Raw genomic sequence first — 144,179 nt, forward strand, 5'->3', positions numbered from 1 at the left:
CAACTTTTATTCAGGCTGGAAGAGGCCTCCAAGATCACGGACACCAAACTCCGGCTGCTCTCCACCACGGCAGCCCCGCCTCAGCCCCAGGTGCCGCCCCCAGCCGTCACTCGCAGGTTGCCCCGCCAGGCCCGGCGCTCCCCCCGGGCCGCCTCAGCCGGGGCCGCCGCGAGGGCGGGGCGCGAGCACGTCCGAGAGCCGCCCCCGGCCCCGCGCGGCCCGAGCCAGGCGGGACGGGCAGTGCGCAGGCGCAGCAGCGCACGAGGGCGGAAGCGGCGCCCCGCGCGCCTGTGCAAGAGGGGATTCCGCCAGGCGCCGCCGTACTTCAACATGGCGACCTAGGCCGGCCGCGCCAGCGTCACTGCGGGCGGGCGGGCGAGCGAGCGAGGCCGCTGCCGTCGCCGTCATGTCCCGGCACAGGAACGTCCGAGGATATAACTACGACGAAGGTAGCGGTTATGGCGAGCAGGTGCTGGTGGCAGAGCTGCGGAGCCCGCCGCAGCTGCCGGTCCCTCCACGCTCCCCGGCCGGTGCCCCTGCCATCGGCCGGCCGGTGGCCGCGGGCAGGAGGGTGTGGCGGGGCTCGCACGGCGGTAGGGGAGGGCCCGGGGGGGGCTGTCAGGGGCGGTGGGAGGGGAAAAGCCGCCCCCTCACCTCCCCTCGGCGGGGGTTGGACGGGGCTCCGGGCGAGGCCTCTCCCCGCCCCGTTCCCGGCCCGTTTCCCGCTCGAGTGGGGAGGGTCGGGTACACGTGGCCGCTCTGCCGTCCAGGACCTCCTGCTGCTGCTGCCAGGGGCTCCCGGGAGCTTCCGCACGGGGAGAGCGTGCCCTTGGTACGGGGTTCGAGCCACAGCTGCATTGCCTTGAGCTGCCCAAATTGACTCTGCTTTTTAATAGCGGCGCTGACTTGAAAAAAGCCTCAGTATGGTTGAATCTATCCATCTTTAGTCTTGAAAAACTTAAAAATTTGTATTCACGGCCCAACTCTAACAAAGTGTTGCTGATGTTGATAGATAGGCGTTAACAGCTGTTACTTGAGGAAGAAATGTAATTCTTAACGATGGAGTTGTGCAATTAGGGATTAATCTCTTTTTCAGGCACCTGTCTCATTTTACTTACACTTCTTGTGTAGAATGAAGGAGTTCTTCCATAAGAACTTGGCTTGTGCCTGCAATACTGCAGCTTTCTTTGTGCCCTGGGCCCATTAACTTACACAAACCATAATTCAGAGTAAATTTTTTTTTCCTTGAAAGTATTTTTGTTGGCTTGGGTTGTGGAGAAATGGACACACTTCCCATTCATATTAAAGAGCCCTTTTGTGAGAGCAGCAATTTTGTTGCTTCACTTTGTCAGATTATTAAAAAAATGCAAGAAATGCTTCAGCCTGTCCCTGGTCTTCTGTTGAGTGAACAGACTCAGACGGTTTTTATGTATTATAGTAGTACAAATTGGGTCTTGCACTCTGATACTGGAATTTCTTGGAAGTTGTAATTTCATGTGAGCTGTGCTGGCTGTGTGTTCCCACCTTGAAATTTCTGCTAGTGTAAATTTACCTAATATAGGCAAAATCCCGAACTAGACTGGGAATTTTACTGCTTGATTTTTTCATCCTCTAGAGACCATTTTTCATCACAGATTGGTTGAAATGTTGATTTCAGCTGAGTCGCTGGCTTTTGAGAAGTTGAGTGTGCAATGCATAGTTAATTTCAGTGTTGATACACTCATCAGACTCTTGTAATGAGTTTGCTGAGATGCTCAGTAATTTGCTGTAGCTATTAAGTTCCTTTTTGCTATTGGAAACATGACTGTGAGGTTACGTGTCAGGTCTTTACCCTTGTACCACACGTTTCTTGTGTAGTCACACAGAATCATTTATGGCCCAAATGAAATAGACTTTGTGTCTTCTTCACTATTAAATGCAGTATGGTTTTTTTTATGCTGCATGTGGTTCTGTAATGCCCAAATATGAGTTGCATTTCTAAGCTAAATATTTAGCTTAGTATTTTTTGGTTTCCTTTCATTGGCAGACTTCTGAGGCCTTAGGTCTTCTGGTCTTTATTTGACCATGTTCCATTTTTTCCCCCCTCTCCTTTCTGAGATATTGTGATCATAACCAAATGTGATATTCCATCTGCAGATATCTTGACACTACAGCTGGAATGCTTCTACAGAGTAGCTTCTACTCTGTTCTCTGTAATTTATGTAATTTTTAAATTCTAATTTTTATGGTCAGTGCATGCTGTGGTCTGTCTTTTAGAGCAATAAAGAATAGATGTTACTTGTGAAGCTGCCAAGTGCAGTAGTGTCTTTAATAATAGTTTGTTACTTTTTTCATGTATTTCATTATTACTTAGTGAAAATTACAGTATTTTTTAAGATTGGCATAATACTGGGATTCATTTTTGGAGACAAAGGTGCATAACTTACTCTTTGTATTTCTTGATGCCTTTTTTTTTCCTGAGGAAAGAATATTTTTATCTTTAAGTAACTGTTTAAGATACTTGTTTTTTGCCTGAAACAACTTTGCATATTCAAAGGGAATTGTGAATTCATTTTTTTTGCTTCGCTGAACTTCATTTGAAAGGTGGATGGGTGTGAGCATAAAATAGAGAAGAAAGGTGAGAAATGCATAGGAATGGAGCAGAAATGCTGATCCTGAGTTGTTGAAGTAGAAATAGTAATTGAACTGCCTGTCTGGGGTGAACACTGAGAGGTCAAGCAAAAATATCAAGAGAAGTGCCATGGGTAAAGATTTGTGGAATGTAGAAAGTTAGACTTAGTCTGTGAGGGCCAAGGAGCTGCTGAAGGAGGAGGTGTGAAGTATGGTAGCTCTTGGAAATTTTCAGCCTAGTGAATAGACTATTAAATGTTAAATTGTATTATTGTAAGAAAATTCTGTTATTGGCACTTGGAAGGTTATTTCTCTCCTAGGTAAGTAAACAGAACCTCACTCAAATACAGGAAATGCATTATTTCTGGAATACAGGAAATGCATTATTTCATAAAACCTTGTGCAAAACCTATGCTTTGAATTGTAGTATTATTTAGAAATTGTGCAGATTAATCTTGCTGTTTTTGCTTCATAGACTTTGAAGATGATGATGTGTATGGCCAATCAGTAGAAGATGATTATTGCATTTCTCCTTCAACAGGTTAGTTCAAATAATTATCAAGTATTGTTTATTGATACCTGTTCTGATATTTATTTCTGAATGAAAACAAAGTTTAAAAGCTGGTGACACTTTTGAAAAGTGCCTAGTGGCTATAATCCTGTTACAGTCAGTTATGTAGTGTTAGGTATTGGACATTTGAAAGTCTCATTAGACAACTGGCCACATCTGGAGTCCTACATATGTATTATCCTAGATGGTTGGAATGTAGTTGTCAGTGTAAAAATCTGCTCTCTGGGAATGTGTTGATAATCTTGAAACATTTGGTGTCTTTTCCTGTGGTTAGTAGGATCTACCTGAGCTTAACAGTTGTTATTGTGCACCTGGTAGTTGATGTCTTCTACACACCTTTGAGTACATATGGGACAGGGAGTCTTATTGTGGGTTGCAGTGCTGTTCCTCTCATGCAAGATCATGTGGAGCTAATCAGCCTTCCAGCAATTGCAGTGTTGCAAAGTAGGTTTAAAACCAGCAAAGGCTTTGTGCTCAGGTAAGGCATAATTGGAGTGGCTCAGCCCAGCTGAATTCAGCTTGGCTGTAGAACCGTCAAGTTGTGTTCACCAGTCAAGTCTCTGGCAAGATTATCAGTTTAGGGTTTCCCCAGATTTGGTGGCAGTGTTTCTAGAGCTGAATGGGCCCTGGAAATAGTACAGCTGGTATTGACATGAAGCTATGCTACTGCAGGTAACTGGTTTGGATCTAATCCACCGTGACTGTGATGTAGTGTGTGACCTCTGGCCACAGGAACTTGAGATAATTAGGTCTTCTTGAGATAAACTCTGGTCCTCTCCCATGCTGTTGATTTCAGTGATGAAAATGTGCAATGTGTACCTTTTGCTCAGGTATAGACTGATAAATGGCAGAATCAATTCCTGGCTGTGCACAGTAATTTTCCTAAGAACTCTTTGTGTGGAAGCTTCAATTATAAAATAATCTGATGTAGATTGTATAGCAGTCTTAATAGTTGCTTCAGTTTTTGCAGTTGAATATGAAGTGGTATGAATGCATTTGGGAAACAGCTGCTAGAAGTTGCTACTTCTGGATATACACCTGCTTTCTGTATGGATTTCAGAGCTGGGGAGAATATTACATGGCTTAAGGCAGTTTGTTTACATTATGCTTTGCACATTTGTGAGAAAGTATAATGACTGGGGCTCTTGTTCAGCAAAGAGTTTTAGCTGTATATGGATTAATGTTGCTAAATCAGAGTGAAACCATGCACTTGTTTAAAGTTTTTTGTGAATATGTGTTTTTACTCATGGGCTATATTTCTAATGAAATTCCAAGAAAGAAAGAATGTGTTCAACTCTACTCAATTCTTATCAGTAATTTAACAGTCACATATTATAGTCACATACTTTAAAAGCCATGCTCATTTCATGCTAACTTTTTAAAATTCAAACTGAAAGTGGTTGAAAATTCAAATTCAAAAATGGTGTAAGGTTCTGAAGACATTAGGCCATAGATTTGTATAGAAAATACTCTTTCTCAAACCTGGAGTATAATCTTTTTTGTAATGCTGAACTTTGCAGAATTACTGCATTCCATTCATACAAGGATATTGCCCAGCCTGTAGTTTCACTGTGATGGCAACTTGTTTATATTCTAGCATGAGCTGTTGTACGCTCTGTGCAATCCTCAGTTAGTAGTTATTACACAGTAGTGTCTCACCACCCCCTTGAAACCACTGCAACAGTCCAACATCCTAACTTATTTTACCTTTAGTTATGTTTTGCTTTTAAAGGAGGAAAAAAAATTAACTTTTTTTTTATTACTTTGTTTTTTACCTAATGCAGCAGCTCAGTTTATTTACTCCAGACGAGACAAACCAGCCACATTTGCTGAGCCATTAGATGAAGAGTATGGCTATGAAGGTACTGATGCTGCTGCTGATTGTTTTACACCCACTCATCAGTTGACTGAAGTTGATAGAGGTAATTATAGAAAACAACTATCAGAATAATCTCTTACAAGAGTTAAAGATTTACTAAAATATCTTTAAATTAATATTTCTTACTTGACCGACATTGCTCAAAATTTTGGAATCTTGTTATAAAACAATACCCTTCAGGGAGCTACCTTCAGTGATCATTCTTCAAGTTCAAAACTACCTTTTGTGTACTACTTGTAACTTGGTTGCATACACTGAAATGTGTTCTTAGTTTGTTACTAGAAATAATGAGATTTTATGTGAAGTGGAGACATTAGAACAGCTGTACTGACAGCTCAAATCTTGACTCTTGAATATTATAACCTGAGTATTAGTATTAAAATGATTTCTTTTTGCTTTGCATTCCAAATTATAGCAATTAGCAGTATTTAAGGGGTTTTCTAAGTCTCTAATTTCCTTGAAAGAGTAGCCAGTATTCTGTACAATCTTTTCTTACCCTTACCTTTTGAGTTTGTGAGACTTTTGTTTCCATTCAGTCTTGCAGCCATGAGTTCCATGTTACAAGCTGAGTTCTGAACTGAGTGGCTGGGGAAAAAATTCTTGCTTTTGTTTTTTTAAACTTGCTGCCTAATTGCCTAATTACTTGCTTTATGAAAAAGATTCACAAGTCTCTTTCCTAAGTATTAATAGTTAGTACAGTTTTTAATGTTTTGAAAATAATCAGGATTGTTTTTTAAATATTGAAAAGATCAGACTAAAGTGTGTTGAAATTTGATACTTAAAAAAGTTGCAGAAAATTCAGAACAGAATTAAAAAGAATTTGGATTCCATGTCAAGTAAATTGATAGAAGTTAAGCTAATGCTTAGAGATATGGTTAAATATGATACATTGGGGAATAATATACATGTTTTTACAGCAGGAAATAAAGCTGTGGAGGGCAATTTGAAAGGATGAGCCAGTATAATGGTACATGTGATCTAGACAATGCAGTCCTCTGGCTTTGCAGAATGCTTTTGACAGAGTCAGTCAGTTAAGACCTGGTATTGGAGCAGGAAGGAAAGTAACATTTTGGACTAAAAAAAGAGAGAAAAGAAACCTCAAAATAATCCAGTTCTACTGTGAAAACAGCTGTGGTCTCACTAGACCTATTATGTTTAATACAGTATGTAGTGTTGGCCATTAACACAAAATTATTGATGTAGCCAGGGTGGCTGCAAAGAGTTTCACAAGGTTGTTCTTGTTGGGTATTAGATAGTAAAATGGCAACCAGCACATTGTGCAGAGCTCTACCCACACTTGTTTTGCAGGGCAAATGTCTGGGGAAGATTCACTTGTTATTTGAATTACAGGTAAAGGGTGATAATATAAGTAACCTCATGGAGGTAGGAATTCTGTACCGTTGAATTCCCAAACTTCTTTAAACATCTTCCAGGAAGTGTTCAAATAAAAATATGTGGCTGTCTTCTGTTCTTCAGTTCCTGTTTTCTAAAATCTGATCTGGCAGAAACCAGGACTTCAGGAAGATTTTCTTCTGCTCTTTAGTGTTTGTATGGCTTCCAGTGAGTGGCAACCTGGTGAATTTTCAGTTTCTTATTGTGCAGCAAGTATCTAGTAAAGGTTTATAGTAGTTGCAGAAATATACTCCAAAGAAAATTGATTTTATCAGCCAAAAAATATATTACAGTTTCAGAAAAGGTAAAGATTACAGGAAGTTTGAAACCTGGCATGTTGATCCAGGTTTTCAGTTGTTAAGGCCTGAGGACCCTGAAAATGCTGTTTTACTTTGGGTGTTATTTGTAGCATCTGTAAGCACTTAAGATGTGCTGTTCAGTGGGATTGTATGTTGACTTACTCTATTGCTTTGGATAATTTTAAGGTGATTATTTGTATTTCTTCCCTGCAATGAAGATGGTTATTTTACAACATCAACATATTTCAGTACTGAGACTTCCTAGATTAATAAATAGTCAATAATATATGATTTATTAAAATATCTGAAGTAGGTCAAACATTCTGCAGGGTGTGGGAACAAAGTCTATCAGGGCAGTAAATGAGACTGAAATTAATTTCTAAAGGTTTTCACCCTGATTGTAATATTTTTCCTTCTGTTTGCTAATCAGAGGTGTGGTGCTAGTGATTAGGTCATTGAAGACATATTTTTGGGCAGCTTATAATACTAATGTGTTTCTTTCAGCCCGTCTTAATTCATGCCTTGATCAAATGAGAGAAGTTTTGGCAGAGTCCATACCAGAACAAACAATGGTGCAAGCAGTACTGGATGCTAAATTTGATGTACAAAAGGCTTTGGATCTTGTGCTTTCACAAGGCAGTAAGCAAAATGTGAAGACCAAGAATAAGGATGCTGTGATTTTAGCAAAGACTACAAAAGGTATACTTATATTTAATTGCTTATATTCAAGGTGATTCATTTCTATCTACAGTTTAATTTGGGCTTTACAAACTGTGAAGACACTTATCATTGCAATAGTCATTTCTTGGAAAATGAAAGAAGACTGACTTACTATATGTGTATTCTAAAACGTTTCAAGGAAAGAGCTTTTCTTGAGCGAGAAGTCAAAATAACACTTCAGTGTCAATTTAAATCCAAGCTGAGACCATCTGCAGTTCACGATAGATTTCTCATTTATAATATATGATTTAACTGAATTAATGCATGTCTTTAAATTTGGAAAGCATCTTTAAATTTTTAGTGCTTCTGTTATTTATTTGGTAAACTGACATCTCCCATCCCTAGTATCTCCCTTTATGGGTAGTGTCTATTAAGTAACTTTTTTATTCTGATTTGTACTAAAATATTTGTAGTCTTTACTGGCATTCTCTGCTGATTCTTAAAGTTCTTTATGTATTTCAGTAGATACCTGTGATTTACATGTAGAATGTTCCTTACCTTTGGATGACACTTAGTAATTAAATGCCTTTTCATGTTTCTTGATTTTTTTTTTTTTTGTTGCTGCTGTCAACTTTAAAAAAATGGGATATTTCATTGTGACTGGACTTCCATCTGAAAATTATTGGCTATTGTAAGGTAAGGAGACTTACATTGTTGTCCAGAAATGTGTGTTGATACAGACAGTTTCTCTTGTGCAGTAGACAGTTTTGCTGACAACACCAACAAACCTGTGTTTGGAAACTTGACAGACAAAAGTGATTCAGCTCTTTATTCTTTAACTACAAATTTTGAGAAATCCAGTATACCTTCATGTGAAAGAGAAGGATTGAAATCCTCTTCACCTGTTCTGTCATCTGCGTTCAGTGATTTGTGTAAAGGATCATTTTGTGCCCCTGTGAATAAACAAGCAGAGAAGCAACTACCAGAAAGTGCTAATGCAGTAAGTTTGGTTCCTGGCAGTCAAGATGTTTACTCTAGGATAGGAAATAACCCATTGAAGTACAAGGAAACACAGGACTTGAAATCCTTGATGATGCAGAATGTGGTTTGTGATTCTCTGAGTCCTGAACACAGCATTCCTCTTTTTTCCTCAAAAACTTCTGATTGTAATAGTAGTGCAAGTTTTTATAGTCCTCCATGTTTAGGAGGTGCTTTAGGAAACTTGGCTCTTGATAATAAAGTCAGTCATCCTATAAATAAAAAGAATGAACTTCTTGAAAATTTTTCTTCACTTGCACAAAGTAGAAAGCAAGAAAGCCTCTCTTCAGACATGGCTGCTTTGCCAGTGTTAAGATCTGGAAGTACATCATTGGCTGACTTGCTTCAGGAGCACCAGGAAAGCAGTGCTAGCCACTGTTACTCTTTGGCTGATCTTTACACCCAGTCAACAGCAAGTCTCACTGATAGGAAGTTGGGAACCTCATCATTATCACAACTAGTAAGTCAACCCCAAACTTCAGGTGGGATGCCAGAGCTAACAGGATCTTTGTCTTCTCTAGCCCTTTCTGAAGTTTGTCCAGTAAAGGAGGTTGAGAATTTATCACTCTCGGATTTAATAGCAGAGACTATTGAAATAGATAAAACCCAGCAAAGGATGGACTTGCCCATGCACAATGTAATTGAATCGAGGCCCTCCCAAGGAACCAGCATTGATTTAAGTGTCCTTTTAAAAAATGCAGGTGTATCTGCAGAGAAAAGTGTGGCAGGACAGTCAAATACCTTAAGTCCTGAAATGAAACTTGTAAAAGAAAAACAAGGAAAAGGTTCTGGTTTTGCCAAAGCAAACAGAAAACCCAAGAAAGGGCATGGTGGTCTTAAGAGGCAGGATTTGTCCCTTTCATGGATCAAGGCGCTGCGTGCAAGACCTTCAGCTTTTGCTTTAACCTTGTGCCTCCGTTATCCTCCCAAAGGGTATAAGCGGCGCACAGTTGGGATGCACAAAACTTTCCTATATAGTAGACAAGTACAAGATGTAAAACCCAAGGAAACTGGTCCTACAATAACCATAACACCGTTTGACTTCAAAACAGCATCTCCTGATGATATTGTGAAAGCTAACCAAAGAAAAGCTTTTACAAGACAGTAATGAGGAAAAAAAAAGGCATCAGTGTTGTTATTGAATTGTATTTAAAGAATCAATATAGGACCTATTTATGATCCAGAGTTGATTTTTTTTAATTTTTTTTTTTTATTGACATATTACAGTTCTTGCTGATAGGTAGAAATTTGTATGTGAACTTTTAAAGTGCTGCACTGAATATCCTAATTTTTGCATAATTTTCACTGACAGTTTAACATTTTTAACTTCTGGAAAGTCTTGAACTCTACTATACAGATGCATGTAAAAAATTCTGTAAACACCATTAGTCTTCTTGAAATATCACTTTAGGTGTTGAAGATACAGTTCATTGGGAAGAACAGTGAATTTTGTAAAGTAATTTACTTTTGCTATATGGTGGATAGTTTGGGGAGCAGGAACCTCAGTTTATATTACTACTGTTTTATTAAATGTTCTTAAGGCTAGATTTTCTGATAAAGGTATGTTATTAAACTGCCAGTCTTGTAATGGATGTTTCCAGTCAATGTCATTATTCTATCTTTATACTGATCACACTATTACAACAGAAATGCCTTTAGTTTTTAAAAGCCTCAAGGACCTCAGGTTTTGACAGTTCTGGTTGTGGTAGTACATGCGTAGTTTTTGATAGGACCAAATTTGTAGGGGAGCAAGCAATTAAATTGTTGTGCCCCGTGACTCCAGTTAGCTATCAAAATGTGATATCCAGCATTTTAAACCAGCAATTTTATAGATATGTACATGCTGCATGTATTTCATAAGAAGGTTCCCTAGGATTCTATTGTTTGTTCTCAAGTCTTTCAGAGAAGTGCCGAAGTTTCAGTACTTTCAACTGTAGCATGAGAGTCTTTGCTTAATGGGAAAAAAAAAAAGGCAAAGCCTAAGTGCTGTTTGTGTCTGCCTCTTGTCTTTTTTGATGAAAACTTCCTTCAGAAATGGAATTGCATTCTCTTCTGCTGTTTGTACACATTGCTGTTACTTTGAATCTTTAGATGAAAGATCCAAATCAGAATATTCTGGAATTACTATGGTGCCCTATTATTCAAATTAGTAGCTGCATGTATGTTTTAACTTTCCTTTCAGCACACATTATGACATCTAATATATTTCCAGTGTCATTGTCAGTATTTTAAATTCAGAACAGCAATAAATTCAATAGAGATACTGCTGCAACTCGAAAAATGTGTGTTCATAAACTTATGCTAAACTTGGCAGCTAGTATGAAACAGTAGATATGACTTTCATCTAGTTTTAACCAATTTTTTTGAGCATGTTTGGTCAAAAAAAAGGACTAAACTTTTAGGTTTATTCCTGACTTCAGATTACACTATGATTTTGTTTCTAAATAAAATAAAACAAAACATGTTCCAGTTCTCTCAGGTACAAATTTAATGGTCTGTTTATTTTGCTTGTTTGTCTAGTTGATGCATTTGTCACTTAGCACTAAGACCAGTGTGATCTTTGACCTTGTAAATGAAATTAATGTTTCTTACCCTAATTAATAAAAGTTTTATGTGATGACAGTGCTGCAGTGTTTATGTTCCAATTGATGTGTTAATCTATCCTAACCTATTTGGAGTTCCTTTAAAGGACTAAATAATACAATCCAGTGTCTATACTATGATCTGATAAGTTCATTAGCAGGAGCATAATTCATTTCCTGAGAAGACGTTCTATAGAATCTGGTGGATACTGATTGTACTACTGATTGTTTTATTGATTAGTCATAATAGCAAATTCTACTGTGTCAAAAATATGAAGTGCTTTTCAGTGATCTCTTTCCCTGAAGTTAAGCCAAGCTTTAACTTCCCCATGCTTAAAAATCCAAGTCTGTTTTTCCTACTGACCAAAGGGTCCTGTTAGCAGAGTTTGTAGTTAAAGCTCACTTTTCCCAAAATTGTCTGTATTTTTCTAGCAGAGAAATTCTAATTTTTCAACATAAAATATGAGTGCAAAGTTTGGCATTGTCATGCCTGTTATATTTGTAGGTGGTTTTACTTTCCTGTGTTTCAAATACTCCAGAAGACTTCATTAATGTCAGTAGAGATTTCTAATATGTGTGGGTCCTTTAAAATTGAACAGATTTGCTTTCCCTTTTAAATCTTTTCTTATTTTCTCTGTCTAACTTTGGTGCTGGTCTGTTTTCTCATTCCCCTGGTTGCCCTTATTTGCATAAAACCCCTTAGCATTTGTTACCATTTTAGAGCATGAACTGGACATACAACTAAATATAAGTTCTGTGGATACCATTGGAACAAGTGGTAGGGGGCAAAAAGAACATCAGCATTGTATGTTTATCATTGATCTTACTGTGGGATTGTTAGCTTAGTAAACAACTTTGGATCTTGTTAGGCAGCTAGATTTTCATATATAATTACTTTTTCATTGGCATTTGACTCTAGTGTTAGTGGTCATGAAGGAGCAGTATATGCTGTTCAGTGTGTAAACAGTAGGGGAGGGATTTTTCCTCAGTTTGCAATCCTGAATCCTGAAGTGAGCCTTGAATTAATACAGACCTGCAGGCTAAACATTGGAGAAGGTACCTAAGTGGTGGATTAACCTGAATTCCAATTCATTTTCACCAGAGATTTATTTTCATGCTTAGACAATTTTATAGTTTTGTTTTTCTAAACAAAAAGTATTGTGTCACTATATTTGCTTTTTAAATTAAACAGGTATTTTAATAATTTCCTTAATTATTCCTTTAATTATTTACTGAGAATGAGGTATATGGTATCAAGGACAAGTTTAATTGTGTTGGAATACTGCATGATATGGTATGGGGCATTTTTGTGTAACAACTGTGTTTGGCCTTTGCACTGAAGGGTTTGTGCCTAATGAATATTAGAATTCTAGTAAACTAAATCTGCTGTTTTATGCTTGACATGGTGAGCTTATTTTCTTAATTCATGTCTATAATTCCCCCCCCTCCCCCCCCATTTTGCAGCTACTGTCTATCTTTGGCTAATATGAGTTAATTGTGTTACTTGTTGGAATTCACATATTAACATTGCAAAATACTTGTCTGTGTTTGCATATAAACAGAAAAAGATAATATTAAACTGCATAGAGGTACTACTGTGTACTCCTAAGGCATTTAGTACATCAAATCTATTTTGTGCATAATTTTTAAATGGCTGCTAACTATTTTTAATACAAAATTGACTTCTGGATGTTGCTTTATGTATGTAAATAAAATGCATATTATTGAAGGACTGAGATAATTACAATTTCTTGTTAACCTACCTGATAGAAATAGAGTTGAATGTTCTGTAATGTTTATGTCTGTTGTGGAAACAGGTTCCAATTCTTGTCCAGGTTTGCATGGGCATTCTTTGCACAGAAGATTCCTTTGGAGAAAGTAAGGCAAAATCTATTTGGACATTTCTCAAGATCTTAAGTTTCACGTGCAGCAAACTGCTTGAATTTCTAGAACTGTTGAACAATAGTATTTCAAAATGTTATTTCTAAGACACTAATTAGTGCAGTGGTGTAGTCTTTGCAGTCTTGTGTTTTGCCCTGTTTCCTTACTGTGCCATTCAGAAACATTTTTCTGTAATCAACAGTTTCTGAAAATCTCTAGGCAAACTAATACTGCAAAAATGACTATCTGGACAAAAGATCTGTATGAATATTGGATATGGCTTGTCTTTTTATGAAACATATGTACTTTATTACAGTGCCATTATACAAGGGCAGTAGTTCATACACGAGCTAGGGTTATACAGATACTTAGTCACATATTTTTTAAATCTAAAGTACCCAACTTCTCAGATTTTAAAAATGTTTTTGTATTAGGTTTGATTATGGATCAATATTTCAAGAAAATATTTCATCTCGTTGTAATTCATGTAGTAAACTTCCTAAAGTGCTGAAAAGGGATGAATTGAGTTTTTATGGTTATCTTTTTTTTTTGTTTCATTTTGTTGAAATGTAGACAGCTAATGAACTTAGATTTTATGTTCAATTTACTGCATCCAGACTTAGATTTTATATTCAATTTACTGCATCCAGATGATAGAAATGCCATTAGTCCAAGTCACCTATCTGCACTGGAGAACAGTGTGAGGAAACAAAAAGCCAATGGTGATTTATTTATTTATTTAATTACACTCTTGTCTTCCCAAATTGCTATTTCAATGCAGTTCAATGGGAATGGGTCTCTATTTTATTATTGCTGTATTATGCAGCAGTTGCTCCTTTGTGTGGTCTGTTAAAGTACACCATATTACCAAAAAGTAAAAGCTAATTACAGTTTGTGATTTTAGGTAATTCTTAAGATGAACCATCTGTATGAAGCTGCTCATCAGCTTCTAGTGTCATCATGGAAGGGTTCTCTATCTGGTTTGTGGATTCATTAAGTTGCATGCTTAAAAATGGCCCATTAGAAACAATTGTCAGTGACTTCTGAGGTATGTCAGTAGTTTGTTGCTCAAATAATTGGTTAGTATGCTTTGTGTTGGTAGGATTCCTTTAGAAAATAACCCATTGCCCTAAGTTTCTGGTACTAATAAGACCAGAATATGACTATAACCTGTAAAATGGTTGTAGTCTGTAGATATTGAAGTGATATTTGAAAGAGAATCTTTGAACCATTTCTTAAGAATTAGACTTATGAAAACATAATGAAAATTATTTTACTCTTTTGTAAATGAGATGGAGATTTTAGAGAAGAGTTGCTCATGAAGTATTTACTCATCATCAGTGAGGTCCCAGCTGACTGGAAGCTGGTGAGCATTGTCCTGATTTTAAAGATAGGTATTAAGGAAGACTCCAGAAACTACAGACTCATCAATCTCACTTCAGTGTCTGATAAAGTTATGGAAAAGATTTTTCTGGGAGGTATTGAAAAACATCTGAAAGACAGCACAGTCAGTGGTCACAGCCAGTATGGCTTTATGAAAGTCCTGTCTGATTTTGTTTTATTATAAGGTAACCTGCCTAGTTAGCCAAGGAAATCCAGTTGATGTAATCTTTTTGGATTTCAGCTTTAGAGACTCTCTCACAGGATCCTTCTGGACAAAAAGTCCAGCATACAGCTGAATAAACACATTGTGAGATGGGTGAGCAGCTGGCTCATGGATCAGGCACAAAGGTTTATAGTGAATGAGGTGACATCAGACATCTCTAGTGAGGCTCCGTCCTTGGCCCTGTGCTCTTCAACATCTTTGTAAATGTCTTGGACACAGGACTGGAAGGGATAATGAGCAAGTTCACAGATGATGGAAAACTGGGAGGAGCTGCGGACTCCCTTGAGGGCAGGGAGGCCCTGTAGAGAGACCTCAATAAATTGGAGAGTTGGGCAGTCAGCAACCAAGTGAAGGTCAACAAGGGCAAGTGTCAGATTCTGCACCTGGGGTAGTACATACAGACTGGGAAATGAGAGGCTGGAGACTAGTGCCATGTAAAGGGGCCTGGGGGTCCCGGTAGTGGCAAGTTGAACATGAGCCAGCAGTGCCCTGGCTGCCAGGAGGGCCACCCATCTTCTGAGGGGCATCGGGCACAGCATGGCCAGCCAGGCAAGGGAGGGATTGTCCTGCTCTGCTCTGAGCTGGGGCAGGCCTCACCTCCAGTGCTGGGGGCAGTTCTGGGTGCCACAACATAACAATGTTAAACTACTAGAGAGCATGCAAAGGAGGCCATGAGGATGGTGAAAGGGCCAAGAGGAGAAGCTGCATGAGGAGCAGCTGAGTCACTTGGTCAGTTCAGCATGGAGGAGACTGAGGACAGACCTCATCCCTGTCTCCAGCTTCCTCATGAGGGGAAGAGGAGGGGCTGACACTGATCTCTGTGATGACCAGTGACAGGACCTGAGTGAAGCGCCTGAAGTTGTGTTAAGGGAGGTTTAAGCTGGATATAAGAAAAAGGTTCTTCACCCAGAGGGTGGTTGGGCACTGGAACAGGCAAACCAGGAAAGTGGTCACAGCACCAGCCTGACAGAGTTCAGGAGGTGTTTAGACGATGCTCTTGGGCGCATGGTGTGACTCTTGGGGTTGGTGCTCTGCAGGGGCAGGAGCTGGCCTTGGTCCTTGTGGTTCCCCTCCAACTCAGAATATACTGTCATTTTGTGATTTTTGTCAATGTGTGGACATAATAGCTGATGAAGATGGATATTATTTTGATAATTTGAGTCTTTTTATCCATAACATGAAAAATATACACATTTCCCTTTTTTGACTGGTGGCATATGTTCTTGACATGTGTAGCATTTCTCAGGTGTCCTTTGTTCTGGTATTAGATATTCAGAGATTACAATTTGAAACACAGTCTTGTAGTAAATTGTTCTCACTATAATCAAGACAAGCAAAGATTTTTGTTTCAGGAAATGTAGCTGGTATTTATGGGTTCTCTGAAAAATCTTTCTTAAAATTCAAATTTCTGAAAAGTATTTTTGTGAAAATGGTACCTTCAGTGAATAACAACTACATTTTTGTTTAATTTCTGCATGTTTTTTTTCCTAGCTAAACTACATTTTCATTTCTTTTTGCTTGTATTAGTGTTACAGAACAAACAGATACTGGTGATTGAGCAAGGTTCTATTCCATTTTAGGCACCATTAACGGAATTGTTAACCACTTTATGACATTAAGATTTTTGATTTTAGTGATGCTTGAGCAAGAAAGAGGTCAGGTGTCTGTAAATGTGCAGGCCTTGCAGGAAATAAAAAGCTCTGAGAACTGATTCTGTTTGGTTTGGTTGTTGTTGGGGCAGCAAGGAATCTAGAGTTGAGCTGTCTTTGTGGTGGCACTGTCTATTTTGTTTTATAGTAATTTCTCAAGAATAGCACCAAGAACAGGTCTATTTTTTATAAATATTTAATAAGAAATAAAACTTCACAGTTGAGTCAAACTTGAAAGTAAGGCACAGAAAGCTGAAAAGCCTTACTCATGACATGCCAGATAATCTAGGAATAAAGCACATGTCTCAAATCTAGGTTTTTAGATATTGGGCTTTACTACTTTCTTTTGCTTACAGAGAAGCAGTTAATAGATATTAATAGAGAAGCAGTTAATAGATATTAATAGAGAAACAGATATTTCTTCACTGACATGTATCTTTGGTTTATGCTTTTATTAATTCTGCATTTATTCAGAATTTTAACATAACTGGTAATACAGTGCGGGCAGTTTCAAGAAAAGAATAAATAAAATTGGCAGGTGCTTACCTTGCATTTTGTTAATGTTTCTTTTAATTTTCTGGGTTTTTTTTTGCCTCTCCTGTATAAGTATCTTCCTTTATTTTTGCTTTACATCAGTAGCAGTTAAAAATGAAAAAATCACAGAAACATCACCACAATGTGACTTGATGTAATTAGCTCTTTCTTTTTACTCAGTTGAATGCAGCAAGCTTTGGTTTTGGTTCAGAATGATACGTTTTTCTCTTTCTGTGGACAAATACTTATTTGTTTTCTGTCTTTTTGTGTTGTGATGGTCATTGTGATAGTGGTTACTTCTTAGTGCAAAGTGTGAGAATGCAATTACTGTGCTTTAACTTCTGGTTGTGGTTAATGGACAAATGAAGTTGGGAGCCTTCAGTGACTAACACAACCCAAGCAAAACCAGACAAACTGATACTTTTGGATTTTATTTATAGGGAGAATTCCAAAGAAGAGCAAACTTTCTGAAGTTTAACGGTGATGTACAATATATTATCATTAGCTTTATATTTCCTCATGTTTTACTGCCATTTATCAGATAAGGCTCTGATGCTTTGATTTTGCTCATTTGAAAATCCATTGTTTATACATTGGTAGCTGAGAAGAAATTTTTATTCCCATCTTCAGTTGGATGTGGTAACTTTTCTGTAACATTACAATTCTCAAATGCCTGCTATAGAGATGAGGACCTGTTGTACTTAATTATACTCAGATATGTTATGCATTCTGTCTTTGACAAAGAAAATGCGTTCTTTTCTCAATGGAAATGTTTGAAATCTGACATGATATATCTTAAATCATGGAAAGTAAATGCGAATTTAAGACTTCCGTGTTTTGGGTAAGAAAAATATATACACAGACTTAGTGAAGTTACTGCATCTTGACACGGAGGTACTGTGTGGGTTTTAGAAAGGAAGTGGCTTATTTCAGGGAAAAATGTGTCACCAGCAATGAAAAGCTTTTTAAAATCCTTTGAAATACATTTTTGAGATTCTCCTCGTACATACTGTACACCTACACTGGAAAAAGTGACACTCCAGGCTTTTTCTGAGTTTTCCTTCATGGTCCTGTAACACTAGTTTGGTTTAGTTTTGTTGGGATGAAGTGTAAACCAATACAAAGTCATTTCCATAGTTGACTGTATCATGTATAAAAATTGGGTGTTTTGCTTCAAAGCTAAGAGAACTTGGATGAAACTAAAGATGATTGTGTCCTTTTTAGAACTTTGGGATTCCAGAAGAACCAGAGATCCTGGGGAAACCGTAGCTCCACTTGTTCTTACAGTGTTCTGTCTCAGTCCATTTAGGTCACGGTAAAGATCAACTAGCAACCAAGAAAACTTGGTTTTCTCAGTGTCTTTAGAAGGTACAGTGAAGAATTTACTAAATTCTCAGATGGGATTGCTGGAGTGTTGGGAATGTATGATTGGAGTCAGATTTTTTAAAAAATCCTGTTTTAAGGATGGATGAATCACTGCTGCTGTAGTGCTATCATGGATCAATTTAAAGATTGTAAATCCTACCTGAAGCTGTACTTCAGGTTGTACCAGAAGAGTACTCAAAGCGAGGGGATGCCATTGGGAATGCTGACATGGGAGTGTTTTGCAGTTGAAAACTAGTGCATTTCAACTCTAGAAACTAGTAAGACATCTAAACATTAGAAGTGGCATATACATATCCAATCCAAAATAGTGGGAGCCAGAGAAGCAGACTAAAATACATTACCTACTGGTAGAAAGGAGCTTGAGTGCCAACAGGAAACCTGGGAAAATTCAGAAAATAAGTTAAAAAGTAAAAGCCAGGATGGTGTAAAACTGCAGGCTTTAAACACAAAATTACTTCACAATGTCTATTTATGCTAAGGGTCTTTCACTACAAATACTGTTCCTTCCCCAGAAAATTTGTGTCAACTATGCAAACTTCATCTCTGTACAGTCTTCTGGATGTGTTTCTTCAGTTTTGTGGATGATTCAGAATTGTAACAAAGCACATTAGTTCCATAGTCTAGTGTATTATGGCACATATATATCAGACATAACAGAAATGCCACCACTTGTGTGCCTCTATTTACACCTGAACTGTTTTCTTCTTGGGTGACAAGATATCACCCATTTTTCATCACCTCAGCTTCTGTGTTCACAGCCTTTCAGTCTTCAGTGAGGACACTTAAAAATATGTGAAGTGCCAGTTTCCTTCCTTCTGTTATACTTGTGATGATTGAAATGGCCATTAAAATTAAAACTCATGAGTCCACTGTCAGAAACTAATGCTTAAAATACCAAAAGCTTGGAAAACTAGCTGACTTTATTGTGGAAAATACTTGTGTCTGCAGAAGTTGTAATGCCATATTGTCAAAGGACATGCAAGAGCTTTGACTGGTTGTTGCTTCAGTTCTTTTTCTATGTTTTTTACTGCCTATAGGAGCTCACCCTAAGTGGAAATTTTGTATCTAATTAATTCCAAAATATGAGTTAAAGTTATTTTGGGTACTCCTTGTTGGAGTGCCTGCTGCAACTTTTTGTGGTTTTAGAATCACATTTTCCTATTTTTAATGTTTCCTCTTCCCTATTGCTGACCCACATAAACAGGAAAATGACTAACTTTACTTGTCCACTAGGCAAGATAATGTAACTGTGGTTGAGTTGAAAAAAAAGGAAAAAAGTGCTACCCAAAGGTCTTAAATAAACACTTTTCAAGGCAGCAACGTGCTTTAAATTTTATGCTTTTGGTGCTGTTTTTATGATAACATGTATGCAAACAAACTATTGCAAGATTGTAGGTGCTATCTGTGTGCTTACAGGTGCTACTGTAAATGTGAAGTGTAGAGAAAAACATGAAGGAATGAACTTGAGTTCATGCGAGTTCCCTTCTAAAGTCATGACAGAGTGAAATGCACTGCTTCAGGCTGGCAAATGAAATTTTTCTCATGTTGATCTGCATCTGATAAGTCTTCCAAAGCTTGTCTAAAACTATAGGCTGTACTTTACTATATTCAATTTTGCTTCTAAACTCAGATATGCAGCTTTTGATAAATCAGTTTGTGTCTCTGAACTATTTTGGCACCAGAGATTAGAACCTCCAGTGTTATGTTTCGCCTTACATCTATATATAGGTTGTTATTTTCTAAATATGGGTCTCTCTTTTTCAGGTTATAGTAATATTAGGTTTTAATTTTTTCTAGTCTTGATTAAGCAAGTTCATCTTTGATAATGCTGGAAATCAGATAAGTTTGGCTGACACCATATGAGTTCATAGGAAAATATGGAATAAATAAATTTTCAAAGTAATAATATAAGTATTGCAAGTATAGATAAGTAATGCAGATAATGTAAAACATGGTATAGTTAAAATGAGGAAGCATTCTTATGCTGAAATGTGGTGCTACTTTTATGATTTTTTTCCTAAATTTTAACACAGAAGAGGTAGGGTTTTAAAGTTGAATTTCATGTTTCTCAAATGTATGCTGCTGTGCATGTCAAGTAGCTTTTTTGTACCTTGTTTACTTCAGGTTGGCCAGTATCTACGCTCTTCCTTGCAGTGGTTTCCCTGATAAATTCAATTAGAGCTTAATTCTATGATTTTGTATCAGTTAGCCACTCAAAGGCCTACTTGCAACTAAATCAACAAATTAATGGTAGGTTCTCTAAATCCTTAGCAATGTTCAGTGTTGCATACATAATATATTCCTCAGGGAAATATATCTTTCTGGTATATAATCTGTTGTAACTAAGTGTTTGTACAAACTGCACAGCAATGGTCCAGGAAAACTTCATGGCTTTTCAGATAGCTTAAGATTAGTCTCTAAATTTGTAGTAATAGTTGTGTGAACTTTTTTCAGTTATATATTTTCTGCTAGTATGTTGGTTTTGATACTGTGGAGGTTCTGGACTGCAGATACATTAAATACCTTTGATCAGCCTACTGCATTGATGCAGCTTAAGTCTGTCTTGCAAGTTAAATTCAGAGATCTTTAACAGTTTCACACCTAGCATTTGAATATCTTTGGATTACCAGTAAGATACTTAAATAGGAAAGAATGCTGAAGTTGTTTGGTTTTTTTTTGTTTGTTTGCTTGGTTGGTTTTTTTTTCTTTGTATTTTTATTAGCCATTGCTTCCTTTTCATTTCTGCCCTTCCTCAAATATACTCTATTTATGAACAGGACAAGATGACAGTGTGGCGAACTATTTATGTTTATTTAGGGAATGAGTAGGGTGCTTTCCATTAGAATTAAAGGAAGTAGCAAAAGTAGCTGTTGAATGAAACCTGTTGATTTTACAGTGAAGACATACAGAAAATTTCACAAAAACGAACTAGAAGAAAATTATGTGATAGTAAAGTATGACTTAGTAGTATCAAACTTCTTTATCTGAGAGTTTCTAATTCAAGCTTTGAGAATGTGGTCATCCTCTCCTGCAGATATATTTGGTTATTACTTGTCTTTGGTTAAAGATAGCTACTGTTGAGTAGGCTTGTGTGTGTGATAATTGAACTTACATTTGTGTAGCACTGAGGACAAAACTGAGATTGCACTCTTTCTTTCCAAAAGGCTGGAGTTGCTCGTGCAAAAAAAAAGTGTCCTTTACAGCACAGGAATATCTGCCAAGTCTACCAGCAAGAGATACTAGTGGTGGTGTAGCTAGTTATATCAGAAAAGCTGAGCTTTGAGTGCCAGTAGTAAGATAGAATAAAATCCTGGTTCACCAGCATCGTTATGAGCAGTCATGGTCTCTTCCAGTTGTGAGCAGTCACATGTGGAATAGCACATTATGTTATGGACAAATTACCAAGAACTAGCAGATATGAGTGTTACTGGACTTGAAGCCTCATTTCCCTTTGTTTCTCTTCTGATGTTCCACCATAAGTGGCAAATAGTATTGAGAGGGGAAGATGTTTAAAGTGGTATCTAATAAAAAATAGGGGAAGCATTCTGCTAAATAATACCACATTGTGAAATGTAATCTCTAGTAGGGAATTGTAGATTTTGAGCATATTATAACATATTGATGGTGCACCTACAACCTTTGGTTTCATGATGTAAGAACACTGAAAATAAAATTAAGCTGGAAGGAGGAAATCTTAAGTGTTTTCTCCTGGTATTATGTTTTTAAAATTGAATGCCTCTAGAGTACTTAAGCTGTCCCATCTACATATAAATAATTTGTAAATCTAATAAAAAAATGATTTTAGGCTGAATCTGATATAAGAAAAAGTGTTAAACTTTACTTTGCTTTTCTGAAATTTCTAGGGAAGAATTGTGATCCTGCAGTTATTTTTTTAACCTCCCCACTTAATATGTTGATGTTGAGTAATAATGCAAAATTGAACCAATAGCATGACACCTCATCCCTTAATTGGAAATCTTGGAACAGTTAAGGTGGGGAAGAGTAGGTTGATCAATATTAGTCTTATTGGAGAAAAAATGCAAAGGAGAAACAGCACCTTGTTAATTATTTTTCATGGTTCTCTTAAGTGTTTTTGCTTCATTATTTTACATTTAATCCTATTACAAGAAGAGTGTATGTTCACTCAGAATGTTTCCTTTGAACAGATTGTGTGAAATGTTATTTGACCTAATTTGCATGTGCAAAGATCAATGTATTTTAGTTCCTTTTGTGTCTGATTTGTTCTTTCTTAACATTTACTCTTTCTGAATGGTATAAATTTGAACATTTTACATTTTAGCTTCCGAGTGATTATTCAAGTGGCTTTTAGATGTATGCATTTAACTGAGATTCAAGATTAGAGAGATTAACTGAGATTAAAGATTCAATTTTTAAAAATAAACTCAGTTAATCTATTATTTAACTTTTTACAAGGTTATGCATTTTCAGTAGCTGCCTAAATTTTGGATATTAACAGATTAGTTGGAATAAGAGATTTTTGGGTAAGAGACTAGTTGCAATAGCAAAAGAGGTAGGATTTTCAAGTTACAGTACCTTTGAGCTATTCTGTTTTGTACAACTGTAAATACCATTTCTTCTACTCTATTGTATTTGATTACATCTCTGGTGATTAGGAGCCTATCAGCTCCTAGGTCTGGGAGTTATGTATTGGCACCTGTCACCAATCAGAGGTACCTTTTCCACCATTCATGTGTATCATTAGTTAATGTAAGCTATTTATAGTACTTAGATATTTACCGTATGTAAATTTACATTGAAAGTGAAAATTCCATTCATTGAAAATGAAAATTCCCATTTTCTTGGGGACATAGGGGCAGGCCCTGTTCTGCTAGATTGCTTTAAAAAGTAAGAGCAAATATTAGGTGTAAGATCTTAGCTCCTATTTCACTTCTTATTCTTGGGTTCACTGAGCTAACAGCCTTGCATAGAGCACAGCTGTTTCTGAAGATGAGCTTAGAATGTCAGTCTTGTGTTTTACTGGGTTTATCTTCACTGGAGCCTGCCTTCCAGCATCATTACTTCCATTCTGGTTAATACTGTCAGCTTTTTCCTTGTCAGTTTCCTCAATTTATTAAAATTGCTCCTGATCAAGAAACCCAAACACTAAACATTGTCTTTTGGCAGTTTGGAAAATTACTGTGTCTAATTTACTTGATCAAAGTAATACCTTTTAATGATTTTTATTTTGGGATTTAAAATAACACACTTGTTTTCACTGTATTAGAGAGAGGTATTTTGTTGATAATGATTTCTTTTTTGTGTTCTTGTATCTAATTGTAGTTTTTAATACAGAGAACCATAATACTCTTTAGTACATTTTTTTATATTATGACTATTTAGAATATTATTTATGTTTCACAAGAAAAAGAGTTCTGGAACTTTATTAATCTTTGTTCCTTAGTATCTCTTTCCACTGTAGCAGTTTTCTTTCTTAGTGAAAGCAGCACAATGCCCTGAAGCAATTCTTCTTGAGTTCGGATCTCCACTATGGCTATGGACTGTGGAATTCAGGAGGCATTTTAGTATTTGTAGCAAAAATGCAACTAAGGTTTGCTTTGAGTTCTGTATATGAACAAATAAATACTGAACACAAAGATGATTTTGAACTGAGGCTCACACCCAAAGCTGGTTAGGAGTTATAGTGAGATGCTTTTTAGTGGGAAGGTTGTCTCTTGCTTAAGTACTGGAAGAAAGCCCCCCAAAACATCAAGAGTCTGAACATTTACTGTTGTGTGGGTGATACCCATATCATCCACAGTTTCTGTCAGGTATAGTAAAGACTTTGTACTTAGTTTTGCCACATCCCTGAAAAGTACCCTAACTACTGGCTTGGGAAGATGTCTCCATCTATGTTGAGTAGGAGGTGATGAGCATGGCAAGGATGATCAAGAAGTCTGTTTTATCAAACCAAAGCAAAACCCCTTGAAATACAAACTGCTTCATATAATGTACTTCCATCTATTCAGTTCCATTTCTGCTGGCAATCCTATACCTCCACTCCTACTCTCTTTACCTGGAATGAAATTCTAGTAAATACTATTTTCCCTTTATCTTCATTATAGGTAAAGCATTCAAAATGGGAGTATTTGGCTGACATTTTGTAAAATATGTAAGTAGAATATGTCTATGCTTTTGTCTTTTTAAGGGGAAAAAACCCACAAACTGAAAGGGGACATTTCTGAGGATTTCCTGTTTGATTGCCATAAACTTGCAAGCAGAAGTGCAAAAGTCAATGTCAGTCAGTGAGTTTTGCCCTTGTACTTATGAACAACTCCTAGATTTTTTGATTAAATACATTTGTATTTCAATTTACAGTAGGGGATGGGTGTTTGTGTGCACGCAGTATTATGAGTAATTGCTGTACGGCTGGACCTTGTTTTGTTTTTTTTTTTTTTTTAAAGACTTATACTCACTCAACCTGTTGAACACTTGCTTCTTTAAAATCACATCTTACATAAGCCCCTGAACTGCTTTTTTCATTATCAAAAATTTTTGATATGTGATTAGGCTTTTTGCCTTCTGAAGCCACCCCCTCTGAAATGTGCCTTGTGCTGTATGCATTGCCAGCCCCAAAGTCATGGAGAGGATCTGGTGTGATTGTAATGTCACCAGCAGAGTGAGAGGGTTGAGAATTCAGAGAAGCCTAAATTTAAATAAGGTTTTAGCTAGTCCTGCCTACAAGTTCTCACCACACAAAATTTTTGCATTTTTCTGGACCTTAAAACTGCTAGAAATATTTACAGCTTAAACAGTTGTGTAGGGCTAGTAAATACATTTTCTTCTGCAACTTTAAAAGGCTATCTCATTAAGTTTCTGGAGAAAGTTTGAAAATTTGCAGAATGGTTGTGGAAAAGCTGAACAAGTGTAAGATGATTTTACTTTTTAAATAGTGTCAGATTGCTTCTATGTTTTTTGTGTTCACTGTTCTTAAATTTCTGTTTCATACTGAAGTAGTTTTAGTGCATAAATAAAAGTTGTGGATCAGGAAAGCTTTCTTTTTGTAAAATGCCTTGCACTCCTTCAATACAATCAACAGGAATGTACTTGCATAAATAATGTCAACATGTAAAGGGTATGATGTTTCTGAATTATCTGAATGATGTGCAAATAGCACCATCCTCTGGCATTATAACAGTAGTTATGAATTAAACCTGAAATTGCTATTTGTTATTTTTGGAAATTTGATACAATTGTAATAGAATGTACATACTGTACTTTCAGTTTTACATACTCATTTTGGGCCAAGGTTTAACAGAAATTCTGGTAATTTGCATGGAATCTGTGTTCTGTTCAATTATGTGACTGGGTAAAGGGGATATCTTTTTAGGGTTATCCTGCCCATAGTGCTGACTCTGCTCTTTACATGACCATTTATGGTAGGAAGTTGCACTTCAGAAATATCAGACTGAGCTTTTTGTAAATCTCACTGAAAGACAGTTCACAGTCATTTAAGAAAAATTCGTTGAGTTAGAAAACACCACCAACGACTTATGGTTGTGTATTTGGGGGAGAGTAAAGGTGCTGTTGCAGAACAACTGCAAATATCTAATAAATTATTTTTGCAGGAGATCGTAGCTTCAGTTACGGATTGAGAATGGGTATTGTTGGCATTGCTAGAATGCAGAGCAATACACCTCCCACAAACTGGGTTTCAATAGTTACAGGATGAGTTGTGCTGAGTTACGGTCATGTGAAGGGCTGAATTTTAGTCCATTGAACTATAAGCAGTAGGTATGAGAAATATCACAGGGACATCCTTTTGAAAAACTTGGTGGATGAGAAAGTTGCTGTTTTGATAGTTGAGTTCCTCTTGGACCTTTACATGTCGGAAACATCAAAAGGAGACAGCTGATGCTTGGGTTCTCTCGAAAGGAAAACACGCACCACTCCCCAGTCTGCCCTTCTGCACAGGAGAGCTCTGTTCTTTTACAGGGGAGGTGTTGGCTTAGTCAAACTGGAAATCTTAAGAGATTTGCTATAGCATCAATGCCTGTCTAACAGGCACTACTTCCCCTAACAGATGAACCATGAATGCAAACCAGACTAATTATCCATATTTCTGGAAAGACTGTACCAATGGTCTATGTATAGAACTGGTCTGTGCATTTCTTTGCCGTCGTGTGTTGCTTAAACATAACTTCATAAAAATTGGAACGTTGATTTAAGCATGAAAATACTAAGATATACAAGTTTAAGTTGTGAAAATGCTGAAAGCTCCTAGTAGTAATAGACATGAGTAAAATCTTTTATATAAGAATATACACTGTTCTCTAAGGTGTGTTTCTGGCAACATTAGATATTCTAAATTATATGTACACCATTCGATGGAATGATTGCAGTAAAGAGTCACTTGGAAAAAATAGTTTTAATAGGTAACATTAATTTTGTGCTGCTTGCAGGCTTGAATGTGTGTAAATTAAATAAGTCCTGATGGCCAGAAAATTCTCACAGGAAGATGTTTCAGGTGAGAAGAGCAAGAGAAGGCAGCTGTAATTGACTGCTGGATTCTGTATCATCTGGCTTCATTTGGGGAGGTAGTATTGATGGCAAGAGATGTGGTGAACTCCAGAAATTTTGGCTGTGTTTCAAACAGGAAAGAAAATATGTTGTTGCCACTTCAACTTGATCTAACGTACATGTCTGTGTCCTTTTAATCCTCTAACTTATTCAGTTGTGTTCAGTTTTTTTGTTGAATTTGTCTTTGTGCCCTAAACAAGGTATTTTATTTATTTCCTGATGTCATTCCACATTTTTATTGCAGTTCCATTTTTTCTACTTGATAATTTCAATCTCCTTCTCTAGCAATTTGCAGTTTCCCACCTATTTTTCCAATAATTGGCCATTATTTTCCATGTTTGCTCTTTTCCAGACATACTTTGCATTTGCTTTTAGTTCTGCTCAATTTCTGCTTCCTTTGTTTGTGTTTAGCTTTGCATGTAACTTATCATTGCATATATGGTCTCTTACTTTCTCCTTATACACAGTTTTTCCTCAGGGTAGGTTGTTCACTAATAACTGTCATTTTGTTTTTTTCATGCTCACTCTATCACTCTGTTTCATCTTCTCTGCTTGACTGGTTTTCATTCTTCTAGTCTTCATCTGTTCTTGATAATCTATGTGTTTTACTGCTTTGCCAGTTCTCACTACATGGTTTTCTTCTCTTGACCTCCAGTTTTGTTTGTTTTTATGATGTATTCAGGACAGATTTATGCCTCCCATTTATTGTTGTGGTAGGAAACTATGGAGACCACAGGAGAGGTAGAATTTGAATTCAGGTGACACTGTTGTGTCCTGCCTGGACAAAAACAGTTTTAGCAGCTACATACTGAATGTTGATGAAGTGTTTCAGGGATTTAGTTTTTAAAACTTAAGCCATAAGAGCATGTGCAAACTGTTTGCTAAGGCAAAATCAAGTGGATTTTCAGAATGTGGAAAGATCACTTGATGGATTTAGTTTATGCAAATAATACCTTCCTTAGTTGCCATTTTTAAAAACCCTCTGTTCTATCTTTTATCTTCCAGTTTGTTTGTTCTCCCTGTTTGGAAGTAAAAAAAAACCCAAAAAAGTCAGCTCCAGGCAGGAGCCTCACTTGAACAAATTAATTTTTGGACTACTGATGTCAACTTGCTGAAAACTGCAAACATTGAAAGAAAAGCCAGAGAGGTGAGGAGTGCCAGCTGGCTGTAGCAGGCTGCCAGCCCTTCTGACTGTGGCTGCTGCACTCACAGTTATTGCAGCTGCATGTAGTGAAGCAAACTTTTCTGGAACTTCAGTCTTGGGATAGCAAGTTGTGGATCCCAGAAAACTGGTCCATGACGGACAGACTCAGGAATATCACCACTCAAGAACCTGCTGTATCTCTCTTCCCTCTTGTTGTATCAAACCTTAAGAACAAACCAAAAAATTCATGTAGTGAGGTGCAAGTGAATATTTTTATTTTCAGCATTTTTCAGTGAAAATGCATACTCTGAATTACATGAAAAAAAAATCATATTCACCCTCTGAAACTTTGCAGAGAAGGTAATAGTTTTAACAATGAGACCAAGTTACCTGGAAAGCCCCTGACTGTGGTTTCTATTAGGAAATAACCTTTCTTTTAAAAAGAAAAAGTTCAGGGTTCTTGTTTGGAGAATTGTTTTCAGTAATAACTTTAGAATGGCTGTGTCTCATCACTGGGTGGTGACTTAGCAAGTTGTCTTTTCTATTGTTTTGGACTGTTCCATTGTTTTTGGAAGTGCTGTGGATGTTCAGTAGCATCCACTTGTATGTTGCAGTTTATGGTAGCATAATGTCATATGGTTTTCTAAAAGTGGCTGTTTTGAACCAGTTTAATTTAGGTACTAAAGTTTGGAAGAATGGAAGAAATTCTGTAAGTTGAAGTTCTCACATCATGCAGACTTTTTTATGTACTGGTGGTACATTGTTAAGAGTCTTGGAGTTCTGACAATGTTCTCAGAATTGTGATATGTTGGTAATACTAATACACAGTACCAGTGCCACTGGTGATAGTGTACTCCATCCCAGGGCAAACTTAACTAACTGCAAGTTACCACTATAACCTACAGCATTTTGTAGAATTCATGAGTGTCAAATAATTCAGTTTAATTATGAAACCAAAACAAATTATTTTCAGTAGCATATCTCTAATTTGACAAGTTTTGGTATTTCTTTATGTTATTTTTTTCCATGTGCTTTGACATTTGAAGAGATAAAAAATAAAATTCTACCATTTTTAAGGCAAATTAAAAAAAAATCATGTCTTAAAACTCATGAGGTTTGTGGCATAAATAGAAAAATGTAAAAATTTGAAGTTTTTCAGGTGAGTTGTCTGACAGGGTGGATTTATTAGATATTAATATAAACCCAGATATGTGTGGTCAAACAGGTGATACATGGTTCTGAGCATTAAATTTTGTGTGATCGTGTAGGTGTCTACATCTGGCTGACTCACTCATGCATAGTCTATATTTGAAGTATTTTGACAATTACAGGGTCTTAAAATTAGTTTAAAATCATAGCAGAGCATATAGGAAGGGAAGTGTATTATCTTGAGAGGAGCCTTGGTTATTAATTCTGCTTTTCAGACAGAACTGTTTCTCATGACATGTGCACCAAGCTCATGACATGGTGCACAAAACCAGTGCCCTGTTTTCTTTGATGTAATTGGTGGCTATTGCTGTACAATGAGCAGACAGAGGTGTAAGTGACTTGTTTGTGGTTATATAGAAAGTCTGTAGCAGAGGAAAGGATGCAAACCGTATCTTGTAGATTAGAAAGCATGGTGTTGCATGTGTGTTTTTTCTCATGGCAGTGCTGGTTTAGACAGCATTAGGAGGACCTGCTTAAGTAACTTTATTCTGTCTGTCAAGTGTCAGTTAAATGTAAGATTCTGATCCCCATTCAAAATTGAAATAGTACGCAGCTGCCTTCAAGTGCACATTCAATTTTGAAAAGAGAAGAATCAGTATAAGCAATAAAAATGTCAAAAGCATGCAAGTGAAAAACTAATAGCAAGCTGTCTACAGATGATTGGAACATAATTCATTTGAAGGTGTGATCCTTTGCCAGTGCTTATATACCACTAGTAGTTGGTTTGTGAGTAGACAAGGATTTATTTAAATGGAATTGCCATCTGAAAAAGCATAAGCTCAAGACATGCCTGTCTTGACATTTGTCTTTGTTTTTCAAGCTGAATTCAGGCACTTGAAACGTTATGGTTCATTGTATCAGAAACAGGCTTCTCTATGCAGTGGGCTAGTTGAGTGTAGAGGTTTAGTGCCAATTTACTGTTAGGTAAGAAAGACTACTTGGGAGGGGAAGCTTCTGTGTATAGGAATTGAGAGCAGTGGCATTTTTTTACAGCTATTGGAAAGATATGGTCATCTGGACAAAGCGTGGATTTAAATACCCAGTGCTAGTGTGCATTTCTCTAAATATGCCAATATCCATTTGGTATCAATGTGTCTTTCTTGAGAGAGTGGCTGTTTAACAGATTCCTCTTTTCATTCACCTCTGAACTACCTGGGAGCAGACTACACTGTCAATCAACTCTTCCATTTACTGAAACCTTCCATACCTCCAACAGAATTAGAAAAAAGATTAATTTTTATCTTCCTGTTATTTTCAATGTTAAGTATCAAAATTGAAAAAAGGACTTATCAAGCCTGTTATGTTTGATTATGTGGCCAGAGTAATCTTTTGATTTCTTTGTACAGATTTTTTACAGGTACTGCTTACAACCAGTTTTAGAAAAGGAATCCAGAGGGAGTTCCTCACAGCAAAGGGAGGTGGTTGACTAAATCTATGTATTTCTACTGTTTCATCTTGAGCATCTAGAGAGACTGTGTTAAGTTTTAAAGACTATCCCAATGTTTTACTTCCTTCCCACATATGTATTTGTCTATGTCATCATCATATTTATCAGCCTGCAGGTAGTTTATTGTGCCATCAGATTTTGGGGTTGTATTGCTAACAATTTTGAAGTTATATCAGGTGTCATTAGTAATACTTTTTGAGTAAGTCTTAACAGACTTTTGAATTAAGTCAGAAGACCAACTGGCAGTCACAGGAAAGGTAAAACCACAGTCAAGAATAAGAGAAGAGGACTTTGTCAAGGTGTCATACACTCCAGTTGTATTGGAGTAATGGCAGTAGAGTCTGTTCCCTTTGTAGTTAGGCTGATCCCAGTTTAATACTGAGCCTAGGTTGATCAGTACACTTTTAGTTTTGTAGTAGTGTTTGACTTGTAGCTACAGTGTGCTTTAGCCTTGGTACTCTGATGTCAGTGCAGTCTAAGTACCAAATATCTCTCTGGAAGCTACTTTCCTTAAAATAGGCTAGAAGTTTGGGGTTTTGAACATTCTGAATTGTGAGAACTATCATGCTGATGAGCTTTTAAGATTTTACTTTTTTATTTTCAGTTTTAATTTTTATGATTTATAAATGTATACTATGTGTTTCTGTAGAAGGAAAATTTTTTAATTTTCCTAGCGTTATGTCAATCAGTGCATTTACTTTTAGGGATACACTTAGATTTATTTCTTGCAATGCTTAGAGTAGTGAAATTTAATGAAGTATTGGGACTTCTTTTAGAGTTTGTGAAAGATGTATCTGTTTTTATTTTATCTGTACTCTTGAGTTAGGAAATGTATTGCCATTGAATTACCTAAGTATGTGTTTGAGAATGTCCAAGAGGCAGTAGGTATGAAGAACTTTATGAAGGCCTTCTTGGTAAAAATCTGTATATCCTTGTAATCCTTTCCCTTCAAAGTTGATTTTCCACAGCTGCTCTTGTCCTAATCAGATTGGGATTACTGTTTCTATGTTTTTTTCTGGGTTTGTAGTACGCTTCAGCTGCCATAGGGTACCCTGCTTGTAGATTAAGAAGTGTTTTAAGAATTGTATCAGCTTTGTGCATTGACTTCCTTTTAGTTCCAAGGTGCAATTTAAGGATTTGCATGCAATCTGTTAAGTGCCGAATAGCTTTTGCTTTGCCTGCTAGAGCAGATAAGAATTTATCATGCAGTTTTCTCCGGTTCCCTATAGATTAGATAGTGAAGTATACTCCTTTCCCAGCCTTCTGTCCTTTGTAATGAAGCCATAATTATTAATCTTTAATGGCGCCTGCAATGCATAAAAGACAGACTTGGTCCTTATCTCAAATGTTCTGCTTGATTTTATTGTACTTGGTTATAAAAACATTGAAGGCTGAAAATTGTATTTGATGCTTCTATCAGTAGTGTTACTAATAATTCTTGCCTTGCCTTTTCATCTGTATGAATGTCGCCATTCTTGGATTATTTCTATGGTTTGATTTGTCTTTATTATGATCCCAGTCTGCTTCCTTGCCCCACCTCTACTTTAGTATTTATTTATTTATATAATTATTTATTATTGTTATTGTTACTTATAAAACTGAAATATATATAAAGAACTACCCAAATTGTCAGCTTTAATGGACTATTATTTTACTTTCTCTCGTTCTTTGTGATTTTAATTTTGTATCTTCTTCAACTTGTAGTGTTTCCTAAATTCTAGTTTTAAGGTTTTTTCTTCTGTCTCAAGTAATCCATTTGTTGAATGTGTTAAGTCTCCTTGTACAATTTAATTTCGAGTCTGTGTCAAACACTACAGCATTTTTGTACAGAGTAAAGCTTAGTTTTGGAATTGATTGGAGAATATGTGTTTTGTAAAACCTTTGACTTTTGGACTAATAGATTGGAAGTTATTTTCAAGTTTTATAATACTAATGATTGTCTTTTCTTTCAACTAGTCTCATTTCAATTTAATTGTGTTATTTGTAATTATTAGTTCCTTGTAGCCAGATTTCAAACATGGTATTTTCTGAGAATTATTTCTCCTAATTTTGTTTCTTATTTGTGTGCAACTATTCATGAACCACATACAGATGACTTCTTGCAGAGAGATCTGCAGGTGGCATATAAATAAAATTAGTATCAGCAGATAAGACAAATGAAGGAGATGAAGACCAAGTCATCAGATAAATAAGAATGTCCCCATCTCTATTGTGATTATTTGCTTTTTTGGTTTGCTGTTGTAGACATGTCTGTGGTATTCTGCTTCCTTGCCTGAAATCTTCAGCAGCCTTGACCGCAACCATTTATGTAACCTACAAACCAATTTGATCTTGTGGTTTAAAGGTGTAGCCGTTGTGCTTTAGAAGGAAGTGAAGCATTAACATAAACGAGTAAGGCCAAATGGCTCCAATAGTTCATCCTAATGTAGTGTATCTAAAATACTTGAAAGAGTAACTTGGTATTCACTTGACTCTTGATTTTCCAAACTGGTCCAATACCGGAAGAGTAGTGGCATTTTTCTAGTTTTCAGATACACTTGTAGGTAAAGCGTGTTTAGAAATTGCAGCTTAATTCTGAATTTGGATTATTTTTTTGCTTTGTCATGTGTGTAACATCCTTCAGAATACAATGTGCAGCAGCTGTCACAAATACTGTAATACAGGAAGTTTTTTCCTTGAAAGAAGAAGGGATCCTAAAATAACAACAAGGGAACTGTGCAAAGAAAATGTCTAGTTTACTTCTTTTATATAAACACCTCCTCTGCCGAGTAAATAATTTATCTTTTTTTTACAGCTTGATAAGAAACTAATAGTGCTATTAGTTGTGCAACTAGTTTCACAAAACTAAGAATGAACTTTAATTGTGTTTTCATTTAAGTTATGGTAAAAGTTAATACCTTTAAGTAATTAAGTTACTCAATTCTGGTAATTACTTCTAAATAACCTTGAAATTAGCTAGCTTTGGAGTATTGCTTGGCTTCTTGAGTGTAATTCAGTATGAGACAACTCTGTTTTCAGGTTTCGGGGAAGGCCTTGCAGCCCACACATAGCTGGTGCTGCTGCTAGTATTCTCTGAGTTGGACATATTTTTTTGCTTTACAGTGTTAGCAATATTAAGGCAAAAGAAAAACTCTAAAGAAGAATTAATCCAATCATCTAGTGAGCAGCTGCAAACTCTTTCTTTGTCTCGTGTTGCGTGAAATGCTTCTGGCACCCTGCAGAGCTGCTTCTAGTATAGCTCTTGCATAGTGTAGGTGTCATGTGAATGCTTGGAGATAGAGGTGAGATTTTCACAATAGATCTAACTGTAGATTTTATGATTAATTATGTAATATATGCACATAAGACACTGAAATGTGAGTGTTGGTCACAAAGGACTGGTATTTGTTGGGTTGGAGAGAAGTAATGGAACTTGTTAAACTTTATATTTAATACCTGTTAGTCACAACCTTAAGTTCAAACTTACTTTTTGTCTATTACTAGGAAAAACAAGGGATTCCCAGTCAGCCAGAATGGAATCTGAAATTGTGCCAAAAATTGCCAAAATGACAGTGTCTGGAAAGAAACAATCTATGGGATTTGAAGTTCCATGGTAAGCCAAGCCCTCATAGATCAAGGTACATCAGCAGCTCTTTTTTCAGACTGATGCACCTGTAGCAAGTTTTCTTATTTTTTTTTTCTATTTTTCACAGCAGTTCTAGTGTCGCTCTTCAGAACTAACCATCTCAGCTTCTTGTTTGACTCAGAATTACTTTCAGAAGATGGTACCTCACGTTTTGAGTTTAACAAATCCTTTCACTATGAATAGTGCATAGAGATATCAGGTAGTCAGATTATTTAAACATCCGCTTCATAGAATACTGAACTTTCTTGGTGTTCGTTTATTTTAAATTTAGTCCTATAAGTGGAATTATGAAATCAATAAATCTTAACTGTAATTGCTTGTTCTTCAAAGGAAGTAATGTATTTAAGAATAGTTGATGGGGAAAACAATCACTTATGGCTAAACCATGCCTTCCTCTGCAGCTTTTATTAACTTTAACAGGTGTCCAGGGTACAACTGTTGTAGAGTTTGGTCCTACTTGTGCTATAGCTAAATTAATGCTTCTAATTTTATCCTGACTTGGAACTGTTAAGGGGGATGTCTCATGAGAGCAAGAAGACAGACATCTGAATCAGAGTCTACCTACAGCAATAGCCAGCAGTGAATAGTTTAAGAAATATACAAGAACAGGGCATGTATGTTGGGAATATGGTCCATGACATATCATGGAGTAGTGTTCTGTGGTTCCCCACAATTTTTATTTATTTTTTGGTTTTGTCTATTTCTATTAAGAATGGTTAATGTCTTTTTCTTACTTAGGTACCCTTATTCTGTTTTGAACCCAGTCTTAAAATAGCTATCTAATCTGTGGCAAGAAATTCCACAGTTCATCCTGAGGTCAAAAAATTCTCAAGTGTAAGTGTCAACATCGCAACCTCATCCTGCAGTGTTTGTAATTCTGATCTGGAAAGCATTCTTGGAAGTAAGAGGGCAACATAGTCTTTTTCTTACAGTATCTTGTGCATGTTTGATAACTGAGTGGAAATCAAGCAGTTTGATCTACTTAAGCACATTTAATGCAAGGTGTGAAACTGATGTCATTATTTGTTTATGCTACCAAATACCACTGCTAAAAGACATCACCTTCATTTAATCTCCTTAGATGCAATAAGCTCCAAATGAAAAATTTCTGGGACTTTCAAAATATTTTGTCTGTATTGTTAGAGAATTGCAATATATAAAGGAAGCATATTTTTTCTTTCACTTGCTGTTTTCTAATCAGTGGCTCTGGGTTTGACAACTGGACTCATGAAGTTCCAGGTACCTTCATCTCTTTTGTTCTTATTAAATTTCTTAGAAGTTGGAGTTTTTCATGGGGACTTCTATGTAGTAATTTAATTTGGATAGAAGTTTAGAAAAAGAAAGGAATATTAAGTGAGTGAAGAAGATCTGCTAGCTAATTCTATGTAGTTGTGATTGATTTTTTTTTTCTTTTAATCTCTAATAATGGCTATTTAAAATGTTTGTTTCTAAAAAAGAGCAGGTACAGAATTTTGTATCTCTGATACTTAGCATATGTGCCTGCTCCACAGGGAAGGAGGAGATAAGAAGAATGCTTCCTCATCTGAGACTTAAGTAATCCTTGGATAGGCTAGTGATGACTCAGTCTCTGATGAAAGGTGGTTGTCTCCAACATGGTTCTCAGCCATTCTGCTTCTTTTCAGGGCCACTGACATAGTTTGTATCATGCTTGCTTACAGTTCAGTGGCAGAAAAAAGATTAAGCCTTCAGGCTCTGTGGGTAAATCCTCTAAATACATCCTTAATGTTGCTCTTGTGAGACCCCATCTGGAGTGCTGCATTCAATTCTGGGGTTTTCAGCACAGGAAAGACATGGACCTGTTGGAGTGGGCCCTGAGGAGGCCACCAAGATTATTAGAGGGATGAAGCACCTCTCCTGTGAAGGCAGCCTGAGAAAGCTGAAGGGAATGCTTTGGAGTGACCTCATTGCAGCTTTCCAGTAGCTAAAGGAGGTGTATAAGAAAGATGGGGACAGACACTTCAGGAGGGCTTGTTCTCTCAGGACAAAGGGTGTAATGGTTTTAGACTGCAAGAGAGTCTAGATTGTATGTAAGGAAGTTTTTTACAGTGAGGATGTTAAAACACTGGAACAGATTCCCCAAAGAGGTGGTGGATGCTCCACTCATGGAAACTTTCAAAATCAGACTGGACCAGGCTCTGAGCAACCTGATCTAGTTGAAGATGTCCCTGCTCATTGCAGGGGGGGTTGAACAAGATGACATTAAAAGGCCCCTTCTAACCTAAACTATTCTGTCATTCTGTGATTGTGAAGATGGTTTTTAATTCATCTCGGTGGTACTGCTGAAATACTAATTGAAAACAAACTTCTATTTACTGTTGAAATTGGATATACTTTAGGTGTTTAGCTTTAAGTGGGAGGAATAGGTAAGAAGTGGAATGATTTGTAAAAGAGCATGAGATTTGGAGCACAGCCAATCAGTGAATATGGAAGAAGATACAACTTAAATGGTAAAGTTGCCTGCATGTGTTAAATACCCCTTCTTCAAGGAGTCTGATGAGGGCCTCCTTTCTTCCTTTGTCTAACAGACTGCTGTGGAGGCACTGCCAAGGCCTATGTCATTGACTTTATAGAAGCAGAGAATCATCTATTTCTAGACATGAAAAACAAAACATGAACTTCCACCTCAATGTATTAGGGTTAGTTTTTTTTCTTCTGCAGTTACCTTCTGGATTAATGGCAGGATAAGGATAACCTGTTGAGGAACAGAAAGAGTCTGTGTTTATTAACACCTAAGAAAGACTTGTTCCTTTAGAGCCTTTTTATAAATTCTTTATGTTCTTGTCTCATTGTTAATTTACTGCAGAGTGTTTATAATAATACAGCTTTTTTAAAGTATATACTGTCAATGACCAAAAGCACCAGTATGAATTATTCAAAGCATTCTAAATGGATTCTGCAACATCTGTAACTCTGCCCCCAACTTTTACTCCAAAGTATTTGTATGGTGCTGGTGCAGATACCATTAGAAGGAAATTGTATTGTACATATGAACAAGTTTTTGTTGTTACCTATTTGGGATCTTAAAGGTAATTTTTGGACCATGTTTTTAAAAGCAGCAGCCTTGCATTAGCAAAAAAACCCCATTCTTTGACTAACTATTCAGACTATGATTCAGTCTTGTTTTGAGGTATAACCTCATATTGATCATTGAATCTTATTTGGAATGGATGGGTTGTTAGATGTCATTCATTGCTTTGAGCATTGATTGCCTTTGTTGCTGGACATTCTTAGTGGGATTGTCTGCAGAAAATGGAGTTTGCTGGTAAACTGATGCTCTAGCAAAACTGTTTACTGGGCTTTTTCTTTCTGTTAAGTAATAAAGGAAGCCAGAAGAAGTTGTGACCAAAAAAGGGTTGATTATTTTAACTAGTCTGACCAATATTTTGTAATTAATAATTTTGAAAGGGGAAATAAATGTAGACATTTCTGTAATGACTGTAAGTACTCCAAAAGAGTCGTTTGTGTAAAAATAATTCACCCAGCATCGAGACTAAAAGACTGAAAATAATGTTTAAAAGCTAAATTCTGAAGAGTTAATATTGAGCAGATGAGCTTTCAAGTTCCTCTTTGAAGTGGTGTGAACCTTTCAATACTTGTGGGAGATTGAATGCCTTCTAACATGTCTTATAACAAAATATGTTGCATTTATTAATATTCCCCAGAAAACAGTAATGTAACCATAACATTTTATTCAGTTTACTGTTATGGTCCTTGTTGGCAAGACAGCATAGGAAATTTCTGGCCTGGCAGCTTTAATTTTGACTAAATGTTGGTCCCTGCCAGGCTTTGGTTTTTCTGCTGATTTCCAAAAGAGCTGTGATAGGCTGTTTTGAGATTCATTCCTGAATTGCTGATGGTCAAGCTTTCTGGAGTACATCATCTCAGTGCATATGCAAGGTTCATAATAGTTCTGTCCTTTCAAAGAAGTTGAGTTACATAATCAGTCAATGTCTCCATGTTACCAGATAGCAGTGGTTGGCAAACTGAGACTGCTTTGGAGAGTTCCATCAACTCCTCAAACAACGACGCGAGCAATGGTTTAGGAAGTGGTCTTCCTCCAATATAATTTTTTTTTCATAGGGTAGGTTGTCGTGGCTCAGACCAAGCTTGAACTTTTCTACCAAAGATGCTTTCTAGTGCAGTTGACTAGGTTATATTCCTGACTGCTTGCACTAGTGACACACTAGTACTGCCTTCTGGCAGGAGTTTTCAATTCAGTAATTTTGTAAAACCTTATGGGAAGAGGCTAGCTGATGAGCATTTCCAATGTCATTCATTTTTGTCTATTGACTGTCAGAAGTGGAGCTCCTTAGCATTTTTCTGAGCCCTTATCAGGCTTTCAATAAACTACTCATCTGGTTGCCATGAAGCATAAGTAACTGTCAGGGTCTTACTGTTGCATTTCTCTTCATGTACTTCCATGAGACTGGAATTTAACCTGCCTGCTTTCCTGCTTAGGTACCTAGCAATAAACTTGCTCTCCCCTTCCCTGACACTGGTCAGCAAAAAGCTGAATTGTGTTATTAGGGATATTCTGTAAGTAGATCATATGCTCTCTCCATTCTGATGTTTCTTCTCTGAAATGGCAAGTCTAGTTTATTGTGGCACAAGTTGTTTCCAGGTTTCCAAAACATAATATCTGAAACTTTTAAACTCTAGCAGTGTACTGACTCTTCAAATACTGCACCCTTGAAAAAATAGCAAGGCCTAATGATGGCTGGACCTTTGTTTCACTAATTTCATTTGTATCTAGCACTTTTTATTTGCACCACCCAAAATAAAAGCTATTTGGCAGCCTTCAGCAGAGGTGGTTGCAATGAAAGCTACATAGAAATGAGAGAGTACTTGGTCTCTGTCAATGACCATGGTTCTTCCAGATGCTGTAATTAGTTTGAATTCTACCACACAAAATCCATCTTGTTTTGGGGAATCCTTACTGACATATGCTTTGGCCTGCTGGAAGATCTTAGCAGCTGGGATTAGAAAAAGAATCATTACCTAGTTTATTGAAATAAAATTTATAGGCTTGCAAATAACCTCTCTATGAAAATACATTCTTGTCTGTTAATAGACTGATGTGACAATGCTTGATTATATTTTGGAAAGCTATAGAAAAATATGAGAGTTATATGTTTGTGGGTCACATTACCTTCAGCTTCATCTAAATAACTGCCTTTTAATTTTTTTTTTCACTTTTGAAAATTTGGTTTGGGAAGAAATGCATACACTGAGAAGGAGAGAAAACTATTTCCAGCTGTAAAGGCTGTTTTGATATGACTTCTTATACAAATAGTTTTCTCCAGAACTTCAAATATTAGACTTTCAAGGAAGAAAACTTGATACCAATGTAAAATACCATATTTGCATTTCAGTGTGACCTTTGCATATTGGCACTAGTCCTGGTACTTCAATGTGAACATGCTAGGTATTATGCTGCTAGATATTATGCTGAGACTAAAGTTTGCCTGAAGAAAAGGAAAATTATGGAAGAGTCCTAATCTTGATGGTTTTCTAATGCAAATTAATTGTAAATATATGAGGCTCTCTTAAATAATGGAGACAAAAATTATTTGTTATACTTTACATCATTCAGATGATTTTTAATACTTATCACAATATGTAGAAAACTTAGTTACCACAATTCTCTGTATATTTTACCCTCTATCAACTTGATTGTTTCCAGTCTGTTTTCATGAAGTAAAATTTCCCTGCAGAGACATTGGAATGGCAAAACAATTATTTTCTCCAAAGTATCTTGTCAGCTAAAACTTAATGTACTATTTAAGGAATTTTAAAGGTAGAGCCTTCTGTTCAGCCTTATAGAAATGCTCTTCCCTTTTCCAGTAAAAAAAAGCATAAATTGTTGTAGTGACTTTTTTCCCTGTGGAATAATTTGTGTGTAATCAACTTTCTTCATTGCTACATGTAAAGCAATGATGACCAACTATTGTTTTGGTTTAGAGAATCAAGTGTTATCAAGGTTATTCAGCTTATCAAGCTGCAGTGCTCTCTGTAATATGGTGATAGTTGGTGATACAGAACAGTTGGCTTTGTAGTGTGAATTCTAAAATGTCAGAAGATTGTGTGACCCAAGGTGGTAGTTTGATAAAAACTTGTCCTTCTCCTAGATGTGGTTTGGAATATTCTGATAGAGTAACTTCTTTTTAGAAAAGATTTTAATACAAAAATATAAATAGACTTTGTACATCTATATTTTATTTAATATCAAATCGTCTTTATACAGAATTGTTTATCTATTATGCAGAAGTACAGGTACCATCTGTACCCCTGCAGCCATCATGGCTGGCATAAACCAGGTTGTTTGCTTAGCTAATTTGGGAAGCATGCCTGGGTATCCAGCCTTGAGGCAAGAACCTGACCTTGGGTTTTGGAAAAAAAAATGGGTATTTAGCCTTGAGGCGAGAACCTGACCTTGGGTTGTGTAGCCAAGAAATGAGTGTTGGAATTTTTGCTTTGGTCTCACAATCAAGAGAAAAACTTGGCTTTGGGCCTTATGAAAAGGTGTCAAAATCAATCAGTTGGCTGCAGTACTGATAACACAGGTGGGTTCTGAAACTGGGGAAGAAGGGGGAGCTGTAAAATGTCCCATGGTACTTATTGCTGTAGTGAGAGGCTAAGTTTGCATTTGATCTGAACATTTATAATGTTTAATTTTTTAGATCATAACTCTTCAACAGCTTTCTTTAGTAGACTAACATGTTGAGGCTGTATTGTTCCATGAGATCTATGTAATGGAAAGGGGCTAACACAATGCAAATACTCCTACGCAGACAGAAAATGAGAAGTAATGTCAAATAAAAGCTGAGATGTCACAATGTGGGATTCTAAAGTACCAAAATAATTAGTTTTGTTTGTAGAAGTTGAAAAGATTAAAACAGGGTAGTTTATTGTGGGTGCAAGCAGAAAGTGGAGTGAAAATTTCACTGTGGATGTGGAAACACTTGACTGAGAGCCTGCATGAAGAGCTGTTCCAGAGAAAGCAGTCTGCAGCATGATGGTACAGAACTTGAAAGGATTTCCAGTTTTCCAGGGGAAGAAACTTCTTCCCCTTGGATAAAATTTTAAGTATAGTGTTTTGTAGGGATTTTAGTTTCTGTATAATCAGTGGTTTGTATATTGACATTTGCTGTGATAGAATGTTGGCAGACCTGTAATAACTACTGCTTCTGTTCCAGTCTTGTTTCTTACATTAATGCCTCACCATGCAACTCTATCAGGCAGTAAGAAAGCTTTTGCTGTCTTTAAAAGTTTACTCAGTGTTTGTTTTTAGTGATCATCTTTGCTATGACAGATAAAGAATAATATATATTCTCAGAATGCTTGTGTCAATCAGGAAAATATGTTCATTTATAAAATGGAGATAAAACGAGACAGTGTAAGAAAATAATATTTTTGAGATTATTTACCATTAGGATTAGTATGGTGATTTGTAGGAGAACAGGGTGTTATAAAAATGGACTTTGAGAATCCAAATGTCTTTAGTCCTGGGTGTCTTGTTTGATGCTTGAAACAGTTTTTTTTCAACATTGATAAATCTCAACTCATCTGTTACAGTTCTGTGTAAGCATTGCACTTTAAATTGCAGCTTACATGTGCTTAATATCAACTCTTTGTTATATTGCTGTTCTCAGAATAAAACATTACTATGATGAACTGTAGTAATGGTACTGTACGTGGAAACTGTTTCAGGATCTGTGCTTCAAAGTTGACTTGGGCTCTTAGTTCAGAGGAAACCTGCTCTGTGGTTGTTCTGCATAATTGTCCTTTCCCTTCCTGTTAAAGGAAGGGTCTATGGAAAGCTTGTTTATCTTTGTTTATCTGTTTCATATATTTTACAAGATTTCATCTTATCTTGCTTTTGTAAACAGTGCTGCTTTTCAGACAAGATGTTCAGAGATGGTATCTGTGCAGTTTTTATCCAGCTGCTTATCAGTTCCACCTTAATGGGCTTATCACATACTCCTTGGGGCTTACATGTTAGTGAATGGAAAACTCAATTTCTCTCCCTTTTTTCCATATTTTCTTTGCCATGTGCATTCTTTGTGTTTTCTTTTTCCCCTAGTGCGATTGCTGAGGAAAATGGCCACACTAATACACCTCAGAAAGGACTGTTACCTGAAGATGCCAGTGTAGCTTCTGGAGTGCTTGAGGCTGTCTCAAAATCTACGCCTTCACCCCAAGTAGTGCAAGTTTCAGAAGAGCAGAATATGGTGCCTACTCCAGGAAAAAAGTCAAGCAAGGCAAAACCACAAATAGATGTGAAAGCAGAGTTGGAGAAGAGACAAGGAGGAAAGCAGCTGCTGAATTTGGTGGTAATAGGTAATACTGTTAAATTACATTTCTGACAAACATAAAGTTTAAAAACTGTGTTGATTGAATCTGGAAGTAACATGGAAGCAATTCCCTTCCCTCACTCCAGGGAAAGGAATCTCATACTGTTTTCAGTTGCATCTGTATTTTTTGGAAGGAGTAAATTCACATGTCTTTGACTTGGACAGTGAGGTTTACTTAGAGTCCCTTTGAGCATACAGAACATGTTTGGTTTGGTTTCATTGTTGCAGCGTGTTCTTTTTAGCATGAATTTGGAGGTACTCTATGGCTGTCATACTAACTGGCTGTTATTATAACCTGTCTTCTTCCTGTGTCTCTGTCTCACAGGATTATGAAGTTCTATGGATTACAGAAGAATTAGTGCATGTGATGTTTATATGTTTATTATATTTCTTGTGCTACACCTAAATTGCATAAATTTCATGAATAAAGTTGCTGTAATATTTATTTTCTTCCACAGGACATGTTGATGCAGGCAAAAGTACTTTAATGGGTCATTTGCTCTACCTTTTGGGAAATGTGAACAAAAGAACTATGCACAAATATGAACAGGAATCTAAAAAGGCTGGTAAAGCTTCATTTGCCTATGCATGGGTCTTGGATGAAACTGGTGAAGAAAGAGAAAGGTAGAAACACATTTTGATGGGAGTTACCTTTTTTCTGTGAAAGAACAGCTTTGTCAGAAAATATTAGTCTGATAAACTAAGCATTGAAATGTCAGTTCATCACATGTGACTTACATTACTTTTAAAATGAAATCTACAAATTAAATTAACAATATTTGTATGCTTTATAAAAGGCCTTTATTAATTTTAACTGTGAGATTTAAAATTGCATTTTTATATTGAAGTGATTTTTCTGAATTAGTATTTTTGATTGATTGATTTTTGATTCTATTTTCTCTTTGCTCTGAGGTTTTTATAAAAAAAAAAATTCTGGAGTCATCTCTAAATGTTTGGGATTTTGGGGGGCTTATTTTGTTGTTGGGATTTTTTGGTGATTGGGAGCAGCATACTAAAAGTATCTTCTACTACAAGATGTTTAGTCCCTTCAAAGTTCCTGTCTGTCTTGATTGTCTGTAAAGGGAGATGCAGATGACTATCCCAGATGCAGACATGTACATGGTAGGTGTTTGCATTTGATGAGATGGATCCTATCCTGTGTGTCATGCAGAACATGTGGAGAGTAGCGAGATGTGGAACTGAGTCCAAGTGTGCTGTGATCCTTCCTTGGTAATCAGGAGTTCTGCCTGTGCATCTTTGCAAATGTGTAGCTGTATCTCTATTGTCCCATACCACCTATTTTTTTTTTTAGCTCAGTTATGTTTCTCTTACATTTTTCTGAGGAACTAAATATCAAAAGTATAATTAGTAGTGATTTAAATATGCAGTTCAATTTTCATATTTTCGCTGTGCTTGTTGGGACACAGTCTAAGGGTGCATGGGAATACTGGGAATTCTGGGTATTTTTCTTTACAACTGGATTTACTAAAAGGCAGCTCTAGCGGTCTGCTCTTCCAACACACAAGGTATCCCTATAGTGAAGGCTAAATCAGTGAAAGATATGAAGGGTGTAATTTCATGGTTGTGTTTTTAATATCTTACTTTATGTCTCTGTGAAGTTTTAAAGCAGTCTTAATGGTGCATTGCATGTATGCTTTATTTAAGGGGAGTGACAATGGATGTGGGTATGACCAAATTTGAGACACCAACTAAAGTAATTACACTGATGGATGCTCCAGGCCACAAGGACTTCATTCCAAATATGATCACAGGAGCTGCACAGGTAAAGATGGTCTAAAATGCTTTTTCCTTTTTCCAATATCAGTATTATTTGTAGCTTCTTAAATTTTTTTTTTCTTTTAAAATCTCAGATGAAATGGAATCATTGTTGGTGTTAACCTATCTTTGCATTTTCTAAACTTAAAAGAGAATGTGCTTGTTAAACATTAAAGGTAGTTGCTTTTTATTGATGCTAATGTTTGGGAGGAAGGTTTTATTATGCAAGTAGTTTAATAGTAAGTTGCAGTTTGATAAAACCACACTTGAGCTTTGAAAGCTATTCAGATATTATATATGGCTACTCAATGAGTAGTTCTGTGAAAGTCACATTGTAGGTGAAGATTTTAAGTGATTTTGAGCTTAAAGAAAAATGATTTATAGATCAAGCAAAACACATTTTTCTGTTTTACAGTGTATTTTGTAGGGGATGGGAAAACAGATAGCAAAGTTTATACAGAATGCATTTATCTTGTCAAGAAGATATTTGCAGAGACTGCATGCCACTTGTTTTAGGAACAGTAGGTGAAGTCAATAGCATTGGACACTACCCATTGAAATCAGTATGGCACCTACCAGTCTCCTATAGATTATTATTTATATTATCAGAGATGGGGTAAAAATAGCATGGTTGCATTATATAAAAGGAGTGATTTTTTTTTCACTTCAAGGTACCCTTTTTTAAATAATAAAATTGATTCTCCAGAGTAGAGATTTAATAATTTTTTTCCTAAAGCTAAGCTGCGTATAGGTTTTTGCTTTGTCTGTGTCATAACTGTCTGAAATATGGGTTATATCTGAAGATCTTTGTTGAGTACTTGGATGAGTACTGCTAGTATGATCTTAGATAGAGAACTGCACTGTAGGAAGACTGGTTTGTCCCAAGTTCTGCTTTAGCTCTGAAGCAGAGCCTAGGTGAGGATTCAGACCTTGTGACCTAGTGGTTAGGCTGCAGAAGAGTCAGAAGTTTGCAAATTATAGTGTATTTATTATAAAACCATCTATATGGCAGAATATGTGTTGTAGCAATTTTGAGTTTTAAAATTAGAAGTGAATCTTTGGTTTCAGAGCAGTGGAAAATACTGACTCAGATGTGCTATTTTTTACAATTGTTGTTTAAATAGTTTTTCTTTTTGGGGAAAAGTATCACAGACAGAAGAGCTGCAGATCCCTCAGCAATTGTATCAGCTCAGCAGAAGACAGGTCTGACTGAATAAAGCTTGGTATCTCTGTGTTCCAGCTCTCAGCGTGATGAGGGACTGGTCTGTTCTGGAGCCTGCTAAGGAATCACTGAAACTGTGCAACTTTCTGTTGCCTCTTAGAGTAGGCTTAGTGCTGAAGCAATGGCTGAAAATGGCTTTTTATTGTGGAGAATGCTGTTAGGAGGTGAACCCCCAACTACTCTTATGCAAAATGCACATCAGCCTTATCAAGGCCAGCATCTGGACTTTGATACACATTCAGTAAGTCCTTGAGGTACTGTTTTTATAATTTAGAAAATGCAGAAAGTCTTTTTTTTTTAAGGAGAAGTTCACTGCAGCGCACTTCTGAGGCTGGGAGCTCTGAGGAAATTCATCAGTTATCCTTTTCCTGTTCTCACACTCCTGCTGTCTCTGAGCTCTGGGCATTTCATGCCTAGATGAGGCCAGGGACGTTCAGAATCAGGACTCTCTTCCTTTTCCTGGAATTCTGAAGCATAAACATTTAAGAGAAGGGAAAAAGTACCACTTTTTCTTCTCTCTTTCCAGTATGTCCATCTCTTCAGTCCTCTAAATTGTCTTACACCTGCCTGTTGACACCAGTATCTTTGTTGTTCACATTTGTTGCCGTTGCTTAGTACATGATGATGATCTGACTGGCAATTACTTACCAAAGCAGGAAAAGTACAAGAAATATTAGCAGCATTTAAGGCTAACAGCAAGATCTGTGTCTTTCCCAGGGCTTACATGCTGACTTTTGTGCAGTGCTGTAGACTGTTTGCTCTTAATGCTTTGGCAGAGGGTTTATCTAGGTGATAAAATAGGCTACTTCATTTTTGCCACCTTGTGATTTTGGCATGCTCCAGTGTGTTGAGTGGACTCTGAAGCATTCACACCCAGCATCCAGTCAACAGTACAGTACAACTGGTTGTCCCATTGTATAATGTGGTGATTTGTTTGTAATTTTTGCAGCTTCTCACTAAGAAGACAGTGTACAGACTGAGGCAGAGAGAATTAGACATAGTGCTCATACATTGTTCTAAAACTTCTGAGCATAGGCTGCTTTTGTTCAGATCTGTGCAGCATCCACAGTGGGTAGATTGAAGGGGACAGGTTCCCCAAACCAACAATTGTCCGGTGTTTAACCAGGAGGTGCTGGTTTGTGACATAAGATGAAATAATGCCATAATATCTCACCAAAGTGGGTATGATACAGATGGGACTGAGCAGTTTCGATTACATTTGGAGCACATCAGAATTCCATCTGTGTAAGTTTTGTGTGAACTGTTACTGATTTAGGTATTTACCAGATTAGATTATTTCCACCTCTTAACCACTTTTTTTTTTTTTCCTTTCTTTCTTTCTTTCTAATGTAGGCTGATGTGGCAATTTTGGTTGTGGATGCCAGCAGAGGAGAGTTTGAGGCAGGGTTTGAGACGGGTGGACAAACTCGAGAACATGGATTATTAGTGCGCTCTCTTGGAGTGACACAGTTGGCTGTTGCAGTCAATAAAATGGACCAGGTACATGTTTAGTTTCTTCATTTAAGTGAAGGGCATCTGTCTAGATTTGTAGATATTAAGTTTAAGAATCAGTATTGTGAAACTCATAATAAAAAGCATTGTTTTTATTATTATTGTGAAACTCATAATAAAAAACAATAATAAAAGCATTGTTTCTGTGCTTTCCAGCTCTGTCCCTTAAGTTTAGACTTTACAATGCTATTCTTTTTATTTATGGGTGTATTTTCAAAGTACACAGAAGATTAAGTTTGGTGCTAAAATGAGCAGGGGTCCCTTTTGTACTTGTGGAAATCTCACAACAATTAATCTCAGTGGAATCTGTAAGATCATCTTGGTGGTCATTTAGGTCAAGACCTCAATAGTTTTATTTAACTGTGTAAAGTATGTTAAAGATTTCTATTAACGTTTTAAGTTACTCCTGTAATGAATATATCTTACTGAACCTGAATTTTGTGTAAACGTAAAAAATTGAAATTAAAAGGGCTTGCAATTTTAGTGGTGTTTGTGATCAGTAATTGCTAATGTGTATGCTCTTATATATTCAAGTATGAATGCACCTGGAAATCTCATGTTTATAAATACACATCTGTTTCTACTACAGAATTGATGACATGCAGCTGTATGTTCAAGTCATGGTTAAAAATCTATAATTTTATTATCATATCATAATCTCTGCTTTATTTTAGGTCAATTGGCAACAGGAAAGATTTCAGGAAATTACAAGTAAGCTTGGCCAATTTCTTAAGCAAGCTGGCTTTAAGGTAATAAATTTGTGAGGCCTTTGTTTCTTTGTTCAAGCATTGGGTGGGATGAGCTTTTCCTACAGTCAGGTTATTTTGTGTCACTTTCCTGCCACTGCTATATGCACATAATGTAGCAGATGCCTTTTCTTCCGGGTAGAGTGATACTGAACCCTGCATAAGGGTAGTCAGTTCTTTAATATTCTTTGTGTCATTTTTGTTTAGGTCTATTGAATCTTTGGGGTACTCAGATCACTTGTAGTTTCTTGGGATTGTTGTCTACAAAGCAGAAGAGACCAAGAATTGTCTATCTTAATGTTCAGGATTACATGAATGACAGTAGAGAGTTTTATACTGGAGCAGGTATCAGTGTGGATAATGAACTCGTGAGAACTGTCCTCTCATGTTTTCTGGGTTCCAACTACTATTCATTTGGACTGGCTGGTTTTCCTGCAATCCCTATGCATAAAGCAGCAATTCAAACCAAAGTTTTCCTGTCAAACATGGAGGAGTTTATTACCTGAACTCAGTTTCTAGTTGTCAGCATTGATACCATCATATTTAATTATCTCCAACTCTTTGTTGGAGCAGAGTGATCAGGCAAGAGGTAACCACAAAGGAAATGGATCCATGAGTAGCCTGCCTTCTCCAGGGGAAATACAAATGTGACAACTATGCTTTTAAAGTTTAGATGCATAACATTGAAAAAATGCACCTCTCACTTCTTCTAGGAGATCCTGTTGTTAATGTATGCTTCACATCTGTTTGTTTTCTTTATTAGGAATCAGATGTGGCTTATATCCCAACAAGTGGCCTTGGTGGAGAAAATCTAGTCACAAGGGGTCAGTCAAGTGACCTCACACAATGGTATAAAGGAAAGTGTTTGTTGGAGCAAATTGGTAAGTGCAATTTTCCTCGTTTAAAATAATACCTCTTAGTCCTGTGTGTGTTAAAACTTTTATTTTGGGTAAAATGTGAGACAAACTCAATGAAATGTAACATAATTAATTTCTCTAACGGAGAAGTTGCTGAGAGAGTTATTACATACAGACATTCTAAAAGATCTTATCAATTTATTTGCAGATTCTTTCAAGCCACCACAGAGATCAGTGGATAAACCATTTAGACTGTGTGTTGCTGATGTTTTTAAAGGTTGGTTGTTTTTATAGTGTTTTTACCATTATTTTCCCTATATTTAACACAAGTGTTAAAAGTGCTGTCAAAATAAGACTTAAAGTTGGAACTTCATGTGTAGTCCTAGACCAGAGTAGGACGTTTTCAAGTTCTATTCCTTGCCAAATTTTAAATAGTACTGCTGAAGGTGAAACACCCTGGAAACGAAATTAAGGAGGCTAATCTGCATGACTAATTATTTGTCTGTGTAATGAGTTCATGGTTCTGTGGGACAGAATGTGGGACTTTCCCAAACTGGTTCTGCTGGACTAAATCAATATTTCTCGAACTTTTTATGAGTGTGGCTTTGGGCTCTTTTGCTTTCCAGTCCTAGATTTTAAACAAGTTTGTCTTGTTCCTTTTCTGTTCATTGTTGTAGTTGTGAATAATGATATGTTCCTTAATCTTTGTATAAAAATTTGGGCAGGTGAGGTGGAAGAAAATGGTGATGGTGGTGTGACTGTTACAACCAGCCAAGGATTTAAGGCAGTGAGCTATTCCCTAGCATTAATAAAGATAGGAACAGCAAGAACTATAACTAGTTCTTACTTTGTCTGGTGGAAATAGAATGCCTTGAGCCTGTAAGGTTTTCATGGTAAACTTGATTTTTTTTTCCATTTAGTCATTTACAATTGCAGATAACTTAGAAGAAATAAGGCTTCTAGACTCAGCTCATTTGAAACATTCTGAAGATCCCTTGAGAAATGTTGCAAACCAAATGACAGTATGATTTGAACTGTTATAAATACTTGTAATCAAATATTATTATTGAAATTCATATTTTAATAAATTTTGCTTTCTATTTAGGATGTTTATAGGGGAAGTACAAAAAAATCAGATTGAAATACTGATTGTAAGTAGTACAAACCTGGAAATACAAGGTTTGTGCAATTTTCATGTGGGCCCTTGAGAAAACACTAGATATTGTGCATGCCCTTAGTTAGCTGATTTAACTAAAGCCATAATGCTAAATATTGAAGAGTTGCATGGGAAATTACCCCAGTGTGATATCACTGGTTTTGTCATCTATGCCATCTCTGTGTTTATTTTTTCCTCTTCAATTTCATGAGCTGTGGGAGAGTGTGTTAGGATTATTGATTGAGATCTTTCAAAATAATATATCACAGCTTTTCAGCTTCAATAGTTATTTTTGGATTGAGAAAAGTTTTGCAAAATGAGCAGTTTTCACTACATCTATTTTGCTAAAGTATGCAAAAAATGTGACTGGAAGGAGCACAATTTACATATATAGGGTTTATCACTAAATGTGGCCTTTTAGGTGTTTTTTAGACTATTTTTTCTTATGTTGTGATCTCAAAACTTAATCAGCTTTGATGTCACCAGAGGAAGTAGCTGCAGATACAAGTACATGAAGCAGCAGTTGTTCTCAGCTCAGTTCCATACCAGTGCATGCCCAGGAGGAGCTGTCCATAGAAGTGTGTAAAAAGTGAGAGTGCTGAGTGTACTCCTACATAGTTTGGAAAACCCCTTTCTCTATTAAGGCTGCTCACATATCATTCACCTGACTCAGCCAGCTTTTAGCTGTTATCCTCCACAGTCCTCCTAATATTCATTCTCTCCAGGCTAACTATTTCTTGATCTGAGAGATCCCTGAGTGAATAAATCCCTTTGGTGCTGCATCAGTCTCCACTTACCATATTATAATTCTGTCTAGGGTATAACTGATCTGACCCTAGAAATGCCTTGTCCATCAACCAAATCCTGAGTACAAAGAGCATGTCCTGGCAGAACCCAATACCATGATGCACAGAAATTGGGCCATTTTTATGCCCTGATTCTGTCTCCCACTGTCCATTTTGCACTTGCACTGATTTCAGGGGGAACTGAAGGAACTTGACACTTTTCAGGAAGCAATCAGCATGGGAGTTGGTGAAGCTTCAAAGACCAGATTGGTTTACCAAGGCAAACCTGGTGATGATGTGAACAAAAGATAAATGGTTCTCAATTGTGCTTGGAAGTGGCTGAGAACCTGGAATCAGGTCATGTTTCTGGTTGTCAAAAGTGCTTGCAAAGCCAGCTTCAGGTTGTTTTGTGTACTGTACTGAGGTGGTGTCTGTAACGTGACTTGGGTATTCTTTTTCTAGCCAATATCAGCTTTGACAGTTTTCTGTTTGACATTTGATGTCATCTGTTAGTCGTCTGTGTTTCATCTCATTTGCTGGAATGAATAGAGGAAAACCAGCATGCAGGCATACTGGTAATATTTTTCCAGATAGAAAGATGGAAGCATTCACTAAACAGAAGCATCAACTTGTTCTTTTAAATTCAGCTCTAAGTTCAGCTTTTAATTTAATGTGAGACACAAAATACTAAGATGCTTGCTTATATCACAGAATTCTGATGTTCAGCAAAAGATTATTTGTTGTTTGTGTGGATACTTAAAATGTCATTGTAGAATCAGTTCAGAGTTGTTTTTTAAATGCACCTGCAAACACATGCTAAGAAGATGAGGCGTTTGTTAAGGTGTATGTGCATAAATGTCCATGTGTAGCATATCTTTGGAAAGTAACTGGCATATCATTCAAATGATGAACAGGCTCTTAGGACATTGAAGATGAAAACTTTGCAGATCTTTTATTCAGAAATACTTAATCATCTCCAGTTATAATAGTTTCTCATATTAAATAGTACTGAATCATTCTTTCACTTTTCCAGGAGTAAAAGTAATATGCAGACAGAGTATGTAGGATTCTGACTCAGTTAAACAGTAAAATGGCATAGGAATTTGCACCTGTATGCATGAAAATTATTATGAGAGGTCTGTCATATTCCTTTTATCTGTAATTATAGTCAGAAAGTGCTGAATTAAATAATATTGCTAGAAATTAAGGGACTTAGTCTAATACTGAAAAAACTAAAATATATTTCTTTATGTACCTACATTTGCTTAAAGACAAATATTTCTTCCTTAGTTCTGAAAAACATAAGATCTAGAGGTTTTGAATTTAATGTTTCATTTTCATTATGATGCACAGCTGGCTAACTTGCAAGTACTGAACACTGCTGAGAAGGGAAAAAAATCTGCATTATATTAAAAACTTGTCTATGCATTGGTGAAGGACTAATTTCTGATGGGAAACTGACTGTATTATGAAGTTATTTGAAATTGTTACTGTGTTTATTACAGACCAAGGTTCAGGATTTTGTGTGACTGGTAAAATAGAAGCAGGCTATATTCAGGTTGGAGAACGACTTCTGGCAATGCCTCCCAATGAAACTTGCACTGCAAAAGGTACAGTCTTCAGAAGCGTGTTTACTTTCAGGTCAATACTGGGCTAGAAACAGTTACTGAAATGGTAACAGACTGTCAAACTGATACTAACTGTCAAACATAAATTGTGAAAGCATAAAACGAATTTCTTTAGATGTGACTGTGTCTGTATAAATATGTCTGTGAAGAGTATGTGAAATCTTGCATGTTTTTTTTTACTGAGGGAAGTCAGATAATCCAAATGTTATAGCCTTGTGGCTTTTGACATGGTTTTATGAGGAGCCTGTAAAAGCATTTGAGTTCCAGCAATGTCTATAAAGATATTCAGTACAGGAATCATTAGTATTCAGCTTTACTGTGGAGTGTTTCTTCTGTTAGGAAGTGTGAGGATGTTGAATAACCTTTAGAAATTAATCTTATGAATTGGTTGTGAAAAAGCTTGAGAATAAAGTCATCGCTCCTGTTTGATGTTGTAAGATTTGTCACTGATCCTTTCATAGTATCAAATTTTCAGGATATAGTTGTCTTGAACAACTAGAAAATAGAAGAAAATTGGATTTAAATTTCAATGTATTTGATTTCTGGAAAGAAATAGCTAGACATTAAGTGCTTAGCTGTTTCCTGATTAAGCTTGCTGTCTTTGTACTGCAGAGTTGGTTTGGCTTCATATGCAAATAGAAAGATAAAATTATGATTTTCCTACATTGGCCAGTGAATAAAAAATTGAGTCCTTGAGATGAATAGGTTTATGTATCTAAGTATTTAGCCTGAATACAGCAATGTGTTGGTTTAATTGTCTGTCAAACCCAGCTTGTTCAGTGCTAATTTGGGAAGCTCTTCAGTCTATCAACTTACACAGTTCTATGCACATTATTCACGTGCACAGGAATGTTACTATAATGTGGATGAATTTGGGTAGCAGACCACTGTAGTCACTCCTCTGTGAGGGGAGTGGAGGAAGTACCATGGAAACAGATGTATTTTGTCTGAGTATCTCCTGCAGCATGATTCTATGGTTTTTCTTTTGTACTGCCTCTCCTATGACTGAAATGCAAATGAAGGTTGGGCATATAAGTTCATTAAGCATTTACTATTTATGTTCAATGTAAAGAAGTAATAATTTAATTTAGCATACAGTATTTACTTAAGGCAATGTGCACATAGGATTCAAGTTGTGCATTTCAAGAGGCTGAATTTCTTTCATTCTGTGGTGATGACAGATACATCAATAATTATCAGCACTGCTTAAAAAATGGTACTTAACATGATTACAGTTGAATCATGGCATGTTTTTGGCAAGTGGTTTTGGGAACAAATCTGCAAGTCAAGAGGTACAATCTGCAGCAAAATAGAACTAGATCCTATAAATATATGCAGTATTTCTAAAAATCCAGTTTTTTTTCTTTCTCTCTTGGTGCCCACCAGAAACCTCAGGATGTTCAGTCAGAGCTAATTAGTCTTGCCCTCACCCATCAGGCAGGTGGTCTTTTAAAGAAATTAAAATACACAAAAACCAGAATTAAATTGCTTGTAAAGGTGCTTTCTAGCAGACACGATGTCGCGAACGGAAGGCTTCAGGTTACACTTTTTTATGAAAGAGTCAGCAAACCCACTCAAGGTAAATGAAAGTTGACACAGTACCATTAAAGTATATGAAAGATGCGGTCTAGGGTGTGCGTGTGCCTCAAAGGATGGGTGGGGCAGATATGGAGATATTAGTAGTGCAGCATTTTCAGGATTGCGTCATCTGCGCTGCTGACAAGGCCCAGGTCCTCTCCTCTGGCTCGAATAAGACCATGTTATGGTGCAGGGTGTGGTGAGAGAGAATAGTGAATCCTCACCAAGGGGAAGGAAAGGCTTCCTCAGGCTTCTCAGTTAAAAAGCTTTTACTCTCAACCCATTCATACTGAAAATTGATGAGTAATGGTTGATGAAGCACAAATGGCCCAAACAGAGCTGTTTGTTTGTAGCTCAGAGCCTAGGTACTTCACTGTGAGGTTCTGTTCTTACTCATTTCCAGGAATCACACTGCACGATGAACCAGTTGATTGGGCTGCAGCAGGAGATCACGTTAGTCTCACTTTGACCGGCATGGATATCATCAAAATCAAGTGAGCAAAGCTGGGTTTCAGTCTAAGTAACGGTTTGTTTTTAATGAAAAGCTGTATAACTATTACACTGGGCTATATTACAGCAGTTTACTTGAAGAATGATGTGGCTACCAGGATATTTAAAACCAAAGTGATGCATATCACCTGGCTTGCATGTACAAACGTTGGAAACATCTGCTGCACGTGCAACGGCAGCCTCAGAAGAATACTGTCAGTTTTCATCCTTTGCCCTAGTGCTGACACCAGTAACCTTCTGAGCCCTTTTCTTTTAGACTACCCCTTGGACATTTTAATTGCCAGATAAATTCAACCTGTGTTGCTAAATAAACCAGAAAATTTTTAAAGAACTTCTCAAATTATCAGTCATTCTAACAGGACACATGCAAACAACTGTCATTTGTACTAATAAGTAAATCTGTACTAGTGGAATTGAGGGAACCTGCTTATTCAACACATTTAGCTACTTGTAAGGTTTATTTTCCTAAATGTTTTGCTAAGGGGTGGTCTAATAGTGTGGTGCAGCAAATCTCTTTGTGTCTTCTCCAGTCTGTAGGATTCATGCTAAGCACTAGCCTCAAGCTTAAGTGTCAGTTGTTGTTCAGGCCAGATAATTGGATCCACAATTTGTTCATCTTTTTTACATTTCAGTTGGACTTCAGACAGCAAACTTTCAAGCTACTCTTGGAAAATCTCCTTGCATTTATAGTTTTTCAAATCTATCCTCTGATTTAAGGGAAAAGTACAGGTATTCTGTGTTGCCATTTCATAGTGGGGTGGGATTCTCAGTGGTGAAAGGTTGAGGGAAGTCTTGTTCTAGTTGTTGAATGAAGTCTTGAGTCAATTTGTTACGCTGATGTCTTCATCTTTTGGAGATATGTTAGAGTTGTAAAAAAAAAGCTATGAATTTTCGAGTCCTCTTGATATTTATGAAATTTGATGTATATGTTTAATCATGCTGTTTTTTCTCTTCTGTTGTGTTTTCCTGTGTGGGATTAATTTTCCTTTCATTTCAGATGGCTAAAAATAGGCCCTGTGAGAAAGCTGTGTCTAGGCTACTTACCAACTTGTAACAAGCAGCAGCTTTCTTGTGACTCCAAGTAGAATTTTTTGGAAATGAGTGTTGCTGAAAGCTCAGGTTTTGAATCCTGATCATGATGTCCCCTTATTATCCAGAAAATACTTGAGCCACAGGCAGCAGTACTGCAATTTTGGGCACCCTGCAGTACTTTATGCTGTTGAACGGAAACCCTGAATCTCTGAATGAAAGTCTAATTCTTAAAAATATCTACGCACAGGAAACAATGACATTTTCAGAAACTGATTAGCACTGGAGGTAATTGTTCACTGAACTAGACAGAGCCCTTCATGCATACACACAAAGTAAGGTAGACATCGTCTAGGAACGCATTTTGTTGTAGCTTTCGATACAGTGTTCCTGGAGGTCCACACACCTACACTCCCCCCCACCACCCTGCTTGTATTAAAGTGGTTCTGCTTTTCCTTTGCTTGTCTTAATCACTGCCCTGGAAAAGGACAATTATTTAACACTTCTATGTCAAGAGATATCTGTTTGTTTGATTTTTTTGTTTGTTTGTTTTTTGTTCTCTCTTCTAGTGTGGGCTGTGTATTTTGTGATCCCAAGGAGCCCATTAAAGTTTGCACTCGGTTCAGAGCTCGGGTTCTCATCTTCAATATTGAGGTTCCAATCACTAAAGGATTTCCTGTAAGTCTCTGTGAAAACTGTGTTCATGGCAGGTTGTTCAGGGCTTTTCCTCTCTCTGTTTGACCTCCTGAATACGAGACACAGTCAGAATCCAGAAGTGGTTCTGTCTCTCCAGAGGAAACAGATTATTCTGTAATTTGACATGGATAGAAGGGGCTACTGTGGCTGTTTATGCATATTCTTACTGGCTTTAATACATAGCTGAGCCATTTCAGAGAATGTGAGTTCCACCACAGCTAGACTTTAGAAGCTCACATCTTGTGGAAATACAATGATGCACTTAAGTGTAAGATAGCTTTTAAGATACTTTTTTAAAGAATAAAATACCAGTTCATGCTACAGAACTGCACTGAGGTGGCAAAAGCAAAACACTAAAGGATGAAAAATACATTTATGATGACATAAAATATGGCCTTTGTGTCATATCGATTGTGATCACAAAGTTTAGGAGCTAGGAACAGTTACTGGATGTGAGGCACACACTCCTGTGAGAGAAGTTTTATTTCTTTAAAAAAAGACAGTCTTAAAGCAAGCTGCTGTTTTCAACTCTTAACACCTAGGATTACTGATTATTGTAGGATGTTTAATAACTGCAAAAAATGTTTTCAGGTGCTTTTACACTATCAAACAGTAAGTGAACCTGCTACTATTACAAGACTGTTGAGTGTCCTGCACAAAAGTACTGGTGAAGTGACAAAGAAAAAACCTAAGTAAGTCTTATGAATAGTTAATAATTACTCAAGAAATGGGTTGATGTTTAATACACAGTATATCAAACAGGTTCTACTATGAATCAATTGTATGTTATAAGAATATGCTTTTATTGTTTTAGTTGGTTTCATGTTTGGATTTCAATGTGCTCTGTAAACTGAAAAACCTCCTGCCCTCTTGATAACTGCAGGGCACCTGAGAAGTACAGTGATTTAGGCCTAAGGTCACTTGCATAATTGGAAATGAATCCTAGATCAGCAGGCTTAACTTAAAGGAATTTTTTTTCTCCCTCTCTCTCTCTTTTTTTTAACAGTATTTCTTCTTTTACTGTTAAAGCATGGGATCCTTTTATAATTCTGCAGATGGCTAACTACCTAAAACATGTTTGACTAGACAATGTGTCACTGCAAAAGAAATTTAGGCAATCTTCCCATACAACTACAGTAACAGGCCTCTAGTTATTTAAAATAAGATTTAAAAATAATATAGAAATGCTTTTTGAGACATACAACATTTTCCGAATAATCCTTTTCCAGAAATTTTATGGCTGAAACTGTTGCAAACTTCTACAAAGTAATGAATAAGCTCTTTAGCTGTGGGATTGAAACAAGATTTGATTTCCACTTGACATGAAAAAACAGGTGTTAATGGGATAATTAGCTTCAAAACAATTTGTTAAGTGCTGTGGTGAGTGCCAAGAGGTTTTTGAAGAAAACTAGTTGCCTTATTAAAATGTATACTCCAGGCAAATGAGTTTTCAGTCTCATGGCTTGGGTTATAATTGAAATCAAGTTTGATAATTGTACTCTGGGCTTTCTAAAATTATTTTTCCTATTTATTCATTGTTCTTTTCTTCATTTATCTGTGCATACATTTCTAATAGAGTTTTCTGCTTTTTTACCTGCAGGTTCTTGGCTAAGGGCCAGAATGCTCTAATAGAACTACAGACTCAAAGACCTGTTGCTCTAGAGTTGTACAAAGATTTTAAAGAGCTGGGGAGGTTTATGTTACGCTACAGTGGTTCCACTATTGCTGCAGGAGTTGTTACAGAGGTATGGCATTTTTGTAATAGACTTTCTGTACTGCAGAGGAATGGTGTTATGGTTAAGACCTGTTTACACCCTCTAGCCCGAAGAGTAAATTTTTTTCTGCTAAAAAAGAGACAATGCTTCGGCAAGATATGAGGAAACCTTGTCATGATTCTGTCTAATTTATTAGAAGTAAAATTTATTGTCTTTAGAATTTCCCCTCTTTTTCCTTGAGTTGAAATACATCAGTCTTTTTGACATCTGCCTGTATGAATATTCTGGAAGCAGTTTTTAAATAAGAAGTGTTGGCCATTTTAACTGTGTCTTTAACTTGGATCCATTGTCTTTTTCTGTTAAAATTAAAGACAATTATACATTTGATTCTTACTGATGCCAAAAAACATCTTCTGATCCTGTGCGAGAGGAAGCAAAGACTGTAGGGCTAAACATTAATGTTTTATCTTCTACTAAAAGCAAAAAATGTGAATGTCCTTCTATCTGTCTCTTTAAAAAAATCTTGCACATTAACCAAGTTCTGGTACTGAGAACTTAAGGCTGAGTCATTTAATGTCAAAACTTAGAATTAGAGCATGAGCTTTTCTGGTTTCTCCATGTATGCATAGGAATGATGTGCTAGGTCAGTCAGAGGCCTTATGGATGTATAATGCTCCTAAAAATCTGTCTGGTCTTAAATAAGATCAGAAATAGGATGGATTGAACTCATTTTTTCATTAAATTTAAGTTGAGGCGAGTGGTATTTAGATCTGCAATGTTTAGAGCTAGATCAATGTTTGTAGAATTGGGACTAAATAACCTCTTTGATATGTTATTTGGGAATTGCTATTTTAGTACTTTTCTTCTTGTTCCGAGAATTTAAGTGGAAAAGGAATTATTTCTTTCCACAACTGTATAATACTGAAAAACACTGAGATCATTTTACACTTAGTACTTAATTTTTCACCATAGGGTTTTTTCCGCTTGCTTATGTTTTTAGATTAAAGAATGACAGTGGTGACAGAATTTCCACCGTCCAAGCAAAACTCAATCAGATACTCAAACTTCTGTGAAAGAATCCAGTTATTTCAGTTGAAGGAACAAGTGCAATTAACTGGGGAGAAGATGGTGGTGACAAAAGTCAAATTGTGTGAGACATCTGGGGATCCCTTCATCAGTCTCTCCTGCTGCAGAACAAGATGCCAACTGACAAGGAACTGCAAGTGTTGCACTTCTTGATCTCAAGAATCTTATGAGTTTCTCCATGTGGAACTTAGCCCTTAGAGAAGTTGATGGAAAAATATTAGAAAGCTGAATTAGAGAAAAAGATGATGAATTATCATGAAACAAACTTCTTACTTCCAGACATAAATTGTTTACATATTTTCTTTGATTGCTTTTTTGCTGCACATTAATTCAGTAAAGTAACTTTATTGGTCTAAAATATTTTTAGGTTTGAGTTGAATGCATATTCAGGGGAAAAAAACCTATTTACCTTGTTTTCAAGAGAATGGCATGTAATATTATCATGGGATTGTTTTCCCTGTCCCAAAATTTATTTAAGAAAAAAGAAATTTTCTTTTGCTGTGTAGTGGAAGCTGTGCCAACTTTGGCTAGTTTTATTTTTTAAACAGTGAGAATAATAAAATAAATTTGTCTGAGCATTTTTGTCTCCCTAATTTTTTGTTATTTAAACACTCCTAAATTGTGTTAAATCATTCTTTACTTACCATAACTGAGAAGTTTCAGAGTAAACTTATGAGTTAAAATGCGAAACTGGCATCCAATTTGGCTTTCTGAAGAAATAATTTCAGTTTTTCTCATGTTACTCAGTGCAGCCACTGAGCATACACATCTCTTTCATCCAGACTTAGTGCTCTTTTGAACAAAGGCTGACAGTTTAATCTTGTGGTGTCTGCTAAAGCCAAATTGTGCTGACTTATGCCTATAGCTCCTTCCTGCTTTTCAGTAATGGGGCTGATGAAACCTTCTAGCTGAAAGGAGGGTCCTTCTGTCACCTCCAGCTCAGAACAGACACACTTTACTACAACTTGCAAGTTATGTTGGTAGGAATTTTGAGAAGACCTCAGGTATTTCAGGACCTATATGTGAGTGCAGAGTGGAGACAATTCACTTTGCCCAGAGTTAGTAGTGGGAGGCAGGAGATGAAGCACTCCCTCCAGAGCATTGGTCTAAGGGGTTAACTGAAGTAAACCTCTGTCCAGAGTAGTAAAGAACACAAAAATGCTATAGCTGTTATTTAGTTCACAGTCCTGTATGGTCTGTACCTACTCTTCCCACATGATTTTTTTTGGTAGGTAACTTTTTTTGTACTTAGGTGCTTTAGCCCCAGTTCAGCAGCTACCTGCACTTGACCACATTGATGGATTGTACTGTTGACTGCATGGATATTTGTAGAGTATCAGTAATTCTTTATATGGGAATTACTTTTGTAAAAGCTTATGAATCTGAAATACCTGGAAAATGTTACTGCCAACTTTATGAATTACCACTATTTGTTATGTCTTTTTATAGACCAAAAATTGCACTTAAATATTTACCAGTTTCAACATGCCACTGTGAAGGTTTGGGTGCCCTTGTTGGATTTCAGAGATTTGTACTGCCAAGCTGCTGCACTGAACCAGTTCCACTTGAGCTTGCCTTCAAACATTGAAATGTTTAGGTTGCACTGAAGTCGGGGGGCAGTTACAGTCTTCAGTTCTAAGACTTGCATAAATTCCTTACTGTTTATGGACAAGGAAGTGTAATACAGGGTGAACCTCTGATAACTCTTCTCACACATGTTTGCATTAAATTTTGAGGTTCACTTTTCTGTGATGACTGAAAAGCTACTGCATGCTTTCCCAGTTTGCATCTTGGGAGAAGTAGAGGTATTACATAATCCAGTTTCAACGTGACTGCACTACCTTTCAACACCGACTTGAACTCTGCCCAGAAGTGCCACTTGGTTGAAGCATAAATGATCTGTTGTTGTGCAATAGAATCATATCACCTTTCTTCAGTCAAAATATGATTGCATGTTGATCCATGTGAAACTTGATGGCTTGCCAGTTGTCTAGGATGCAAAACCTTCCTAAACTCCTGACTGAGATATTCACAATCTCCTGGTGAGACCATACTGCTCTCTGGGTGTAGTGTTTTGAATATCTGTGGAGAACAAGGAGGCTGGCAGGCAATCTTAATCTTAAAACAATTTGATAATCCTCAGCATTTTCTTGCAGAAAATGTCTTTTACACAGCTCTTACTGGGCAGTTTAGGTTCTTGGGAAGTTAATTATAAAAAAATGGAAAAACTAATTTTATGTAAAAGGCTTCTCTGTAGTAAGGTGGCTTCCACTGGAATACCTATGGAAGGGAAAGCATGACAGCCAGTGTCTTGTTTTTCTTGGGAGAAAAAACCTGATGAATTTCTGACAACATATAAGAGTGTACCAGGTAGGATTGTGCTTCTCAACTGTTTGAATTGAGGGGTCACTCAGCTGTTTGTATTGTTTGATGTTTGGCAATATCGGTGAAAAAGAGTTTCTTAGTGCTTAAAGTCTTTTGGTTTGAAAGGTGCATTGGTTTTGGGGATACAAAGAAAAGTATTGATAGAACAGTGAACATGAGCTGCAGACATGCTGGTCTGAAGTGTCTTTTGTCTGCTGACACGTAGAAGCAGGTTCCTGGCCAGATGTTTGAGTGTTGAATTATTTTGTTTAGTTGTTGCAAAATAATGTCTTCAAACTGTAACTTCAAAAACTGTAACAGGTAGAAATTCCCTGTCAAACCATCCTTTTTCTCTTTTTTTTTCAGTCCTTCACTCCCTACAGACAAGAGAAAAGCTGGTTGCCAGCAACTATGCTGTTCTTCCCTCCTTGCTTCAACTCCTAGAATAGAACCAAGTGTCACAGTAATACTAATTTTTTCCCCTTTGCTCTTTCCTGCTGTTGTTGCCAGGGTGTGTTCCCACTTGTAAACAAGTGGTGCAGGGAACATGGAGAGATGGGGGAGGAGTTCGGACTCACTGTGCAAATACATACAGACACACTAATCTAAATTGATGCCTCGTTGAAAAAAGTCACAGGAGAAGCAAGCAGCCAACAATGGCTCACTCAAAGGCTCTCTTAGTACTGGAAAACTTCATAGGTGGCAAATTTGTTCCTTGTTCCTCCTACATAGACTCCTATAATCCGTCCACCGGAGATGTCTATTGCAGAGTTCCAGACAGTGGCAAAGAAGAGGTGAGTACTATCCACATGGACAAAAAAGGGAAAGATGTTAAATGCATGTAACAATAACCTTTTGAGAGAGAGAGGCTGGAGGTGAGAGAACAGAAAAATGATGACTTCAATGCTTAAACAAGTAAATTCTTGATTATATTGTAGTATTGCATAATCCACTGCTGTGGCAGCAAATGCTGTCATTTTTTTTACATTTTGCTATTAGAAAGTTATGGTCTGGATTCTAAGCTGGTGTGAATCAACAAAGCTTCAGTAACTTGAATGGAGCTCCTTCAGCTCACATGTTGGGAGATGCCTTGTGCATAAGTTCACAATAACACCCAGACAGACTGTAAATATAAACAATCTGTGAGAACAGTGTTTATTGATCTCTTCTGTAAATAAATTTAGAGGTACCATATGCAACTCTGTTCTCCCTTAGTGTCTTGATGATTTGCAGTTTTCATTTTAAAGGATTTTTGGCTTGCTGTCTCTTCTCTGAAAATGGTAAAAAGCTTTCAGACCTCTCTGGTTTTGATATTAGCAGTTGGTTATTCAGTACCTGTGATGAGTGTTTGTCCTTATAACATACCATAACATACCCTGTCCTCTGCATCCATAGGGTTTCCAGGTCTTGTGCTCTCTACTGGGGGGAATGTTTCCTGGAACATTGTACTGTGTGGATGGGGTGTATGGATCAGGTGTGGATGGGCAATGATGTTCATCCGGGGAGCTGCAGTTTCATTGATGCTGCTTTATAAGGGCCTATAAGTCTGTGTCCAAAATATTGTTTCAGACTTACTGAAGAGGAAAGTGACTGCACAAGCTTGGATAGCACAGAGGGCTTGTCTACTATATTGTCAAATATGGACAGCATTTTGAAAATGTTTTTTAAAACAGACTACTGCAGTGTGTAGCTGTTCCCCTTGCTTGCATTTCAGCCTTATTGACAGCTTCTCTCAGCAGAAACCTTTGCACTGTAGTTTCAACTGGGTAAATATTTGTTAGATGCTGATGACCAAGGGTTAAAGAGTAACAGGTTGAGTTTGTTGGAATATATCTGTGTAAGTTCATTCCATTCCTAATTATGCCTGAAAAGTTTGCTCTTCGATGTGCAGGTGCAAGTCTTCCTGTCCATTCATTTGCAAAATCATTAAAACCAGAGAGATCTGAGAATGCCAGAGGCTGCTGGTCACTCTAGAGATATAGTTCAAGCATCCTAAGAGCAATGCTTTTCTCTTTCAGCTTTCTGAGTAAGTGTTTGTGTGTAGCAATGGGAACCCAGTTTAAAGACCTGTAAATTTGGTGAGTGCTTTAGTCCTGCCTTTAGACAGCTGTACAAGAAGGTTGTGCTCTGCAGAGCTGGCATCCGCTGGGGACTGGGGATGGAATATGCTGAAGAAAATGCAATCACTTGATCTTATCTAGAGATACCAAATAAGCATCTAGACCAGAGTTCAGCAAAGGACTCAGGGTGCTGGTTTCTAGCAAGGCTCAATGTCCAGTTGCATATTATCTTGGTAAATTTTTCTGGGAAGTTAGGTGAAACAAGGAGAGACAGTGAGTTTGTTGCTGACCCTGGAGTTTAACACCAGGTCAGTTGCTGTGGCCATTTTAGCCACTTTCTGCCAAAAACATTGAATGTATTTTTTTTTTCTAGGGGTTTGTTTGTTCCCCAGCTAGATACCTTAAATTCTACATAGCAGTACCACAGCAAGACTAGCAGGTGCCCTGTATATACAAAAGACAGGCTGATGAAGACTAATTAGTGCTGGCAAATATCTACTTTAAAAGCCACTTCTCTTTAAAGAACCTGGCTCCTACACATCATCCCTTGCAAAAGCAAGCATCTTGTCCTGAGGGCAGTTCAGCATGGGGTATTTTGATAGCAACCTTTTATGATGGGTATGGATTGTGTGTTGTTTCTCTGTGGCTGTCTCGTGCAGAAGAGGAAAGCAGAAGGAAGTGTTTCAGACACAGGAGTTCATAGTTGAATTCTTATGTGTGCTTTCTTTGTGGCTTTACTTTCTTTGCTGGTTTTTGCTAGTCAAACTAAGTAATTGTTTAACCTTTGTATGCTTAATTCTTCTCTACAAATCTCCTTTTTCCTCTTATATTTTCTTAGATGAATCTACTGCCACTTAATTCCTTCCTTTGCTAGTTTTCTCTTCTGCTGTTTGTGAAAAAGCAGTATTTTTGTCCTTCTTCTAAACCCACTGAAGGGTTAAAAATGCAGACAGTATTGACTATCTCCTCTCCTGGCAGCACCTGGTGGCAAAGGCCATAGAGGAGAGGACAGATGAGCAGCACAGGATGGGAGGGTGGAAAAACAAGTTAATTAGTGAAGGTGCTATGGTTTCACAGAGGGTGAACGTTTTCAGGCTAGCATGGCATCTGCACTGGACTCACTCAGGAAGCTGCAGTTCCCCTTTCCCAGGCCTGGTTTGGTCCTGCTTCAGCTGTTCAGTGGCTGACAGCCTGCTGCCATGGGCACTTGAGCAGGAGGTTGTTGAACTACAGTTGAAAGAGAAGAGTTTGGGTTTCCGAGCTTGGCCAGTGATACATGCAACTCTGCACATTGGTTTAATTTCCCACCTTGCCCCCCTGCACTGGTGGTGTTCTGGCTTTCAAACTCTGGATGTTATTTTTACAGGGCCCATAAATTCTGATGTGTGTTGCAGGGGGAAGGAAAAGGGGTAGATAGAGTTTATTTTTTTGCTTGCTTGAAATTTTGTGCCCTCGTTAGTAAAAAGTCTTCGGAGTATCTGTAAATTATTTTGTGATGGTTTTTATAAGACTTGTCACAATCTGAAGGAACAAATTCAGAACTCATTTTTGTGGAATTGGTGGAAGGGAGCCTTCACTGACTTCATGGGAACTAGCAATATGGCAACATTCAGAGAGGTGATAATGGTCTGATCAATATTACATCAGCATCCTCCTAGTTTTTGATTTTGGCAGATTTCCAAAACTGAAGAAATTGTATGAGCAAAATTTTAGGAACAAAGCTTTGACTAAACCACCACTTTGATGCATATATTAGATTTTGGGAGTATGGCATAAGTGTTACACAGGAAGCAAAAGCTGGGAAATTGGGCAATTAATTAAAGTATGGAAAGATATTGATGACCATCTTTAGTTAGTGTGAAACTGATAAACATGCAGAAGGAACTGCTTATAAATCAACAGATGAATGATGCAGGTAACTTCCATTCAAGAGTCCAGTGGAAATGACTGATGGGACAGAAAGCCTTCTGCTGAATTTTAATCCTTTGAAGATGGGTCTGCTTCAGAAAAGTGCTGGTAATCTACCACTGCTCAGAAATGTCAGGCGGAAGGACTGTGCAGCTGTCATGTACATCTCAAGCAAAATACTGATAGGAGTGGTGTGTATCTGTATAAATGCATGTAATGATTCTTACCTCTAGGCTTTGTTAGGTGTCTGGTAAGAGAACTGACTAAACTCCCAGCGTTGAAAAAGGAACTTTATTTTTTTCTGTGAGGGCATTAATGACTTTCTGGCTGTGAACAGGTAAGATAAAATTTTCCTCTGAGTGTCCATTCCTTAAATATATTCTTAGTCCTTACTTGAACCAAATGGTGGAAATCAAGAGCTAGGAGAGCATCCAGCATTTCATCATTGCCTGTTGTGTTGCAAGGCTTGTGCATGTTTAGACTGAAGCTGCATTTGCTCTGGGGAGATTCTTGCTCTTTCCTCCATGAGAAAAAAGTTTCTTTTTGTTTTGGCCAGTGGCACCTGCTGGTGCCAGTTGACCATTCCAGTATTTCTTCTAGGCCTGGAGGGTGGCCCACAGTTCCTGTGATTTGGAGAAAAACAAGAATTCCAGTGGAAGTTTCTTTTCTAGATATTCTGTTTCAGTGACACTTCTTGAGTTATGAGGTAGTGTCTTGCAAACAATGGAGAAGCTCTAAGGAATTGTCATCTCCCCAGCAATGTGGTCTGGATTATTAGTCTCTGAAATATGAATTTATCTGCTGAATTTATCTGTTTAATATTTTCTTAAGCCTTTCATTAGCATTCACGATCACTCTTTTTCTTTTTTAGGTGGAAGCTGCTGTCAAAGCTGCTAAAGATGCCTTCCCAATTTGGTCCTCAAAAAGTCCATTGGAAAGATCTCAGATCCTGAACAAATTGGCAGACCTGATTGAACATGACCTGGAAGCATTTGCACAAGCAGAGTCAAAGGATCAGGGTAAGAACTGGAACTGTTGATCTCAAATAAGTGTGCCTTGCTGAATATTGAAATGGAGGATTTGGATGAAATTTTTTTTATAGTATGAACTGTTGGAGCAAATTGGAGTAGATGTGCATGAACCTTTAGGAGGTTTTGGATTTGGGATTCCTGGGTGATCCTTGCTTTTTGGAATTACCGACTTTGACTTCAGTTGTCAGATATTTGGAATTACTAGAGGGGAGCTGTTGTCATTGACTATGTTTGTACTCTGCTGGTGGTTACTCGGACACAGGACAAAAGACATTCCCCAAAAGACACACAAATCAACTTTGAGAGACTATAAAGCAATTTATAGTTAACTTTAAAAAGTTAACTTTAAAAAGTTTCTGTCCATGATGACAGTAGCATGTTTGTTTTTGTTTCAGGAAAAACGATTACATTTGCCAGAACAGTGGACATCCCTCGGGCTGTGCACAACTTCCGATTCTTCGCCTCTTCCATCCTTCATCACGTCACAGAGTGCACTGAAATGCCAGCCATGGGCTGTGTGCACTACACCTCGAGGGCGCCTGTGGGAGTTGGTATGATGATCCTCACATGCTGAAAAGCTTGGCAGAATGTCTGCCTCCGTAGGGGCTCAGCAAAGAGATTTTTGAAAGCATTTATTATCTCTGAATCATGTGCTAAACATGGGCTTGTCTGCTAAAGCATCAGCAACTCTATGTAAAATCAGTTACGTGACTTCATGGCAAAAAAAACGAAAAAAAGACTGCATACCTAAAAAGCTTCATCTATTGCTCTCACCTTCATGGTCTCTCTTGTGTTTTGTTCATGTGTGTCTGTGGGTGAGCATTACAGCTGTGGGTCAGTGCGACGTGCAGAGCACCGAGCTCCTGCTCTAGCGGGGAGAGTGGGATCCCCCTCTCCTTGGGGAAAGCTGTAGTAGTCTGTGACCTGAGTGCACTTGGGTGAAGAAACTACTCTAGCTGGGGAATTGCTGAACTCAGCCACTAGTTGCTGCTGTTTCTTCAGGAAATTAAGTGGTTGACTTAGCTGAAAAGTAACAGTGTTGTAATGATTTCATTATTAGTTTATGTTATACATAGTAGTATAAATAACATCTAACATTAAATATATGTGAGTTCTCCACATTTACACTTGAAGTACTTAAAATGTAAAATTGGCTAATTTAGAGGACCCTGTTAAATCTTTTCTTGAGCAGTGGATGACGTGACTTTTTCTGGTAAAATTATTCTCTTAAGGAAAAGTCCTTCACTCAATCTACTCCATCAAACAGAAAGAAATCCCATGACTTTTGTAAGGAGGCACATGTGACAATTACAGATTTTTTTTCATAATTTCTTATTAATATGTAAAGTGAAAATATTCCTAAAGGCAATTACTGAAAATAATTCTGGTCATTCAGCAATTCATGGGAACAACAGTTTATATAGTGATAAATGTTGGCACTCATAAATTAGACTAAAAGTTCTCTGGAAAATGTGTACTGTATGTTATACAGAGTTTGGCTAATATTAAAATTGAAAAATAAAAAACAGCTTTAAAGAGCAAGAGACAGCAGGAATATGATCTGAGCTGGCACATTCAGCTTGGAGAAGAGAAAGGTCTTGGGAGACCTGCAAGACAGCTTAATAGAGAGGGACTTTTTACAAGGACATGTAGTGATAGGACAAGGGGCTTCAAACTGAACGAGTGTAGGTTTAGATGTTAGGACAAAATTCTTTACTGTGAGGGTGATGAGGTACTGGTACAGGTTGCCTGAAGAAATGGACAATGGCCCAACCTGGCAGTGTTCAAGGCCAGGTTGGATGGGGCTTTGGGCAACATGGTCTAGTGAAAGATGTCTCTGGGGGGTTGGAACCAGATCATCTTTAAGGACCCTCTCAAGCCAAACCATTCTATAATTACTTTCATTGCTCTTTGCTAACACAAAGTATTGCCTATTACTGCACCTACAGACAAGTTGTTGCAAATTATTGTTATGGCTAACCTTGCATTAATGTTCCTGCAAAACACTAAAAAACTTCCTGAGAATATAAGATTCTGCCCTGAAGATGCAGCAAAACTTATTCAGAGAGTTCAGCTGATCACTTTTAGAATCATTTGCACAGGTCTTTTAAGAAATTATCTCCCTGTCAGAAATGCTGCAAATTTATTGTACATACTGTTTGGAAATAAAAGCTATGGCCAAATTCCCTTCATAGATCTGAACTGGTGTATATCATTCTTGAGGTCACAGAAATGAGTTTTGTATCCCAGCAGACTGACCTCCTGTCTTTGTGGTTTTGTTTCGTAGCTGGTTTAATCAGTCCTTGGAATTTGCCACTGTATTTGTTGACTTGGAAAATAGCTCCTGCCATTGCATGTGGAAATACTGTGGTTGCCAAGCCAAGTGAGATGACATCTGTCACAGCCTGGATGATGTGCAAACTCCTGGAGAAAGCAGGTAAGTCCTGTAGCATGCTAAGGAACAGGAATAGATTGGAAGTGCTTGTCTGTGCACCAGGTTTTATTTTTAGTTGCAGAAATCAGAAGGTGTTTAAAGGCTCTGGGAAAGACTGCTGTAGCTGAATGTTGCACTGAGAACAAAAGGCTTTTTCTGTCCTCATACTATCCTGTCTCCCCAGTCCAGCTGTTGCTCATTTTTTTCCACTATCTTCTGATGGAAAGTTTTGCCCCTCCTGCACTCCATTTACAGATGCCTTAAGTCTGTGGTGCAAGCAAAGGAGCCATGAGAGAATAAAGGAGTGAGAATCAGCTCTTGGTGAGCTCTTCACTTATCAGTGTCACTCTGTGACAGCTGTATTTGGTGCACTATTAGTTAAAATTGGGAGAACAATTGCTTGTTCCCTGAATGACTGTACACTGCAGCTCTGGTGATCCACGTCAGACAAGCTTGATTAGTGGGCCTGCTTTTATCGTTTAACCCATGACCCATAGAGCTGTCTGACATTGTGCATTTCAGCTACTACTGAAGTTAAGGGTTAGTGCTTTTGTACCCTCAAGCGTACAATGACCGTGTGCCTTTGTTCCCATCAGGGGTGCCTCCTGGAGTGGTGAATGTCGTGTTTGGGACAGGGGCCAGGGCAGGAGAGGCCCTGGTGTGCCACCCCGACGTGCCCCTGATCTCCTTCACGGGCAGCACGCAGACGGCCCAGCGGATCACCGAGAGAAGCGCTCCGCACTGCAAGCGGCTCTCGCTGGAGCTGGGAGGCAAAAACCCCGCCATCGTCTTCGACGATGCCGACTTGAGCCAGTGCATCCCCACCACTGTCAGGTCCAGCTTTGCCAACCAGGTACCTCCCACCCCTGTAACACACAAACCCCGTTGGCAGCAGGAGGGGGCGCGTGTCTGAGGGCTTGTGTGCATGCTGCACCTGCCTTTGGATCTGAATCTCAAATTGTCAAGGTCTGTTTCAAGATCATGTTGGAGAAAATCCTAAGTAGGAAAATATGAAAATGGTTTCATTATTCCACAAGGAGGGACGCAGAGTAATAAAAGGCTCTTCTTTGTGCTCTCCATCAGAAGATAACAAGGTGTTATTACTCCTCTCAAAGTACATACATTTCTTATCTCTCAGGGAAGCAGCTGCTTTAAGTTCCACTGTGTAAGAAAGCGGGAAGCTTGTTGTTTTGTTAGAATTAAATTAGGGGACTTCCCCCAAAATTTTACCAACATTATTCTTCCCTCATCACCACCCTCAGGAGAGAGCACCAAAGCCAGGAAATTGTATCTGGGCAAATGTTAGAAAAATAGCTTGGTATCAGAGACAGATTATCAGGAAATGGAGAGAGATCATTCAGAGTTGGAAATCATGTTACCTATAAAAAAATGTTGGAGAAGAAAACATGTAGTTTATAAAATTAAATTTACTTACGGTAGTGATTGCATGATACCGATTCAGTTTTGCCTTTTCCTTCTCCTTTTTTTTTAATCTGGAAAAAAAATCCCATTTTGCAGTGCTGGTTAATGTAGTTTGCACTCCTGAGGATGCAGGGACACAAGTGAATTGGCTGGTAATTCCTAATACATAGAAATTATGTAATTCCTAATACATAGGAATTATGTCAATAGTACAATGTAATATGAACCAATATTGTTGATTTCTAGTTTGTTTCTTTCTTTTTGATAGGGTGAGATCTGTCTCTGCACCTCCAGGATCTTTGTTCAGAGGGGAATATACAGTGAGTTTTTGAAGAGGTTTGTGGCAGAGGCCAAGAAGTGGAAGACTGGGAATCCCTCAGATCCTACAATCGATGTGGGAGCACTAATAAGTAAAGAGCATCTAGAAAAGGTGATGCTACATGGAGTTTATGTGATTTCATCTCATCTTTTAGAGGGCTAAAAGGTAGTTTTAGAACTATGTGGGAAAGGATCTTGTCATCTCCAAGATCAGCTCTGAGGGATGATAACTCAAAGCCATTATAAGGTATCTTTTTAATGAGGTTTCTGTTGCCTGTGGCTTGGGTTCATGTGATTACTCTGAAAAAAAATCAGACTCTCTGGGGAAAATAATTTAAAGTGGCAAAAGAATATTTCCTCCTGTTTAAATGAGATCATTATAATGTCTTCTAACTCCTGAATTTATATTCACAAATCTTAGAGTTCAACAACATTTTCTTGGATTTTAATACTGCATTTGCTAAGATCGCTAATTTACCTAATAAGTTAGTTGACAAGGTAAAAGTTTTATTTTTTATATTACTTCTGGCAAATTCTGGCTTGTACAGAACAGTTTCCTAGAACTGTTTGCAGTAATTTGTAATGGTCTGTGTGTGGACAGCAGCTGAGATGGTGCACAGACAGAGTCTGCTTTAGTGGCTTATATGAAATGAAAGGTGTCAGAGTTCAGGGAGAGTAGATGCTTATATCCCAGAACTCTCTGACGCAAGAAGCAGACCAAAAAACCACAGAGTGAGAGAAAGCCAGACCTTTGATATGCTTCCCTGATGCCTCAGAAGGTTCTCCAGGTTCTCTTGTTCTGAAGAAGAGTGGTAGCAACACCCACTTCCTGAGGTCTTTGTAGCACCACAGAGAACTTCCAAGTTTCACCTACGAAAGTGCCTAAAAGAAGAAAAAGATAAGGAAGTCCTGTGGTATCTCTGTGGTCTTTCTGTAAGGAGAGAAGCCAGGCAATGATTGCAGAACAGCAGAAGCAGATCAACAGTACAAGAACATGTGTTCAAGGGAGCAAGCTTATGGTAGCAGCAGCCACAGAAACATCTTTAATCATTTATTGATGAGATTTTCTGTAGCATTCATGGCTTCATCATCCAGTGGCATGTAAACATTCAAAAGCCCTGCCTTGAAGTAGGAAAATACCACTGATTCCTTGGAGTAAATGAGTGAACCATGGCATGGGGTACATGGCAAACTGCTCCTGGGAGAAGGGAGAGAGGCTCTGGAACCACTTGTATTTTCTCCAAGGGTCCTGCCCTTTTGATACTTAGTGGGAAGGGCCAGCAGTGTTGTCTACTAGGTTAGTAAGTGTTAGGAAAGAGCAAACAATTGCTTTTTTCAGCAAGAAATACGCAGCTTTGCACGCAAAGAAGCACAACACCAAAATTTAGGGAATGCTGCCCTCTGTTGTAAGAGGGCAGCATGTTCCAGCTTGAGTTGTTCAGGGCTCCTGCTGATGTGTGAACCCTTGGAATTTGGTGTCCTTTAGCAGTGATGTTTTTCTGCTCTTCCCCAGGTAAGGACCTATGTGAAGAAAGCCCAGGCTGAAGGAGCCAGAGTGCTCTGCGGAGAGGGAGTGGATCCTTTGGCCCTCCCACCTGGCAACCAGAAAGGCTATTTCATGTTGCCCACAGTTATTGCTGAAGTCAAGGATGAATCTTGTTGCATGCAAGAAGAGATCTTTGGTCCTGTGACATGTGTGGTAGCATTTGATACAGAAGAGGAGGTGATCAGAAGAGCCAACAGTGTGAAGTACGGCTTGGCAGCCACGGTGTGGTCCAGCAACGTGGGGCGCGTTCACAGGGTGGCACACAGGCTGCAGTCTGGACTGGTGTGGACCAACTGCTGGCTTGTGAGAGACCTGAACTTGCCATTTGGTGGGATGAAAGCCTCAGGCATAGGCAGGGAGGGAGCAAAGGATTCCTACGAGTTCTTCACTGAGGTCAAAACCATCACGATAAAGCACTGACATATGTCAACAGAAGTATTTTAGAGTGAAATAAATGACAGAAATTTCAGTTACCAAAAATGGCTCCTTAGAATACAGGCTGCTGTTATGGCTATTCCTTTCTTAACTTTGGTCAATATCAATGACAGCTGAAAATGATCATCCCAAATGCTCATGTTAGTCAGTTTTTCATGTTGAATGAGAAGGTCAGTGTGGACTCCACAATCAACCCATCCCAAGCCAGATGACTTGCCTGTCTTACGGATCCTAAATCTTTTTGATATTTTTGATATTCCTGCCTCAAAAATCTGTCCCTTTAAGACAAAGTCAAGAAAGAGTATATGACAGTCACTCTGGTTTGTGAATTACCTTGAGGGACAAAGTAGCAAGCACATGGTAAGACTGATGTTGTAAAGGGGAATTAGCTCATTTTCACTCTAAACAGTGTGGTCCACACATCCACCCATGTTGCATTTCAGTGATATCAGACAAGGATTGATACTACACTACACTGAAAGCCTGAGGAACTACCTTTAACCAAGTGGCTTTAAACCGTGGGGTCATGGCATTCTCTTGATATTCATGGAAACAATAAATGTTTTAATTATAACTTTCTTTTTGGTAGGTAGCTGAATCATCCTAATACCTGCTCTCTGTTTTGAAATTAAAGCCTTTTGTCACTTCAAGACCTCAGTGATGGTGGTTTTTACATCCTAGCACAAAAATATTGGCTGCATCACAAACAGCATCACTCTTCATTAAGAGAACCCAGAATTTACTCCTGAGACAATGAACTGTTGGAAATGTTTATCACCAAAATATAAAACCACTTCCAACTCTTCCCCATTTGTTTACAGATAATTTTTAATCAGGTATCTCACAAACTTGTTTGCTTTCAACAAAAAGAGAGACTTGGATACACCTCCACATCTCTGGATGCCATCTGGTTGCAGGGCAGCCCTAGCAGCCAGGTTGGAATTGTGGGCATTTGATGGATTTGGTACCAGAACCCCCAGCTGAAGGCATGTTAAGAGAATATGTAAAAATTATAGGCTTATTGAATTGATGTATTCTGAAGAAGCATAAGCATTTTATTTTGAAAATGCCTAGGTCTATTCATGACCATGTGGTGGCAGCAGAACACCTGCTTTGGTGTTTTTAATCACTCAGCTGGGAGGGGAATAAACAGCTATATCAGTGCATGTTTCATTCTGCTGATTTCTTTTCTATTTACACGTCCTGTTGGAAGAGCACAAAACCAAAAGCTGTGGAACACTTCATTAGTTGGGGGGTGATGAGGGCACATGGGGAGCAGACATTTTCAGCAACAGCAGATGGGATATTGCACAATTAGTAGAAATGGATGAATACCTTCCCCCATCTGGATCTGGTCTAGGTTCAGGTTTAATGAGATGAATTTGCTTTCAGGGGTTGATTTTATCTTTGCATTAAATGTGATGGGAGATTTCCAGATGTTTTTCACATGCTGCAGACAAAGGTCTGTGTGTCATCTATGTGATTCTGGCCCAAGACATCTGAGGTGGAGTAGTGGGTGGGGTGGGGACAGAGCTCTGCAGGACCCCCAGATGTGGGGTATGGAGGTGGCCCTCTGTCCAGCATGGCTGTGAAGATTTCTCAGAGGTGAACTTCTGGGAAGCCCCATTCCATTATCCCTGTGTCCAGAACCTCAGAGAGGTAAGGGAAGTCTGCTGGTGCTAATGATGCTGCTGACTTTTGGGTAGGAGGGAGAGCTTATGTGAAGATACAAAATATTGTCCCTTTCTGTATTTTCCATCTCTAATGGGTGGACTCCTTCCTTCTACAGTTAATGTGCAGTTCAAGTACCTTGCTCATTCTGCTATTTCTTGCCCTTTTAGATTACTATACATTTGCACATGTACAGATGTGAGAGTGTTACCCAGTGGGGACATTTCCTGCCAGTAGTAATGGGTAATTGTTGCCTTTCCCATGCCTACCTCCAGCCTCAGGTCCTAGCCCCAAAGGGAGCTGCTGGTGCTTGTGGCAGTGAAGTAGGTGCCATGGGACAGGCTGTGAGCACACAGAATTCTGTGAGCACACAGAATTTTCCTATATACCAAGAGCCATGAGCTTTCCCATGTCTTTTATTCAGACCAACTTCCAGTGTAGCAACATGTATGGATAACTGTCCCATCTAACAGATGAAGCAGTCCAAGGATTTCTTCCTACAGCTAATGAAGGTGTCTATTACAGCTGCTTTGTTTCTGAGTTTTCTGCTCTCACTCTATGTGGACAGTGAAGAGGATATCCTGGAGGATGAGGCAGGCTGATCCAAGTTTTGAGGCTGATGGCTCTTGCAGAGCTCTTCAGGCTACACGTTCTGGAATTTTCCAACATGACAGTAAAGCTTTTTTTTTTCTGTAGACTGCCCTGGCTTGAGAATGAAATCATGTGGCCATTGTGAGGATTTGTTTAATTACTGTTATGTAAATCACAAAGAGTTGCTCCATCTGTTAATTCTTACTGATGGAGTGAGTACAGTTCAGTTTAACACTAGAAGATTATCTCACTGGTGTGAGATGATTACTTTACATGGGGAGGGGTATTAATATATTTGCCATCCTTTACAGCTCTCAATTAGCATAGGGTTATTTCTGTTCTATTTCAGGTCCTTTCTCAGCCTATTTATGTCTGTACCCAGTTATTGTATAATGCCTGAAAGCAGCTTTGCTTAGGGAGACTCTGCATGTAGTTTGGGGAGGGGACACATCAGCTCTAATGTTTATATTAAAATCAAGCTATGTCCATGTTCCCACAGTGTTTCTAACTTAGGCAAAGCAAGACATTTTAAAACTCTCAGGGATGAAAACAGACTTGACTGTTTGGGTCAGAGAAAGTTTCATGTGTAACTTAAATGTGCAGAACAAGAATGTAAACCAGTCCAGTAAGCTAGACTGGTTTTAAAACCCAAGCTTTGAATTTCTGAACTTCAGAAAGCTATCCCTTAAGATTCAACTTCACAAGTAGAGTCAGATACTTAAGACTTTCCTCTTATGAACAACAACAAATAAAGGAAAAAGGGGGGAAAAAAGACACTGGGATTGTGAGGGAACTGTGAGGAGTTTCTTTCCAGGCTTGTCTTCAGGGCTTATGTTTAAGTTTTTGCTCAGACTTGAAGCTTGAGCTCAACACCTGTCTCAGCTCTAGAAAGAATACTGGCTGAAGTGTCCAAGTACTTGTCCTCAAACTTCTTATTAAATTAGAGGATTTTCTGTGTGGTGGGAGAGTGAAAAATGAAAATGGAATGAAATTTTCTTAGTCTTAAAGTAAGACTAGGGTCCCACTTTCCACCCTAGATGGTAATTAAATATGCTATAGAAAGCTAAATATAATGAATAAAGGAAACCAACAACAGTTGCAGGAAATTCTGGGACATTTTCTTCATTGAATTCTGTTCCCCTCCTTTCCAAGCATTTGTTTTTGCGCTTGGAGGGTGATGTTTGTACTTAAGGGACAACAATGCACAAGGTTTTTTTTTTCTAGAATACATCAAATCTCTGTTGGTAACAGTTGTAATTTAGGTGAGATTGGGGTATAATGAGAAAAAGAGGGAAGCCCTGCAATATTATAACTGGTTAAACAGGATGCATCTTAATGCAGCTGAAGGTTGGTTATGCGGCCAGAAAATATGTGTATGGTGTTGCCTCCTGAAAAAGAGCAGCTGAAATGGATTTGGAGATTATGAGGGAAAGTGCAATCAGTGTGAGAATACCAGTTCAGCCAAAGCAGCCCAACAGTGTTGAACTCAGCCTGAGCTCTGCCACATCATTGCAATTAACAGGAGAGCCAGCATGATGCTGGAGAGAATAAGCAGAACTGTGCTAAATCTGCAAATAGTCTTTACCTTTGTATATAACATTACTGTCATGTTGTGCATCTATTTCTTTTCTCTTTAACTAAGAGATTTGGAGGGAGGAAAATGACTCCAAATTCTGAAAAGAGGTCTGGGACTTGGATGATGTTTTGCAACACCTTTTGGCTTCACAAACACCTCTTTTACCAAGATAACTGGTGTGTGTGTGTGTGTGTGTGTGTTCATATGCAAGGAAGAAATTGCAGGGGTCAGTGATGAGTCTAGAGGGGCAGATGCACACTCCTGGGCTTCTGTGTTGAACAGCAAGTTTTGTCTCTTAAAACACAAGAAGTGGTGGAGCACACCTGACTGGTGTGTTCTCTGGTGGGTGATGAGTTAAGCACTGCACAGCCTGCCTTGGCATTTCTCTCTGGCACCAGGTGTCCTTAATAACATCCTAGAAAATGCAGATGCTCCCACAAAAGAGAGCACAAGGCTCCTGGATGGGCAGTTGTTTAAGGTAGAAAGAGGAAGATGGAAGTTGTGACCTGTCAGGTGGATCAGGCCAAGGTTTCTCACTTGGATGCTACCACTCTGTTTTTGTCCTGTGCTTTGGGAAGGTGTGCTGGACCTTGCAGCCTGGTGAGGAGTGCCTGGTCCAAGGAGCCCACTGGGACATGAGGAGGTGACAGACAGATGCTGGGCTGCAGTGGAGGCTGAGGCAAAAGCACTTGTGCAGCTTCCCCATAGGCATATGGGGCCTTTGTGTAGTTACATGAAAGGTGAAATAAGAACATTTCTCTGTGTGTAAGAGCTTCTGTGGGGTGCCCAGATATGATAATGATGGGGTTTGTAATATTAGTCAAACCCACAAAAGGCTTCTTCCAGGGCATTTCTAATGAGAGCTATCTCCTGGTTTCAGAGAATGGGAAGTAATTACAGACTATTTATTGTGAAATGAGGACACACATTCATTCACAGGGTGCTAAACATGTCCAATTAACTCTGAACTCCTGAAATAATAATGAGAAGATTATGCTACCATTTTAGTAATTGGATTTTCTCTTCCTTTGGGAGCAGCGCCTATTAAAGTAGCAGTATATCCTTGGTTACAGAGAGATTTCATGTTTTTCTTCAAGTTTGGCTGACCCAACAAAAAAGTCAAGCAAAGTCACATTTTCTGCAGCTGTAATATGGCATTTCCAAAGGTTGACTTACTAAAAAAAAATAAAAAAGGGAAAAAAAAGAAAAGGAACATTTCCTAATGTTGCCTTAATTTTTTAAAACCGATTTGTTTACACTTACTTGGCTGCACTGAATTTCGCTGACGAAAATGTGAGCTATTGTCCTCAGGATGAATGCCAAAATGTTTGTTGGTGGAAACAGCAGAATGTCTGTCTGGGATTCTCTTTGGGATTCTTTGGTGAAATATCCATGTTTTTGCATGAGTACTTATTAGCTGAAAGTAGGTAATTTCAGTCCTGCTGAATGGCTATATTTCAGTCACTCTTTTCCAAGGAGACACTGGAGCCAGTTTTCCAAGTAGAGGACATTGAGTAGGTTTGATAAGATAACCTTAGAAGTTTGATTAGGAAATTACCTCCTTCCTGTGCTGGTTTGCTTCCAGAACTACACTAAGCTTTTTGAGGTTGGAAAGGATACTTTTGTAACCCATAATTATATTCCTACAGTTAATAATTTTTTTCCCGAATTGTCAGTTTTGTCTATTCAAATGTGTAGCGTGGAGAGGTTTTTTGGATGGTCAAATGTATCTCTGGCTTTTATGGCTGTGAGTCATATGGAACAGGGGTGAAAACCAAAATTCTACAGGAGCCACATGCACCAGATTTTGTTGATGATTCAGAGAGAAATTTGCTTTTACAGCGCTGTGAGATTCTTCTAATCAGTTGACCCCTGCAAGGAGCTTCAGGCTGCTTCCTCTGTTGGTGATATGTTTTGAAACATTTCAAAATGTATGTGCATAACTGTTTAGATATGCAGTTTCCACAGTGTGGTGCTTCAGTTAGAAGGACAAGCTGAGGTATTGATCCAAGTGCTTCCAAAGAAACTCTCACTCTGGTCTGAGACCTTACTTCCCTGTTCAGTTTCTTTCCATGAGCAGCCTGAAAGAAAACAAGTATTTTAGATTCCTGAGCTCTCTATAGCACAACATGGTATATATTTGTTTTACTTAACACCATCCACTCATCTAAATAATTAAACTACCTTATTTTGAGAACAAGGGTTCAGGGGAGGTCACATTCCTCTCAGCTGATACAAATCAATGTCTACCTTTGATAGTCAGTTGGTGGTTTGGTTCTGGTTTTGCTGTCATCCTGCCTAAGACTCACTTTTCCTCCCAGGGTCTGACTGATCTGACTGGTCTTTTTTCCACAGTGGAATTAGAGCATTGTTTACCAAAGCAAATTGTGCTTCTTTGCCTGAGAGATGTAACTGTTCACCACTGGGGAGGAAAGTAATTCCTCCCATTATTCTTCCTGAGGTTTGGCTACGTTATTGCAGTTCATGCAGTTTGGATGTAAGGATGATAATGTTCTGTCTAAGGACAAAATACAGCAAGAGGTACATTTAAGTTTGATTTTTAAATATGCTCATTCTTTCTTCCTAATTAATATTTAGAAATGTGCTGCCATGTACTCAGATTCACTTATTGTTTTGCTACTACCTACCACTTCTCACCAGTCTTAGTCAGTGATATGAATTATTTAATGGGCATACTGTGCAACAGAAACAGCATTTTTAGCTGGGCTGTTATGTATTTGGACAGACACAGAAAAAATTACTTTTTCAGGGAGCTGTCAGAAATCTGCTTTTTAAAACTATGAGCCCTGAGTGCTGAAGAAATGTAATGTTCCAGTCATATTGACTCCAATGTCCCATTTAGGTTACCTGTCAAAAAATAGGTAGTGAAATCAGAGCTCTGACTGAGGTACAGCTGGGAAACATCAGTTTCTAAGCAACCCCTTAGGCTCTAAGTAAAACTTAGATGAATAATCCTACAATTTGACAATTTCTCTGTTGTACACATTCTATGCAGCACTGATCTGCTTTTTATGAGGTTGGAGAAGATGGATTCTGGTTATCTGCTCTTAACACTTCCTTTGAAGGTCTTTCCACCATCAAAGCAGGATATGAACTTTAGTTAATTAACCTTCTTTGCACATTTTACATCTGGAAATGTGAACCATTTTTCTTCTTGCTGCTGAGGCTATTTAAGGACAGACTATACTGTAATGCCTGCAAGACATTTCTTCAAAGTGAGTTGAGGGTAGTTTTTCCCTCATGTAGTCATGTTCTGAATGGTTTGATTAATCTTGGCAGAGAAGAAAGTTGCTTTGTAAGGTAGAGGCAGAATATTCCTGGCTGAAATTTTCTTGCTTATTCCTTTCTTTGGTGGTAATATGATTTATGTTGTCTTCAGGTATCCTGGAAAACTAACTGCTGGAACTCCAGGAAAAAGGTGTCAGCTGGTGTGTACTCTGGCTGCTGGGTGTCTGGTAGGGATGAGTTAGAGCAGAGCTGAGGAAGAAAGAGTGAAAGATTTCAGTGTGCATCACTGGGAGGGCAGACACTAATTCAGGAAGGCTGGTTAGTTGTTTCACTGTAGATTAATATTGTAAATCAATTTATATACCTCTAAATAATAAAGATACTTAAAGTAACAGCAGATGTAAAGAAGCAGAATAAGTGACGACTGGACTCGGGTGAAGCTCAGAAAAGAAAAGAATTAAATAACTTTTATAGGGGGGTGTTGGCTTTTGCCTTTGAGATCATTCAAATCATGCAGAAAGAGAAAAGGCAACTGCTGACACTCATCTGTGTGCAGGAAAATAATAAATCAATGGCAATATTCTGAACAATACAAAATTTTCTTTTGGATTTCACTGCCATGAAATAATATAAGAGCTTAACTTACTTTGGTTTTAGGAAACAGCCGTTAAGGGCTGGAATTGTACTCCATGGAATTGTAACTGGGATGCTGTGAGATTTTGAGTGCTCTTGAAAGAGCTCTGTTCCTTGAAGCTAAGTCAGGTAATTTTTATGATTAATTCACAGCACTCTCTCTTTCCACATGTGGCTACTTAGCTATCCTCTGAGTTAAATTTAAGAAATGTGAACACTCAAAGTAGTGATCGTGCATGGACTAAGCCCTGCATGATCAGAGCAGCAGGTGCATTAGGTGTGCCAAATCAGGGTTGTTTAGTTCTTAACTAAACTGGAGGTTTCCTGGGGTTTCACAAATGAAATTCATGTGAATTTTGGTTTGGTTTTATTCTATGTGGCCCTGAACAATTTATCGTGCTTTGAATAGATATGATTTGCAGTACTGTAGTTCTCCATGCAGAACACTTGGTATCTGAAACATCAGAATGGTAATAACTCTTATTTCTCTGTAGGGAAGATGGATACATATTTTGTTGATGGAAAAATGTGAATGAGAAAAGTGCTTTCTAGTCCTAGGAAAGAAGCTGAATGCAGCATTTTGTTCTTCCAGCATCAGGGGATGCCTTTTTCCCATCAGGGACAGTTTTGCTCTGGATGGGTAAGTGTGGGGGTGAGCTCAGACCAGCCCTGTAGAGCTGGGAGGACTCAGCCCATTCTCAACTTGGTTTCTTGTCATCACAATAGGAAGTTTGGCCAAGCACAGGTCCAGCTCTTAACTTTTCACTTAGAGCAGCAATGCTCCCTGGAGTGGGAGGGAGCAACAGTAAAGAGATGGTCAGACTGTGTGACCAAAGTACTGTTTAAAGGTGACTGTATATCTCAGATCAGGGGCAGTCTCCTTTCCCCACTTTCCCTCCAGAAGGTTAATACAGCTCATGGTCTCAGGCAGCAGTCACAGAGAGTGGCTTTGCACCCTTTCCTCAGGGTGCAATCCCGTGCGATCCAATCTTTGTAAAGACCATATCCTGAACTGAGAGGTGAGGGTCACGTCGCCACACCTGGAAATGAGAAACCTTTTCTTACAGTTCTTGTAAATGTCAAGACTAAGTGATGAGCCCTGGGAAAAGGTGAGGGGAATCTCCCCACCCCATCCATGGACCTTTTGGCACGGCATTGTGCATTGTGAAACCCTGGGTGATAAAAGGAGTGCTGCTATTTCTGTCCTTTGGCACTGCTGGCTCCTCGCTGAAGGTTCACAGTGATAAACTGGCTGTGAGCTGCTGCCATGGAATAGTTATGGTGGTGGCTGTGCTTTGTCCCTTGCTGGCAAGGCAGAGCTTGCCACGTGGGAATGAGGAGTGGCTGGGATTGGTAACAGTGATTTGTGACACATCCCCACCTATTAGGGAGGATGGATATGGGCAGGGTCACACAGTCTTTCCTCAACATCCTCATTACCTTGAAATGACACTTTCCAAAGGGGCATTGCTCTTGCCCTGTGTAATTTAAAATAATGGCTCTGTGCCATTTTTAGGGTGGTGCATTTTCTACTGTAAAGTGTTTGCATTGTGGTTATTTAGAGTTGTTTCCTCCACCACCCCTAATTCTGAGAAAACCATAGGTAAAAATACAGAGAAATGCTGGTAGAATTTACAGCCCAAGAGACCGACATTCACTCCTCCCCAAATGGAGGCAGACCAAGCAATGTCTTCTGCTGTAGTGCCTCAGCTCTGCCCTGCTGGGACTAAGAAAAATTCTATGTGCCCAGAAACTGCCAGCAAAGGTGCTGGCAGCCATATTAATGCCAAGGCTGGGATCAAACTCATTCACTTTGTGCTGTTCCTCAGAGAGGCACTGGGCAGCACAGGCTTTGAGCTACAGCACTAACTTGAACCAGGACTGCAGTGATAGCCCAGCTAACAAAAAGCTCTGCAATTTATAGCTGCTCTAGGGTCCCTGGAAACATTCAAGGCCAGGTTGAAAGGGGTTCTGAGCAACCTGATCTAATGCAGGTATTCCTGCTCATGACAGGGGGGTTGGATTAGACAACCTTTAAAGGTCCTTTCCAATCGAAACTGCTCCATGATTCTTTGATTCTGTTATCTGGGAACGTGAATAAAAATATTGTTGCTGCAAGCAGAAAGAGGTGTGTGTGCACTCACCACCCTTCTCCTTGTCCTGCGCAGCAGGATTGCACCAGGGTCTTGTAGTCTTCCTTCTAATTATGAATCTGTTTTAACCCTTTAAGTGGCAGCATGTCTTTTGCTCGATACAGTGGTTAGCTGCTGAGGGATGTGCATAAACATGTTTACTCTTCCATAAATCCCATTATCTGGCAATTCTTCACAGTAGCTAGGGCCTCATTTCATGCTGCTTTTGCTCCTATTAGAGGTCAGAGAGAGTGACTGAGCATGTAAATAAACTTCCCAACAATTTTACACCCTGCTGTGGATCACCCCGAGAGCACAAGCCTGCCATTCGAGCCCTCTTTTCTTGTAAGGCAGCTGGAAAGCAGTAAAAATCCTAGTTCCCTCCCTATAGGCCCATCACACTTTTTTTGCTCTTCTGTCCCTGTACACCTCCAGTCATGTGTCTGCAAGTTCTTGTGAAGCTGAGGAGACTGACAGAGCCAGCTTTGGATGGCCAAGGCAAGACATTGAGTGACTTCCATTGCAATTTCCCGGGCCTCTACTCAGCCGCCATACAAACTTGCCATCCTCTCTGCATTTAGCATCCGAATGTTCCAGGCTTCTCAATCCTTTCCATAGAAGCATTATGACTTCTGCCTCATGCCAACCTCACTTGCAGCTGGCAGGGAGGGGCATGGAAGTCCCTGATAAACATTTATTTTTCATACATTCCCTGAAGGTAAACTGTCTCACAGCTGGAGAGCTAGGTACACAAAATTCCTGTTTTCTTGCTCTCAGGACAGCATGTCAAACTTATTTAATGAAACATAAAGCCAGTTTTTAATAGAAATGCCTGTAATTGGTGGAGTAATACCCCAGAATGACTCTTCCCTGGAGCTGGTGGTCACATTCACCTTCTCTGGCCTAATATCTATACCCAGCACTATGGATTTTCTCTGGCATCTAAACATTTTGAGTTATTATGTCTAGATTGCATGGAGGTTGTGAGTTTTCACATGGCTTCTTGAATGTTTTTAAAAGGTTAAAGCTTTTTAGGGTTAAAGCTTTTAAAGGGAGAAAATGGTGTGACTATGGAGGGAAAGGAAGGTCACGCTTTTCCTATCACTCTGTATCTGATTGCCTGCTCTCTCCTTCCTCTGCCCTTGCCAGACTCTGAATAGGGAGCTCGGGGGTGTTTCCTGCAGGCCAGCTGTGGTATCACTGCTGGAAAGGCTCAGCTACAAGGGAAGAGCACGGGCTGGATGAGAAGTGATGATGAGTTACTGGTGACTGATTTCAGCTGATGGGGGAAAAAATGACTCTTCAGTGAACTGGGCTTGTTCCCAAAAAAAGAAATCCATCACTTAGAGGAAGGGATTGATGGAATACATCCAGCAGCTCTGCTGGCCCTGGACAGCGGCTTGCACTGAAGGCACCGGACGAGGCATTTCGTTGTGTCATCGTGCGGTTATTTATATCTTCCCTTGACTAGCACATTTGTTTCCCCAAAGCAGAGTGGGTGTATGATTTGCTATTTTTTATCCTTTATTAATTTCTAAATATAAACCAGCCCTGAAGGGTGTGTAGAGGTGTCCTGCTGATTGATTTGGATGGGATGGGAGGAGGCTGAGGAACTACCCCTGCCCGCAGAGGTCTTCTCTCCTTCTCAGCATTCACAAACTTCTGAGCCAAGAAAGGAATTTTCCTTTTTGCCTGGTGGCTCTTTACTGGAGGAATAGTTTGGCTTAGTCTGCAGGATTAAGGTGGTTTTATATCTCTTACCTTAAGCAAAACAAAAATTTTATGAAAACAGTAATTTGCAGGGAGTGGTGGTGCTGTATGTGTTTTCGTGATTTTTTTTTGCTTGAGCAAGACTAAATTATGGCAGTTGTAATACACAGCAAGGAGGACTAAGTTTAGGGGCATTTTAATAGTGATGAACTGCAAATGAAATGTTCTTGAAGCAAATTTGTTGCTAGCTGTAGAAAACTTATCTGACTGATCATATATATTAGGAAAGTATTCTCAGTTCTTTCCCTTCTGCTTTTGTTATGTTTTTTTTTTTCAAGTATTGTATGAAGTTACATTTCAGGTTTGTAGTAATTTAAATTTTAGAAGTGCAACGTGATTTTTTATGTATTTACAAATTTAATATTTATATAAATTGAAAAGAGCATGAATGAAACTGCTCTGCTATTTCTGCAAAAGCTGATTAATGCTTAAACAAAAGGAACACCAAGTTCTCATACCGGGTCACATATACTTATTTCAAGCTGTGGAAGGTGTATGGCTGGAGGGCCTCCCTACTTTTGAGCTTGTGAGGAACATTTCCACAAGGCTTTCCAATGTGCCTGTCACAGATGATTTCCCAGCAAGTAGTTCTCAGACATTTCTCTGGACAAGGAGAAGATATTGGTTTCCATCTCAAAGCTTATTTGTCTTTATCACTGGGGTCAGTGTCCAGTGTTAAAGGCAGTGAAAGACTTCAAAAATATTTTAAAATCATAAGTAAGATTTTTTAAAATTAGTTACCAAAGCTCACCAACTGCTAGAAATTAAATTTTGTTCTGATTATTAAAAACCCCCTTTGTTCTCATCTTTTTAGAGTTTTTCTCATCTGCTTTACCTTTGCCTCTGCAAGTTTGAAGTACAATAGAGCAAAAAGACAAAACAGTAAAAAGGTAGCAGGAAAGATTTTCTTGTGAGGAACTTGTGTACCTAAGGCTTCAGGTTCAGGTACTAGACCGGATCCAGATGTGATATACTTTGAAATAACAAATCTTTGGATATTTGCCTGAAATTGGTGTCAACCTATGCCTGTAAAAAGGTCCAGCCACTTCTAGTAGCAGATTCTGTTGGTTTTTTTTTCAGTTTCCACTTCTATGCTGAGACTTTAAACTAGTGTAGTGTGTAAATGGAAGGGTGTTGGACATTTACAGTTGTGTAAGACCTGACTCTAACATTATGAAATGGACCATAGATGTCAGGCTTTATGAAACAGGGTTTAACTGAGGTAGGGCAAGCTCAGTTACTTTGTATGAAAAAGCTTAACAGTATGAAAGTATATAGGGGAAAGCAACAAGCATTTTATCAGCTGAAAACTGGAAAAATCTAGGTGATATGTTTTTGACAAGTCCAAATATAGGTAGCAGAAGCAAAAAAAAATTCCACTGGTGTGCTCCCATTTCAGAGCCAGCTGAGTTAGGCAGAGATAAAGTGACTTTTCGGATCCACTGTAAAGTAGCTCTTACTAACACTGTTCTTTTTACCTATTTACTTTCCTGTATTAACACGTAACCATTCTTTAACATGAAAACTGTCAGAATAAATACAGATTCCTTAGGAACATGCTATGGAAGGTACCTACCTTTTTTTTTTCCCAGCTATAATCTCAAAGGCTTCATGTATGTTTCTTGCTATCAGAAAAGTATTTGCATTGAATTTCAGGGACGTTGTGTGTGATTTACTTTTGAAACAGAGCATCAGAGCCTGCTTAATCCCAGGTCACCCTTGGGACCTCAGTGTTTGTGGGGATGTTGTCTTTTGTAGCAGCTTGTATTCAGATTGCCTATAAAGGCCATGAGCCTTTCTGGCAGGTGGTAGCAAGACACTGGGTCCTTAATTGTCCTACAGTGACATCAAGGAAGGACATCTGACTTTTTTATACTGAGCATAGTCACTGAAAGGATGGAGGGAATATCTGAAAGCTGCAGAAGTCCAACTGTGCTTCAACTGAGTCATGAGAACACTGTTGGGGAACTGAGTTTTCCTCCTAAAATTCCCAAGAAGTAGCTCAGGGCCAGCCTTGAGAGCACCTTATAAAAGTAGGTAGTTTAGGAGGTCTCAGGTTTTTCAACATAGCAAATAGTTTCAGAAATTGTTATGAAATTGCCTGTGACCTTAAGGCTAAACAGCAACTTCTGTCTTGCCATTCTGTCTGCTTTGATACTTTTTCATTTATTCTTTCCCACATACCTATTTTTCCGTCTGACTAGCTGGGAATGTTTTCTGTTCTCGGTGAACAAGTTGGTACTATATTTGTTCTTTGCTCCATAAAACTCTTATAAAAATTGATTACATATTGTGCACACACAAGAAGACTACAGACTTGTGATCAGGGATTGGATATCCCTTCTTACAACTGCTTTGATGGTGATTAGCATTTGCGTAATAGAGTCCATCAGGTGTTCTTTATAGAGGAAGCGAATGAAAAGCTTTCCTTACCAAGGAAAAGGAAGTTCCTTTGTAGATTAAACACCTGTAGTATCATCTTTGGGGTGTTTGTTTGTACAGGGAGTGAGTGCCTTGTTAATTCTTCAGTGCTCAGTGGCCTTCAGAGCAAGCTGGACAATCACTGTCTTGGTGCTGCTTGTCAGAGCTAATAAAGACTCTCTGCAGTCTGTTGAGCCAGCAGGAGGAACAGCAGCAGCTAGTAAAAGAATTGAATTCTGAAGGTGTGAATCTTCACATGACAATCAAAACATTCTGCCTTTCACCACAAGTGCTCTGCTACTGATTATTGCCATAGCAACTGTGCTGTATTGAGTAAAAGAAAACAAAGTCTTTAGTGATTTATTTTTAAACAGAATTCTGACTGACGTCAGAGGACAACTTGCATGCTTAAATTTAAATATATGTTTAAATACTTATTAGAGCTGAGCAGCTCCCAGAGATATTATTATGCCTGAAGACAAAATCTTGCATTTAGCTGGGTGGAGATGCCTCTTTAATAGTCTGTTGTGGCAATAAATAATGGAAATCAGAATCTGGCATTCAGAGTTAATAACTCAAAGTTAAGGCTTTGTTTTTTTCAGAATTATATTTTGAAACAGTAGAAACTAAGGAGCTTTGCTGCAGCAAATCTATAGGACACAATTATCAAATAATGTGAGAAATAGCAAAGGTATTGCACTGCTCGAGCAAAAGCATTGCTGCAGTGTTCAGTGGAAGCTGTCCTTGCTTGGTACCCTCTCAGCTATGGGGAAGTGAACACCCATGACAAATAAAGCTGTCTGGGGTCAATGGCTTCAAGAGTTGAAAGTGAGGACACTTTGTCCCGATACCCTTGGCAAGTTAGTGGCCATTGCCTCACACTTCCAAATACCTGTTTCCAGGTTTGCAGGCTACTTGTTTGTGGTCAAATGCTTTAAGGTGATTTGTTCATGCCTGGAACCTCAGCTTTGATATCCACAGCTTCAGGTGTGTCTTCCTTTGTCTTTATGCTAAGCCTGATAAACTCTGCTTTATCAGCTCCTGGCATATGAGTGTCTTCTTCCTGCTTAGTTTACTCACACTCAGCATTTATCCTCAGAAGTGGATTAAATATGAAAATGCACTTGTTACTCCTAGGATAAGAGTGTCCACACATGGGCAGTTAAATATTATCACAACTACAAGGGGAGATGCTCTTCATGCACCCAGGCAGACTGTGCATCCCCTTTACCCCAAAGAGAACTTATTTCCACCCTGCAATAGGTGATATTAGGCTGATCCTTGTCAATAAGTAAATTAGCTCAAAACTAAAGTTGTACTGACTGCTCATCCTTCATGCTAAATAGAAAGGACATTTAAATACTCCTGTGTGCAATAAAAGCTGTCTATCCATGTACGAAGGGGCAGATCAGCTTTTTGGGAGGTGCTAGTGAGGGAGATCCACTGGGAGAGGATGCAAAGGCAGAAGTAGAGGTACTTCTTGGAGTGTGCTCATTGTGTGGGCGAGGCATCAGGCTTCCTGTAGAAAAAGTGGGGAAATTATGAGCTGATCCCATCCCACTGAGGCTGCTGAGAGATTTATTTGCTGGGCTCAGCCTGGGCAGTCACACTGGCTGACTGTATAGCTTGGAAGAAAAACCACAGATCTTCCAGTAATTTTCTGCATTCTGTCAAAAGCCCAGTAAAGAGAAACTAATTTCTAATGTAGTGTTTGGATTATCTGCTGTGATCCATTTTAATAACTTGGGAATGTGCAAACCACCCTACAAATCTTAATGAATCATAGAGCAGATGTCTGGGGTGAGAAAACTATGATCTGTTACAAATGAGCAACCGGGGCACAGAAAAAATCAAAGATTTAGCTAAGCCCTTTGGTTTACTTTTTAATTAACATCTTTCCTACACAAAATTAGCCAGTTCAGAAAAGAAGGAGGTGTGAAACCTTTAGCCACAGAAGCAGAGAAACTGGGTTACTAAGTAGAGTTTAATAAAAAGAATGTATTCATCTCCATTCTTCTATCGGTAGGTTTAAAATATGGTGCAGGGACATCAAATCAACTTATCTTTCTCCTGGCTAATATTTTTTTCCATCTGTTACACTACTTAGATACCAGGGCAATGAGGTGATCATATCAGTACTGCTATAAAACCCAGAATAGAACATAACAAAGAAACTAGAATAGGTACAAAAAATATCTGGAAATTGCCTTTTGTTACAGTAAAACCCACTAGCTTAATATCTTAAAGGCCATCTTTTTGGGCTTTATAGCAGTGTAATTCCACTGCCCCTCATTTGGTACCTCCTGATTTACACCAGTATGTGTGAAATCAGGCTGTTTTTGTATTTTGACCTTGCATTAGTGGTTGGAAGGAAGCTCATTTTTTCCCTAGGCTAGAATTTTAACATCAGAGGTTCATGGAGCAAGGAGAGCTTGAAGAACTTCATGAACTTGTTTCAGGCTTTGCTTCTAGCCAGAGTAATTGTACCTGTATTTCTATTAAATTTGTTAGTAAGGAAATTTTTTTTCTATTAAATTTGTTAGTAAGGAAATTTTTTTTTCTATTAAATTTGTTAAACTCCCTCTGTTTGAAGGGAGTCTACAGACTATCAGGGACCCAATTCCCCTATGTCTATCTCTGCTGCTGAAGTGCTTTTTGCTAGCATGCAACCTGAATTCTCCTAACTGTGAATGAAGGCCATTACATCTTCCTCCTATCCATGATGGATGGAAAATTTTATTACTTCTCTTTTCAGTAGCTTTTAAAGATATTTTAAGGTGATATTGTCTCATGCAAGTCTTCCTTGCATGCCATGCTTTCCAGATCTCTCATTGTTCACTGCTTTCCGCTGGATCTCTTCACACGCATTGTGAAGGTGGCACCAAATACTGGGTGTGGTATCCAAGTGAGAGCTGTCCAGGACAGAACAAGGCAAAAGGACTACTTCCTATATGCATGTAAATTGAAAATTATGTGTTAGTGGTGAATATAGATCAGCTTTGAACTACTTAAGCTCTCAGGATCTGCCCTTCTACTATTCCAGAACCTTGCTCACCATTGTTTTTAATACACCATCTCAGACTCTGTATGTTCATGGTGTTGTTATGGCCCAATATGCAAACAATAGCTTTCAAAAAAGTATTTCAAGTTAAAGAAGAAAAATATGTTATCTTTAGGAAAAGGTAAATGCTGCACCAGTGCACAAAAACTTGTTCAATCAAAAATGTGCAAAAGTTTTCTCTTTAGTTTTGCTTTAGGAATTGCTCTTTCTCACTGAAAGAATATGGGAAAAAACCCAATCTGTGGGAAGCTACGAGGTGTATTTGGCACTTCTAAATCCCAGGCTTGTTGTCTGGTCTTCCTCTCACTCATCTTCCTCTCAGTTAGGAATAAAGAAGATAAAACATAGATTTGCTGGTGAGGGATAGCAGTCCCATATAGCACTGCTGAAGCAGTGGACACACATGGTGATCACATACCAAAGTCAGGACCATGCAGCTGCATCCCACTCCCCACCTTTCTGTGCAGCCTGCAGCTGTCTCCTGGCCAAGGGCAGCTACACAGCAATACAAAGGGATGGGTGTCTTCAGGCCAAATGGGAGCAGTAATGAAATATATGGAATTTCCTGGCATGTAGCCCAGCACTTAGCTCATGGGAATGTGTGGCTTCTGGAAGGCGCCTGCACCTGAACCTCAACTCACAGGATGGGGATAAATCAGATTTAGAGCAACTGCCAGCATCCAAAGATCACTGTATGTCATGAAGTCTTCTGTGATGAGAAGTTCTGGGTTTATTTTCTTTTTAAAAAAAGTTTCCTTCCCATTTTTGTGGTTTTTCACACCTGTGAAATAAATATTTTGTGTTTAGCTGTAGTAAACTATGGGTAGTTGAGACAGGTAAGCTGCAGTGCTGCAAAGCTCACAGTAAGAATCAGGAGACCTGCCATTTGATGCTGCAGCCACTGATTACACCTGCCCTACCACGAGGGGTAATTTAGTCTGGTTTCTTTTTTGTGGTTTTTTCCCCTTTTTCTCCTTAAAGAAAGGAATCAGTAGATGGCACTGCGTTACCGCAGGACAAGCTACCTCCCCCTGTCTCTAAGATGGGTGAAAGACATTGCCTACCTCTGAGTTTTCAGCTGTCTGCTTTAATCTTTACCAGGAAACAAAATGAAAAAAATACCAAACCCAAACCCTCACAAACCCACAGCCTGGGTCTGTGTCACTCAAATGTGCTTTAGCACAATTTCCCCTCCTCCATCTTCAGGGTTGCTGGCCCTGAATCATTTCCCTGTGGGACATTCTGGTTAGAATAAATTATATGCCTTGAATTTTGTACTCTTTTCTTTTAACTTGTTTGTCTCTCCCTGCTATCACAAATGTAAAATAACCAGAAGGCTCAGAGAAAAAAAAGTGGGATCAGATCTCTAGTATAAGACTCAGCTCTCCAAATGTGGGTGATGTTTGGGAATGCTGATCCCCAGCTAGGCTTCTAAATTCTTTAAACAAATGAAAGTAAAAACTAATGCATGTGCCTAGCTACATGGACATAAATGGCTAATCAAGGGCCATCCACTGACATGTGAGGGTAGATATCATTGTTCACTGAGCCATAGTTTCAATAAATTATTGCTATTTTGTGCTGCAAATATCCTTAATTGGAGGCTTGACCAAAATTACCTTCAGCCACCAAGCTTGCAAAATTGAGCTGTCTCATGATTGCAGAGTTGCTTGCAATAGCTTCACATTTTTATACATCCTTGAAATTCACAAATTCACATTTTACCAGAAAAAGAGAATAAACTAATGAAAGAATCATCAAGATGTATAAAATGTTTACTGAAGCCTAAATGAAACATTTTTGGTCATTTCTTACCAACTCAATAACCCTTTACATAGTAGTGTCTCTTTCTTTAAGAAACCTTGCTGAGTAGTAGCACCTGGAAGGAGCTCTTCTTTGCAATCTCAGAGAATCAGTCTCACTGTGCTGTTCTCTTTAGTAACTGCTGTAGCTGCAACACAATTACAGAGGGAGAAATCTAATTGTTAGGAGGGGGACCAACCTATTCACGGAATTTGCAAGAAATTACACTGCACAGAAAAATCTGATTTCTGGCTTTATGCTGCTTTAATCCATTTTTGTGTTACAAGACCATTAAGATGAAAAGTATTTGAGTTTTGAATGTGAAAGTCTTGAAAGGAATGGTGCCACCACTGTGCCCAATTTCCTCTCTTTTCTCGTGAAGAGGTTTGATTCAGGTAGAGCTGCAGCCTGCTGATAACAAAGGATGATAGTTTAGCTTTGTCAAATAATGCATGTTTGTCAGCAGTCACTGGACATAGATTTTCAGAATTATTTTATTGTATTTCCCCTTTAAATTCACAAATAGATGTTTATTTCCATGAGATCTCATTGCCATTGGAGGAGTGATAATTCCATACGCTTCATTCTCTCCATGGCAACTGTAAATGGGTCAAGCACGGGTGCAGCCTGGCACACAGCAGCTGTGGGAAGGCAGCTGCAGTAGTCTGCCCCCACAATGCCCTGCATTATCCTCACCTGGAGCTCCCATGGATGACACTTCCTAGGGCTGTAGCCAAGAATTATCATGGAAGAGGGTTTTCTCAGTTGCCACTAAACCTTTGCTTTGCTCAGCTGCAAAGTATTGTCATATTCAGCACATTGGGATGCAGGGAGAACTCAGGATAGTGAGCACAGAGAAGCAGCAGCAAGGAGGGGTCTCCTAGTACTTTGTTGCTGGGGTACCTTGGCATTAGGCAACCCCGTTTGGATCTTGCATTACGTGCTTTGTGAGGCTACTTAGCTTGCATGGGGATAACCAGTTACATGGTCTGAAGGTGGCATGATTCAGTGCTGCAGCTGAAATGGAAGAGGAAACAAGAATCAGAAATGACCCAACTTTGCAATATTGTGAGAGTAATTCTAGACTGATTGTTGAGGGAGAAAACCCCAATATGTTTAGCTATAAAATTATAGCAGTGCTAGGCAGATGAGATGGAGACATCCATTAGAGTTTTGTAATAGGAACACTGAGAATTATTCCCAAAGCTGAAATGCAACCTACATTTCTGAACATCTGCTTATGCAAACTGGGATGGGTAACTCAAACCTGGTCTCTAGTTCCTGCACGTTTTGATACCATATCTTTTAATTCTCACAGCAGTCTTGATCATTCAGTAGTTTCAGGCTGTCTGAAGGACAAGTCATGGATTTAGCCACTTATTGTCTCCATTACAGACTGGGGTAAATATGGTGCATGGTTGGATGGAAAAGAGCTTTTGGATGGGTTTCTTGCTCAGATAATCTAGTTTGAATATGCTAAAACCACACTGCAATCCAACTGACAGATGGTGAATTAGGACAGTCAAGGTTTCACTTCAACACTAAACCAGAAGGGCAGTATGGGCACAACAACTAGAACACAGCAACAGTGGGTTGTGAGGGTCAAATGCTTCTGGTGTCTAACTGGAGATGCTTTTGTTCTCAAATCATTAAAAACTCAGCAGGGCAGTGGTTCTTTTGTCTGCAAATGTTTAAATGATGACTTAGCTCACCATGGCAGTTAATATTTTTTCTTACTAAAATACATGTCATGACACAATTGTTAGATCATTTGCCCTCAGGACATTCTTCATACTGTTTTTCAAACCTGTTAATTCAAAACCTCTTCTCTTCTGAGTCTCAAAATACATACATGAACTTATCTGAGCCATACACACTCTTGTTTTTCAGCAACATGCAGTGGTTAGAATTATTCATTGATTTAAGGACCATTATTTCAAATGCTTACAATTCCCTTCAGGTGTGCAGAACCTGAGACACATAGAAGCTGATTTTGGAGGAGAGCGGAGCAGTCACAATTGCATCTACACCAGTGCAGTTGGTATGGGTAACAAACAGGAGGAACTAGAGGCATCCTGCAGCAGGAAAGCTGTGATGTAGCTGCCATCAGGGAAATGTGGTGGGGTGACTGTCATGACTGGAGTGCTGCAGAGCGTGGCTACCAGCTCTTCAAGGGGACAGGCAAGGAAGAAGAGGCAGTGGGGTGTCTCTGTAGCTCAGGGAGTGCTTTCACTGCACAGAGCTTGAGGATAGTGGTGGTAAGATTGAGTGCCTAGGGCTGAGAATCAGGGTGAAGGCTGGTAAGCCAGGTATCCTGGTGGGAGCCTATTACAGACCATCCAACCAGGATAAAGATAGAGGATAAAGAGGCAGTTGGAATATTCTGTAGGCAGCTGGCTGATGCTTCACCATCACTAGACCTTGTTCTTGTGGGAGCCTTTAACCTGCCAGTGCCTGTGGGAGACCCAACACAGTGGAAAGGAGTCAGTCTAGGAGGTTCCTGGAGCATTTGGAAGATAACTTCCTGAGAGAGCTGGTGAGGGAGCCTACAGGGGTAGCGTCCTGCTAGACCTGCTCTTTATGAACAGAGAAGGGCTGGTGGGAGATGTGGTGGTCAGAGGCTGCTTTGGGCAGAGCAACCACAGAGCTACAGCATTTTTTGGTTCTTGATGGATTAAGGAAGGGGTCAAAAATGCCTCGACCTTGGACTTGTGGAAGGTGGACTTTGGCTTGTTCAGGACACTGGTTCAGAGAGTCCCTTAGGAAACAGTTCTTAATAGTGAAGGGGTCCAGGAAGGCCAGGCATATTTTAAGAAGGAAATCTTAGAGGTACAGAGGCAACCCATCCCTATGTGCTGAAAGAGAAGACATCAGGGAAGATTGGCCTGGTTGAACACAGAGTTTTCACAGAAACTCAGGGGAGAAAAAGAGTTTTTGGCCTTTAGAAGAAAGAGCAGGCAACTCAGAAAAAGTAGTAAAGATGTTAGATCACAGAGAGAGAAAATGAGAAAGGCTAAAGCTCAGCTAGAAGACAATGTGGCCACTCTATGAAAGACAATAAAAATATTTCTATAAATACATTAACAACAAAAGGAGGGCCAAGGAAAGTTTCCATTCATTATTGGATGCACTTGGGACATTGTCGCCATGGATGAGGAAAAGGATGAAGTACTTAATACCTTCTTTGCCTCGGTCTTTAAGAGAAAGACCAGTTATTCTCAGGGCAACTGGCCCCTGAGTGGGTAGGCAGAGATGGAGAGCAGAATGGACCTCCTGTGATCCAGGAGGAGGTAGTCAGTGACCTGCTGGGCCACTTAGACTCTCAAGTCTATGGGGCTGGATGAGATCCATGTGAGGGTATTGAGAGAAGTGGTGGAAGACCTTGCCAAGTCATTGTACATCATTTATCATTAGTTGTGGATAACCAGGGAGGTCCCAGATGACTGGAATCTGGCCAGTGTGACACCCATCCACAAGAAGGGCCAGGAGGAGCATCCAGGGAACTCCAGGGCTGTCAGCCTGACCTTGGTGCTGGGGAAGGTTATGGGACAGATTGAGTGCTCTCATGTAGGACATACAGGACAACCAGGGGATCAGACACAGCCAGGATGACTTTAGGAAAGCAAGTCCTTCTTGACCAACCTGATCTTCTTTTATGACCAGGTGACCCATCTGGTGGATGAAAGAAAGGCCGTGGATGTTGTCTGCCTGGAATTCAGTGCTGTCACCCACAGCACTCTCCTGGAGAAGCTGGCAGCCCATGGCTTGGACAGGTACACTGTTTGTTGGGTTAAGAACTGGCTGAATGGCCAAGCCCAGAGAGTGGTGATGAATGGGGCTGCATCCAGCTGGCAGCCGATCATGAGTGTGGGTTCCCTGAGGGTCATATTGGCCCCAGCCTTGTTTAATATCTTTATTGATGATCTGGATGAGGGGATTGAGTGCAGCCTCAGTAAGTTCATAGAGAAAAATTATCAGGTTAGGCTAGTTGATATGATAGTTGCCAAGGGCAAGTTGCACTTCATTCAGGTTCAGGTTTCTCTCCTCCATCTTTTAGAAACAGATTCCAGAACTTATACCTTGATAAGATAAATGTGATGAGGTTCATAGGATTTTTAGAGGTAGAAATTTGTATTGATGGGCAGGAGTGAATTCAAGGATGATATTGTTGCATCAAGTCTGTGTAATATGGTTCAGCTGATAAGCTACAGGGACTTGCTGGATTTTTATTTTTTTGCCCAGTATTATGAGCAATACTATTATATCAAAAGTTTTTTAAGCCTGGAACTTAGCTTCCTAATTTTTACCTTTGGAAATGGTATTGTTTCTAAGAAGAAGGAGTGTAGGTTCCATCTAGAAGGAGTTTGCAGTGTATAATATGTATAATTGGGGAGTGCATGAAAACACAAAACCTTCCTGTAGCTTCTCTACACTTATTTTCATTCCACATAAAAGGCTTTGAAATAGATATCAAGAAAACACAACATCTATTGTCTGCTTGGGGAAATTTAACATAAAAGCATCTGTAAGAAGGAAATTACATAAAAGTGAGATGGCAGAAGTAATGGAGATTTAAATGAGAAGAAATCATTATGAGATAAGAAGATTGCTTATCTGGCTGTGTATTAGAATAGAATTCATCTCTGAGATTTCTGTTGGTGAATCTAGATAATGGAATGAACATCATTTTCCTGCCTTTGTAGCTGGTAATTTCTATCATTACTGAGTGTATTGTTCATGTGTTTCTAAACATTATGCATACCACAAATAATACAAATATGGAATTCGTAAACATGATTGATGTAAACACTTTAAAAATCAAAGTACATTTAAATCAGTTTAGTGAATCACATCTTGACAAAAAAAGAAAGCAGATTATCAGGACAACTGGGAGTCAGAAAAGCAAATCTTCAACAATATTTTGTGGAAATTATCAATTCTGAGATGCACAACTTACCAGCTAAGTAGATTGGATATACTAAGATACAGTCTTAAATATGATTCTCTGGCAGTACTGCGAACTGTACTGGAAAAGCTGACTATGGGGACACAGTCTCCGATCCTGCAGATGCTTATGGATGGGTTTAACTTTCATCACTGATTTCTGTTGAAGTCAGGGCTAAGAACCACCTGCTTAACTAGGCCAAATTACATTGGCATTTGAGGGAGAGCTTTTCTTCAGTAATATAAAATTTTTGTAGTGTGCATTAGTGGTCAATGGGAAAAAAAAAAAAGAAGAAAAAATTGATGACTGCCATTCCCTGGCATTATTACCAGTGGACATGCATTGTGAGTTTGGGTTTTTTTACTGCAAATGTTATCTCTGCTTTCATAGACCTGGAAGCTGCTCCACAGTATTCTCTTAGTAGTCCAGTCTCAATGGAAAAGCATCATGTCAGTAGGCAACATACCTGAGAGGGAATATGGGATAGATACCCTGCCCTCAGAGCTGTTGTGGTTCCCTGTAGTCCTGTGGGTGCACTTTGGGGTGTTGGTTCTGACACTAGTTGGACTGGGAGTGGAGCCATGTTTCCAAAGCTGGGCCTTTCTCTTGATTTCTCTTCCTATAAAAAGAAAAGGAATGAGAGAATGGGCAGGAGGTTCTCTGCCATAAACCCTTTGTTCTGAAATTCACTTTCTACTCTGTTTGGGAAGCACTACTCAAGGCAGCAGCAGCTGCTAACTTCCAGGGCAAGTTGCATGTCCCTGCTTGCTTTCCAAAACAGGACTTCACTCCCACCCATCTTCCCTTCCCAGTTTTAAGCTCCTTATTTTACACACCCTTAAGCAGCAGTTCACTCTCTGGCTTCTTCCGTCCATTCTTTTTCTGTCTGCCAAAATGAGGAATCCAATCCTATCCTATCCTTCTTCCTTCTTAATTGCTATTCTTCTTTCACCTCAGGGGTAAATATGATCTGGCCTTCCTTCCATCCTAATCCAATGATCCCTATCTCATTCTGCCAAGTTCTTGACATCATTAAAGACACAGTTGTGTTGGTTGCTAATTGTTTCAACTCCCAGTTGCTCTGTGAGAAATATGGGGGATTTATCCAGCAGCTCCTGGGGAAAAATCTGTGCAGCCAGTGTCAAGAGCTGCTGCTGCCACCCATCCCATATTCACCATGGAAGAGTTTTCAACACCTCTTGCGGCATGCAGACCATGGATGTCAAACCTCAGATCTTGACATCTGTTATGTGGGACTACAGGAATACTGAAGGACTGGAGCTCTCGGTGGGACAGGTACATGCTCTGGAGTGTTTGCGTATGCTGAAAAAGAATGTATACTTGGTTAGAGAGATGGAAAGGAGCATTTGTACATAAGCTGCAGCAATGTGAACTGGGCATCCATAGTACTGTAGCTGTGCCTCACAATTTCCAGCATTATATTATCTTAAGTCTATGACGTACAATTCTCCATTTAAAACTACCTGTCTGGCACCACAAAAACAAACAAAAAAAAAACCCAACAAACCAAAAACCAGCTACTGTAGCCATTTACAGGTACATGAGTCTGTAGCTTGAAATGATCACTTTCAGCATCAAGATTTACAATAGCTACCCTTCAAGCTTCATAATGCACTTTTTTCTTTTTTCTTTTCTGACATATTTTAAGAAGAACATTGTTTCTGAAGGATACCAAGTAGCTGTCTCCTCATTCCAGTGGCAATTGCACCTTTAACTTACTGGTTTGAAAAAGTCAAATGCACTGGAGAAAAACACCCCAAGAAGAAAGTATCTAGATGTTTAGGAGAGTCTCATTCACATTTGAAAAACTCCATGTACTTTGTGTTTAGGCCATGCTTAGAATGGCTGGAGTAAACAGTCAGAGGACATTTGCGCAATCAGTTCATGGATTGTGAGATCCCTGTTGACTCTGTTCCATTAGTCTGCTGTTTACAGCCATTGCCTATGCCTGCATGTCAAGTTTACTGCTAATGTGCTTCTCTGGTTCAGGGCGCACGCTTGCCTTATCAGTCAAGCTTTTATAAAGAAAGCAGTGTGTGCTATGTAGGAGCCTGATTGGAACCTGGGGCACATTGTGCTGTGTGTGATGAGCTGCATTCAATGCAAAAGCTTTCAGTAGTAGTAAAACCTGTCCAAATAGCAGGGAAACATGATTTTTTTCAGATCAATCTCTGTAAAAACTCCATCAGTATGTGCTCACAGAACTATTCATAAAAATGTTGTGTCTGTGACTTGAATTTTTGTTTACAGCAATATTTCATAGGTAACCAATATTATTTTTAACAGCTTTGAAAGAAAGGTGTTTTGAGAAAGGCTGGATGATCAGTTTTTCAAACTGCATGATCCAGGCACCTCGGGTCAAGGTACAAGGCATTGAACTTGGTGCAAGTTAGTTGAAACTCATCTGTTCTCTGTGCCATTGTTCTCTTGAAAGATGGAAGAGGCATCTCTTTCTACTCTTGGCTCTCCTTTTTCATGTTCATTAGCTTTGTTTACACTGTAACATCTTGGGTCAGAGATTCAGGTCCAACCCATCAATATTACCTAAAATCTCAAATAACTTTCAGAGGGGCAGATCTTCTATTCATCCACTGTATCTTTTTAGACTGAACATGAAGGGAATCTAACGTAGGTGACAGTCAGTAACAGTCAATATCCAAGTTTGCTGTAGGTGCATAGTCAGTTGCCACGTGTGGGCTCTCTAAGGTCATCTGTAACTTAAATGATTGCTATGCCTAGAAGCACAAAACATTTACTTCCTAGAATATATGCTAGCTCTAATTTGTTTTAGACTTTACTGCTGATTAAAGAACTTAGACAATATAAATATATTTATGCAAAAGACATCTAGGTGTAGACTTAGGTGAACAACTCTAGATGACCCTGCTTGACCAGAGGGTTTGGACAAGATCACTTCCAGAGTTCCCATTCAACTTTGATCAGCCTGTAAGTCTGTGAAATACAAAAGAATTAGAGAATAGAATGCAGAAGGGGGAAAGCAAACCTGTACTATTGTGGTGGGACAGACAGAAGCGCTTGCTGCTTTCTCCTGAAGTGTTGGCTTCAATGTAAATGAAAAAAACCTTTGAGGTTTATGCTGACTGAGCTGTGAAATGCGGCAAAGTAGCAAATAGGGATGACTGCAGCCCATTTTGCTTTTGGGTGGAAAAGATGCAGGCAGCAATTTGAGCCTTTAATATATTGCACCTTGTGTATACTGGTCCAGAAGTCGAATCCCTTCATCTCTGCCGTATACTTGTCCTTTATTTATGCCCTTTTTGAGTCTGATACTGAAACCCAGACAACCTTATTTTACTCTAGCAATACATGTCTTATTGGAAGCTGTAAGACAAAACAGGGCTTTTTGCAAGCTTTAGTCTCTGCATTAGTCTAGTATAAAAATTGATAGTACTTAACCATCACCATATAGAACAATTTCCACTCCTTTGGATTAATCTAGCCAGTTAATTTCCTTACTTAATTTTTATGCCTTCCAAATGCTTACACCTACCTCACACCTACCTCAGTCCTAGAAGATTTTTAGCCAAGTCAATCATACTTAATGATTTTATTCTTTCTACGTAAGTCAGACTCGCATAGCTCTATACTCTAGGAATCAGTTGGAGGAGGTGAAGGAAGACAATGTCATAGATTAACATTCCCAGCCCATGTGTGCTCATCTTGACAGATGGTCGAGAGAAGAAATTTTTAATATATTCCTGGATAAAAACACTCCTGGTTGGTCAGGGCAGGAATGCTTCTTATCTCCTTTCAAAAATCCATATGGCCCAACAGTTCCAGGGGCTGGAACACCAGAATTAACAAGCAAAGTCAGGAATGCCTAGATTTTTATCTCTTCTTCATTTTCAGCCACCTTTTTCCTATTACTATTGGCAGACCACTCAGAGGTGCTGTACTCAGGTTTGCTCCTCAGTGCTGCAAGATCTGACTCCTTCAGGGCCACTCCAAGCACTGTGTTGAAGGTGGAGGTTTCCTATGCTGCCTGCCAAGGAGAAGCAGCCTCCTGTGTAGAGGCAACCATGAGCAACATACACAGGAAGGTTTTTTTGGCACCAACATAGAGAGTCTTGCCAGAAGTGGATACTTACTTTACAGAATTCCTATGTGTTCCCACCTTTCCCTGAAGCTGTCTCATTGCTCAAATGTGGTACCAAACAATACGCATGAGTAGCTGCTGGACTACATTGAAAATATCCAAGATGACAAAGAGGAGAATTCAGTTCTTTGCATAACTGGGAGCAAAGGCTCAAAGTCTTCCTCGTCTGGTGGGGCATCTTAGCCATGGATAAAGTCTCCTACCACTTTGCTGGAAGGATATTGCTCTGCCCTTGTTTGGTCTGCTCATGGTGAGTTCCTGAGGGACTGGCTTCCCTTCATCAGTTCACCCTGGCAGATGGGGATAAACAGTGCTCTGCTGCCTCTAAGGGGTGCCATAAGGATAAATAGATCAAAAGATTTTGCAGTGCTCAGAGATGTGTAATGGAGGCTGTGGAAGAAGTAAACTGGCAGCAGAACAATAAAAGGTCTCCTCCTGTTTAAGAACTGCAGTATTGATGCTGTCTTGAAAGGAGTACCTACCTCTTTCTAACAAAAATAACAAAATAACTTTCATTTTTGGAAAAGAAGCATTCTTCTTGTCTTTTTCTTTTTTTTTTTTTTTAATGGCAAATTAGTATTGAAAGGCTGGGATTTTAAAACTTTAATTTCCCTCTTTTTGGGGACACACACACACACACGCACACACACACACACACAGAGACATCTGGTCAGTATTTGAAAAAAAAAAAAAATCTGATCTGTTTTTCCACACTGACATTCCCTTAGAATATGGGGAATTATTCTGAAGTGTTGATTGTTTATTTGATGCCACCTGACAAATTAGTAGGAGCCTGCTTAAGAGCTTTGGCTTGTGTATTTCAGCTTCACATCTTAACAACTTATGTGAGGAGAACTACAATCCTCAGAAGATTTCCCAAGAGGCTTGTAGTCAGTCTGTTTTATACAGTGCTGCTATTAACAAGTAGTCGATTTTCACTGTGGCATAGTTGTATGTGCAGTAAAATGTGGTAGCAGTTAAAATCTTTTCTTGACTCCAGGATGATAACTTTGATTTCCTATTATTCTCTTTCAATTTTATATCCACACCTGAGAACAGGAATTAAACAAATAATAAAATAATAACAACAGTGCAAAGTACATAATTGAGCAAACTTGTCAATTTTTCCATAAGATCAAAACCTGGACTTCTTTTTTTCCCTGTTGTAACCTAAAGTCAGTGAAGAATGAAGAAGCCTTCCTTGTTTTTCCCCTTCCGCCCTTGATTTATTCCAATTCTCAGGGCAACAAACACCTGTGCTCGTCCTCTGTCACTCACTGGAATGGGTTGGAGTAGAATCTGCAGGCTTTCTCTGTTTCAGAACACAATGTTTTCTTCCCCAAATTTGTCAAGCTTATGAAAGTATTGATTTATTCTGATGTCATATGTTGAAGTAGATGAATGATGAACATCACTTCTCTCTTTTCGGATTAATGAGCAATTACACAGACATAATTAATGTGCTGTACATTTGTTCTGTTTCTCCTGTAGTGCCCAAGCATAGCATGGCTTTCATTTACTGACTTTCTGCTGCTAGGGCTCTAGGCAGTGTACTTTTCATGGTACAAGTCAAATTCAAATCAGCTTGTTCTTTTTAGCCCTGAGGGGATGTCTTCAAACACTTCTAATTCTCATTCTGGTTCTTTCAACAGCATGCTTAACAAGCAGAGCTCGTTTGCCTTAAGAGTGCTTAATATGGCTGTGTGGTTTTATTTTGGCCAGCATATTGCCCATCAAGTTTTAATGTTCACCTTGAGAAGAAGAAACTGTCTCTTCAGATATTTGCAACAAGTATTACACTGGCATGAGGTAAAACAAGAAGATTTCTCAATTTTTGTCCTTCAATGTCTTGGGAGGTAACTTGCTCTCAAGTAGAAAGCTCCTTGCTTTATACAAATTGTAGTGTCTCTGTATTTTTGCAGCATAGGCTGTTCCTAAAACTAAAATGCAGTCCTGAAAAAGTGAAATGCAAAGTGAAGTAAGTGAAGCTGATCATCTGAGATAACTTTTTGTAGCACTATGCAAGGGAAACAGAGGAAGAAAAATTGATAGAGATCCGGTAGTTGAGACTCTTCCTTACGATCCAAAATCGAGTCAAGAAGCCTGAAAGCTTGGGACCTTGTGGGTGAGCTAGGCCTGGTTATGGCAAAATGCTCAAGAAGCTGAGATGCTGGAACCTTTGATACTATAAGATGCCCCAAAGGAATAGTGGCAGGACAAATTCTGGACAAGCTCCTGTCTCTCACTACAATTTGCCTAAAATGTCTTGGTTTTGACTGATCGACAGTCTTCAATAAAAATCTATTTTGTTGGGAAATTCCCCAGCAAGTGTAATAATACCCACACTGAATTTCTGACACGATAGCATATGAATGAGTAATAGTTTATTGCTCAAGTGGATAAAAGGACTGAGAACATCTACAAAAGGCTGCACTGGACGCTGTCATTTGAAGCGGTCCAGCTGGAGGATGATGGTCCTTCTCGGGCATCCCGGCTGGCTATCCAGCACCGCTAGCAGTACGGAGGCACTATCCCGATCTCCATAGTTCGGGACAGCACCTAAGGCAAACGCTCTGTGCTATGACAGCAGCGTGACCTTGTGGTAGGATGTGGCTTGGCTTATGGCTACAGTCAGCAGAAAAAAGAGAGCGCTCTCCAGCTGCGGTGAATCGAGATTTATTGGGTCCCAGGGAAAAATGACAGCCAAAGAAAAAGAAGGAAGGGTTGCAACAGCTTATAAGGAGGAGGGACACAGGGGAGGAGTCAGTCCTTGGACAAATAGAGTTTTAGAGGGGAGTGGGATACAAAAGATTGACTTAGGGAGAACACCAATGGGGATAACTTGAGGGTGGGGCGCCACCCCTGAGCCAATCACTCAACGCTCTAGCTGGAAGTTTCTAGAGAGTTCTAGAGAGAAGGGTGGGAGCGCAGAGTGATGGACAGGGCACTGGGGAGGGACTTGAGAAAGGGTACATTGATCTCCAAGGCAACAGGGGAGGAGTTGGGATAACTGGCAGCACAAGGGAGGGAAGGGAGAACCAGGGCAGAACCATTACATGATCGAGGGAACAGAACAGTCCAACTTACACAGACACAACACAACAGTCATTCACTGGATGCATGGCCTGAAGAGTGCCAGTGCTGTTTTTAAAGACTTGCTGTTTCCATCACACCACAACATCCATCAAATGCCGATGAACAATTTTGTCTGAATATCTTCACAGTCCTTTCTGATGCTTTTTGTTTCTTTTTATTTACACTGATTTTGCAAGACAGAATAGGTTTTGCCCATTAATTAATCTGTTTCTCTGTTTGGTCACTGTCTGAATTCATCCTCTGTGACAGCATTGTATTCCTCATTTCTGTTGTCACATACTGGGATTAGAGGATCTTTTATTTGTCCTCTCTGGATCACACAGGTGGAAGAACACTACAGTCCCCTTGCAGAGCCTGCTTTCTAACTGAAGTGGCATTTTCTCTTCTGGCTAGCTCTGGAGCCCATGGGAATAAATCCCAGCTGGGGTACCAGTCACATCAGGGGCTGTAGTCATTGTTACAAATCCTGTCAGTTAATAATGTGAGGGGCTAAACAAGTCTCACCTGTCTGTGCATAAACATCCTTCACAATATGGTGAGCCAAGCAGAAAGAAATCAAACAGGCAGGCAGGACTAACCCTAAAAGAAATGCGCTGAAAAATAGGGCAGCAGGGGTATAAAGCTAAAGGGGGGTCCTCAGGATCAGGAATGAAAGGAGAGGATATGTTTTTTCTGACAAAGTTGAAAGGAATTTATGTGCACGAAACAAGCTTGACTTTCATGCTTCTACATATAGATATTATATATATAATATGGATAGGTAGGTAGGAGAAGCTCCTGTTCAAACATTACAGGTACTGTGTAGTCTAACTGTTAAAAAGAGGGAGATTCAAAGGATTTAATATGTAGTTGATTTATTTCTAGTTTCTTCCTTCCCTGATAAGCAGGAAATAGGAAGTGTTGTTTTAAGAATTACAATGATAATATAAGCAGTCTTTCTAATAATATTTTAATTTTTGTAGTAAAGCCCCAGGGACTTGCAGAATCCTGTAAGACATGCTAAGAAGCTCCTTAGCTCCTATGTGGCAGTGACATGGAGCTCCCTAAGGAGCTCTCCAGCAAGCTAGCTGTATAAAAAACCTCAGAGAAGAATATAACAGGATAAGTCAGCTTATGGCAGTCTTTTTTTTTTTTTTCCCCTCCTGGTATCTCTTCTGGCACCACAAGAGATTGTCAAGAAAGCCTGAACTTAAACCCTGACTAGATCTATATCTTTCCAAAGAGCATATGGACATGGCTTTGCCTCTTTTCACCAAATGGATTTGGGGTTGGGAAATGCTTGGGGATACTGCAGTTTAGAACAAAAGACTCTCTTATTTCAGACCTATAATGTGATTTTCAGTTGTGTAACTCTGAAAGAGGAGAGATTTTAGGGTATTTCACAAGGCAGGAGCTCTGCTACCACATCTGTAGAGCAATGGGTGATTTGGAAGTCACTAGTATGAAAGAACCTAGAGTTTTTAAAACTCACCTCTTGAATCACACAACATATGGTACTCAGAAGAGCTTAAAAGGTTAAGAGCTGCCCAAATCAAATATTCAGTGCTCCGTAGCCCTGGAGTGCACTACCTGTAAATACTTTGGGGTTTAAAGGCATGCCAAGAAGGCGAAGGGGATGAAATGTACTTCTGCCTCCGGAAGGGGAATTCATGTAATAGCATTCATTCCTTTTATAGATAATACTGCTATTTAGGAAGTCCTAAAGTACATGATGTCTTTGCTGATTAAATTTCCTGTGTAAGCAAAATGTTCATAAAGTTACATAAATGCATTTTTCTTACCTCTTTGCTGGCAGCAGCTGTCCTGGTTTCTGGAGTACTGTGACCCTTGCTTTGCCTCCATTTCTTGGTGAGAAAAGAGCAGAGAAAGAGAAACTGAGAGAGAAGAAGTGACGCTGTTACACTAAATCCTTCTTTCTATTTGTCTATCTAACTCAATTTCTTTATTTCATCTGGGTAATTCATACATACTTCCCATGTCTTTTAACTGGTCTAGACTCACTAAGGCCTGATAGTTCCCACCTGAGGTAGTTAAATACAATCTTGATGAACTAAGTGGCTGAAGTAATTTCCCTTTTTATCCCTTGTGAGCTGAGCTGAAAAACCAAGACCACCTATTCTAGTGGGCTTGAGCTTGCTAGAAAGCTCCTTCCCTCCCTCTTATGCCACAAATTCTCTTTTTCTGCACTCTGGGACTGCTTTCCCATAATGTAACTTTCACTGTATTGGTGAGTCACCTGTCAAGTTGTGAGACAAATGTTTGCCAGAGGGTGTCAGGAAAAATTAGGGTGTAGTTTTGCTGCCCCTGGACTGACTTATCTGACTTTGGTATCCCTTTGTTGGAGAGCAGACCCTTGCCCTGAGTTTTCAGCCAATTTAAAGAGTGAGTCAAGGCAAGAGGAGTCTATTTCAAAGGTTCCATATTAAATATTATGAGTCATAGTAAAAATGAATTTAAGAGTAGTTGTTTTACCTAAGTAATGATGTCCAGTATGATCAGTAGGTACCCTCTTGCTGACCTTTTAAAGGTAAAACTTTTTCAAGATTAGAACCAAAGAAATGTACCAAGACACTTCTGCTGTTCTTGTATTTGTTTATTGTAGTCCAGTTTTCTTTTCTACCAACAGCCTTTGAGTGCAAAGGAGCAAACTGTGAGTCAAATTAAAGGAAAGAAACAAAAGATTTTTAAAGAAAATGGTGTCAGCTCAGCCATGGAATGTACACAAAATGAAAGTTTTGTTGTGTAGGGTTTTGCAGTACAATTCCCTCTTAACAGATGGATCATTTTCCTGCTGTTTATAGAGAGTCAATGTCCTCAGGGCTGAAGCCCTTAAAGGATCTAGTGCACTTAGATAGGAGAGCTTAAAACATTCTGTGCAGGGTTTAAAAAGTCAAGACCAAAAGCCATTAGCACCAGGGAACTTTCAATCTGGAAATTAAGAAAGGGAGAAAAAGATATGTGAGGAGAGGAGGTACTTAAAAGACACTAAAATTCCCTCAGCTTTTACAAGTATCCTGTTATTATTATATTGCTTTTTTGAGTCACATAACTGAGGCTAAACTGAATCTGCTCCATGTCTTGAAGGGCAGCCGGGAGTAACAAGCTCAGCACACTCTAGCCTTTTATTCTGAGTGAAGGGTAGAGATACAAACTGTGTTGCAAGCCCTTTGGCCCAAGAATCAGAAAAATCTGCTCCTTTGTTTTGCCTCTTCACAAATCAGCAGTAGCCCCCTTTCAGACAGTGCATGATGGAAGGGTCAATCACCTCGTCTTCAGTCTAAGATTTTCTCTGTAGTAGCATTTGTCTCATTTTTGACAGCTATCAGCAGTTTTGCTCAGCAGTACGTGGGACATTGCTGCAGACAATTTACAAACATCAGGGGAAAGAAGGGAGTTGGTGGTGGTTTTGAATTCACAAAAGTTCTTCATTTTTTTGTTGTTTATAATGAGTAGCTGAAAAATAAAATGAGTGTTTTGTTTCCTGATGTGCACAAATATTTGTTCAAAATAACTTAAATTGTTTACTGAAGTTACTCCATTTGAACATTTCTTTTTTAGGCATCATGTGAAAGCTCTTATTTCTTCCATGATGGATATTTGTCATCAACTCAAGTCAATGTTTGGACAAATCAAAGGATGGATTGTTCTGTTTTGCTTGCTTGGATTGTGAAATAGGAATATCCATAACATGACAGGGCATGAAAGAGCCTGTAATGAATTAAAGCTGTACTTTAATGAATGGGCTTTTAATTTAGTGGATTCCTTGGAAACAAGTGTGGTAAATCCACTTTCGGTAAATCCAAAGGATGGTTGACACATACGTTTTGTACGGGTGGGTACTGGCAGACAAGAGCTGATGATTCATCATTCCAGATGGACTGTTTTTCAGCAGATGAGTGCTCTAGCTATCATATTTCAATTGGGAGAATTGCTCTGGTGTAGAGCCAATAAAATGTGATTATCTCAGCTCAAAACCTGGACAGATGAAAACATTCTCAAGCTGGATACTTGAAATCATCCAACCAACAAGTATCTCCCAATCTTCACTGTAAAGTAGGCAGGTTTCTACCTGCTAAATTTTTTGCTCAGTTGGGCTGAATGGAATTAAGTCAATGGATATTCCATGATGAGCACGGAAGGACTGAGCAGGCATATACAAGTGAAACATGGGATAATACTTAGTGCTTCATTCAAAGCTGTGTGTTAATTCAGATGCCCCTCTTGGCATATGCTGCACCTGAGTGTTTTTTACATTTTAAACCATAAACAAAGATAACACCTACCATCCATTCTTAAGAGAAAAATAGAGACATCTGTATCCAAATGTGTGTATGATGAAAAATGTGACTGTTCATCTGTACTAAGTATTTAAACCATTGAATTTTGCCAAGACAACTGTGCCAAAAAAATGGGGTCTTTAGAAAGCAAGCCCTGTAAGGGAACACAGGAAATAAATTGGATTATTTTGCTCCCCCGGTCTTTTCAGGAAGTACTGGTTAAATGTACTATTTGTTCCATAAGGGTTTAGTAACCCACTAACAGAACCTGATGTACCTCTAACCATCTGATGTCTCATTATGATGCAGGCTTGCATCACTTTTTGCTTTCAGATGTGTCTCAGAGAGTGCCACCATGTCCTTGTGCCAATCTGCATGAGAAGAGTTCAGGGCAACAGACATTCTTTGTGTGCTCCCATTCAGAGAGCACTTCAGAGAATACTGGAGCTGAGCCCTGTAATCACAACCCTAAATAAACACCTGGGAGTCCTGATTGCCAACAGTTCCCTGAGAAAGCCATCCAGGGCTAGTCTGGAGAAATGCTTTTGTGGGATATGTGACAAGAGCATACTTAAGGATATTTGTGCCCTTTTCCTGCAGCAACTTTTTGGTGTTGAAGGTGCTAGCATGGTTTTTAGTCCTTGGTGATCCCTTTGTGTTTGATTTTGCATTAACCTGCTGTTAGGCTTCTGGTTCCAGCTACAGACACTGACTCATCACTGTAGAAATGCCTCCTACTGCTCAGTGAGGCAATGTACTGTGAACAAACTTACCGTCATCAATCAAAACTATTTCACAAACTTGTTCCTGGCTTTTGTTGACCCTGTGTTTTCAGAACTGAGAGTGCAAAATGCAAACTCTGTAGCTCAGGACTGAAAGTTTGAATAGGATTAGAGACACTGTTTCTCTGCACTCAGGTGTGAGATTATGATTGCAACCAAGTCTCTGGTGTGACAACTTTGTGAGGTAAAAATGTAAAACCCTTGCCCACATGTGTAAGCATAAGCTCCATCTCTGCAGATGTTGTAGCCTAATTTAATAGCTGGCTGACTGCTTCCAGTAAAAATGCACAAGAAAATGTGAACACAGCAGTAACCAACTTTTTTTTATATTTTTTTACAAGGAGCTAAGATTTGTCACCCTAACTTATTAGCAGAGCTCTTGCTGGCCATAATGACAGCAATACCTAACGCTACTGTAGGTTTACCATGCATTGAAAGACACCAGTCAGTGCATCACATATATTAGACTGTTAGTGACTCAGTGACACAATTAGTGTGCAGTAAACAAATGCCTGGAACTGGTAACTCTACCATGGAGACATTCCCAGCTATGTTAAGCCACATCATGATGATATTTAAGGCATGCAGGATACAAAACTCAGCAAGGGGATAACCTGGAAATTAGATGCCAGGGTAGATACGATAAGGCACTTTATCCCATTTAGCAAGACTGTCCATTCTAGTCTGACCATGATGTACACTGGCACCAAACTGGAGGTTATTGACCTGATCTTGTTTGCATCTGACGTTGCTGCTTTTGAAAGCAAATGAGTTCTGGTGCTACGAGCTCGTAGGGCTGCCAGTTTCTCAGCAGATTAGCATTGGCTGACCTTATTTTTTAGACTAGCTTGTGCAATCACTCCCCTAAGGATTCCCATAGATCACATAAGTGAATGAAATGGAGGTTGCAAATATTGAAATCTAGCACTGATCCCTCTGGTTGAGTAGGATGTGATGAGAACTTGCATGTGCACTAGGCAGGCAAGTGCCTGCTCCTTCTCAGTCTAGGAGAGAGGAAGGTTTATGTAGAAGGGCTCTGTGGCACAGGGCGTTGGGGAGCACACATCTGACTCCCTATGACTTTAAATTCTAGATGCCTGGATATTGCTGAACAGTCTTTCCCCCTAAGCAATGGCCTGTAGTCCTGCTATGAACCATGCAAAAACAATTTGCTCTGTAACCACATGTGGGAGTTCCACTTCCCTTCCTGCCATGTGTCTGTGACTGCTGCAGCCAGTGGCAGGCAGGGAAGGTGAAAACTTGGCTCTTTTCTACAGCCACTGTCAGCCCATTGCATTCTGAGCTGAGGAGTCCTGGAAGCCTGAACTGCAGTGATCTTGAAATACAAGATTTCTGCTGAGAAACAAAGCCAACTGGGCTTTGGTTTTTCTAAGACCTTGATCTGCTTTACTCCTATGTAATAGGAGTAACTTTACATAAGCAAGGCATCACTGATTGTAATTGGAGGGCTAACAATCATGTGAAAATGCCCTCTTGTAATCTGTGAAAATCTGGGGTGGTTTACTAGGGGTCACTATGGACTGGCTGCTTTGGTTAAATTGCCAGGTGATCCTAATTGAACCCCAAACTTCCTGAAGTGCTCTAATTCTTCTTAGGCTATGCGTATTTTTCTGAACTGTTTGGGAAGTGCTACATGTGTCTGTTCTCATGTACTTTTTCTTCCTCTCTTCTTTACTTTTTTCCCCTTCCCCACCCTCTTCCTTCCTTCCTGTCAAAACAATGACAGCTTCTGTTTTGCAAAATGGGCAGAATTTTAGCAAAATTTAATATGGCAAAAATTTTTGGCTATCTAAATATGTGCTTTCCTGTCCCGCCTGGTTCAGGGGTAAAAATTACCTCCACCTTTTTTCTCCCTATTACCTCTTGCCCATAAACTATTAATACAAGACAATATATTCCTAACAGTTAAAAAACCTCTTTATTTCTCAGATGTACAAGCAGTGCCCTTTCCTCACCCTCCATCCTCCCCTGTACCAAAACAAAGGAGAGGCCAGCAGGACCGAAGTGTGTGAATTCCACTGGCTCCCTCCTCAGCCATTCACCCCCGTCCCTCCCACCAGGAGGTGAACACCATCCACACATCACTTGAGACAAGAACAATATAAAACAATCTGCTTTCAAATTTTCTAAATATTTCACAGCTTCCATTGCAGCCTGTTGTCTCCACACCGTAAACTTGTGCCAAGAACTCCCCAACAGCATTCTCCTTTGCCTTCCCAAATCACTCAGAGAACAAACAAACCTTTCCCTGAGTCATTGATTTTTGCAAGAGAGCATTTTTATTTATTAAAAATGAAGGCAGAATGGCTAGAATGCACAGTTTACAGCTCACAGCTCTTCAGTGAAAGCCATAAGTATGATCTTTGACAGCACAGAGATGCTTTCACTTCTGTGTACTTCCACCTGTTTTCAGGATTTTTCCCTGCCCAGACAGTCAGGGTACGGCCATGCTGGGGAGGAAACAACTGTCTGCCAGTTTTCTAGCCTCTCCAAGCCCATGAGGCCCTGTTGTTCCATCTATAACTGTTTTTTATGGCCTGAATTAAAAGCTTTTGAGGTAACAAACAGTGTGCACAGGATAATATTATTATCTGTACTGCAGGAATCTATACTGAATGGCACAGCCTAGTTGGGAATGTGTCAAATTAGTACTGGAACAATTTAACAGGCACTAGAATTAATTACGAGGGTTTTTTTCCTTTATTTAGAATTTTAAAAATTAAGTTATCTAGCACCTAATCATTAAGTTGGACCATAGAAATTTTCAGTACACATCATTAGAAATACTTAAAATGATTTCAGTAGGGCTAATATTTGTCTGTGAGGTCCTAAACTCATGAGGTTGTAGACTTGTGATAGAACCAAAAGTGTGCCTTGCTCTATACAAGTACATTTTTACTGGGACATGACTACATTTTGAGCAGGCATATTCCTTCATTGCCTTCATTTATTTCCCCACTGTTCTAGTAGTGTAGTACATTTGTATTTCTATTTTATCATCTGGCTCCCCTCACCACGGCTTTCTACTTTTTTAAAGTGCCATTGGAGGAAAAGTCTGACCATTTGGTGTTTGTGTTTCAGCCCTCCCACTCTTCACTGAGCTCTTCCAACAGAGAAAGCACGATCCAGTGACTAAAGCAAAGAAAGAAGCTTAAAAGAGAGTGGTTCTGTCTCTCAATAGGACATCAGTAGCTGTCACGTAAAACAAGCAAGCAACTTTTTCAGCTCCTTGAGCCATGATGTAAAAGAGTACATCTGCCCTGTGATGTGACTCAGTCTGCAGGTGCACAGCAGCAGGCAAATAGAGTTTCCTTTCATTCCATTCAAATCTTGTGTACCTGAAAGATTGTCTTTTGATCTTTTGTCCCTATCTGTATCACCTGGTTGAAAACATAAAGAGGTCAGTATCCTTTCTGAGGTATTTTCCACCGATCTGAAACCATCTTGCCACTACCTGGTGCCTGAAACCCGAAAACCTGTGTCAATATGTCCTAAATTTGGCCCCCAGATTACAAGGCATCCAAGTTAAATGGCATCTGATAATTCTGAGAGTTGGTCCAATTGCCTAACAGAAATGGACTACCACAAACCTTAATCTTTCATCCTTACAAAAATGTGTCAGGGTGCCTGTATAGATGATGTATTGATATGAAACGTCATCCCTATTGCTGTGGAGTAGCTGTTTAGCAAAATTGGCTATTACAAAATTAAATCACTGAGCTTTGCGTGTTTGTTTGTTGGCTGGCTGTTTGCTTGATCCAGCTGGAAGCAGAACAGTATTTTTGCCTGCTTTGGATAGAGCTTGGGGGAAAGGCTGATGGAGCCTGAATCTGCATCTGCACTGACAAAATCTGGTTTGAGCTGGAGATATTTCTTCATCCTGAAGTTCTCTGTTGCTGTTATGGCATATGTTTCACTCCAATAAGGCCTGTTTCTGATGTTCATTAACAAGAAAATTTCACTGTGACTGTCTGCAAAGGTGTGAGAAGAGTGATAGGAAACACTGTCATTTTACCTCAGGGAACTGAAGACCACCAAGCAGGCAAGTCAGACAAGACATGGCAGGAGAAGCAGAACATGCTTGTGTTAACTCCTGGGTGTGTGATCAAAGACTGTATCTGTTCGCCATCTCTGCACAACTTGAAATCTATCCCAGTCTCTGGAGATGCTGAGTATCGAGTATACTGGAGATATGTTGCAGACCTGAGTCTGCTTGTTTAGGCACTCTGGATGGATCAGAGGCAGGTCCAGGACTCACCACAGGTCTCCCAGAAGGCATGGCAGTCATTTCCAGATGTAATTTGCTTTCTTGGACTCGGGGGTGCTGCCATCTCTTAAGTGTTTGAACTCAGGCTGTGAGTTGTAGGTGTGTGATTTGGGAAGATTTGGGTCAAACAAAGCCTGAAATGTGGGCAAAAAGCCCACATGCTCCTCAGTCATGAGGAGCAAAAACTTTATGTCTGTACTTGAATCTGTTCCCATTTCCACTTACCAGTGTGTGATGGCCTTTCAGCAGCATTCCCTTCAGATTTCTCCCTCACTATGAGCTAAAACAGGGTTGTTGGCTCTCTGGGCCATGAAAGCAATTCCTTTTGAGGCAGTATACTGCTAAACCTGCTCAATAGCTCTCAAGAGGAGTGTGAAGACTGTTTTTACAGCTGAATATGGTGCATGGGTTGAAATGCAGGCCTTTCATCTTAGAGGTTCCCTACCACATGTTTTTGTTATGAAGAACAAGGTCAAGTCTTCTGAAATTTAGTGCTACATAGCTAACAGTTTACATAGGGCTTTAGACAAACAAAGGAATCTACATTATTATAAAAACAGAAACTCTACTTTTATATAATGAGCTAAAGTAAATGTATTGCAGTTTAACAGCTGATTTGGAAAGTCCTTTTCACAGTCTCTGTAGTCTAAAAGCCCAAAGCCCAGGAGTATGAAGACTTTTTGAATAAACTAAACAGCTCTAACCATGGTGGACAATTTCATGCAGGTGATGAACTATTTAGAATAGTTCCTGTGTTGCAGGAATATTTGCTTCTCTGTTTTCTATTTCCTTCAAGCAAACTGCCTGTGTGGAGCTGGGATAGTCCTGTGATCAATATGCTGCCACATACCATCTGCAGTTCTGGAATTTGCTTCTCCCACCCACATCACGGTGGTTTCACAATGTGCTTTCTTGTACTGTAGCAGGGACAGCCTCCTCAGGACGTGTTTTTCTTAGTCACATGGATTTGTCAGCCTTTTTTCCTAATCAAATGAGCTTTTCATTGTGTAGTCAGCATTAGATAAGCACAAGGGCTTGCAGATGACTCTTCAAGGAAACTTTCAGTGTATTTAATTTACTGCTTATGATTTATTTCCTTGAAGCATATCTTACTTCCCCACTTAGACTGAGCAGTAGTTCCCTGGCACCTGTCCTGGGTGAAAATGACAGTGTGATCCTTTATCAGCAGTGAGCAGTATTTCATGAGAATATTTGTGCTGCAAAACCATGCTGTCAAAGGAGCTATGCAGGGGTGGATAGACTGGGAAAATCTGTGGGACAGCAGGAGGAATTAGCATGTGGGCAGTGTGGCCCACTTATTTGTTGTAGAGACCTGACAGGATCTGGTCCTCAGACAGAGCCTGAGCTTACATGGACCAGTGGAGCTCTGCTACATTCAGTGGCACTACAGCAATTTATGAATCATTACTTGTTTTTCTTTTTTAGTATCCTGCTCCCTGGTGACCACCCTGACTCGCCAATCCTTTTCCTGAGGGTGCATTTCCTAGCTGTTAAATGTCAAATTATTAAGTTTAAAAATCCTGCCAGTTAGGCTTCGGTTTGCATTGCTGTTGGTAGTTAATGAGCAATGGTATGTGGCTGCACCATCCTCGGGGGCTTCGTCTCCTCATCATGTTAATGGTTAATTATATCACAGAGACCCACTGAATGGAGAATATTCCCTCTTTAAAAATTGTTCTCTCCTCTGTAACAGAGGATCTGTCTGAGAAGAGAGGCATTTTGTAAGGCTGGTTGAATTCTTCAAAAGATCTTGAATTTTGGGAGAACTATAACACAGCACATTTACTTTTTTGGTGTCATGTGGGGACAGTACCCATGTCCTGGGGACTGCCAGACTTGTGGCATCACTATGGACAGTTTCAGTCTGTGAGCAACCATCTTGCTGCTGATATTGTGACCCACTGCTGGTGAGCCTGACCTCTCCAGAGTGGGAGCATGAAGTTCAGCACAGTCTGTTGGACTTGCTGGGCTGCCTGAAGAAACTTGTTCAAAGCAGGAGGCATTCACTGCTGCACTGTGCTGTATCCTGGGCATGTGCTAAAGCCAGAAGAATATTCAGAAGAGGGAACCCGAGGTAACAAGAAGACAATACTGCTCAGATATGCTGTTCTTAACCAGTTTCAGTCAGTTTTTCCCACTTCTCTACTAAAATTCTGTTTGGGGAAAAAAAAAAAAAGTAACACTCCAAACCTTTTTTTTAGTTCTCATTCTGGTTTTGTGATTAAAAATAAAAATGTAAGCATGTATGTGGCCCTCTTGAATCACATTTTCTTCTTAGTGCTATTGAATTGGGCTCTTCCAAACACAACAAAGTCTTTTCAGAAATATCTTTTTCCACTAATGTTTCCCATCAGACTGCTGCAGGCATTCAAAGAGTGACTGTGTAAGTAAAGGAGACAAATGACAATGCCAAACAATGCTGAATTGCTGGAGGTTAAAAAGAGAAGGGTTTGACAGCTAATTGAAATCTAAATGGTATCTTTCTGGTATGCTACTTCCCCATTTGTTCTCTCTTCACTAGCATTTAACAAGCCTTTATTGATTACCGTGGCAGATTTGTACTGCAAATGGAATCTGAAGGTTACTTTTTTGGCCAATAATCACTGGCTATATATATTTCATATCTATCTATCTTGCATGTTTCACAAATCAGTGCCTGGGAAAATCATGTCCTGATATAGTTGTCTGTAAAGGTGAAATAGCATTGGTTATTTTTAAATAATAAATTTCAACACCAGAGTAAATTCTTCACTGAGATATACAGAAAGTCTCTGTTACTGCTTCATGACCAGCATGCCTGAATTTGGAGATGAACTCAGCTTCACAAATGTTCTAAGTTCCCTCTGAGCCTGAAGTCAGGTCAGCCATCTCTGCCCTTCTAAAGTGGGAGTACTTCAAGTCTTATCTGTGGGAAGTCTCTTTCAGATTCAGCTGGCAGCTGCAGATCTCTTCTGGCCTAGACTTAGATTCCCATCTCCAGGGAGCCAACCATAAGGTCCCATGTGTCCTCTTGCATCCCTGTCCCAGTCCCACATGGGGCTGATTCCCTCTGGGGCTTGGCCCACCTGTGCATTGAAAAGCTCATTTCCCAACTGTGTATATGCCTCTAAGACTTTTGCTTACTAGCTAAGGTTATTAGTCAAAAGGGGAGGATTTATGAAGCTGATAGAATCTGACAGTGTGTGTATCTTCCACACAGTTCGTTTCTTATCAACCACAGTTCCTTTCTTATCAACCAAACAATTCCTATAAATAACTGTTAATTTGCAATTTTTGGCATATTTCCCTCCTCCTTTTTCCTTTCTTATGCTGTTGCCAGATCTTCTTGTATCAGTCTGAACTTTGGCATCAAAGGCCATTTCCATACTCCACGATACTCTTAATTTTATAACCATATGAAACATCCATACCATAAAGAGTGTCAGGCTCCCATTCTGGTCCTTAGTCTCCAAACTGAATTTGCAACCCAGCTCCACAGGGCATGTAAAACCACATCTGTGTCACTCCCTCTCTGACAGCCATGCTGTTACCTGAGGGGCTGGAGGGCTACGGGTGCATTTCCTTCATCACAAGTTTGTACTGTTACTTCTCTTGATTTTACCAGAATTTTCTACACCAGTGCTGGTAACTTTATCAAACAGATGTGAAATCTCACTGTAATGCCCACATTCCAGTGGGCTTGTTTTTCCATTGCACTCCAATCTTGTTAGTCATAAACTCCTGGCCTAGTTTGCCATAATTCTGCCTGAAAGTGATGTCAGCTATGGTTAAATGAATTACCTCAATTTCAGCTTTAGTAAAAAAATAAGACACTGACATGCATCTGAAATTTTCAGATGCATGAAAATTTCTCAACAGCTAGCACCTCATTCATCACTTTTGGCACTCCTTGGTATGAATTGTCTTGATCTAATCATCCATTTGTCTCCAATTAAAATTCTATAATATTCTGCCTACTTGGTTGCAAATTAACTGGAAGTATTTAATCATTATCAGTCAGGTTCTTCTTGATTATCCTCAAATTAGCTATTCAAAAACAGAAGTGTGAACACTGTTAACTAGGACTTTCTCTGATTGCCTTTGATTCAGTCATAGTTCCTGCTTATGAAGCAAGGCTAAGTCGTAGAGGGGAAGATGACCTCTTCATCCATATGTTGTACCCAGGAAATGGTTACTCTCTGGATGCAGTACTCATTATACCCATATTACAATAATAAGGTCAATAGCCATCTTTATTCAGGTTAGAAAGTTGTCATCTAAGGTTTTAGAAAAATAGATTTATATTTCACTAATGGCTGCATGCTATTCAATAACACACTCTGAATTTTCAGATTCATTTTATTATAGACGGACACATAAGGAGTGACTTCTTGTTTTGGCTTGTCTTAGCACACAGGACCCTGCCTGAACCCTGTACATCAGGATGTTGTTACACTCAGGTGTTGTTACACTCTGAAACACACACAGATCCATTTCAGGTGAGTTTGAGACTCACCTGAAATGGATCTGTGTGTGTTTCAGAGTGCTAAGAACAATCGGTAATAGTAAAAGTAAAGATTATGGTACCACATGAGGTGATGTTTCTCAGCTGATATTCAGCTCTTCACTTCGCCCCTCATTTCCCAATGTATTTTTCCCAGACTCTGAGCTCCCTTGTACATATTCCCTCTGCTTTTTTCTACTCCATCAGTCTCATACAGTGCTGGGCATTGTAGGGTGGGATGATGGAGCTGACCTCTGCTGGGAGCACTTGCTGCCCCAGTCCATGTGAGTGTGCTTAACTCTTAGGAAATACTCTTACTGCCCAGCAGCCCAGAGCCACAGGTAGGCTACAGCGGGCAACCTGGACATTAACACCGGGCATCAAACAACATCTGCAAGTGGGAAATGTAAAACATGTTGGTGCTCATTCCTCAGCTATAAATAATAAAACATTCCTTCAAAAACTGAGTATATCCTCTCTGTCATTGTTCTTTATTTCCGCTGCAAATAACTTGCAACAATAAAAATGAAGGGATGCCAAATTTGTGTGGCTCTTCAAAGTAGATTCTTTCCTTGAAATGAAGTTCAGTTGGAAAGCCTGACCCTTCTCAACAGTTTTGCAGGCAGATGGGTTACTGCTGTCCTTCAGCATGGAGCCATCCTTAGGGTGCGATGCTCCTTTTCTCTCATGAATCTGAAAGAAAGGGATGAGCAACTTTGTCTCCCTCCTGTCTTGCAGAAACTTTCCCTGCTACCTCTGGGTGGAGTCCCTCAAGGCCACGAACATAATGGTCTATTCAGTGTTGCTGGCTAACATCCTCCTCCCCAGAGCCATTCCGTCATGGCTGACTTTCCTTACAGTTCTGTCCTCAGGTTCCTCAGACTTTTCTTCCTTTCTCACTAACAAGCGTTCATTATTTCTCCCTTAAGCTTCCCAGTATCCCACAGCGGATTTTTGCAACTTTTAATTTCCCAGGAGGGATATGAAAGGTCTACAAGTAAAACGCTTTGCTTGCTCTTATCTGGGAGATTACAGAGGGGAATCGGATAAAAGCAGGGGCTGAATACTCAATGCTTTGCCATTGTCAGCAGCAATGCACTTTTGGTAGAAAATGCCATTATCCTTATGCATGAGGGTTTTAAAAACTTTTAAAAGGCATAAAAAATTGAGGAATCAAATTCTTCAGGCATTAATCTCTGCTGCCCTGAAGTTCCTTTTCATTGCACTGGAGGCAGAGGATGGAAATAGAGTGGCTGGATCCCTCCACTCCCATAAAATATTCAACAAAGAGAGACTATCCTTACTGCATACCTGTTTCCTCCTCATTGTGAGAGCTTGAGGGGGATGTGGAGGACACGACTCCCCATCAGCAGCATAATGAGAGGTGAACGGGCTGGGTTGGTCTGCTGCTGTTCCAATGCTGTGCAGCAGGAAGCTGGGATTCACACTGATGTCTCAGTTCCTCTGGCCTTTTTGAAATTGATAATTGTGAACATTATCCACACTAATTATTTTTGAGAAGTTGCGATGAGCATCCTTGTAGGATTGTTGGACTGTGTCAACAATTAAGGGCTGCCTAGAGGAGAAAGATGGCTTTTTCTTTTTCAACAGCACTGATTGAACTGTGACAAACCACTTTTTTCCTTGTTTCTCTTGATGTTCCCTTATGCTATGACATGAATAAATTACACAGTGGGAAGTAAATGGGAAGATTTCATACTGATAACCATGTCTGTGCTTTAGTTTTCCTTGTTTTGCTTCACCATATTCCCTGCTCTAAATGAATATGTGCAGTTACACAGCTCTATTCTCTCCCAGTAAAAAATGGCCCTTTTTTCCCAGATGAAATTTTCTTGTTTCATAAAGTTCATCTTCATTCTTTCTTCTGGAAAGGCCTTGAGAAATGTAGAATTATGCTTAGAAATCTAGATATGGTAGAAAAAATAATGTTAAATGTCTGTCTCAAGTCCCTATACTTGTACCTGGAGGTAGTAAAGTTAGAACTTAACCTCAGAATTTCACTTCCAGCCCTTTTACACATTTTCCTCTATTTAATGTTATTGATTTCAGGTTGCATTTCATAATAACCATTATGCCAGGGGCTGAACTGGGTGACTGTGGAAACCAGCTCTGTGCTCCTGCTGGTAAAAAGAATGTGCTGGTTGTAGGTCAGGTTGCTTAAACTGCCATGAGGATGCTGCACATCCTCCTCATGGGCACGAGGAGGCCAGGCTGTGCTCAGTAATGGGCTGACTCTGTGCCTGGTGTGCCCTTGCTGCCGCCAGACAGACACAGCTGAGCTTTGCTCTTTGTTTCCTGTTGGTGAGGGAAGGAGAAGCCAGCCCACTCTGGGTGACCCAAAGGAAGGAGGGTATTGCCATCTGGGAGACAGGTATATTGGTATAAGGTGTAGTCTGAAGTCTTGTGGCATTTTTCACTTTATTTCTGCTCGTGTTAGATGGGAAGCAAGACTCAGATTGAGCCTCTGGATGTAGCATGCATGCCAAGGACAGGTTACCCTGGTCCTGTTTCTAGCCTGACAATGAGCCTCTCTGCTGCTGTTGCAAGGTCCTGTTACCCCTCTGTGCTGGTGTACAGAGCACAACATGGTGTCTTCAGCAGGGAAGGGGCACTAATGACTGCAAAGGCATGGCAAGGCTTCACTCACTCAGATTTGCAAATGGCTTTGCTTGTTTCTCAAGGAAAAAATAATGACATAAAGCTAAATACTGTTAATAGTAAAAACTGGCACTCACCTTTATAACCCACCTTTAATAAACAAAGGTTTTAGTTTAATTGCCCTGTACTGCATGTTAGAGGCATATATGTCTTACTGATAGTTAAATCAGGTTATCCCCCAAACAGCCTTCTGTGACCATAGTTAATTGCATAAAAATTTAAAATTTACAAAATCAGCTTTTGGGATTAAATGACAAAACTGTCAGTCATGTCTCTGAGGACTGCCTTTTTTTCCTGTAACTGTTGCTTGAAGGATTTCAAAAGCTTCTTTTCTTACTTAGCTTGATTGGTGAACCTAATGGTCGTTTTGATTTTTTGTCTTATTCTTGATTATTTCTAAACTCCCAGACGCTTCCAGGAAAACAAGTTTCCTTGAAACAATGTGCCTCAGTAACAATATTTTATCATAGGAAACTGTAGAAAGCTTGTGGGCTTGAAGCAGAACTGATTTTCTTTTCAGTCATCTTACAGCCTAACATTACACATAAAAAATGAGTCTATGAAATTTCAATTGTTCTTGTGGGACTGGAATTTTAACTAAAGGAAAAACATTTCTATAATACCTGCTCAATCATAACACAGTTCAGTGGCCTGCTTGTGATCAGGTTAACTATCCTCATGCTTCCTTATCTCTTTCAAGGACAATCTTGCCTCAAAGTCAGCCCTGCACTGGAAGCTGGCAGGTTTTTCACTCCAGGCTCTAACAACCACTGCCTGCTGGCTGCCAGCCAGAGGCATCCCATATGGCATCACCCACAGAAATGCATATCCACACGCACATATACATGCACATATATATAAATATATGCGTATACATATATCTCATAGGATTCCTTTTGTAAGGCTCCTTCCCTGAGGCTGTGCCTTTGATAGAAATTCAGCTCTTCTCAGTTTGGTTGCAGGAGTTCCAATCCATGTTACCAGAGCAGAGTGATGCTGTGGGTGACAATGCTGTGTGAGCATCATTTTGCTTTCTCCACCCCTGCAGCATGCCTCTGATGTGATACACTTGTCAGCAAGGGAGGTGTAATGCTCTGGAAGATCCCTGCAATCACAAGCCTAATATGTAGAGGCCTCCCACAGAGAAACTAAAATACCTCTGTTACCTCATTGCTGGGGATTGCACTTGCAATAATAACTTCAAAATGAGAATCAGAAGCAGCCCAGTGAGTGGATTCCTCCTGACAGGGTGTGCTTGGGAAGTGCCAGTGGTAGAGAAATGGCGCAGCGTTACACTTCATTGTGCACCTTTGTTCTATAAGCTCACTAAGAGAGCTGTTCTATGACACAGTTTTAAAGAGTTTCTGTTGTCTGCATTACCACAGATTTGCTGCTTACATCAGTAGGTATATGAAAATCCCACAATTTGTCATACTGGCATCCACTATAAAATGATGCAGTAGAACCATAAGAAAACCAGCATCTGGACTTACTCTCTTCTCCTCTCTGAGGCATATGCTCATTTTCTAAGGATCTCTGCCATACTGTTGGTGGATGATGCCTCCTCAAAGGCTAAAGATTGATCACCTCTAATGCAAAGGCTGAGCATTGAGAGCTGCAGAGTTTTTCTGATGTCAGATGACTTTATGAGAAGCTGTAGAGATGGCAGCACTCAGGAGAAGACTCTGGCATTTCCCAATTATATTTGCAATACAAGTGTATTTTGACAGCTAAAGAAGCCCTGGATATGCTCTGGCTGCCTTCTGCCACGCAGAGGGACTCTGAGGTGTAAGGGGAAGGGGTCACAACCATGTCTTCTTTTAGCACTGGGCTAGGACACAACTGGGGAGAGCACAGGGTCCCATCCTGGGAAGTGCTCATTCATCCCATGTCTTATACAGATTGGCCCTAAAAACTTTTGTCTGAGCTGTATAATTTACTTGCATGTTCAGGATAAATGATACCTGGAGTACATTCTGATATCGCTTATATTAGGGTGTGTGCAAACACGCTGCCATTCATTCTTTGGTCTGGCTGACAGGCCTGGGTGTAAGCAAAATAGAGAAGCCTCCATTGTAACTTAGACAAAGCCAGCAGCAGCCAAGACTCATCTGTGTACAGTTTAATTCTGTGGCAGAAGACTGTGTGGTAGATGTGGTTTCAGGAAGGTTATCTGCAGTCTTATGAACACTGCTAGCAGTTGGGAACCAAAATTCAATTCTGCCCCCAGAGTCTGGGAAGTTCTCAAAGTTTTCAACATCTGATTCACATTTTGGTTAACCATCTATTTTTGGATATGTCTCTTCTCACTTGAAATGATGTGGATCAAGTATTTTTCTCTCATTATTGGGAGTACTCTCTCATCAAAACTAACTCTCATAATTTCCTGATAGCTCTGGGGGCTGCCATTGTGGTGGGAGTAGCAATAGTCAGGATGGTTATGATGTTCTTCAGAGAATGTGCCTTTCTTAGGCAGGGAGTGCTGTATGGGTGGTAAGACACTTATGTCTGCTATTGCATTTGGAGGAGTCATGTCACTCTCACTTTTGGCTTGTTACCAATCAGAGCCTCCCATGAACATATAGGGAGGCTCTGCAAGATCATCAGAGGACAGCTGCTGTGAAAATTACCAGTGTGTGGAATTAGAATCAATTGGACTTTGAACCCTGCTTCATACTGCCCTGGGTCTGGCAGATTGTGTAAGTACATGAAAGGCTTTTTGTTCATCTGTAACTGTGGTCATTAACCAAGGGACAGGCAGTTACAGTAAGCAACATAATAATCTTAAATTCCAGAGATGATTGCATAGGACACCAGAGAAACAGTGGATTATCTGGTGTTGGTCTAGTAGAAAGCAGACCACAGAGAAATCAGGTAGCAGTGAAACACAAAAAGAAATCTTACTGCAAAACCAGCTGTTATGTTTCATGCAAACCTTGGCAACAGTGGCCCTCTTACCTGTGTTTCCCATAACAGCTCTTGGTTTCACATATTCCACTGACTGCACGCAGTGAAATTCCCTTAAGCATATGTGTCTGCTTTCCATCATTAAAAACTTTATTTTTAAAAGAGGAAAGCAGAAGCTGTTCTGATTTTTCCTTTGAATTACATGATTTCATTAAAACTGCTATGTAATAGCCCAGGTATCAAGTTAGAAGTGGCTGCCTCTGCAAAGTGCTTTTATAAAGTGCCTATGCCAGTGCAGCTCTCTGCTAGGAAGGCAGATTTCCAAGGAGAACTGTAACAGAGGAGGATCAGAGCAAAAAACAGTGATGTAAATGTTTCTTAATTGAATTCAGTTTCTCAAGGCACTGCAATCATTTGTATTTATGAAAGGATGAAATTCACTTGTATGTTATTTGCATATACATTGAGCCATCCTTTCTTCTAGATAGGAGAAGATATATATAACCTCTCTCCTTTATTAAGGGTGACATCTGCTACAATGTCACCTAGAGCCACTAAGCAGGCTGGAAGCTGGCATCAGGGGATGACAGTGCTGGCAGCAGCTGCTGAGCGTGAGGGTGAGACGGGAAGCTGGCTCAGAATGAAGAGGTTGTGATATGTGAGGGGGGGTGGTCACAGGGCTCGAGCAAGGGAACATCTGGACCTGGTTTAATGGAACGTCACAATTGCTCAGCACAATTTAAATGAGCCATTAAAGGCAGCACTGAAATAAAAGGTAAAAGTGCTCCGTGGGAAAATGAAGCTTTCATGCCACTGCTCTGGTTGGTCTCCAGCAATGCTGCCTAGTTCATTGGAGTAGTTTGTCAGCCAGGGCTGTGCTGCCTGTCAGCCCTGTGAGGTGCCTGGGGTGGCTGCTGGGAATGGCAGGTTAGGCAACACTGAGCTCTCTAATCTGCTGTTCAAGAAGTGAGATTGGTGACTGCAGTGTAGGCATAGCATTGTTTTAATTGCAAAGATCGGAGATGTTCACAAATGCTCTGAAAAACCTGTGATCAGCTTTGGTATAGAAAATTCTTACCATTCACTATACTTCAGTGAAAATCTTGCCTTCTTAGATTAAAGTTTAAACTTCTCTGCACCAAATTGCCAGAGTGGCATTTTCTATCTGTAATATCTGGACCAGCAGGAGACATCAGAGAAATTTTAGGGCAAGTGAATGTTATGCCAGCTGAAGTAATCTCGCTTTTTTTTTTTAGAGAGAGGGTTACATCTTAAGAGGATGAATAATATAATGAATCTTTTGGCTTGTTACCAATCAGAACAGTGAAATTGCATAATCTATCACTATTTTGGAAGGTGAATGACAGCACCAGATGTACAACATTAGTGACTCAGATCTTAGGAAAGTGATTTAGCAGAACAATTAAAAACCTTGTGTTAAGAGATGCTCAAAAGACAATAGCACAATTCTTCACAACAGAGGCTCAAAGAATTGTAATAGCTATTGACAGATGAACTCTGCTCCATGAGCCTCTTGAAAATCTCTGTAAAAAATGGTAGGCCCCATAGCAAAACTTTTAGAAAATACAAGACTGTGTTAGACAGATAACATTGTCCAAGACTTTGGCTCAATTACAAGTACTGGAGCGCTACAAATAATACCCAGAGGTCAGATTCATTCCTTTTCTTATGAAGTATGTGGCTCAGGAAGTTCAGCAGTATGAAACTAAAGCATTCTATTGATAGACCTGACTGAATAGAACCTATGGCTGCTATGAACTTGCTTCTTCTTTAATGCAGTAAAGCATTGGTCATCGATCAGTTATCACTACCATACATTTGCCCCTTAAAATTACCCTCTGGCTACATCCCCAAACTATGAATATCAACTTTGTACTGTCAGAAGAGAATTAAGAGATCAGACAACTCAGAAATTCTGTCCTATGTCACTGCATAGGACCAGCAGCTGAACAAGTTTGAGCCCAGCTCCAGAAGGGGTGTCCACAACCTCCTGGGTCTAAGAAGTACATCCTCAAAGCCAGCGGCATTGGCCACCAAGACAAGAAGATGCACTTAAAAAGCTGATACTTTAGGTGAGACAGGTAATGCTGTCAACTTCAAAGTGTGGGTACAAGTTAAGTCAGAAACCTTCCCATTGAAGACATCAGAATTCAGATGTATCTGAAATTAAAATTGGTAATTAGATCTCCAGAAATTAAAGTTTCTGGCAACTTCTCAGCTTTGCATCTCTAGGAAAAGGAAGCCAGCCTTGGTATTAGGGAGCTGATTATTTTAGAGGACTTTCAGCTGAATAAAGGCTTTATAGACTGGGCTAGTATGTGTAGCTAGGAGCAGAGCTGGGTACACAGAGCTGTATCCCCAGAGCAGAATTGAGCTGAGCACAGATAAAGAATTGATGTAAGTCCTCAGGTGAATGAAAGCATGCAGAACTTTCTGAATTAAAACAAAAAAAAAAAAAGAAGGAAAAAAGAAAAAATTGGGTCAATAAAAAAAAGTTATCTAGGCTAGGAGAAGGGATAAGCACAGGGAATTAGGCTGGGAGAGCTCCCCACGTGTGACCTAATCATGTATGACAAACTCTGCAGCTGCTATTATTGGAAATGAGCTATCAGTGTAACAAATGCCATGAGTAAGGCAAGGATGAGAGGTTTCTGAAAAAAAATTTTAAACATCTTGCACAGATTTTTTTGTTGGCTGTATTTTTTGATGTGTCCATTTACAGTTTCTAAATTCTCCCCTCCCTTGCATTTAGAATTTCATCAGGAGTCTGAAGGCACCTGCAGTCTCACCGTACTGTTAAGCAGGTGTTGAGAGGTGGGGGCATGCAAAGTTTGCCACACAAGGTTGAACAGAGATAAAACCTTAGTAAATTGCTCTAAAATGCAGTTAGAGAAAGATCTGACAGAAACAGCATTATGTGAAAAAGTAGAACATATATAAAACAATTTCCAATATCCCTAAAAGAACCTTTTTCTTCTCTACTGCTTACTTATCAGATGTTCTCTTGCTTGAAAAGATATTTATAGTGCCATTTAATACATTTAACTGGCGGTCCCATGGCCTATAATTCTTTCTCCTATGAGAAAGTGATTGCACAGGTTTCATAATAGTAGATTAATGTTTGAATTAACACTCTAGTGGTTAGTTTTGTCACTCTAGGTTTTAAGTTGTCCTCTTTATTTGGGGCAGCAGGGGAGAAAGGAGGTGTGAGGTGGGTGTAATTTAAAGAGTAATCTAATGAGTGTCTAATATAAAATATGTAATCATTTCTGCTGTATTGCCCTCTAGTCTGTAATGGTGCTAATGTGCTGTGACCACTGATTGCTATGATTGACTTAAGTGTTGCTGTCCACAAGTAGTATTTATCACTAAATTCAACATAATAGTGGGTATATAAGAAAAAAACGTGGCAAAATCACAAAAGATTAGAAATTTGTCACACATTGAGAACACATCACTGCCTTCTGGAAGTTATGTCTTTGGCAGTTATTATACACACTTACAAGGTCTTGTCAGCAGACGATCAGAACATAGCCTGCCTGGTTTATCTTAGGAGCAAATATTATTTACCTCAGAAGGAGTCATTGTTTGTTAGAATGTCCTTGCTATTATACCTGTCTGTCATAACTCAGCAGGTATAAGGTAATGCCTCTGAAAAAATAATGTAAATTCCTTAACCACTTCTGTAAAGCATTCAAAAGAATGTCTTTTGTCTTTACATTAACATCATATTTGCCAGATACTTTTTGGCAGACAAATTAATCAGATTTCCTAATGCGAACTGTACAGACAAATTCTAAATAACCATAGAGACTGATATAGAAGACTGTTGCCTTATGTACTTAAGGTGGGAATTAGCTGGAACTCAGCTGAAAAGATAAGCAATCCTGCCCTTCAACTCAAACTTGAATTTGATCATCTTTCTTTAGAAGAGCACAGCTCCCTCCCTGAGTGAGTATCTTGGCCCAGGCATGTGGGATCAGGTGCCCTGATCTGGGAAGCCAGGCATTTTGTGCTCACCTCAATATTGCCATGACTCACACTCGAGGCAGGGAAATGCCAACATTCCAAAAGGCCCAGCTGAAAAACGAGGCCATGAACAGAGAAGGAGGTTCGTGGATGGCAACCTAAGTTATGCAGGATAACTTACCTGGAAGTGCACGCCCACCATGTGTGCCTTGAGCACTCTGACAGATGGGATCAGCAGCCCCACACCTGCTCTACCTGGAGACCCCCACACCCTTCCTGTCCAGAGCCTGCTCCATGCATGATGCTCTGCTCACAGGGCAGGGAGTGGGGCTCAAGTTCCCCTCTTAGGCTGCATGTGGTGCAAAGTGAAACAGAAACCATTCCACATCACCCAGAAGCTGAATCACCTTCTTAGCTGTCTGTAAAGACCCTGGGTGAGATGGTGAGTGGGTATTTGAAAGCCAAAGTCAGTAGGTCAGACAGCACAGGGGGACTTTTAGTCAGCAACAACCTGAATAATGTGGGCACAGAGCTTAAATTTTGTTTCATACCAGTCACAGGAAAGTAGGAAACTGCAGAGAAGATTTCAAATTAGAGGGTTTAGCAGAAGAATGTTAGTCATGCTCTAGCCCAGCTGAAGTTTGAAGGAGAGGCCATGTAAAAGATTAGCAGAACAACTCAAGACACTGGGGACTGTTGAGTTTTGAAAGCTCTTGTTGTAATTGAAGTTAGTTGGAAATCTTCTGACAAAACACTTTAACCAAAACATGTCTTCTCTCTGAAACTGCAGTGTGTTTTTTAAAAGGTTTTGAATGCAACAGCTTTCCACAGGGCAAAGCTCTGAGTCCTCTTGGGTCCTTCCTGGAGATGTGGCAGGGGGAAGGAGTCCTGTCCCTGCTCTGTGCAGTGGGATTGTTCTGAGGCAAGGAGCCGAGGGGAGGTTTCATGCAGTAGGCATCTTCCCTTCCACCTCTCACACCTTTGTGTCCCATGTCACGGGTCCTTCTGGTCTTGCAGTGGGCACCATGGCAGCTTCCACCTTGGCCTGGTGTCAGCTCTGAGCTGTGAGCTGCCTCTACAGAGCTGGCACACCTGCCAGTCCAGCTGGGAAGGTGCAGCTATGCTCACACTCCTACACTCTGTCCTCCTTTGGGAGTTTGCCTCAATGCAGGGACATGGTTCCTTTTGTAGAGGAAGCAAATCAATACTTTAATGAAGGATTTTGAATCAATGAACATTTTATACACTTGAAGATGTAAATTCACCAAGATGCTTTCCAATCCTGCTCACAGCAGCCCTAATTTGTATTGGTCACCTATATTTTTCAGAAAAAAAGGTATGTGCTTCCTTTTATGTCATGCACATATTTAGCAAGTGGAAGAGTGGGAAGTGATGTGCTTGTGCCTAATGGGGCTCAGCCTTCTGCCCTGATGCTTTAGAAACAGTCCTCAACAAGTCTAACACTTACCCTTAGGTAATAGAAGACCTTTTAAGGGCACTGTCATGACCTTCAGCTGGGTAAGATTTTACTGACACCAAAACCTTTGGCTGGAGCACACCCTCAAGCCCTTAGACAGAAAACCCATCCCCCATCTTGAGTGTATGCTAAGGAAAAGTTGTATTCAAAGTCAGCAGGAACTTTTCCATTGCTCTCTGGGACCTCTGGGCAGGGCCCAAGGGTGGGCCTTTCTTGCTCCACAGCCCCAAGAATACCAACAACAGCTTTTGAAGTAACATGAGATATGTGCACCCCACAGAAACACCCTGTATGTTATGTGGAAGGCAGAGCTGTGTTCCAGTGTCAGGCTACAAGTTACAGAAATGTTCACAGTTTTCCTGTGCATTCCTGAAAGAGCTCTACTCCTGCTGCCTCAGTTCTCAGACTCTCTATCTTCTGAACATATCCAGTGGTACCAATTAAATGCTTACAGATTATTAATTAATGAAGCAGCCTGTGAGGATTTGTGCTGCAAGGCTCCCTCAGCATTAAGATGGCTGTTCCAGACTCCCTGTCTCCTCCGAGGTTTTCGTTCAAAAAGACCCCTTCATGTGTATGCTGAGACAGGTTTAGAATTCGTTATATAGTTCAAAATAGCAGTGATAAATAAATGAAAATATTTTTAAGAAGTGGATAACTGTAGGATTGATATTTGCAGGAGGAAGGAAAAGCCAGGGGGAAGTCTGGTGTTGGGGGAGAGCCACCTCACGTGTCACGGGTGAGCGTTCCACAGGCTGCAGCCAAGGGCTCCTGCCTCACGTGTGTGAGCACAGGAGCAGCCAGCTTCCTTCCATGTGACTGGGCAGGAATGTTGAACACAGCTCTCAGTGTGCCTTAATGCGTGCCTGCAAAGTAAATTCCTACAGCTGTTGTATAGTCGAGTGGATTTCTTTTTTGAAGTGCTTGTAAGATGTCATTTAATGGGGTTGATATTGAAAAACAACTTGTGTTCTTTCTCTTCTTTTACGTCAGCAAGGGTTTTGGAGTAGGTAAGTTTTTGCAGGGTACAGCTTGTGGGTTTTCTAAATGTCATTTCCTAACCAGGTCTTGAGTACATTTATCTCTTGAGAGGTCCAGAGAAAAGTCCAGGCTGCTTTGGAAGTTTGACATTTCCATATTTTCATCAAAGGAGTGTAGGAAAAAAGCTGAAATCCTCTAGACAGAAGGTATCCTAAGTGTACACATTTGTCTGACTGCTCCTTGTCACCAGCTTCCTTTATTTAAACTGCAGTTCTCTGAGAAATGCTGGAGCTAGCAAGAGGAAGTAACTGGTTCCACTGCACAGTCTAGGCATGTAAGGGTTTGAATTTCTTTCCAAGGTCAAGTCTTCAGAAGTAAATTTTCTAGCAGTTTAATCTTGATTAAAAAAGAAAAAAAATAAAAAAAGCAGCATACCTGAAGAAATGCCAAAGGGATTTCAAATTACATTTAGAGATACCATTGTAAGTAATTGTGGGATTTAATGTTGCACTTGGCAGTGCAAAGCTCTTATAATAATTCCTTTATGAACTCTTACAGTGAAAACTCTGCAGAGGGACTGGTGGAGGAGGTCCCACAGTCAGACATCAGGCAGTGGTGCATGACAGCCAGCTTGGGGTGGGTGTGCGGGGAGACAGACTCACAGCATGGGGTGGGTGAGCTCTCCATTTCACTGGGACAGGAGCAGGTCAGGTTTCCTACTCCCAGCTCAGGGCTTCTCCAAATCAAGGCAAAGCCTTTGATTTTCTAAAGAAGATGGAATGGGGCTGAGCTGGAGGTGTAGAAGATGGATTTTAGACAGGAGATGAGAGAGGACATCCCTGAAGAACAGGACGTAGCATGTGTTGCTGCAGGACAATGGAATGGGAGAGAGGGAACATAGGTCCTGACCCTCTTTACATGTCAGTAGAAGAAAAGCCTGATTTTCTTGGGCCCTGGTATAAGAAAACTAGAATAGAGTTTCTTGCCCTGACATAACAGTGAGTGAGACAGCTAATTAGGCCTATGGATAGTCCTGAAGCTCATCCATGCCATTGTTTTTACATTTTGCATCATTAGCAAATGTCAGAGTTGTGCCTGATGAGTTTCTTTTCCATGTCCTTTACATCCTTCTGCCTTTGGAGACTTTCAATGCAACAAACAAATAAACAAACTGACCAACAAATTTCCTGGTGTGCTAGTGCGTTCTGTGTTGTCACTTCTAGCTGCTGGAAACAGGGCTGAAGCCACTGCCCTGCTTTGCACGTGTTATTAAACACCAGCTAAAAGAGATTAGTCATTATTATCTCGAGGCTAGTGTTTAATTAGTGACCTAGCAGCAAAACCTTCCTGCCTGATCATTCCAGCAGCTCTGAGAGCTGGCCCAGAGACTTATTCCAGGCACACTTTGCTGTGTAAGAACTATTGGCATGCAGACAGTGTGCACACCAACTGGGAAAAATGAAGTGGTGTCAAGAATGCTTTGGCTATATTAACTCTGAGTATGTCCTTGCTGCTCTGAGATTTGGGGTTTAAACATAATATTGTCTGAAAGCGCTTTGTAGCTTTGAATATCATATTCCAGTAAGAGGAAAGGTTTATATCACGCTGAAAACCCATGGTTGTGCTTTGAAAGAAGGTTGTAAAAAATGTATTTTGTCTGTTTGGTTTGAAGATGTAATTCGAGGAAATTTGCATTTTATTCTTGAATCTTGAAGATCATCACAAAGACCTTTATAAATGCTCTGACTGTTTTATTAGCAAATCCAGTCAGCTGGCTGCCAAATATCAAGATTTTGGTCATGTTTTCATATTGATTCATCTGGTGAAGATCCCAGATGCAGAAAAGAGCCCAGTCCATTCCAGCTGCTGAATTTATCCAACCCTGACATGGACTGAGCTCTTCACCTCTCCATTTTAGAGAAATATTCTTTTTCCCTGCTGAAAGTTTCAGTGTTTCTCCTCCCTAATGCCCAGAGATAGATGATTTGGCAAAGTAGCATTCAGGAAACCAAGCTGCTTTGTCTTGTGTGTGGTCTTTGTTGTAGGACTGTCCCATCATCACAGCAACAAATTTGGCACTATTTTATTTGACACAGAGCTAGGTACCTTGCTTCAGAGATGGAGCTGAAGTCTTCTGAATAGCACTCTCTTCAGAGAAAATATCCTTCAGAGAAAATATCCTTAGATTGGAAGTGTGGTCATTCATTATTGGATGAACAGCATGAAACCTTTGTACAATAGGAGGAGAAATATTTCACTGAAAGGCCTTTTATTTACCTGCTGCTCCTCAGTTGTTTGCTTTTATACATATTTGTTTTTTCCACATTCAAATTAGGAAAGAGATTTTTGGACAGAAAATTCTTCTGCTTTAGGAAGGTTCTATTTATATTCTTCCAAATGACAAAGCTGTCTTCAATAAATATGGCTTATAGGTAGCATTGCATGCTCTGATTCTAAAATCCAGGACATAGCTGGTCCAATTAAATACTCATCTTTTGATGACTAAGATGATTATTCCAGCTTCCAGTTCTTAAGAAACCTCAAGAAAACTCCTTGCCTTGAGCTCTCAGTTGTGTCTTCATTCCTCCTGAGTAAAGAGTGTGAATCTGACTGGAAAGACATTTTCCACTTGTTTGGTCAATTCCATTAAAAGTATTATCTCCCTAGAGGGTATCTTTCCTCAAATTAACAGATTTATGAATCCCCTAAGGGATAACTTGAGACTGTATCATAGTCCAGTGGATTTTGATTTTCACTGAGAAAATTTGCTCCTCTAAATTTCACACTTCATTTTCTTTTTAACACAATATAGAAAATTCAAATGGTTTTCATCCTTTTGCAAAAGGCCTGCCTCTGCCCTTCCCCTTTTCCCCACCCCCCCCAGCTTCCTGCATGGAGTGTAAAGAATATTTTTTTAAAAACCAAATGGATTAGGATTATTTTATTTCAAAATCTGGATTAAATGGGCAAGAGATGTTCTGTAATGTCTGGTGTAAAGCCAACAAAACACCTGCTGGTATCAAGAATGAGTCTAATGAGTAGGACAGGTTCTCATCTGGTGTAAAACAGAACTACACTAGTGAGGTAGACTGAGATCAGTAGGGCTGTATTTTTTGCACCAAATAATCTAGCCTACTTCATCTCAGAGCATTTAAAGAAGGCTGAGGAGTGATCATGTAACCTCCAGGCCCAGGAGTCTTTGAGTGAGTCAACTTTCTGCCATCTACAACCTCTGGCCAGCTCGTCAATCCTCTCTTATTTTAATTTCTGTTTCCTTTTACGAGCATGTTAATCCTGCTGTTATTGCTGCCTTTTTGTCCCACTGCTTTTCCATTCTTCAGGGAAGTTCTTGAGGACACAGTACTTTCATTAACTTTTCTTCATACAATGAACTCCTGCAGAAGCCTTTGTTTATCAATTTTTTTGTATTTATTTACCTAATATGATTTTGATCACAAGGAATTTATTTAGAATTTGATGAGACTTCCGCAGCTAATTGCTATCACATGTTATAATTCATTCTCAAGTGAATGAGCCTTTCAAATAAAGCAATGCAGAAATAACCACTGGGGCCCTGCTGGGACTACTTTGTTTGGCAAAGCTGGAATTCAAAGACTTGAGAATCGGAAAATACTTTCCAGCCAATTAAAACTGTACAAAAGACACTGACCCTTCTTGCATGAGGCTGTTAAGATGAGATGATCTGCAGGATGACTGTTCCAGAAACAGGAAGCAAGGAGTGGTAAAGCATTGAGGTTTTGTTGCCCTGTGCACTGCTGCCAGTTTGGAAAAACCTCCCTGAATATTTTAAGACTGATAACTGTGATCAACTGGACAGAACTGATTACTGTGGTTATTATTACTATTATTAATGAGGCATTTTACAGATATTTAGAAAATTATGATCTCAGAAACCTTCTGCCAAATGCACCATATTCAAAGAAAGGTGCTTCTGCTGCTTCTGCTCTGTGCTCTGCTGACTCCAGTCTCACCCCCAAGAACATCCATTCTCTCTAACTCATTTGGTCAATCAGCATTTCTCAGGAGAAGAGCTATGGTTTATAGACATCTTCAGAGAAGTGGATGTTCAAGACTGAATGATAGTGTGCCCATCAGGAAAGAATGTTAGCAGCAATTATGGACAGAGAATAAAAAACACAGGACAAAAGTACTGGGAAATGCAAAGTAGTCTGTTGGGATATATGGCTGGAAAAAAGGGAGCATAACAGATGGAAGCAGGGGATGTGGGGAGGACCATGAAGGTGAGCAGAAAGAAATATGGAATGAAGGAAGCCAGATGAAGGATCTAGAGGCATCAAGGGAAGAAAATTGTCAAGGACTCCTACCAGATATTAGTATCAGTATCTGAAACATGTTGAAGGTTTTAATCTGAAGATCCCAGTTGAATAGGAGTTTGCAAACAGAATACAGAACAAAAAACCTCCAGAATTTTGGTATGTTGCTGCTTATCATGGGTCCATTGTGCACTATTGGTATGTAGGGAGTCATGGGCTTTATTTTTAGAGATTTATGGAAAAAGTTGAGTCTTTATTGGCATCTGACTAACCTGGATGTAACTTGCTTTTTAAATTGTTATGACAGTACTGTTGGAAGCTTTGAGAAATTTTTGGTAACTGTGTGGAAATGAGTACACCAAAAATGAACAGGAAATGCGCAACAAGAGAAAAGATTTAAATGGTCTTGTATTTTCCTGTTATGCTGTTGTAGTTACAGCTGCTTGATTCTTTCAGCTAAAAGAAGGAAAACAATGGCAAACTGTCAGTTTCTTTTTAACTGCTGGATGAAAGTACAGGGCATATGTTTCCTAAAAGACATACATGTTGACCTTGATGCCTCCTAACCATATCTGGGCAAATAATCAAGGTTGCCCCCTCACTGACTGGCAGCTCCTTCCACACAAAGGGAGATCGATTCCTCCAGAGTCTGATTCAGATCCTTCTTGAGGGATGTGCTGGATAAAAGCTATTAATATTCTTTAATTATAATGCTAAGAGTAAGTTGAATGAGGATTTGGTAAGCTAATGAACTGTTGCTGTTTATGAGGACATTAATTGCTGCTTTCCTGAAGAAGAGTTCGTGAAAGTTTGCAGCTCAGGAAAACCTCACTGAAGGTTTAAGCTTCCCTAAAAGCTGCTCATGTTTACTTCTAATCCAGAGGAATAAACAGGTGAAGTTTGTTCTGCTTGCAGCCATTATAACTTTACCTCTGATAACTGTGCAGGTCACATCCCACAGTGGGAGACCACCACAAAAACTACTTCATGGAGCAACATATCTGACACAGGCAACTTAATGCCAGAAAGGTTAGAGACTCTTCATCCTTGAAGATTTTGAAAATGCAGCTTGAGGAGGCCTTCAGTAGACTCACTGTTGCTGTGAGTGAGAGATTCGATCAGATGACCTCTAGAGATTCCCTCCAACCCAAATTTTTCTACACTTTTAGTAAAAATTTATTTGCTGAATAGCGCCAATAACTTCCGTGCCTCTTTCTGATTTTGGAACAAACCTGCAGGGAAATAGCTAAAGCTTTTAATTAAAATTGATTTAATATTATTTAGTCTAAATTCCCTGGGATAAAATTGTGCTGATTAAAAAAAAAATCATCTGTGATTAAAACCAAAGCAAAATGGAAAAAATTAATCAACCTTTTCTGGTTTGATTCAACACAGAATGCTTCAGTTTAAAACTGAATGCATTTTTCTTACTTTAATTTGAAGGATATTGGAATAAATATTGCACTTTTAAAAATATTTTTTAAAATTGTTCTTATTCAAAACAAATCCTGCTTGTTTTTTAGAGCATCAGTCTTGCAGAACACTTCCTGTAAATGCTTCTCTAGAGATAATATTTCTTGAACTGTTCCCATTCCCAATCCCAGAAACCTGATGTGGGCTGTGAATAAGGCAGCAGATAAATTAGTCATCAGAGCTTGTCCCCACCAGATTTCTGGAACCTTTCAGTAGCAGAAACAAACTAGTGTTTTTTCTTGGGAAATAAATCAGATGAGTGCTGGGAGGGATAACTGGCCAAGTGATGTATTTTTCATTGGTTTATTTTCATCTGCCTGAAAAAAGAAAGGACTGAAGATCCTTCCCCCTCTTTATCATATGTGTGTTCTATAGCACCTTTAGGCAGCAGCTCTCAGGGCATCCATGCTGCACCAGACAGAAACTACACCAGGTGAATTGGCAGATGTGATGTGAACACAGGTCCCGTCCCAAGGAGGGTGACACTGGTATGGTTCTGTTTGCCTTCTCCACACCCTCAATGCTTCACTCAGGTAGGAATGCTCCGTGTTCATGACAGATTCTTCAATGGTGTCCCTGCTGTGTAATTCCTGCCCACACAGCAGACACCACTGCAGACACTTTCTGAGCCAACACAGAATCACAGAACTGTTTAGTTTGGAAAAGTCTTTAGGGTCATTGAGTCCCACTGTTAACCCAGCTCTGCCAAACCCACCTTTAAACCATACTCCAAGAACCACATGTGCACTCTTAAAGACCTTCAGAGATAGTGAATCCTTGTCTGGGCAGCCTGTTCCAATGCTTGACAACTCTTCCAGTGAAGAATTTTTTTCTTGATATCCCATATAAACCACTCCTGGAACAACTTGAGGCTGTTTACTCTTCTCCTTTCATGTGTTACTTGGGAAAAGAGATCAATCCTCACAATCTACCTCCTTTCATGTAGTTGTAGAGTATGATTAGGTCTCCTCCTGAGCTTCCTTTTCTTCCTTGCATTACTGTGGTTATTCTTCCTATGCCATAGAAGCTGCTGAGCTAGGCTTATTTGAGTAAATCTCAGATGATTCTTCTTTCTTTGACCTTCAAATACTCATTACAAAAGTTTGAAAGCATGGAAATACTGAATATAATCATATGTCAATAGGGACTCTGTTCAGGAGTGTAGGTAACATTTCTAAACACTTGGCACATGTAGTGTTTCTGGTAGTTGAGTCATGAGGAGAGGTGTCTTTTGGTAATAATAGTTGATATTACTATTGAAGTAGCTGCAGAAAGGTAGCTGCTGCCATGGAAATGGATTGCCAAAGCAATTAAAAGTTCCAAGTTGCAAGTTTTGTGTTGGGTCATTTATACTTGATTGTACAACACTGTCAACCTATTGCCTTGCCAGCCTGTCTGTGAGGGAAGCCATGTGACTGCTGCTTTGCACTGCTCAGCACTGACTGACCCTGGCCTACATGAGTCAATCAAACCAAAGAGACAGGCTTAACACAAAAGTGGGCTGGTTATGAGGTATCTGATGTTCTCTATTTGGTATATCTTCTCTCTTGATTGTGGGGTGTTGAACTTATGTCTGTTAAACCCAGTATGAACTAAAAGTACCCAGTAATTGGTGTTCTTCTCTCTGAATTGCTCCTCTGGCAGCTCTCACTGCCACAGTGTATAATTTTTTTTAAAAAGCAAAGTTTTAATATCAAACAAAACCAGAAGAAACCATCCCCAGTGCTTTTTAATAGCCTGTGATAAAATCTCTACTGCAGGTCGCTGCCACAAGAAGACACTCTGAGCTGATTTGTTCTCCAGGGAGAGGTACAGTGTAACCAGGATCTCATTACACTGTCTATACAACACCTTGAACAGTTTGTCAGTAACTTTTCTTCCTTCCTTTATAAATTAGAGTGTCTGAACAAAACAATAAAATGGTAATTTGGAGAGGCTTGGGACAGTAAGATCAGACAGCATTATTGCTTTGGAGCATAACTATATGAATCATGACCTCACCTAGGTAAGTTTTATGGCAGAAAGGTCATTAGAATGTTTGTCATCTACAGCTTTTCCAACTGAGTGTGTTGAGCTACCAGGAAATATGTACAAATTGTTTTCAAAAGACGCTAATTTTCCTCCTCCTATCGCTATAATTTTCACAGGTTCTCATAGGGTGTGAGTCAGTCTTTTCCCTTTTGGAGGAAAAGACCACTGGTTGGGATACTAAGGTAGTTTGGCTTTTGATTGTTGTCAGAAATCACAGAGTTCATGTGACTTAATAACAGTTTACTTTGTTAGCACTGAGGCTTATCTTAGTCACAGCTGCCTAAAATAAAAATTTCTCATGAATTCTGCGATGTGCAGCAATACCTTTGAGTAACCCAGACTGAGTGTGTGACAAAGGAGCCCAAAATCAGGTCTGTTCAACTTCTTGATAAGTACCCTTAAAAATCTGTCCACATCAGTGTTGCCTTGCATTGCACAGTGATGCTGTTATGAGCTTCAGGGGGTCAGGATCAAAGATTCTTCTCTCCTCATTCTCTACATTCCATTTTCTCTGGTTCTTTTCCTTCATTGTTCTGGGTCTTCTTAGACTGAGGGGGAGCCCAGAGCTGGGCAGAGGTGAGCCTTGAGTAGAAGCACCTGGATTTTGAAATCTGCTCCCTTGCAGAAAGGCATTCATTAGTCACTGACTTCTTAGTGACAGATGGTTTGTACCAAATGCTGGCCCATGACACTGGATTGCTGTCACTAGTAAATCTGGACTGTGGGTCAGTGGCAGAGAAATGATATCTTGGAAGCCGCTATCAGATTGAAGAAGAGCTTCTCCCAAAGCTGGCCAAGACAAAAGTGATCAGCATACAGAGACTGGCTGATAGTGGTGAGGCATTTTTCACCTCCTACATTCTTTCAAAGTTGTGACACTACCAACTCTGGTGGCATTTTTCACTTGTTTTGTGCTGATGCAAATTACCTCCTGGAGTGTACAGAAGCAAGCTCCTATTTCTTCAAAATTAAGCCTTCATTTATTTGAAGATTTCCTTCTCTTGATAAGGACCATCTCACATGCTGGGAAAAGGAAATCTATTGATTCATGTAATAGGCTCAAGAAATGTGGTGGATACATTTCCTCCCCATCATGCCAGTGCTGCTCAGGACAGGAGCTAGCAGCAAGGGATTTTGCAGGACATGTATGCTCAGGAATAAGCTTCTGGATTCTCTTTTCTTCATGTTGCTTTGTGGGAACACAAATGGTCGGCTTTATGGATCTGACTGCCTAGAGTGATGATTTATTTCATATGAACCATTGAACTCCACTCATCTGGAAACAACTTTGATTGCTACTGACCTTAAGCTGAGTCAGTGACTGAGAACGAAATGTTCTGGTTCTCCTTCTCACCCCAGGACCTTTGCATACCTCTCTTCTTTGTGTAATGTGAAACTATGCCCAGGAGTAAGCACTTTTACAAATAATAACATTTGCACACCAAATATCAGTGCAAACAGGCCTGCTGAAAGTGTAAATGTATGTGTTTAATATATGAAGCATATTTGATAGGATATAATTAAAATGTTATATCAATATTAGTTCAATATGAGAGCTCACAAGATTTTAAGTAGTTCCTTTCACTGCAGCTTCTTATACAGTCTCTTGCCTCTCCAGAAGGCAAGAGACTTTATCTTCAGGGGTTTTACAGTTTTTGAGGGGGGACTCACTTGATGTTGAAAAAATGTCTTGGTTTTTATTAGCATTATAGCTGGATCTAGTGGCAAATTAACCAGAGCTGTGACGGACCTATCTATGTAGATTTGGTTAACTGGGCCCTGAAATCTAATATAGTGTGTGGTGTAGGAACATGGCAGAAAAATCCTGGATACACAGAATAGAAATCAGCATGAGAAATGAGTGAATGATCTGTTCACAAGTCTCTGACTTCTTCACTTCTCTCCACAAACTCTTCTCCCTTCTGGAGTACTCTCATTAAAGACTATCATGTACTTGAAAGGGAAATGAAGGAAGCTCAATCTACAGGAGCAGCATCACCCTGCTGCCTCCCAGTGTGCCATGCCTCCCCTCTCTGAAGGGCATAAACTCTTGACCCGAGGACAGATGATGAGCAGCAACCTAAAAATAATTTGCTTCTGCTGGCTACTCAGCATCTGGCACCAATGAGGGGTAGCTGAAATGCTTTTGTTAATATCTCTTCCACATGTTTCCTGAGTATTTTCCCAAAGCAGCTTAGCTCTGTGCAACGAACTCTCATTTCCTAATGCCAGTGACTGAAAGTGTATACCAGGGGATAATTGCAAATCCATGTTACTTCATCCAGTCACATCATCTGTGCCCACTCCCTGTAAATCCTTGAGAATGACTGGTGCAAAATGGTGACACAGGAGCATTGCACAATTCATAATGCATGTTAAATAAAACACAGGGTTGCAGGGGGAACAGGCAGTCCTTCTTCTAAAACAAGACTTAGCTTTTTAGATAGTGAGTTTACACAAGGCTCTGGTCAGATTAGGCATTTTTAGAAAGCTTAATAAAAGGACAGATTGTAATAAGGCTAGCTGACCCCCTCAGCTTTAATTTAGCAACTGTGGGTAGTGTTGAAAATTACTGGATGGATAAAAAGTTACTTAATCTGCTGGATCTCTGGCACACTGTACAACTCCAAAATTCCTGTTGTCATATCTTAACAGCTACTGTTCACTGGGAATGAAGGGTTGGAGTTACTGGAATGCTGTCTACCTGTACTTCTAACACACCTTCATTTGCTATACAGGAGTGATTTTGACTTTTTCTCAGGCATTGAAAAATCAAAGTATGAAAGTACACAAGTCCTTTGGGGGGGCAGGTTTAAAAAAGGAGCCAAAAAAGTCTGTTTTCAGATGAGTCTTGTGATAGTTCTGCTGGAAGGACTCCTCCTTGGAACACTGTACTTGTTATTTATGAACAATGAAAAGAAAAGTAGACAAGGGGGCACTGTTGCACCTGGCCTTGCTCTTCATTTATCTCTTGCTCTCCTAAATGTCAAATCTTTATGTTTGGGATATGGAGCTTTTCATCCTGGTGGGAAAGTATGAGGGAGGGCTGGGAAGAAATTAATCATCCTTTTTAAATACTCCATTTCCTGATAATGAAGGCAGGGCCAAACACCAAACAGAATAAAGACATTTCTTTCATGATTAATTCACTGCTTTCTTCCAAAAGCTTAAAAATTATTGTTATAACTGGATTTGTTTCTGAGTCAAAACTTCACAAACATTTGGGGTGAATGGAGAGGTTTGGCAGAGAAAGCTGAAGAGTGGGTGAGACATCCATGCCTTGTATTAGTAGCTTCTGTTTTGTACAGATAAATGAGTATGAGACACTGATAAGCTGATAATTGACCTGATAATAGTTTCCAATGTTTACAATATATCCTTTACAATTGTCTCCCTAAGTCTTTATTTTTTTCTGAGTTGAAATTTGTGAAATATTCTGTGCTTCTTCACTGCATGGATTCACTCTCCCTTGACAGACTGCAATACTTAAAAAGTTGCTTTATTGGATGTATTATCTGCACAAGGAGGAAAGTGACTAGTGTCTATAAACCTTATACTGGCCAGGGAATGGGTTGATTCAACCTGGGTTTTGAATTTCCTTTGGCACATGAGCAAAGGCTTTATTCTGCTGCCTGTGAAATTACTTCTGAGCAGTTAATGATATTCTTCACCTCAGTTTCACAGTTTATAGATCTTAAAGGTGTTGTGGTGTTTTTTTATTTGTTTGTTTTTTTCTCTTTTGAGGTCTCTTCCTGTGTTAAAACACTTTGTTCAGCCTTGACTAGCATTGCTTTGTAAGAAGGTCTTTCACCAGGAGGTGCCTGGCTGCAAGGAGAGGGCACTTAGAGGGGCAAGAAGAAAAGGGAATGCCTTTAGCCTCCTCTCTTGCTGTCTTTTGTAGTTCAGGGTGGGCCAGCATATTGCAGTCCCAGGGAACTGTGTATGTCATATTCTGAACTAGGAAATTGAAAATTCATGCAGTCATTGAGATTCTCGATTTTGTATCAGAGGTAAGGCTTTGCTTAGTCTATGTCAGTGAAAACATGTCCCTTGTTTAAGACACTACTGCTTGCTGTGTTCTTGGTACAGCTATACAGCTTGCTAGCTCTGTGAAGTAGTAGTGGACCAAATAGCCAGAAAGAAAAAGACTTCATTACTCAAAGATGAAAAGGAAAAAATTTATATGTGCATATATATGTATATATATATATATGCACACAAAAAAACCACTAAGAATTATATAGTAATCAAATAAATGGCAGGTTATGTAAAAGCAAAAATAATTATTAGGGAAACAAAAGAAAAAAGAGAAAAAACAAGTTTCATGAAAACAAAGGATTAAGAGCATAAATACCTGAGCAATAAAGTAAATTTTGAAAATTAGGTGACACTAATTACTAGGTGAATATTTCGAAAGGGAAGAAAAATACCCCATTAAATATAGCTCTGTGTACTTGTAAAAAGAATAATTCATTTTTCACCTGGTGGAGACTCTTACAGACCTTTACTATCTGAGAAGGATGATGGCAAATATCTATGGCAAATCTTTTAAAGCCAGTAGGCATAGTTAACTTGTACTAGTATAACATGGAAAAGTTGGCTAAAGAGATGACTGACATCACACTGATCATCAGTGTTATCAGTGGCTGTCAAGATGCTCTGTCAGCACTATTGCATTCTGAGTTATATATTAGTACTGTTTTGTATAGAAGTGGTGTTATAGGTCAAAATCAAGATAAAAGAAAAATCCTACAATTCTTTGCAGCTGAGGAGCCCTCAGAGATTAAGCGAGATATTGTCAAGACAGCCATAAGACTGAAACTAGTGCTTATTTTTAGCAACAGTCTAAGTTCATTACTGAGAAAATGTGGAGATAATACAGGAATCAGCAGACTGTTAAATTGAAGGATAGCAACAATGGGATAAGCAAGGCTGTTCAGCCATTTTCCAATGACAGTATATAATCCAGGACCACAGAAAGCAACTGCAGAACATGGACTTTGGACATGGAGAGGTGTCTGTGCAGAGATTTCAGCAACAACCCTCTGCAGAGAGTGCCAGCTAAAGCTGTGCTGGGCTCTCCAAAACAACAGGACCAGGGGCACAGCTTCTGCCTCTGTGACAGTGCTGCTTGGCTTTGGCAGTCAACACAGAGGCTGTTTGGAAAACAGGAGGATGAGAATCTGAAGAGAGCAGAATAGATGCATGCAAGTGATCCTGAAGGCTGAAGAATACACTCTGCAGGTGGACACAGAAGTGTCTGGGAGATGGTTTGATTGAAATCTGTCTTCCTAGGAAGCACATGCTAGCTATAAAAGGCACAGAGGAGGAAGGCAGCAGAGTGAACGCTAGCAGCTGATCCTGCGCAAATTTCAAGGAGGAGCAACTCATTAGTGAAGTGCATAAGCCTTCAGGACAAGCTAGGAAGTGGATTTGCTGCCCTTTAAGTTCTTCAAATCAAAATCCAATGCCTTTCTTTTGGCAGGTTCATGAGTTTAGCACAGGGACAATTGGATGAAACTTATTCACATGCGATGTAGTAGAGGGAACAACAAATGAGGGAACAACAAATAACTCTTTGGGCCTTAAATTATGTGAATAGTCTATGTGGAATTTTCTCACTAGCTGGCAGCAGCGGAAGAGGAACAATCATATGTAATCATGTATTTTGAGAAGTCTTAACTCCTTATTTCACCTGAGATATTAATTTGAGTAGTGATGGCTAATGGAGTCCTGGGGACCTATGCTGCACCTGGTTCCAAGTGTGAATTTTTGCCATCTTATTTTACATTGATTACACTAATGGACTGCTACAGCCAGCTCTCTCTGCACATATTTTTTTTTTTTAAGAATGCACAGTTCATGAGAATTTTTCAAGTTTTAGGAAGCTGCTATTGTTTATTCAGTATATTTGTATTCACTGGAGTGAAAAAAGACTTTGTAAACCAGCAACCAACTTGTATTTTATCTTATAATTTCTGGCCTCAACTAGGAAAGCAGTCAGCAGGATCAGTTCTAAGACAGACTGTGTCAACTGTGACAGAAAAATATTATTGGAACTTACTATTTGGTGAGTTACTTTTTATGAATATATTGAGAACTGCAGAGATGTATGGAATTGGAGGCAATTAATCATACATAATCACAATGTAAGAAGAAAGGAAAGAAACTGAAAAGAAATTATATTTTTGCAGATAGCTGAAACAAGTGTGCATTGAGGTCTATTAAGCAATGCCTCTTCTTGAGCACATCAATCCTGAACTTGGCTCTGGGGTTTTTGTATGGTAAAGGTACCCTACTTTCCTACAATTTTTTTGGGAAAGTTCAACAAAGATTGCAGGATTTAGAAGGGTTTCTTGGTGCATATATTTATAAGGACAGCCAAAGAATCACATTGATGATTTTAAACATTAACCTGAGTCTGAAAATTTCAGCATCTGATTCCGTTTAAGTGCATTACCATCATTTAATCTATTCAAGACTTGCATGACTTGTTTTTATACATGTCTGTATGTATGTAGTACATACACACATACCTGCAAATAAAGATACATGTGCTACAGCCAAAGAGGAAAAAATAAGAATAATCAAGTACCTCTCAAAATGTACAGGATAAAATTAGTTTTCAGTATGGCAGGGGTGTTCTGTAGGTCACTTCTACATGTCTGCGGAACTTCCCTCCAGTGCTGTTGTACACGTACGTAAAGCCTGTAACCATGAGGTGGGGTTTCACTACATTATTTGGGGGCTGTTTGTGTGAACAGGTATGAAATGGTCACCTGAAAGATTGACAGCAGCAGTATAAAAACATGCTTTTTCAAAAATGTCAGGAATGCTTTGTGGTCTGATATTCTGGTACATTCCATGCTATTGATTCAAAGAAATGCAAACAAACCAGAACTTCATCATGCAATTACTTATCTAGGTAAAGTTAAAGAGTTTCTGACATGCTTCCATACTAATACAGCGGAATTCATAAGAGTTTTTTTGAAGGTAATTGTCAAAACAGTAAAATAAATATAGATATGTGTGTCTGTTGCATCTTCTATGGTGTAATTTATGCACCCTGTGCACCCATTTTTCTCTTTTCTGTTTGGTTTTCTATACTAGAAATGTCAGGTCCTGGTTTATCCTTATTGTCCTTGGCAGCTTTTGCAGAAAATTTGCAAG

The 144,179-nt window shown here is 39.3% G+C and overlaps 2 protein-coding genes across 3 annotated transcripts; both read left to right on the plus strand.

The window, feature by feature from the left end:
* The first annotated feature begins 344 nt into the window (after window positions 1-344).
* HBS1L (HBS1 like translational GTPase) lies at window positions 345-59,299 on the plus strand. 2 transcript variants are annotated; one of them, XM_036379878.2, is made up of 18 exons: window positions 346-449; window positions 3,086-3,151; window positions 4,966-5,103; window positions 7,256-7,450; window positions 33,909-34,017; window positions 42,155-42,411; window positions 42,884-43,049; window positions 44,091-44,208; window positions 46,777-46,923; window positions 47,610-47,684; window positions 48,445-48,562; window positions 48,747-48,815; window positions 51,985-52,089; window positions 54,089-54,179; window positions 55,794-55,902; window positions 56,512-56,612; window positions 57,521-57,665; window positions 58,636-59,299. In XM_036379878.2, exons 1-18 carry the CDS (start codon window positions 407-409, stop codon window positions 58,645-58,647), a joined length of 2,064 nt encoding a protein of 687 aa, XP_036235771.1. In that variant the 5' UTR covers window positions 346-406; the 3' UTR covers window positions 58,648-59,299. The 2 variants fall into 2 exon arrangements, with proteins under 2 accessions (XP_054370231.1, XP_036235771.1); XM_054514256.1 differs by lacking the exons at window positions 55,794-55,902; window positions 56,512-56,612; window positions 57,521-57,665; window positions 58,636-59,299 and adding an exon at window positions 54,828-55,774 and having other exon boundaries at window positions 345-449.
* A 1,347-nt stretch (window positions 59,300-60,646) lies between these two features.
* Window positions 60,647-73,405, plus strand: ALDH8A1 (aldehyde dehydrogenase 8 family member A1). The gene is made up of 7 exons (XM_036381277.1): window positions 60,647-61,879; window positions 65,925-66,072; window positions 66,480-66,635; window positions 68,372-68,521; window positions 69,115-69,371; window positions 70,209-70,370; window positions 71,772-73,405. The coding sequence occupies exons 1-7, from the start codon at window positions 61,742-61,744 to the stop codon at window positions 72,222-72,224; spliced, it is 1,464 nt and encodes a 487-aa protein (XP_036237170.1). The 5' UTR covers window positions 60,647-61,741; the 3' UTR covers window positions 72,225-73,405.
* The last annotated feature ends 70,774 nt before the right edge of the window (window positions 73,406-144,179 follow it).

The sequence above is a fragment of the Molothrus ater genome, chromosome 3 (genome assembly GCF_012460135.2).
Source record: "Molothrus ater isolate BHLD 08-10-18 breed brown headed cowbird chromosome 3, BPBGC_Mater_1.1, whole genome shotgun sequence".
Lineage (NCBI taxonomy): Eukaryota > Metazoa > Chordata > Aves > Passeriformes > Icteridae > Molothrus > Molothrus ater.

What these genes read in the sequence shown, in the direction of transcription:
- ALDH8A1 (XM_036381277.1), top strand. Translation starts at nt 61,742, where the DNA reads ATGGCTCACTCAAAGGCTCTCTTAGTACTGGAAAACTTCATAGGTGGC. An exon ending in GAGGGCGCCTGTGGGAGTTG is followed by an intron (nt 66,636 to 68,371) that starts GTATGATGATCC and finishes TTTGTTTCGTAG; the next exon opens with CTGGTTTAATCAGTCCTTGG. An exon ending in CAAACTCCTGGAGAAAGCAG is followed by an intron (nt 68,522 to 69,114) that starts GTAAGTCCTGTA and finishes TGTTCCCATCAG; the next exon opens with GGGTGCCTCCTGGAGTGGTG.
- HBS1L (XM_036379878.2), top strand. Translation starts at nt 407, where the DNA reads ATGTCCCGGCACAGGAACGTCCGAGGATATAACTACGACGAAG. An exon ending in ATGGGATTTGAAGTTCCATG is followed by an intron (nt 34,018 to 42,154) that starts GTAAGCCAAGCC and finishes TTTTTCCCCTAG; the next exon opens with TGCGATTGCTGAGGAAAATG. An exon ending in CAGTCAATAAAATGGACCAG is followed by an intron (nt 46,924 to 47,609) that starts GTACATGTTTAG and finishes GCTTTATTTTAG; the next exon opens with GTCAATTGGCAACAGGAAAG.